This window comes from Tauraco erythrolophus, chromosome 1 (assembly GCF_009769465.1).
Source record: "Tauraco erythrolophus isolate bTauEry1 chromosome 1, bTauEry1.pri, whole genome shotgun sequence".
NCBI lineage: Eukaryota > Metazoa > Chordata > Aves > Musophagiformes > Musophagidae > Tauraco > Tauraco erythrolophus.
This window is the reverse complement of record NC_141465.1, coordinates 108,904,736-109,048,914: the sequence shown is the minus strand read 5'-3', so window position 1 is coordinate 109,048,914 and position 144,179 is coordinate 108,904,736.

Sequence of the window (144,179 nt, the reverse complement as noted above, 5' to 3'; positions counted from 1 at the left end):
TTCTAGGCATCAGGTGAACTCTGGTATCAGAAATTTAGCCAGCTGCAAAGTTTCTGTCCATCCAGATTGAACAGACACCAAACGGTGATTTTGCTGGGCTACACTTTCAGCTAACACACCTAAAATGGCGGTTGGGACTCATCTGCAGTGAGACTCAGGCATTTAAGGAAAATCTGAATTAAGTTATTTAATACTAATTTTAACTGTAGTAAAATTAATAACTGTTCAATGAAATAGCTGAAAGCAAGGCCTTCATTTTTTTTTCTCAAGCCCAGAAAGAATGCCATTACGTTATACTTTTCTTTACGTGCCTCAAAATTTTGAAATTTTCAATTTGCCTCTGTTTTAAGTCAATTTAAAAAGCTATTCAGTATGAATATTATTTTTATGAAGAAATAGTTCTGAAAAGAAGTCAGGTTAAATATTGCTGAACTGACATAGCATGGAAAAAATCACCTGGTGAGAAGGCCAAGTATCCTTATGATGTAACTTTGTCTTATATATCAGGTCATAATTTTGTTTGAGAATATGTTTCTTTCCAGCTATTGGCAGCCTCAGCTTTTTAGCTTTATGAGCCGCAAGTGTGGCTGTTAAGAAGAACATTGACTCAAAGCCATTTTCTTTTTGTTGCTTTCCAGATAGAATAGAGTCACTGCATCTTCCTTTTGTGTAGAGAATCCAGAAAGCTTTCCTATGGGAATTTGCTTCCTTTTCATTTTGGCTTTTTATTTTCTTTCTTTCATATAATATTATTGTTATACAGTGTGCTATAAATGATAAATAAATACAAAACTTTGAACTGATACTGAAATCAAGAGTATTGGACCCTTTCTTACATGAACAAAGCCAATTTTTTCCATATGGTAATGAGAAGTTGGTTTGTAATTTCTGTTTATGTGTTAACATAAATGTCTTATAATGCTAACACCTGCTCCTCATGATTCTAAGAACTTTACCCTATGGAGTCCATTTCAGTCCTGGAAGAGTGTGTAGCCAGGTAGGCTAACTGAAGAGACTGGCCACCCCAAGGCTTGTGGCCTTAAAAGAAGCATAGTGCACCTTTCACTAACCTGGATCCCTCCACAATCTGAGCTCTTTTTTTTTGTCGTTGTTTTGTTTTGCTAGAATTTTTAATTACTACGTCCAGGACAAACTGCTGCCTGGAAATGACATACTTTTTGACTTGGCAGATCACACGCGTTTGTATATTCTCAACTCGACGGTGCTTTTAATTATTGTCTAAGATCTTGATATGTCAAGGGATATTTTTTGGTGCTTGTGGTCTTTTGTATTAATAGTATCATATTTGGTATGGGTAATAGGAAGTGTGTTGTGGCTTCTGGTGTGTATAAGGAGAAGGAATGGAAGTTTCTTACTTAGAACTTGTCATTCTACTGCTGTGGAAAAGTAGACTTGATACCTGTGGGCAGCCCATCTGTTGCTATATTTCTGAACACTTGTGATTTCTATGGAGGTCCAGATAAGATATGTTATTTTTATTTTAAATTATTATACATATTTGCATGTATCATTGAGGTTTTTGTATCTTCAGGAACCCAAGATGGGAATCATGTCCAGTTTATAGACACCTAAGCTTCCGTGTGTCAATAGAAGTTTCCACATTCACACGAGGTGCCTTAAATGCTGATACAGTAAAGAGAGATCAATATAGGTAACAGGGTGGGATTCAGCTGCCTGAATTCAGCCCAACAGTTTTAAAATATTATTCAGATAATCACTGGTAAGTGTCTTTTAAGAGTAACTGGATCACTCTATAAGTTCAATTGATTGCATAAGCTGGAGGAAGATTTCTTTTCCTAAGCATATGAATTTAATGTCATTTTTGGTGGTAGGGGTACATTCCTGGACTTCAGCTGCTGCTCTACATATTTCCTGCAAGTCCTGTGACATAGCTGCTAGCTCTGCATAGATGTTTTGGATTGTCTGTGACACTGGAAATCTCTCTTAAGGCCACTGAGTCCCACCCTAGATCTGGTAAGGGAACATCGAAATGTCGTCTTCAAAATCTGAAACTGATTCCAGCCTTTGTCCTTCATTGTCCTGCTAATCACCTCTCTTAATCCATCTCAGATTTTTGTATCATGCCCAAAGCATATTGGTCCTGCATATATATTTTAAACTTTACTTTATGTCATGCAAATAATCTTATTTTAAGTTCACAATACTACTCAGACAGTTAAATATACTGATAAAGTTTTCAATTAGAAATTTGAATCAGAGATTATATAACTGTATGTTCCTCTTTAAAAAATGCCTTATGAGTGGTATAACATAATTTTTCAAGTATAACTCCGTACTGTATTTCAGTTATTTGTGAAGTGATTCTTAATCGCAGTTTTGGGATCCTTCTGAATTAGTGTAATTGGTGTAAATCTTATTTGCTCTAAGTAAGAGTTTTACCACCAACATAGTTTATCTAATGATGTGGATTATAAATATTGGATATCTTTTCTCTTGACTTCATAACCTCATCTTCTAAGCAACTCTAGCATTATTCTGATGTAGTCGGCAACTGTCCAGTTCTGCAGATGCTATGAACAGGCTTAATTACAAAACCTTACTTTTCTCCTCAGTAAAGAGTATTCTGAATTGCTGGACAAAAAATCAGTTTTAGAAGTCAGTCCAGCTGTAAGCTGGAGAAGTCTCTGGCATTGACTTTTGCTATTTCTGTCTGAAATGAATGCCTTTTACAATAACTAAGTTTTATATCATTTCAGACAGCTACCTCTTTCAAATGCAGCATTTACTACATGATATATAAAAAAGTGTGCAACATTTCATGACAATAAATGAGTGAGAAAGCATTGTAAGGAATAAATAGAAATGCCTTAATTTTAGTTTAACCAGGTATTAAGGTTGCCTTCTGGGCTTCAGAGACTTAGAAAGAATGGTCAGAGTATGTGGGGCCTAGGTTTGTGTTTCTTTATAAAGAAGAGACACCTTTAGATTCAGGTTTTATGTTAACGTTTTGCTGAAGATTTAGTTCAGTACTGATTGACCCATCTCAGATAACACTCAAATACGGTCTCAATGCTCTATCACTCACAGTCCAAGATGCTGTAGGAAGACTCCTGACAGAACAAAGAGGAAGACTGAAGAGACACCACTCTTGTGGCTGTCGCAGGAAATAAAGGTTTATTCACTAGCTGTGGGACTTCACATGCTGTATACCCCTAATGTTCCAACGCTTTCCTGTCCTACTGTGGCGAATCGATCCTGGCTGGCCATGAGGTGCTCACCAAGCCGCTCTATCACTGCCTGTCCATCAACAGGATAGGCGGAGAAAACACAATGAAAACCTTTTAGGTTGAGCTAAGGACAGGAAGATCACTTATCAATTAATGTCATGGGCAAAACAGTCTCAATTTGGCGAAATTAATTTAATTTATCGCCAATTAAACAGAGTAGGATAATGAGAAACAAGAACAAATCTAAAACCACCTTCCCCCCACCCCTCCCTTCTCCCTGGGCTCAGTTTCACTCCCGATTTCTCTGCCTTATCCCCTAGAATGGTGCAGGGGAACAAGAATAGGGGTTGCAGCCAGTTCATTCTTTACCCTTCGTCTCTGCTGCTCCTTCCTCCCCACGCTCTTCCCCTGCTCCAGTGTGGGGTCCCTACCCATGGGATACAGTTCTTCATGACCTTCTCCAGTGTGAGTCCTTCCTGTGGGTTGCAGTTCTGCAGTGTGGGTCCTTTCTACAGAGTGCAGTCTTTCAAGAATGGACTGCTCCAGTGTGGGTCCCCCATGGGGTCACAGGTCCCACCAGAAAAGCTCCTTCAGTATGGGATCCTTTTCACAGGCCACATCTCCTTCCAGGAGCCTGCGCTGGTGTAGGCTTTCCATGGGACGCAGCTTCCTTCAGGACACATCCATCTGCTATGATGTGGGGTTCTCCATGGGCTGCAGGAAGACTGTTGCTCCACTGTGGTCCTCCATGGACTTCAGGGGAACACCCTGCCTCACCATGGTCTTTGTCAAAGGTTACAGGGGAATCTCTGCTCCAGTGCCTGGAGCACCTCCTCCCCCTTCTTCTTCACTGACCTTAGTGTCTGCAGAGTTGTTTCTCTCTCATTTTATCACTCCTTTCTCCCAGCTGCTGCCGTGCAGCATTTTTTTTACCCTTTCTTAAATATCACAGTGGCACTATGAGCATCACTGATTGGCTTGACTTTTGGCAGTGGTGTGTCGATCTTGGAGCTGGCTGGAACTGGCTCTGTCTGATGTGGGAGCAGCTTCTGGTGTCTTCTCATAGAAGCCACCCCTTCAGCCCCCTGTTACCAAAACCTTGCCACGTAAATCCAATACACCTGCTTTGGACATGAATTAGGTTTATAGAATCATAGAATCATAGAATGGTTAGGGTTGGAAGGGACCTCAAAGACTATCTAGTTCCAACTCCCCTGCCATGGGCAGGGACACCCTCCACTATACCAGGTTGCCCAAAGCCTCATCCAACCTGGCCTTGAACACTTCCAGGGATGGAGCATCTACAACTTCTCTGGGCAACCTGTTCCAGTGCCTCACCACCCTCTGAGTGAAAAATTTCTTCCTTATATCTAATCTAAATCTCCCCTCTTTCAGTTTAAAGCTATTGCCCCTTGTCCTGTCACTACATGTCCTTGTATCTGCAAGAACCTGCAGGACCCACAACTTGTTACTGAAATAGGAAGGTTTCTCTTAGTAAATATTTGCAAGAAGAAAGTTTTGTCAGTTACATGTATGACTGCAGCCCTGGAGAATCCTGTGTTTCTGTCATGGATGTGCTATGTTACTGGAAAAGTAATTTTCTGTTGGCCAATAAATGCTCAACAAATGCTGCCCAGTCTGAAATCTTCTGGTTACATTTGTAGAACTGCTAAGGACTCACAGCTGGATGGAAGTCAATGGGAGCCATCCTTTGAAGTGTCACGTATACTCAATACATTCAGAAGACAGATACAATTTCAGTTACCACAAATAACCATGAAAAGTTAGTCAGAAATGTACAGTTTTGTGTTGAATAGCCTGCAATGAATAATGCATGGAAGTGAACACAGAGCAAACAAAACATTAAACAGTTGGTCGTTTTCACATTGGTGGTCTGTGTGTGGAGTGAGTGACAAAGGATTTGGTAGAAAATGAATGGCTACATGATCTAGCAATTGGAAATCGTGTTGTAGCTGAGGTCACCTTCACTGCCACACTGACTGCGGGTTTTATCTCAAAGTGTTGCTCCTGCAACGCGGCAGTTCTGGCTGAGGAAGGTCTGCTGTCCAGATGTCAGCAAACCAGCACTACACCAGCGCCAGGCTTCTCTTGTGTAACCAGTGCAATTTCTGCACAGATGTTTTTCCACAGAAGTTTTTGAAAAGTGTTATTTATTGTATTGTTTGGTGAATATTATATGTTTTATTCCCAGATTTCCTCACACTTTCATTAATTTGATACTTTATTAGTTTTTTCAGTATTAATTATTACAGTCAGGAAAAATTGCCCATGTGACTGTATGAGAAAAAGTTGTGTAGCTAACATTAATACTTCTTTCTGAGTTTGGGGCTCCTCAAGCTAGTTTTTCCTTCTGTCTCTTTTGATCAATGTCAGGTGTTATTCCTCACATAGGTTATTCACCTAGTCCTAACATAGCTAGCCCTGTGTAACAAAAGTGTTGCAGGGAGAGGAGCTTTTTATATTAGCTTAAGTTATTTTATTTTTACAGCTGGGTAGTACTGAAATGACTGCTCTGAAATATAAAGTAAAAAAAATATGATTACTGCAAGTGATTGATGACACAAAATACATAATTAAATTGAATTGACTGGTAAGCTTTGCCTCTTAATTTCATTGTTTCAGAATTGTTCTAATTATCCAAAGAAAAAGCAGTTGAAAATGTACCCAGTAAGAAATAATTATTTAATATTTCCATTTGTTATTTTAGATAAAAATCCACTTTTTCCAATCAGTCCTACTTTAAGAAAAAGAACAAGCTCTGTAAATGTAGAGAAAGTAAGCCAAGCACTTAAATGAAAAGCTCAAAATTGCATGAAAGAATGGGAGAGGTTTCAGTAAAAAGCAGATTATGTCTTTCCCTCGTTATGTGTCTGATTTGCTGCTGATAGATTTTCCTTCCCCCACCTCCCCCCTGCCCCAGAATAGCACAGCACAAATAGCATGTGGCTTGGATAGCAGGTATAGTAGATACACTTTGGACAGATAAATGATAAAACCACATAGCTTGGAATATAGTCTAGCTAGATTTTCCAACTGGAATTATCTTGCAAACCCAGCAAGAGGTGGACTACATGGTTTAGGGTTCTTTTTTCACCACTACTTTTTCCTTTGTTCCTTTTGGTCTTAGAATGAAATAGAATAACATTGAACATTTGTGCTCTTTTCTTTATTGTTGTTTGTTTGTTTGTTTGTTTGTTTCCCTTCTACTCCTTTGTAAGTTTAAAACCTCTTCATTGGAAAAATGATAAAATGGCAAAAAAGAAAAGGAAGAAAGAGAAAATATGTCCATATGTGGGGAGAAACTTCTGAACATTACTAACTCATTTGCATTCAGTGGTGAGAAGAGGAAAAGTCATGTCCAGTCATTAATTTTCTTGCTTTCTGAATACTTTTTGGTAGAGAGACTGAGTAAGAGAATGACTTTGCACAATTTCTCATCATACAAAAAGAGCAAAAATGAGCATTTCTGATCGGTCAAATGGATGAAAGATGGTCTGCGTAATTGTTAGAAAGGGTGGTCTAGATAAAAACTGTCTCAGCGTGTCCCTGGACTGATAATTGTGGAGAATGAAGAAAATGTTATTAAGATTTTGCTATTCTTACGATTTCCTGCTCTTTTCCTTAAATCAGGTGATAGTGGCCTCTGCTGTAATCAAATGAACCTGTTGTTGTAGCTGGAAGGGCAGTTCTTGCGTTCTTAGATTCCCACGCTGTCCTCACTTTCAGAGTATTACATATGCTAATATCTGCTTTAACTAATTCTACACTTTTTTTTTCAAATCCATGCAGATTACCTTATGAATGAAGCATTGTTGTTCATTTTACATTTCCCGTTTTAGAGTAGGATGTTTCAGAGCCCACCATTTGACATATCTCCCAGAGAGATGCGTAGCAGTCAATACTGTCAATAAATTCTCTGCCTCTGATTCACATTCATCTGTGTCTTACATGGTTCCTGCTGAGTCACTGTATGGCTTTCTCACTGACTTTTCATGTTTTAGTGTTTTCACGTTGGAGTGGGAAATTATTTTGGCTGCAGGCCATACTTTTCTGTATTTCTATGTATTACGTATGATGAAGAAACTTGATCTGAAAAATGGGTAAAAACAGCCACAGGGTGGTCAGAAGAGTCTTTTTTGAATGAAGCAAATAATTCATTTAAAAATGAAGGTAAAACTGTAAATTAGTCTTCTTGCCATCGACAAGGCACGTGTTGTTGTAGCAGCTGGAAGAAACTTTGCATGAAGAAATCACTTCTCAACCTAGTAAATTTTGATTCTTCTTTTATTTATTGCTTGTATAAATTAATTGGGTATTCATATTTATCTCCTCTTTATGTTTAGAGGAAAACCCTTAAGAGACAGGCCTTCTCACCTTTGATATAAGTAGTGGGATCATTTCTTTTGATCTGACTTCACATATAGTTGTGGAAAGATGTTTCCACCCTAGGCTGCTATGCTTTTATGAGGGATGTTGAAGCTAAGAAATGATGTGACTTTCTTCCGTGGCCTGCCATTGTTCCTACCTTAGATGTCCATATCAGGATGGGTTCACCCTCTGGGGATTCCTATCTTTCCTCAGTGACTGTTGAGGCCTTGATGTTCAGTTCAGATTTGTAAATTTTTGAGTAGCTGAAAGACAATGAGATAAATATTTGCTCAATAGTATGAAACAATCAGTCTTAAAAGGGTTTAAGTGATTCATCCCATCTTGGAGTGTTCACCAAAGACAGTGCAGATAAACCATGCCATAGAAGTATCTATTTTTTAACCGTAGTGATACTGTTTCTGTATAGAGGTCTAAAGTTAGGTGAGATGGATCCCATGTCTAGCCTGTGTTTCTGATGGCCATATTTGTTACAGTATCAATATTCAATAAGGAAAGCTGGAGTAAGCAGGAGACACCGAAGTCTGTAATGGCTTACATAGGTTTAGAACGTGGCCAAATATTGGTCATTGCAATACTTGCAAAAGTATTGCATAGCTTCTGCAGCTTTCTTCACTTACGTGAATGCAGATGTTTATATTTCTGGCAGATAAGTGTTAACATTTCTGGTAGGATTGTTTTAAGCTCACTTTTTGCCTGCTCTTTGAACAGGAATGAACTTTGGATAGAAAGTCTTAGAAACCTGGAGATGCTTAGTTTCCTGTGTCCTCTGCGTTAGACCGGCTGTGTATGTATAACAGATTTGCATATGTGCAGCTCACACTTCTCTAGGATTTCTGGACACACAGCAGTCAGTAGGTCATTGCTGGGAGCAGTAGGATGGCAGGGTATCGCTGTGCACCACTGAAAGCAAAGACTGAGAAGTAGCCTGAGTATTCACAGTCTGTTTCTCCTTTGAGTCATAGCCCCAGAGGTTCCAACATTAGCTATGTTGCTTTAATCCGGTCTGAGAAACTATGCAGCTGTTTCTCATGACTGATTCCTAGTAATTCTTTTATAGTATTTGATTTTTTGTGCCACGGTGATTCAGTTATGGAAGAAGCTTAGCAATATTCATTGGCACCCTCACCCCTTTTCTGTGTTTACTAGAATGAAGTCATTGACATATGGGAACATTTATACGATTGTGTCAGACAAGCTAGACTGAAAGCAACAGACAGATGTCCAATGAGTTAGATATGCAAATCTTTAATGTAAATGTAATTGCAAATGGTGAAGCAGTTAGATTAATGAACAGATGAAAAAATAACATATTAAAAATGACTGGAATCTGATCTCATTTCTTCCGAGAGGGTTTTTGTGAATCACATCATTATCACAAAAACAGTGTGTTTCTGTTTTAGTATAATTCCTGATAATTAGCACATTCTTTGTTATTATCATGCCATGTGTGAATGTAGTTTTCTGTGCCGAAGTGGAACTTTTAGGCAGGTGCTTTCTGAAAATGTATCATTCACATTCACTTTTATTTGGCTGTAGCATGGGGTAGATCCCAGTAACAGGAGTTTTGATTCATACTCTCAGTAAATTTAAAATATCAACAATTGACCTAAAGCTGTCTGATCAAAGTAACAAAAATAAAATTCTACGTTTCTTTTGTACATACATTTCCATCACTGAGAACTGCATGCAGATACACAAGGCTTGATCTTGAACCACTGAAGACTGTAGAGTTTTGCCACTGTCTGGGGCACAGCTGAGTTGATCAGATTTAATATGAAATGCATTTAATTAAAGCAGAAAAGGGTGATTTCTGTCCAACATACAACCTCGTCTTAACTATTTTTTTAAACTTCTGCAGCCAGTGGAGAGAAGTAGACTGAGGTCATGGTCAGAGGCCCACTTTAAGCTAACATGCCTGTTGGCTGCTGCTGAAGGAGGTGTCTCCTCATGCCCCGTTCTTCCAACTGCTCCTTCTGTGTCTTTTTCATCAGCTGCTGGAATGAGCAGGATCAGGGTCCAGCATACTATCTGTCTCCATGGAGGGATGCAGGAGCCTGTGGGGAATGTGGAAACATCCCTTTTGGTGACAGTTCAGGCTTCTGTTGCATAAAAGTGCTCATTTAACCACAGTTAACAAGGAGTGGAAAGGACTGAACTGCCTGTAGCAGAAGCCCAGACAAATAATTTAATTAGTTACCTCAGGAAATAGAGTTAAGTGAGGTGAATCCTGGTCTTAGTGTTCAAAAGTCAGTCAACAAAAATGAAAGTTTTAAAGTATCTTCATGACAGGCTGTGTGATAGTGCGGTGGGATAAGTCTCTTCTCCATTTCATTCTTTACAACTACTTTATAAAATATGAAATTAAAAAATGAAATACGTTACAGATGAGCATGAACTTGTAAATATTGAAATAATTGCTTGTTTTCGCAGAAGCACAGAATGGCTGATGTTGGAAGGGACCCCTGGAAGTCATCTGATCCAATGCTCTTGCTCAAGCAGGGCCACCTAGAGCAGATTGCTCAGGACTGTGTCCAGTTGGGTGTTGAATATCTCTGTGATATCCTCAGGTGTAGGACTTTGCACTTCACATTGTTGAATAAAAAAAATTATTAAGATTTTTTCAATTATTTAGAAAAAAATTCTTTTAAACTGTTGTAACCCCAGTGATGTTCCTTCCTCAGATGTAGGACTTTCTTTACCCCAACAGTTTTTCTCCTACTACTCTTGTTTAGTTTGTCTGGGTTTTTTTTTGTATAGTTGTCTGGGGAAAAGGCAATATAACATTGAACAAAAGAGTGCAGTTACAGTATTTTGTGGTTTACACTGTTAAGCAGCTAAGCCCCACACAGCTGCTCACTCACTTCCCCACAGTGGGATGGAGAAGAGAACTGGAAAGGTAATAGTGAGAAAACTTGTGGGTTGAGAATAAGACAGTTTAATAGGTAAAGCAAAAGCTGTGCATGCAAAATCAAGCATTCATTGACTACTTCCCATCAGCAGGCAGGTGTTCAGCCATCTCCAGGAAAGCAGGGCTCCATCACATGTAGCAGTTACTTGAGAAGACAAATGCCATCACCCCAAATGTCCTCCCTTTCTCCTTCTTCCCCCACCTTTTATTGCCGAGCACGACACCATATGGTGCGAGATATCCCTTTGGTCAGTTGCGATCAGCTGTCCTGGCTGTGTCCTCTCCCAACTCCTTCTGCACCCGCAGGTTGCTCATTGGCGAGGTAGTGTGAGAAGCAGAAAAGGCCTCGACTCTGTGTAAGCACTGCTTAGCAATAACCAAAACATCTCTGTGTTATCAACACTGTTTTCATCACAAATCCAAAACATAGCCCCATAGTAGCTACTATGAGACTAGTAGCTACATAGACTGAGATGTCAGTCTAAAAATCTGCGTTCAAAATATTGTCTCTAACCATCGTGAGATTGCAGATAAACCACCTTCCATCCCATTGCTCATCAGTCTATTCCGCTTTGAGCCTCAATTCATGAGGAAAGGAGCAGAAAGCAGGATGGCCTAATGAAGATGCCTTCCCTCTCCTTTCACCCTCCTCATGTGAAGACAGCTGAACTTGCTATTTGTCAATTGGTGAAGCTGCAAAACTGCAGTCTCATGATTTAAAGTGTTTTCATCTGCCTTAAATACCGTATTCTCTACTAGGCCAGTTCAGAAGGTAATTTATATTATATACAGGTTTAGCACATTCTTTTTCCCCTCCACTGGAGACAAGGCAGACTTCTGGCCTGAAAGTTTCATGAACAACCTCTTTTTATGATGTCTCCATTCAGGAATCAGAACATTTCAACTCTCATTTAGCTCTTCAGAGTAGGGTTTTTGACTCATAATGCATTTTAGTGTGTCATCTACCATGAGAGGCCCCTCATGTTGCCTGGGACTTCCAATCATGAAGATAACACAAATCATAACAAGCTAGTGAACATCTGCAGGTGATTATGAAAAGACAATATGTAACCGGGTAGTTGTTAAGGGATTTCATTAGCCTATTTTCAGAACAAGCAGAAATGCAGGGTTTGGGAGTGTCCCTGCTCTGTGAAGCTGACTCACATGTGAATACTTTCACTGGCAAAATTTGAGCAGGGTTTATGCCGTAATGGCAGGATGACTTCCAAGCGCTCAGCTTCCAGTCGTGGACAGAATGGAACGATGTGGCTTTTGGATGTGCCACAGAGAAGAAAATATGAGTTTCACATAAATTTAAGGCACATTTCAGCGAGTTTTTTGTCTCCTCTATCCCTATTATATTCTGTGTACTTCTGTTTAAAGTTTTAGCTTTATTGTAAAAGACCTATTTACCTATTTTTTCACATAGCCGTATGCAGTGTGTGCGTTATGGATGGAAAGAGCCTGTATGGCTGTATTGACCCTGTATCACTATGACAGCTATTTCCAGCTCAGTGTACTCTATCTAATTTACACATAATATTCCTTCTGGGTAATTTTTTCCCAGTTTATCTCTTCTGGAAGTTACTATACATAAATTTTGTCAATGGCCAATTTCCCAACAGAAAATGTCCAACCCCAAATTAAGGCAAGCTTCCTGTTATTTCAAATATTCAAGAGCTGTACATTCCCCACAAAGTTTAACCTGAAAAGTGTAGTTTGTAACTTCTTTTATTATACCCGGTTTAGAATTAAGGCAAGAATTCATAGGGAAAGTTCTCAGTTTCTACAAGCATGAAAAATTCCTGAAGGGAGAAGCAGGGTAAAAAGCAGACAAGCAATAAAAGTAAAATAAAAATGCTAAAGATATTTGCAAACCTGACGTCTATCTACAGCTATTGGCTTAGAATTATAGTGAGTGGTGCCAGGGACAAATATAAAACAAGTTCATTGCTCACATATGAATCTTTAAAGGCCATGTGTTAAGTTAATGTGCTGCTGATAACTTATCACATATTCTGTCTAGACATCCAAGCTAATGTGAATGGGAATATTTTAATGTGATTTTTCCCTCTGGGTTTTTTTTTCCCCCACAACAATGCTCTTTTTCTGCTTCTGTGCTGCTAAGAATAATAATGGAAACTTACTGTCACAAAAGACAGACCCACTCCCCCTCCTTACTTTTTCATGATGTACTGTGCAGTATGGAGCTTTGGGTATTGAGATCATGTATTTCAATTTGAAAGCAGTCCTTCCTTCCTTCCTTAGAATATGTGATAGACTGTATGTATTTAGACTGATTCTTGAGAGGCTTAGAATATTTAGGTCTTGTTTTGCATCTTCTATATTCCACCTGGATTATAGATGGGTTACCAGAAAAGAAAGACAATTCTCCTGGTCTTACACTGGTCTATTGGGTTTGTGTGGCAGGGTTTTAGCAGCAGAGGAGGAGCTACAGGGATGGCTCCTGTGAGAAGCTGCTAGCAGCTTCCTTGGCTCCCAGTTGGATCTGCGGCTGTCCAAGGCCAAGCCCATCAGCGACAGCGGTATCACCTCTGTCATAACATATTTAAGAAGGAAAAAAACCCCAAAACTGCTGGGGAACCTGCAGCAGAGAGAGGAAAGGGATGTGAGAGAAAAAACTCTGCAGACACCGAGGTCAGTGGAGATGGAGTAGGAGAACTTGTGCCGGAGCTGAGATTCCCCTGCAGTCCATGATGAGACAGCTGTTGGCCATGGAGATTAACGGTGGAGCAGGTGGCTGCACCCAAAGACGGCCGTGACTCCACGGGAAGCCCACGCTGGAGCAGTCGGTTGGTGAAGGACTGCACCCCGCGGGAGGGACCCATGCTGGAGCAGTTCATTAAGAGCTGCTGACTGTGGGAAGGGCTCACACTGGAGAAGTTCGTGGAGGACTGTTTCCTGTGGGAAGGGACCTCGCACAGGAACAGGGGAAGAGTATGAGACATCTTCCCACTGAGGAGAAATAAGTGGCAGAAACAACATGTGACAAACTGATTCTGCCCACACCACTGAGGGGAAGAGGTAGAGAAATAGTGGCTGAAGTTGAGCCTGAGAAGAAGAGAGGAGTGAAGGGAAAGTGTTTTTAAGATTTAGTTTTATTTCTCATTATCCTGCTCTGATTTGATTAGTAATAAATTATAATGATTTTTTCCCAAGTCAAGTCTGTTTTGTTTCTGACAGTAATTGGTGTGATCCCTCCCTGTCCTTGTCTTGACTCATGAGCCTTTTGTTATATTTTCTCCTCCCCATCTCACTGCGGGGGAGAAGTGAGCGAGTGGCCACGTGGTGCTTAGTTGCCAGCTGCAGCTAAACTACAACAACGGGATTTTATACTGTTGTGAAACTATTCCCTTAGATAAGGTTCCATATGAGGAGGAAGAGTCTTGCATTTATGATGATTTAGTCTCTTTGGCAAGAGATTTTCCTTTAACTTTGTATAAAAGCTCCTTCAAAAGCTCTTCTATTAGTAAGGTTCCCCTGCCAAAAGATTAAAAAGTGGCAAGACTGGGAATTGTCTAAAAACATTATGGAAACCTATCTTAGTTATATAAGTTCTAGCCATCTGACAACCCTTATAACGTCCTTTGTTCTTCAGTAGATTATTATAGAGTGGCTGGCTAAATGCCACTTACATGCTCATGTAATATTTGTTTACATTTTACCCCATAGTCAATTTGGTTCATAGAGTTGATTTCATCTTTTTGTCATTAAAATCAGGATAAATTTTCCTAACAATGAGCAGTGGACAGATATCCATGCTAATCTGTCAGGTCTCTTAGAAGCTTTCAAGACTATTGACAATGAGGTATCTTGTCTGAAGGAGAAGTAATATCCGGGATAGCGTACTAATATAATTCCTTGAGGGATATATCTGCTGAGTAGCTAAAGAGGCCTGCTGCTGCAACATTTGATCTCGCACTTGTGGTGTTATCTTTCTGTTTCAACATTTTCATGCCTGTCAGGGAGCAGTGGTTGTGGGGCTGTTCTGCAAGGGAAAGTGAGCCTGGAGTGAAGGGGAGAGACCTTCAGACAAGAGTCTCATCCCATAGTACCCAAACAAGAGGAGCAGAGCAGGTCTGGGGGGTGAGCAGAGCAGGTCTGGTGGGTAACCAGAGCAGCCAATGGCCCTGATCAATAGACAAGTTTGTGGTGATAGACTTGGTCTGAAGCCAAGCTGGGAAGGCAAGTCTGCAGGTGAGCATAGCGAAAGGCTAGGCACAGGCATCCATCCCTACAATGCAGCTCAGACAAGGACCATGGGCCAGGACTGAGTCCAAAGGCAGCTTCTGAGACAGTGGGAGGCCCCCAGTGAGGCTTCTCCTGGCTCTTTTTCACATAGCTCTTTCCCAGCATCTGGACCCAAGGTTATAGCAGTACTATGCCAGAGCTGATCTTGAGCACCCACGGTCAAAGCTGGAGGAGGGAAGAGGCTGCAAAACCTACTGGTGCACTCAGCAGGTTGAAGCTGAGGAAAAACAAGTCAGAGATGAACAGGAGACCAAGACCACTGAAAGAATCACAGTGACTGTTTCTAGGTGTCTGAAGATATATAGCCTCAGTTGGTCAATTTAGACTGCAGTTTAGAAATAGCCACCATTTCTTCTGTCATGTTAAGGTGGGTCATCCTGTCAACTATAACAGGTGAAGATGAAAGATATGAAATTGCATCTATGCAGAGATAGAAGACTAGAACTCTAAATGCTGAAAAAGATATAACTAGGGGAATTTGATAGCAATCTGTAGACTGACTGTTAAAGAGAAGGTGAATAAAGATTTATTGTTAACAACTTAACAAAGAGGGCAGATTTAGGTTAGATATAAGAAAGAAATTCTTTACATTGAGGGTGGTGAGGTACTGGAACAGGTTGCCCAGAGAAGTTGTGGATGCCCCATCCCTGGAGGTGTTCAAGGCCAGATTGGATGAGGCTTTGGGCAACCTGGTGTAGGGGAGGATTTCCCTGCCCATGGCAGGGGGGTTGGAACTAGATGATCTTTGAGGTCCCTTCCAACCCTAACCATTCTATGATTCTATGATTCTATGAACTTGTCACAAATAATTTCATTAATGTTGTTTGTTTTTTTTTTTAAAAAAGAGATAGCTGATGATGAACTGAAGATAAATAAACAGAAAGAAGTATATTTTACATAACGAATAACTAAATTGTGAAACTTTTGTGGCTGCAGAAGCCTAAGTCAGAAGCAGACAAAAATAGTTCAACTAGTTTGTGGAGGATAAATCCACAGATGACACGTAAACTTCATAAGATAGGTGTGACTTTTGGTTCAGGGAGACCCTAAACCATTGACTGTCAGCAGCTGGAAAGATGCACCAGAGAAAAAAATCTCTGTGCATCAGACATATTTGTTACATAGTGTAATAACCTTAAGGCAGTTGAACGTTAGGTTGGTTAATCATGCCTTCATAAAATTTTGTATTCACTACAATAATGTAACTTAGCTGGGCATGAGACTTTTAGCTCTTCGGGTGTTTGAAATAACGCAGTTTACTACTGCGTGTCTTCTCAGTTATACAGGTGCCAGCATCAAACTTGCGTTTCAGACAAACTCTGGCTTCCTATGGCACTTTTCATCAGCTTCAAGAGCTCATCAAAATACTCAGTGACTTAGGCCGGAGATGTCTAAAAGCTGTCCTAAATCTCTAGGTTGATGATTTTCTTCCCTGCACAATGCAATACTCCTGAAGTTTTCCAGGCAAAGTCTGAGGATTTGGAAAGACGTCATTGAGAAACTAAGAATCATTACCAATCTCAGCATAATTTCTTCTTTCAGACTGGCTTTTTCTGAGATAAGTACATGTCACTATGCATTTTAAAGAATAACCTAATACAATGTGAAAATAAACAACTCCCTCAGAAAACTCAAACATCAAACCAGGTAAAACCTGAACTGCAACAGGACAAAGCTGTCCTGTTTCTGACTCTGCTCTTTCCTGCTCCTGGAGAACTGATGAGAAAAATACACAACAGTGCATAGTCTTATGCTCCCTTTTCTGTCCAAATCAAAGTAGCTCAGTTTGTACTCTAGTAATTACATAGGAGAATAAATATAAAACAGGACAGATGTCACAGTTTCTGCCAAAACAAACCATATTACGCCATGTTCAATCAGTGAAACAGAGTGATTACTTTTTTCCCTTCCTTCCCTTCTAAGCAAGAATAAGCAGAGAGACTTGAAAGTCCACTGTAGACCCAAAATGCAAGTGCAGTGGTTCTTTATGCCATTTAACTTTTATTTATGGTAACTCATGAGCTGTCTTTACATTCTTACAATGTTGTTCATGAGTATATAGCTCAAGATTTTGTATTGCGAAATAAATACAGAACGCATTTTACTCTTCCAATCTTGTTTGTAGAAGGAATGGTCTTAATATTCTCTGGCCATATAGTCAAGTAAAATGACTTGACATGATGTCAAATGACTCTGCTCTGACGATATAAGTATACAGTCAACCGCTGGAACGTGAAAAGAAAAACATCAATTTGCATCGTAACGGATTTCTCTGAGGATACATTTTCCTTAGATTTGACTCCTTCTGGCACTAAACATCTAATGTCTCTTGGAGGGAGAACTGGAGTCTGCTGTCGTGGGTTAGGCTTATCCGGCAACTAAACTCCATGCAGTCATTTTCTCACTCCAGTAAAGTGGAGAGGAGAAAAATGTAATAAAGGGACTGAGAGTCGAGACAAGAACAGAGGGAGCACCCACCAACCATGGTCCCGGGCAAAACAGACTCGGATTTCTTAAAACAAAACAATTTATTAACGGTTACTTAAAAGGACAAAGGGAAACAAAACCGGTTACTTGAGAGGGTAAAAAGAAACAAAGCTAGATCTTAAAACCGACACCTTCCTTCCCCCGCGCCCCCCCCCCCTTTCCTTTTCCTCCCGGCTCTACCTCCTCCTGCCAGCGGCACAGGGGGGCAGGGACAGGGGGACTGCAGGTCAGTTCATCCCATGCTGTTACTGCCGCTTCTCTCTTAAAGGAGGAGGAGTCCTTACACCCTTTTCCCTTGCTCCAGTGGATCCCCTACTCACGAGGAAAAATCCACAAACTTCTCCAGCGTGAGTCCTACCCGCAGGATGCTATCCTTCCCCATCGGATTGCTCCAGTGCGGGCTTTACCACAGTCTCGGATTCTTAGGGAGTTGTAGCCACTCGCTCTGGCGTGGGTCGTCATGCAGACTCCAGATGCCTCTCTACCTTGTCGTGTGTCCCAACACGACCGTCCTCAGGCTCAGGCATCTTCTCTCCACGGGCTGTGAGTGGGTCTCTACTCCACTGAGGCCGTCCTGGTTGCAGGGGGGCCGCCTGCCATCTCGCCACCAGCTGCAGGGGAAACTCAGCTCTGGCACACCTCCTTCCGCTCCATCCTCACTGACCTGGTGTCGATGCAGCTGTTTCTCTCAGGTCTCAGTCCTCTCCGGGTGAACTCAGCCCAGTGGGCAACCTGAGAGCGGGGCGCTCCCCGAGTTCCCCAGCCGGTTCCGCTGCCGCCATCCTCAGTGGGCGGTGCCGGCCTGACGCAGGCAGCTGCCCGGCTGGGAGCCAGGGAGCGGGGGCAGAGCCCTCCTTCCTTCTCTCCTCGCTCCTGGGCAAAAGCACCTTTTCTGGTTCCTTTGTCCCGACTTAAATAGGGCAATTCGTAGAGAGGCTCAACCCCAAGGGGGATGGGAGTCCAATCTAGTGGCCAGAACCACGTCTAACCCGGTTCCAAAACCAGGGAGGTCACAGGGAGCAAAGCCCCTCTCCTGCCACCAGAACCCTCCCCCCCTCCTCCCCATCAAACCATGACATCTGCAGAAGCTCATGAACTAGCCACAGGATTCTTACATTCCTTCTACCCTCATGTCTTCTAGCCATGCTACATGAACTTGAATTAATGAAGACTGGCTAACAGTTGTTTGCACAGTTGTTTGCATTCGTGATAGGAAAAAAATACTCACAAACATTCAGTATACAGTCAATTGTGCGTGCCTGACAAACGTGGACCATGTGATGCTATTTTACAATAACTTTCACAGAGAACAGTCACATTTTTAGAACAGTAAATTGTCAGCTGGAGCTCATTTAACGCCCTGACTCCTACTGTCTTGCAGATAGCTTGCAGTGGACAGAGTTTTTGCTGGAACACTATGGCAGTATCTCTGTACCTTCTCTTCATTGCCATCTCTCAAATGAACTCCTGTGATCCTTACAGTAACTTTTGCCACCTACATTCCTATGACGGAGATCTCACCTCAAAACAGTGAACCAAACTCTAAATTCTTTAAAAGTGCTGGAAACAGATGTGGGTCTATCACAGGTGTAAGATGTCTTTTGTCCCTGTTCAAACTTTCCCCAGCTCTGATGCTGCTGTGTCTGAAACTCATAGTCTCCTAACAGCTGTGTGCCATTGTAGCATCTCTCCCGCTCTTCCTACACTAGAAAGAAGGAATAGGTGTGTGGAGTGGATGAAAAATGTTTACTAACATTGTCTCTAGCTTCAACCTGTGCTCACAACCACGATGTTAGACCCAGTTTGGGGAAGCAAATAAGAACTGATTTCCTATGTGTGACCTGATGTGGGAATGTAAGACGTGGGCATTTACATCACATTTCTTCACCGCTGGATGGGACTAATGAAATAATGTAGATGATTTAGGCCTCTAAATGCTTAGCTATAAATCTGCTGAGGCTGGTGGGCAAATTTTGAATTGGGTTTAATACCAAACATTCTTGCCATGAGGTATTTGGACTTGGATTTAACTTTATGCCTTATATTGATACTTAGATCATATTCCATTGATACTGTTTACTCCTTAGCTTTAATTTTCTCATTTTTAAGCAGTCAATAAAAATTTCAAGGTTGTTTGTCAATGAGAGGTAATTTTGAAACATCGGCTTTACTTGGAGAGTTTACTTCTCAGTATGAATTTCAGGTAGAAAACATTTCTAACATAAAATTGTCAATAATAAGACGAAGCAAACAATATGTATTTTATAAGGTTTTGAACTCCTGTTTTATATTGAAAAAGCTGAGACAGAGTGAATTAAACTTAAAATAAACAGCACCATGCTCTGAATATCTGCAGTGTAACCTCAGGTCAGGATTCAGTCATTTCAAATTTTGTTTAAAAGTTATATATATTTTGCTAAGGCATTACATACTCCCAAGACAGAAATGATCAACAGCAAGGACTGAATTGAAGCCCTCATGCTCTGACAATATGAAAGAAGAAGAGTAGATGCCTGGCTCAAGCAGAAGCAACCTCATATTAAATGTCTGTAACCTCACTGCACACTTTGTGCTAGACTCCACCATGCTCTGATTAGTAACATTTGATTGATCTGATCTGGTACAGGTAACTGAATAGCTAAGACAATTTTTGGTCTCTTTACTTCAGTGGAGTAGCAGAAAGCACCTGGGATTGATTTGTGAATTTAGCCCTATTTGTGCACACAACTCTGAAAAATGATAAGGCTGTCTTGTTGCATATTAGAAGAATAGAATTCGAATTTTACTTGTTATTGATGCTGTGCTTTACACATATGCTTTACACAGTTAAGCTGGGCATTGGTGCTTAGTCATTTTGACTGGAGGTGAGTACACGAGATGCTGGCTGCTTTGCTCTTTGTGTGTGTAGAGCTGGACATAAAGAACTGATGTACCTTAACTTTGCTGGTCTACAGAGCCACTGAGACATCAATAGATATATATAGACTTACTGAATGGAAAAAAAAAGTTTATGTATTACGTGCACATTAGTTATGGTAAAGTATGGGAGAAAAGGTTTACTGTTGAGTTTGAGGTATGTTTGTTGGATGAACCAAGAATAAGCTCTGAAAGTCAACTCAAGCTAGAGGAGATAAACTTTAGATACGCCTTCTGCACTCTGTCCATTTTGCAAACATTTTAGCTAGTCTTAAAAAAAAAAGGTGGCGTTTCACCTTCTTCCATTTATGATATGAGTCTCAGGGACTTAGCTGGGGTTTCTTGTAACATATTAGAGGCCTTAATGTATACTGCCTGGGCTCCAGCTGCCTTTCCTTAGGCGCATGGGTCATCCATACCTTCTTGTCATACCTGCCAGCCCTGTGTCTTCAATACTGCGAATAATTGAAAATGACTCTAGAAACCAGGGTTCAGATAACTGAATCACCTTGGCTTGCCTTTTCCCTGCATCTCATGAATCTGATTTGGTAACCTTGACCTTGACCACATCAGCTCTCCCCGGAGTCCTGGCCTCTCAGTCATGCATCTTCAGCAGCTAGTGGAGGCTGCATGGCACCTGTCCAGGGCAGGCACATGATCTTCATCTGCAAGAAAAACAGGGCATGTGGGAGGATGGAGGGTGTAGGTGGGGGCACACCCACCTGGATGAGAGGCTGGGATATGGACATTCGGGCCTGAGAACTGAGATGTGTACCTGTCTGTGGGGACTGGGTATGGTCTAGACTATGTCTAGACATGATCTAACAAAAAGTACTAGGTTTTTGGCTAGGGGAAGCTTGAAATCTGCCCAGGTGGAGCAGGAGGGATGCTGAATCAATAGCCCTCATCCAGCTGTCTCAGGATAAATTAATAATGGAAAATTCTCAAGTACGGTAGTTTTCACAGCTCTGCTGGTGATCTGGCAGTCTTACCACTGCTGAGGGTAGGTAGATTTGCCTTGGATTTGTGGCCATGAAATGAGCTCTTACTATTCATCATATAAAATATAATTACTGAATTTGGTAAGAAAACTATAGTTTTATAGACATATATACAATATCATATAACATATATACAATTTTATAGAAAAAAATGGTGGTTTATACACCTAGCAGAAAAACATGTTCATGTATGTGTAAGAATATTTCTATTCTCAAACACATTTTTCAAAACAAAAATAAACTATTCCTCCCCGTGCTCCCCCACCCATCAATTCCAGGTTATATTCAAACTTCAGACGATGCCACTCGATTTCTTTATAAACAAAAGTTGTGACTGAAAAAAGAGAAAACTGTCTTTTGTTTCAATTTGGCTTATCACATCAAAGCAAACTGCTACAATAAACCTCATCATTCAAAAATGAGCTGAAGCCTTATGATAGAACAATACACACTTCATACTAGAGAGACTTCAGTTTTCCTTTTGGGTAACTTAAAAAGAATTTGAGCTAAAGGGAAAGACCTGAGGAAGCATTTTAATAATTACTTAATGACTTAACAATAACATTTTATCACTATTTTTCCTTAACTGCCTATGGTCTTATGTTAGGATCTGGCTCCTGTTACATGAGTTATCATGCAAACACACAGGAAAGATAATTGCTGGCACAAAGAGCCTGTGTTTTAATTAAACAATTATCTTTTCTGAATCGGATGCACTTGGCCCAACACCTTGTAGTGGCCTAGCACCGATTTCTAATTGCATCATGCATTCAGGAACAACAAAACCAAATCTTTTTCAGATCCCGGGACTCCTGAAGACAGGAAATCAGGCTCTTCATCCAGTTATGCTGGTATAAATCACAGGGCTGTTGCAGAAAACACTGATGTAACTTTGCTAAGATGTAACTCTTCGTCTGCAAACCAGGGGAAAAGTTCCAGTGTGCCTGGGTTTACTGGGGTACTAGAGAAGATTGTGATGTATGTTCTTAAACTTCAAGAAACCCTAGCTGTTTCATTGCAGTATTGTAAACAACAAAATCTATGGTGACTCTTCAGTAAGCAGCATTGGTAAATAGGTCTGAGTGTGCTGTGGGAATAGTACTTGAAGGTAATTCTGCTGAGAATCTCTCCTCTAAAAGTACATGCCTCTTTAATTAGACATCCAAGCAGAAAATCACTTGTTTGTACTGAGAATTTTAAAGCTCTGTAACAATGATACTTGATGCCTTCAAAGAGGAAGATGTTACCAGGAGAGATTTGATCACCAATGCAAAGTGGGCAATCTGTGACAAAAGATAAAGGAAAGAGGGGAACCTGTTTCAAAACTCCTGTTGCAGATCCTTGGAGGAGTTTTCTATACTCATTACTATCCTCTAATCATATTCTCCCTTAACTGCTCTCCTTCTGATTTGCTGACTCTTGCATTCTTGACCCCTCCGTGATCTAACACAGCTGGAGAAGATCACCTCTCCAGAATGACCTGCCTAGAGCTGTCTTGTGGAAGATGTGCGTTTGAGCCTTTTCTGACTGAAGGAAGTTAATTCATCACAAGTGCTCTTTCTAGTAAGTTACTCCACAGAAGGTAGGAGACGTGACCACCAAGTCCTACCTAGGTTTCTGGTTTTATGAATACAGAAGAGGGGAGCAAGATCTCCCTCCAGAAGTCTTCAGGGATTGTTGCTTCTCTCCGCCAAAGTTCCTGTGTGGGAGCTAATTTTAGGAGGCTTGACTCATTTTCCAGAGGAGACCACTAAACATGAAGTGAACTGAACGTGTAAGATAGGCAATGAAGTTGTGCTTTGTGAATTACACTCAATATTAATAGAGGCATTTAAAAGCAACTGTTTTCAAAAAGGTGTCTTTAATGGGATATATGCAGGCCAGAATAAGTGGCCTTATACACTTCTTTGCTGTTCCACCTGGATTAAAAAACTCCTCATGTTTCAGCTTCATCTATTTCCTTGCACTTGCAATGGTACATTGAACCTGTTCTACAGTCTGATACCTAATAGAGAGGTATCAATTTAAACTAATTACAGACTTATCTATCTTTCCTTCATTTATTCTCTTCTACTTTATTTGGTTATCATTTTACACAGGCTGTTTTCAGATCATTGCAGACTTTGCAAGGCAAGAATTAATTGATAGAAATACCAAAGGAAATATTTCCTTTAATAATTTTTAATCACAAAACCATTTTCTTTGTTGTGGTGTCTAAACTTATTTATTACCATTCTCAGAGAGATCACTTGCTCTGTCACTGCTTCACTTTGACATTTATCAGGGACAAGCCCTCTAGATAATGTCAGACAACCAAGGTGTGTTGTTGTCTTTATCAGTGATTTGTAATTATATTTCAGTTTGTGAAGGAGTTGATAGTGAACCTCTGTCTTTCCAATCTGTTCTGGACTGTTGAATATAATCAAACTGAATATTCAGTTTTCCATTTAAAAAGCACCCTGAACAGTACTCCAGCAGTAGTGTCACAGTTTCACGTGTGTATTTTATCACAGTCAAGGACCCACAGCAGTGTAACGGGTAAGGTGTCATTTGCTTGATCTCTTTGTATTACCACGGCTTTCTGAACCACTCAGTGTTTTGGATTCATGCAGGTTGCACACACATGTAAATGCTGCTGAATTTGAGTTGATTTTGATTTGATCATGGTGAAGCTGGTTTACTTTCTTTTTCTTTTGCCTGCTGTTCTTTGAAGATCCGCTGTATTCCTTCATGCAGAGGGCTGCAGTGTGTGCCAATTGTTTTCCATAGCACGTGAGATGATTTGCTTCCCTAGGAGACAGGCAGTTATCAGAAGTCACACACTGTTTTTATCAGTTTTCATTGCAGCACTCACTTTACATATGCACAGGGAAAATGCAGCTTCTCTCAGGGGAATATTTAATTACACTTTCTCTCCTTCAACAAACCTCTGCCAGTCCTAAGAGGGAATTTTCTCACTGAGACAGATCATGGTGCAAAACCTTGGCCACCTTGTCGAGGCAGTAAGCAGAGAAATTGCAAGCCACCTCAGCTGTCAGCCCTTAATCAGTAGTTGTTTAACCTACACGTTATTTACACACTTGTTTATGAACTGGACCTCAGTTTATCTGGGAAAGCTCTCCTTTGCGCTTCCCAGCAGGGACTGGGGAGCAGCGGATGCTCTGGCAGGGCTGATGCAGGGCGAAGACTCTCTTGCAGGGGGATGGCTTTCTGTGTGCAGGCTTTCAGCAGCAAAATGGGGAAAAATGCTTCTTTTTGCTGCCATTCACAACTACTCAGAGGCTTTGGAAAAGTTGCACATTGAAAGTATTAGAAAATCCAAGCTCTGAGTTGTCAGTTGAGTCTTGGAAGGCAGTGAAATAATTTCTTTCTGGGTTTTTTTGGAGGGAGAGAAGGGCTTTTGGCAGGCTGCTAAATTTTTCTGTGTGAAATCTCACCTGTTATCATAGCATCTAATCCAAGAACCACAGAAAGCAATTGGAAAATGTTACTATGGTTTTGTCAGGCTTCAGACTGGGCCTTTTACCCTGAGCTGGGAGTATCCCAACACAGCATTGGCAATGAGGTTTGGTGCCAGCAGCACATGCAGGAGAGGTTGTGGAGACGAAATCTAACCCCAGGTCTGGGTCCAAAACCTCTGTGCTAAGTAACTTTGAGCAAGGGGTAAAGCAAAGGACCCCCTTCGGAGTAGGGAGAGATAGTAGCACTTCCTGCTCCAAAGAGATGCTCTGAGAATAAACAGATGTGCGGCTGTGAGCGATGTCTATCAGTGAGCAGGGCTGTGAGCATCACTGTTAGCACCCCAGAGGGCTGAGGGACAGAGGGGGAGACTCTGTAACCCCATGGCCATAGGGAGATCGACTATAGCCCGTGAATTAACCCCATGGTGTGCAGACTTCAAAACCAGATTTTTCCCTCTTACATTTTTCCAAAAGCAATTAAGTAAATTCAGGCAATTCTCTAAACAGCTGATATTTCTAATTTCACTAGTTGCTTCTTGCAAAGGTTTAGGCTATAGATAGTGTTGCAAGACAATCTGTAGTACAAAAAATATAATAATCTCTTTGCTTTGTTAATATATAACAATTAATTAAATCTTTTTTTTTTTTTCAAATTCCACTTATTCCTGATCAACACACACTTAAATACACACTTGCCTATATAGTTATTAGGTTTTTTTTGTTTGTTTTGTTTCATTTTCAAATCTTATAATAGTAATGAATGGCATGATCTGGTAATTTCTGCTGTTGATTATGTTCTGAAATTGCTGATGTGAAAATATAGCCTAACAAACCCACCCCAAATACCAAAGTGTTTTACCCAGTATCTTATGCATTTGTTTGCTAAGACTGAATGTGTTTCTTCCCCTTGACTGAATTCCTTTGCAACAGACAAGTCAGCACAAGGTGGTGCTAAACAGCACATCATTAATCTTTTTCCTGTATTCATGAATGGAGTTTTTGAAAAGGCAGTTAAAAAACCTTTTTTGTAACTGACTACTAAAAGACTTTTTTTAATTAATGAATCTATTTATTTTTGTCTGTTATAGCTGGGAGAGTTTCCCCAATAAATCCTTCCCATTATGGCTGACAAAGATGTCTCCTCTGAGAAGTGTGGACGTCTACTCTTTGGATTAATACAATAACTACGTATTAGTCCTTCCTTACAGGAAAGTGTAACTATTATACATTTACTTCTATGTAAGTGGATGCTGGTATTTTTCACCTCTGTTCCACAGCTCTTTGTGAGTTGTTTATAAGAAAATCTGTACAGCATGTGTGCTGTGGGCTTAAATTACAGGGTTGTGTAGTTCCTTTGGACAAATTGCAAAGGAGAGGTTGAAAATGGGAAATGGATGGAGAAGACTAATCATAGACAGTCGGACTTGAATGTCCAATCTGGTTCAGGGCTGGCAGCTCCATGGAGAATGGGTGCTTCTTCACCCAAGAGGTGCTCCTTTCTCCACACTGATGCTCTGCCTGGAGCACAGAGAGACGCAGTGTTTGATGGGCTGCTAGCCTCTTTGCTTCACCTGCCAGCAGAAGTGCTAATTAGATACTTTGTTTTCTTGGCATCAATATGAAAATGCTCCTGGGATGCAAACTGGAAGGGATGGATATCCTCAAAAACATTTTTTTTTTAAGGGAAGGCAAAACCCCTGTGCTTTTGCTAGTAAACACAAAGCAGATCAGCTGGAATCAACTAGACAAAAAACTATACTTGCTGACTCTGTGTCTCTCGAGGAATCTCACCCCACAGACATTTGGCAGCACTTTGACATGGTATCTGCACCTCAGAGACTTTCTTTGGCATCTTCTGCCCTTTAAAAGCATGTTTTATGGATAGAAAAGGTCTCTGGGAAAGCCTAGAACATTATTTCATTTTGCAAAACAATGGAAGGTCAAAACAGGTCCTATTCCTTTTCCATCATGTAAATCCCAGCCTCAGAGAGAGATTCCAAAGGAATTTAGGGGGAGCGGTTAGCCGAGTTATCCGTTCACTCTTGCTATGTGCATGATTTGATGGACCCTTTTGCTTGTCATAGTACTGCTATATAGCACCGCTATATAGCACCAAGTTCAGTGTAGTGTGAAAACTTGTCTTTTGCAGAATGATCCGAGATGTCTGATTATGTGTGTCCTATCATATTGTCTTGACAGTAGGGTAAGACTGAACATGAGGAAGTATTTCTTTATCGAGAGGGTGATCAAACACTGGAATGGAGTTCCTAGAGAGGTGGTCGAAGCCCCAAGCCTGTCAGTGTTTAAGAGGCATTTGGACAATGCCCTTAACAGCATGCTTTTAAAAAACTTCAAAGTTTTAACCACTTTTGGTCAGTCCTGAAGTGCTCAGGCAGTTGGACTAGATGATCGTTGTAGGTCCCTTCCAACTGCGCTATTGCATTCTATTCTATTCTATATAGTGAACAGCCAACTTTCTCTCACAACTCATTTGAGCAGGAGTTGGGCTAATGAGTAAGAGGTGATTAGCCCTATTCTTTTTTATATATATATATATTAGTTAATATATACATCAATGTATACTAATATACTAATCTTGCCAGAACTGCAGGGTTTGAAATCCAGGCTGAGTACTTCTCTGGTTCTTATTAAGCAATTTTCCATCAGTGACACCAGATCTCTGAAACACATTCATGATTGTAGTAACTCATTTTCTGTTGGAATCAAAGTGCAGATCAGGATTTGTTCTTTCTGCACTCCATTGACACTCAATTTCACTAAGAAATATTCGTTTGATTAAGAATTAGTGCTTTATCTATTGACTTTTAAAGAGACTTACTGACGTTGTTGTTGTAAGTTAACACGCTAACTCATGTTTTGAAATTAATTATTCATAGACTTTTTTATCAAGAGAGGAGTGTGGACAACCCATCAGGATCTGAAACATCCAAATTTGTGGTGAAGTTCTTACTTTAGGTGATTGTTGGAACAAAATTTGGCAGATGTGAACAAATTAGGCATGTTTATATAGTGGGAACATTGAATTAGTTTTGGATAAGTAGCTGGACTTCAGAATACAGCTCAACAACTGTATGTCTGGAGTGAACAAGACATTCCTCCTCTGGATAGGTCATCTTACAAGTTTTTTACTGGATAGATGCATCAGCGGTCTGTTCTGCTATGTTTCAAGCATCAAGTGCAGAACAGATCTGGAAGCACAAAGTGGCATTTCCACGGGTGAGCTCTGACACTCTCCAACTGTGTTTTGAGTTTCAGCCAGTACTCTGAACAGCAGCACACACAGCCAGGAGTGGCTTTTTCACTGCCAAAGGAAGTGATTAGAAAATGAAGTGGTTTGTTATGATTTTAAAGTGAAGGCCATGAGTTTATATACCAATAATCTTCCTTTTTCTCCATCCAGTTTTTCGGATGTGGGTTTGTGGATTCTGCAGCTTTGCAAGTCCTGGGCTGGTGAATTTTTTTTTGTCCTCCACCCCTGAGCTCATTTTATCTATTACCCAAATTGCTTTCTTGTTTACACAAGTCTCGGGTAGGCAAGGAGACTTACTTTGAGTGCATCCAGCCCAAAATAATTAACTTACTGTTGACAGTAGGTACATTTATATTCAGGAAGGCAAAAGGGAACATCTGAGAGAGCAGCACAGTTCCTTGGTTAGGGGGCATGTTTCTAGAAGCTTTTTCATAATGCAGTTTTGCAGAGTTACTCGCTTGGCATTGAAAGCAATTAAAAAAAAAGAATAATGCAGAACCTCACAGCATTAACAGCTTTTATAGATAAGGATCCTCCAGCTATCAGGAGAGGCTCAATAGAGGAAAAGAAGGCAGTGAGGTTCAAATCAAAGTATTTGCTGATCTCATTGCTCCTGTCAATACTGTGGCACTGGTACTTGCCTGTGCCAGTGGGAGAGAGAAATTTGTATGGCTGAATACCACAGCAGGGTGGAAAGCTTCAAAAGTGCTTTGTATAGAATGAGAATGAGTTTACTTTGTTCCCTAACCTGAGTCTTCAAAATAACTAGTGAGAGATTTTGCTTGATATTGGAACTATTCTCATTCGTCATAACCCAGTTGTTAGCCTCTTTCTTCTGCTTTTTGTCTCGTAACTATGGGTCTGCATACAAAGGTGTGAGATTTTGGCATTTACATTGCACCGAGTGATTGGAGTGCTGAAAGAAGAGACATTTTCCTCATTTTGTAATAACACTGCCTTCGATGCATGCTATAAATCACTTGGTCATTATGCTCATTTTCCTTTGGCCTTCTGGTGTTGTCCCTCCTGCAGTCTGGAATGCTGCAATGAAGCACGGTTTGTTTCAGGGAAAATCTTGTTGGCATTTGCAGCTTGAGCTCCTCTGGAGGATACGGCCTATACATGTACAGAGAGGCCTAATGCTTCCCTTGCTGGAAAACTCTGTACTCTCTGGAGCTGTAGTAGCTTAAGTTACTCGTGACTGCATCTTTCAGGCTTCCAGTCTCCTATTCCTCTGGGAAATAAAAACTTTGCGTTTTGATGAGTGGTGAGGCACTGGAACAGGTTGCCCAGAGAAGTTGTGGATACCCCATCCCTGGAAGTGTTCAAGGCCAGGTTGGATGAGGCTTTGGGCAACCTGGTGTAGTGGAGGATTCCTCTGCCCATGGCAGGGGGTTGGAACTAGATGATCTTTAAGGTCCCTTCCAACCCTAACCATTCTATGATTCTATGATTCTGTGATTGTTTGCTTAATGAAAGCTTTGTCTTACCTATTGCTTGGTCATTCTGATTTTTTCAAAAAAAGAAAGAGAAAAATATGTATTTTGGAAACCAGAGATCTCAATGACGTAGAAACATTGTTTTCCATTCAACAGCATAGCGTCATGTTGATAAACTAAAAAAAAGAAACTCCCTAAGGTAGTATTGCCCCTCAAGCTTTGATACAGCACAATATGACTAAATATTAAACATAAACCCAGGCGACAATATTTGGTTCAGATCCCAGTTTGAACAGTTTCCACTATTAGAGCTACTAACAGCTGAGACTTGTGTTCAGTCTGGGGTAAAGAGATGGGTCATTTGCATGTAAGCTTAGTTTTCCACAACTGCTAATTTGCAAATGGCTTTGGTTTGGGCCCGTTTCCATAGCATGGATGTGGCTCTTTGCATATGATTATATTTTCTGGAAGACCGCTGCTTTGCAGTGTGCTTTGGTGTCCATCAGATCTTGGGAAGCTCCTCTGAGTGGCTGTGCAGCTCAGTTCTGTCCATGCTGCGCAGAGCTGCAGACGCTGCTCTGCTGAGTGCTTCCCTCCGAGTCCTCAGCAGACAGACAGGCTGAGCTCTAGCAGACTGTGTTCATAACAACTGGAGAGGCTCTGTGTTGCGGACCCCTCACTGGAGTCTCCAGGGTCAGCTGACAGGTCAAGAAACCCTTGGGAACTCAATGTCTTCAGGAGTCACAGGGAATGGTGTGCTGCAGCAATAAGTAGCAGTATGTAACATATGTGCAAGGAGCCTCTGGAAAATGCCTGAGAACACCAGAGGTAATAGCAGGAACTCTTTTATTTATCTGCAAGCTAAGAAGAATTGCTCATTCAGTTCAGTATCTAGTCCTAGGCAGAGCCAGCATCTGAGAGAGATATAGGCAAGGTCAGACAGCTGAGGGCAAAGCCTGGATTTCAAAAGGTTCTTCTTCCTCCTGGCTGTTTCATTAGTCTGTGACATAAGGTAAGAATACTGTATGTCTTTAAAATCTACCTTTTCAAAAGGAGCCTTGAAAGTTCTCATTACCTATATGAATGGTTAATTCTACCTTTATTGCTGACTAATGCCTGAATGCATCTCATAGCAATGACCCACACAGCTTAATGATATGTCATGTAAATGGCACGTACGTAAAATGTATTGCTTTTCAGTTTCACTACTCGTGCCTTTCCTTCTTGTATAAGAGTTCTTTGCACGAGACTTCTTTCAAAACTTACCTCTTAGAAAGAGCCCGTTTTTGCACAAAGGTCCTGGTTATCATCCTACGACCACGCAATTTAGGAGCACCAACATAAGAAATGGCACATGGTGTACAAAAACATACATTGTGAATTTCTGTTACAACTATGGGGAGAGGAAAGAAAATAAAGGGAGTACCAATGGGTTCCTTTAAGTACTGCATAATCTATTGACTTGGGAAGATCTTTGGTTCTGTTTCCATTCTGTTTGCTTTTAAATTTACCTATCTGAATGATTTAGGCTAAGAGAAGTTACTTTTATTTTCAATAGGATGAGAGGAAATGATCTCAAGTTGCACCAGGGGACGTTTGGATTGGATATTAGGAAAAATTTATTCACTGAAAGAGTTGTCAAACACTGGAAGAGGCTGCCCAGGGAAGTGGTTGAGTCACCATACCTGGAGGTATTTAAAAGATATATAGATGTGGCGTTCAGGGACATGGTTTAGTGATGGAGTTGGCAGTACTGGGTTTAACGGTTAGACTCAATCATCTTCAAGGTCTTTTGGAGTGGAAATGATTCTATGATTCTATTATGCTATAATTCAATATAGACAAAGCTGTTACAGGCTTTGAGCCTCTCAGAGTTTTTGAAAATAGTTGGGGAGCAGACGACCCTTTACAGTAACTACTGGGCATTGCTCATGTGCTCAGGTATTCTGTGCTATGCTTCTGTCCTCTTGGGCTCCATATTGTGTGTGTGGGTTAACACAACCAGGAAAACTCAAAAGAACTGTCACAAAAGCACCTGCTCAATTTAACAAGAGGATGGTTTTTCTTTCTCATCAGAGTGGCTTTTCTGTTTTCTCATACAATATATTTCCTTCATTCTTTGAGAAAGATTGCATTCTTCAAATTCCTCAAGAGTCCCTTGAAACCACCCTTCTTCTGTCTGGTAGGAGCCATCTTCACAAGATCTCTCAGTAGTTAGTAAAGTGACTGGTGCACACAGAGGAGCCTACTCAAGTTTCCTGAACTCAACAAAAAGGTTCTTCACTGACCGTAGCAGATTCTGGAAGCACTTTGTATAGACTGACGGGCTTTTCAGAATGGGAAAAAATCCAAGTCTTTTCAAGAGCTTGTTAAAATTTTATATTAAGACTGATTTAATCAGTAGCACAGTGCTATCAGAAAGTGAAAATTTCCCTGAGGTAAGGACACAAAAGGGGTCAAAAATCTAACACAGTAGATTTGAGTATACTGCACAGATACGGTTTCTAGCAAACTAAATGCCATGGAAAATTGTGAAAGGGCCTCTAAAATTTTGTGTGGTATTTTGAATTTGTGTAGTTAATTTATTCTAGAATTACTATTCTTCAGTGAAACTCTTCTGATATAGACCAGCTGGAGACGGGGTCCTCCATATGTTGTTGGGGAAAAGCAAGAATGCATTTGAGGGGATTTGGTGAAAGTTTTCAAGTTATTCTTGTGTGAGTGAATGTCTGTGTCTGAAGAAAGTGAGTGAGCTACTTTCATCCATGGCACATATGCATTTAATGAGTGATGTTCACCATTGCAGAAAAATAACAGAAATTGGGGGAATGGGAGAATATTGTCCCCCAAAGTTCAGCTTACATCTTAACAATGAGCTGTAATATTAGAGCAGCTTTGAGGTGATACACAGTTGCTGTTCCAAGAAATGGAGTGCTGGGAAACAGTTAAGGCCTGCATCTGGCCGGATGGATAGTGTGATATCCCTGAAATGGGGAGTAGAGTGGTGCGGAGGTACCACAGCTTGTCCTTGTTATCAGAAGATAACAGCACAGCTGTTGTCCAGAAAGATGGACTGCAACTGCCTCCTCAACCACAATGGTGGGATCATGCCCTGAAGCTGAACTTTGCTCATTATAATGTCATTATAATATGTATGACTAGAGTCACTCAAGCTCCACCTAAAAGTAGAGAAATAGTATAAAATGGTTAAAGAGAAGGGGGATGTTTGGGGCGAAGACTTCCATCGAAATGTCTGGGATCAGTCGATGGGCTGAACCACTCTTCCCTCCCCCAATTGGGACGCCTATTGGAGGAAAGCTCTGTGTTATGCACATTTACTTACTAACATCTTGCTAGATATTTAGTATTATCACTGATCAGTTCTAATCTATATGGTTCTAAATCAAATCTATTTTTGCAGTCAGGCCCTATCACCGGCTATCTTTGAACCTGTATCCTGTCACGAGCATCAGTATTAAAATTTGTTGTTTTAATATAAGTTTTTGGAAACTTTAATATAAGGGAGGATGACTCATTGTGCTGCCAGCGAGGTCCCTGAATAGGTTAGACAAACACCCTCCAACTTAGTGGGCTGTCCAGGGTGGGCACGCGGGTTGGGAAACTGGTAGACTGGTCGAATTGCTCCTGACTTTTGTTGAACTGACCTCTATTGGTCGGATACTGTGTCATTCCATGACAACCATGTTCAAATCCAAAAACATTGAGAAGGATTTCATAGATTCATAGATTCATAGATTTCTAGGTTGGAAAACACCTTAGAGATCATCGAGTCCAACCGTCCCTAATCCCCATTAAACCATATCCCTAGGTAGATCATTGTGATAGTTTGATGTGGGGGGGGGTGTTCTGGTGGCAGGGGAGGGGATTTGCTCCCTGTGCCACCAGATCTGAGTCCCATCCCCCCCGGGGGAGGTTGAGCCAAGGCGGCGCCTCTGCGAATTGCCCTATTTAAGTTGGGACAAAGGGGCGGGAAGGGGCTTTTTGCTCCGGAGCGAGGAGAGAGCAGGAGGGCGCTGCCCTCGCTCCCGGCTCCCGGCTGAGCGGCCGCTCGGGCCTGGGCCGGCGCCATGTGCTCAAGATGGCGCCGGGGAGCCGCATGGGGGACTCGGTAAGCGCCCCGCTCCCGGGGTGCCCGCCGGGCCGAGCTCCCCCAGAGAGGATTAATATCTAAGAGAAGACAACCACAACGACCGGGTCAGCAAAGATGGAGCAGGAGGAGGTGTGCTGGAGCTGAGGCTTCCCTTGCAAATCGGTGTGAGATGGCAGGCGGCCCCCCTGCAGCCAGGGTGCACTCGGCGGAGCAGCGACCCACTCGTGGCCCGTGGAGAAACCCACGTCGGGAAGGAGATGCCTGAGCCCGGGAGAGGTCGTGGAGCAGGGGATGCGCGACCAGGTACTGTTGATAATGGGGCATGGAATGCACGACGAGGTCGTGGAGGCATCTGGAGACCGTGGGACGACCCCCGCCGACGCGAGTGGCAGCAGCTCCCTAAGAGGCCGAGACTGGTAAAGCCCGAACTGGTGCGATCCATGGGGAGGATTGCAATCCTGCGGGCAGGACTTACTTTGGAAAAGTTTGGGGACCTTTTCTTTGTGAGTAGGGGATCCACCGAAGCAAGGGAAAAATGGTGTAAAGACTCCTCCTCCTTTAAGAAAGGAGCGGCAGTGAACAACATGGATGAACTGACCTGCACTCCCCCATTCCCTGTCTCCTTGCGCCGCTGGGGGGAAGGCAGAGCCAGGAACGAAAGGAAAATAGGGGGTGGGGAGGTGTTGTTTTAAGATCGGGCCTTGTTTTCTCTTTCTCCTCTCAAGTAACCGGTTTCGTTCCCTTGTGTCTCTTGTAACTGTTAATAAATTATTTCGTTTTAAGAAGTAAGCCTGAGTCATGTTTTGCCCGAGACCATGGTTGGTGGGTGCTCCCTTTCGGTTCTTGTCTCGACCCTCAGTCCAAAAAACCACGACAATCATCCACCCTATTCTTAAACACATCCAGGGATGGGGACTCAACCACCTCCCTGGGCAGCCGATTCCAGTGACTGACAACCCTTTCAGAGAAGAAATACTTCTTAACATCCAACCTGAACCTCCCCTGACTAAGCTTATACCCATTTCCTCTTGTTCTATCACCCAACACTAATGTAAAGAGCCCTTCCCCCACCTCCCCATCATCCCTTCTCAAGTATTTGTAGGCTGTAATCAGGTCTCCCCTCAGCCTCCTCTTCTCCAGGCTAAACAGCCCCAACTCCCTCAGCCGCTCCTCATAAGTTTTATTTTCCAGCCCCTTGACCAGTTTAGTCGCCCTTTTTTGGACTCGCTCCAGGAGCTCAATATCTCTCTTAAAGCGAGGGGCCCAAAACTGGACACAATATTCCAGGTGCGGCCTCACCAGTGCCGAGTACAGGGGCAGGATCACTTCCCTATTCCTGCTGGTCACACTATTCTTGATACACGCCAGTATCCCATTGGCCTTTTGGCCACCTGGGCACACTGCTGGCTCATATCAAGGTTCTGTTGAACCTAAAGGTAATCAGCACTTTTTTCTCCTTATAGTTCCTCTGAAGCATTATGAACTGTATTCTTTCTGTACAAGAGCGGTTGCCTGAAGGATATGATTATGCTGGGACACTGTAAAACAAAGGGAAAAAAAAGGCATACCAATACTGTCAAAACTCAGAAGTCTTCTGCAGCAGTTGAACGAGTGTGAAATTAGTTCCCTGAGTTTGAGCTAAAGCCCTGATGGGGTTTACTGCTGACAGGGTTAGAAGGGCAGATTGGAAATATAGTGCATTTCCACCTCTTGCTTCACTAACGGAAACTGTTATGATTTCATATGAAACTATAATGGAAACCATATGATTTCAAATAATTTTAATACTTACATTTTGTCTTTGTAAAGTATACTGTCTATTATTTCTTCTATCAGTATTATACTATATAGGAGTAACAATGTTCCAATACTATGAAAATACAGACAGAACTTTGTGTGGAGTGGACTACTTATTTTCCATCCTCCAACAACCTTCTCTTTGCATGCCTAGGAGTCCTACCTCTGCAATTTTCCTTTAGTGCACTGCAATCTCTTCCAATGAGCATCTATTCCCATCACAATAGCCTCCTGAATTCTTTCCTTTCATGGTTCGATCTTCACTGCTGAATGCCACTACTGCGTCTCAGCTATTCAGTAAGCTACCATACCAGGTGAACAGATGGAGGAGCTGGAAGCAAAGGGATGGTTTTGTGGTATAATCTGTATGTAGGCCTGCCATATGTGTGGACTCAGACAGAGTCAAAGAATATCCTCTCTGTGTGTTACACAAAAAAAACATTTTTCAGTGTGCCATGACAAACTCAAAACTGCAATATAAAAACCTGAGTTGTAAAAATGGCTTGAATGGGTCACAGGAACACAACAGTCAAAGGCATTTTCGTTGTGAAAGCAGGGAAATAAGTAAACATGTCAGAATTTATAGGCAACTGAATTTAGGGTGTGAATGAATGAGTTCCCCAAGAATGTGTTGTGTTTCAATATCAAAAATTTTAAAAGAAACTAAATGGCTTTATTTGTAAGTTCTTGTTTCTTTGTTTATTTAAAATATATAATACTAATACTCTTGGTAGCAGTGCAAGGATTCTTTAAATCATTTAACTCTACAGTGTGAAATGAAATGTGGTTTACAATTTATTCTTCCGTCTGCCTTCTATAGACATCCTTGGCTAAATTCTGTAGAGCTGAAGGTGGTGGATACTGGCATGAGGCCATGGAGCCTTAATTAATATAGCAAAGCGGAAGCTCAAGAATTATAGTAAGTCCTGGAGATCTTGGAGAAAAAGGGAAGTAGTTGAGATAAAAACTGTAATAGCTGCTATAGTAACTTGATAAGCCAAATGTGAAATTAATGTGTGGATTGGGCTAACAGCAGGAAGGGGAGCTATGTGTGTCTGGCCACACACACAATTGTGATTATGCCTGTGTAAATGGAGGTATTTTCAGGAAGAGCTGATGAGTTGAAACTGATTGTTCAAGTCCTCCAGGCACAGCTCGACTGATCAGCCATGGAAATGCCAGGGAAAAAACCTCCCGTATTTTCCCTAGTCTCACATCTTTTTTTGGTAATTCAAAACCAATCGATAATAGGGGGCCCTCATAATTATTGTCTTTCACTGATATTTTCAGAAATGTCCCTTGCTCCTGTTAGACTTTAACTTTTGTCAAAACCATTATCAGCTCTTTTCTCCAACCACAGGAAGGAACAAAGTTCCGCCACCTTTATATCCCCCGGAGTTACTTAGAAACAGTCTGCCTTTGAAAACATCTGGTTGTGTCTTAGCATGCTGTTTATCAAACTTGCATACTAATAGGCAAATACAGAATTATGACTAAGCCAAACCAAAAAAAAAAAAGAGCAAAAGAAGCATGCACGTAGAGGGAAAAAAAGAAACAAGAGAAAAAGTATTTAATTGGAAAATCATCACGTTTCCTTGGAAAGTCATTATGAACAAATAAGTTTATTTTTATACGCATGCCCATATCCTCAACATAGGTTTGAATTAGGGAAAGAAGAGAGGGGGAATGGACAACATAGGGCCTCTTTCACCTCTACTGGTCTGATGACCTCAATTTCAGTGATTCAGTAATTCCTGATCTGTACAGGCAGCAGGTGCAGGCTCTAGGCTTCTCCGGTTTATCAGTTTCCAAGAACTGGCTTTAGCAAACTTTTTTTTAAAGTCCAATGAGCAATGTTGCCAAACTAACCCTGGGATACATTATATCCTAAAGGAAATAATAATTTCAGGTCCCTTGAGGTTTGGTATTCAGTTCTGTCTTATTCTGGATGAACTCTGGTGCAGGCATGTGATAATTTGATGTGTGTGGGGGTGTTCTGGTGGCAGGGGAGGGGATTTGCTCCCTGTGCCACCAGATCCGAGTCCCATCCCCCTCGGGGGGTTGAGCCAAATCGGCGCCTCTGCGAATTGCCCTATTTAAGTTGAGGCAAAAGTGGGGTCTTTTGGCGGTCTTTTGCCCAGGAGCGAGGAGAGAGCAGGAGGGCGCTGCCTTCGCTCCCGGCTCCCGGCCAGGCGGCCGCTCGGGCCCGGGCCGGCGCCATGTGCTCAAGATGGCGCCGGGGGAGCCGCATGGGGGGCTCGGGAAGCGCCTCGCTCCCGGGGTGCCTGCCGGGCCGAGCTCCCCCAGAGAGGATTAAGATCTACCAACCTCATGAAGTTTAACCAGGCCAAGTGCAAGGTCCTACATCTGGGTCATGGCAATCCCAGGCACAAATACAGACTGGGCGGAGAATGGATCGTGAGCAGCCCTGAGGAGAAGGACTTGGGAGTACTGGTGGACGAGAAGCTCAATATGAGCCGGCAATGTGCTCTTGCGGCCCAGAAGGCCAACCGCATCCTGGGCTGCATCAAGAGGAGCGTGGCCAGCAGGTCAAGGGAGGTGATTCTCCCCCTCTACTCTGCCCTCGTGAGACCTCACTTGGAGTATTGCGTCCAGTTCTGGAGTCCCCAACATAAGAAGGACATGGACCAGTTGGAGAGGGTCCAGAGGAGGGCCACGAAGATGATAAGAGGGCTGGAGCACCTTTCCTATGAGGACAGGCTGAAAGAGTTGGGGCTGTTCAGCCTGGAGAAGAGGAGGCTCCGGGGTGACCTTATAGCGGTCTTCCAGTACTTCAAGGGGGCCTACAAGAAAGATGGGGAGAGGCTGTTCAGGAGGGCCAGTTGTGATAGGACAAGGGGTAATGGTTTTAAAATAGAGGGAGGTAGATTCAGGTTGGATATTAGGAAAAAATTTTTTACCATGAGAGTTGTAGAACACTGGAACAGGTTGCCCAGAGAGGTGGTGGATGCTCCATCCCTGGAGACGTTCAAGGCCCGGTTGGATGAGGCCCTGAGCAACCTGATCTAGTTGGAGATATCCCTGTTCCTTGCAGGGGGGTTGGACTAGATGACCTTTGAAGGTCCCTTCCAGCCCTAACGATTCTATGATTCTATGATCTAAGAGAAAACAACCACAACGACCGGGTCAGTCAAGATGGAGCAGGAGGAGGAGTACTGGAGCTGAAGTTTTCCCTTGCAAATCAGTGTGAAGATGGCAGGCAGCCCCCCTGCAGCCAGGGTGTACTCAGCGGAGCAGAGACCCACTCGCGGCCCGTGGAGAAACCCACGTCGGGGAAGAGATGCCTGAGCCCAGGAGAGGTCGTGGAGCAGGGGATGCACGACGAGGTACTGTTAATAATGGGCATGGAAATGCACGACAAGGTCGTGGAGGCATCTGGAATCCGTGGGATGACCTATGCCAACGCAAGTGGCAGCAGCTCCCTAAGAGGCCGAGACTGGTAAAGCCCGAACTGGTGCAATCCATGGGGAAGGATTGCAATCCTGTGGGCAGGACTTACACTGGAAAAGTTTGGGGATTTTTTCCTCGTGAGTAGAGGATCCACTGAATCAAGGGAAAAATGGTGTAAGGACTCCTCCTCCTTTGAGAAAGGAGCGGCAGTAACATCATGGATGAACTGACCTGCACTCCCCCATTCCCTGTCCCCTTGCGCCGCTGGTGGGGGAGGTTGTGCCAGGAACAAAAGGAAAGGGGGTGGGGAGGTTGTTGTGTTTAAGATCTAGCCTTGTTTTCTCTTTCTCCTCTCAAGTAACTGGTTTCCTTCCCTTTGTCTTTTGTTAAGTAACTGTTAATAAATTGTTTTGTTCCAAGAAGAAAGCCTGAGTCATGTTTTGCCCGGGACCATGGTTGGTGGGTGCTCTCTCTCAGTTCTTGTCTTGACCCTCAGTCCAAAAACCACGACAAGGCAGGAGAAAAACAAGGTGTCAGTATTTGGTCCTACACCTATTTAAAGAAGTGATTTCGAAGAGATAAAAATTTATTTTCCTGCTCTCTTGCAGACTAGTAAAAAAACAATCCTCCCGTTGTTGGCTCTGCTTATGGTTATGGACACAGTTACTCATATTACAAATCCTGCGGTAACTGGAAGCGTTCTGCTGTGAACATGGTATAGACTCATAGGTGTTTACATATTTTAGAGCAGTGCAGGAGCTATCCTGCTCCTTGGTTATGACAGCTGGTTCTGACTTTTGCAACATGTTCATTGTTTTCAATGAACAGTACTTTACATTAACTTGGTACATCATGTCTCCAGGTTGCTGAGGACCTGCCAAACAGTGTGAGATACGTACACTGGTCAGACTTTCTATTCTTTTCATCATGAGTGGTCATTTTTCACTAGTTGCTCTCAGCTTTCCTGGAGAGTAGATGAAGGTATAGCTGTAGATGGATTTGGGGCATTTGTGAGACGACTTTACTTCACTTTCAATTGCTGTTTCCTTTTTGCATTGCAGATTTTGTTAAACGATGGCATGCTGAATGAACAGATTATTAAATATTTAGTAGATAAAGGCCTTTCCAGTGTTCTTCTCAGTTTTTTTTTTCTATCAGCTATATTCACATCCATTATGTTAAAGAATATTCCTGCTGTCCATAAAAACATGTCAGACTTGTAATTAAAGTCTGCTCTCAGCATCTTCCTTTCACTGAAATCAAACCTAGAGCTAGATTTGAGTTCTCTCTATCATGCTTCCAGTTAGAGCATAAAGAGCACATATAATTGCTGGAGACTTTAAGCAGAAGCGTATATAGCACAGTTCACACCCACGCTCATTTGTTGGAAGACCTTGCAGCTCTTACTGGGGGAATGTATCCAAGTTTCTTATCAGCGCAAGGAGAGTTGGAGGGAGAACAGGAAGAGAAGCATCTGTTTCTCTCCTACTATAGGATTAGACATGGCTAGAGAACTTGGGAGCTCAGTAGCATTTCCAAATGTTTAATGTCGATGTAATACAGTTAATGGACCATGCATGCCTCACTCTTTAATCTCTGATTTTATAACAATTTTATAATCAGAGAACACTAAGGAGAGGTATTTTAATCTCCAGCAAGTGAGAAAAGTGTGCAGCTTTGTGGCACAGTGGAATCTAGGGCCAGGACATGTTCTGTCTTTTCTCCTTATGTGAGCTTTTAACAGCTTTTGCATTCACATTTACTTTCTTCACCAGCTTTAGTGTCTTGTTAAGTTGTTCCCTTTTCTGTCAGGGACTCAGGAAGAATCACGCTATTCATGTTTCCTTATAAGACTCTCAAGACAATACAAATTTTATTTTAAATCTGAAGTGTGTTCCTCATACATTGCTTCACTAAATTCAAATAGTCTAGAGATGTGTTAATCAGTATTTTTTTTAACGAGAAACAACCTAATATTTCTGTAAAAAATCCTACTGGCTGTCTTGTACAATATACTGGCTTTAATTTACAATCAGCTGAAAAATAGGATATGTTTTTGATGGTAATTTATTAGATGTATTTGCATTTTTGTGTGATGAGAATGTGTATGCTTTTGTTTGCATTTTTTTCACAGACCAATCACATCACTCTCATATCTTACACACCACCTCAAATCCTCAGCTGAGCAACACTGCTTTCAAGAACCATTTCCAATCCACAGAATGTGAGTAACAAGCCCAACATTACTCATTGTGCCTTTATTTCTATAGATTTTCATTTCTGTAAGATGACATGAGGTCAAAGTGGCATGTGTCCTCTCAAAGAAACACAGAGACTTAATCATGCTTTTATATATAGTACTCACTATCTACTTTAGAAGATTTGTCTTATTTTCCAGGGAAGTTTTTTGATACTCAGATACAATCTAAAGAAAAGGTATATCTTAAAAGACATTCTGACTGCGCAAGATCACTGATTTTTTGGATACCTTCTACTACCTTTTCAATTTATTGAACACGGAAACATTTCTTATCAATAAGAATACTAAAAAATTGAATATCCAAACATTTATTGCTTCAGTGAAAAACTGCCTTTTTCTATATTTTTAAACCTTTACACTCTATGCTATGTGACAGGTTTCAAGTATTTGTTTCTTACAGTGATCATGGAAGAATACACACTCTGTGGGTTCTTTTGCTTGGCTGTGATTTCTGGAAGGAATCAGCTTATTTAACTCTTCTTTTAGTGCTTGCTTTTCCTCTTGTCATTAGCTGGAGCTACTGTTGGGAGCTTCTGTATCTTAAAGAGGTGTCAAGCTCTTGCTTAAATATGTTGGCTCCATCCCTAGTATTCCCCTAGACAACAACATAAGCAAAAATTGTATTTAGCAGTTTAGTGATACTATTAGACATTGTATTTATTCTAATTTGCTATTTGCTCCCTTATATAATTCTCGTATTCCTTTAGTGAGGCAAAATGAATACTTTAGGTCTGGAGTATCTTCTGGTTTTGCCCTGCCTTTCTCTGCTCATTTTCCATTTCTTTTGCCTCACTGACTGATGTATGCATGCCCAGGTTAAAACTGTGGTTATATTGGCTGTTCCTTTACAGCTGTAATTTTTCTTTGGCACTAGGAAAGATTTTCCACCCTTTTCTTGTGCTTCTGCTGTCATCTTCTTTGTCTCGTCGTGATGGCACCGGCAAATTCCTGCAAGCAGTGTAATCTGTTGCGATTCTTACTTCTGTTTCTGCAGTGGCTGAGCCACTCCTGGTTTGTACTATTTGCCACAGCATGTAAAACTATTGTTTTTTCTGGACTCTGATTTTGAGCTCTGTATACTGTTCTGTCTCAAGTTTCTTTCCTTTTAGTATGCTGGACTATTTATCATGTACCAAGTAGTTGGGCATAAAACACTTTCCATAAGCATCGGGAAAGATTGGGTGTCTCCCTTAGCTTGGCATCTCTAATTTGCAGCCTAGTTTGCAGGTGGAGTGTTTCCTTTCCCTATTATTCTTTGCATAGCTGGCAAGTGTCCAGACTGGGCAGTGAGACATTTGTGCAGAATTTATTTCTATTGAGAGAATTGATTTTTTTAGCTTTACCTCCAGAGCCATAGGCCATTTCCAAATCCCACAGAGCCTGGCAGAGGCTGGCAACACTCACGTCTGCTTTTGACTGTCTCTGTGACCCCACGACACAGGAACATCCAAGTCCCACACCAATGCAGGTCAGCTGGCTTTAGCAGAAGCCCCTGAGAGGTACAGTTTCCCCAGACATCAGAAAACAAGAGAACACAACTAGTCTCTAGTTGTTGTACTCTTTACAGAGTTCTTCCATTGTCCAATTTAGGCATTTTTGACTGCTTCAGGTATTTGCTTTCAGTGAGGTATGGGAGGTCTTTCTGCAACTGGCTCTGATGAAACTTGACTCTTGCTCCCTCCTGACTTCCCTTTGACTTTTTCAACTATGACGAATGAGTCAGAGTCCACAGGTGGTGATCCAGGCACTTTTCTTGTGTTGCTGCCAGAGAACTTTCTCAAAAGGAGAACCAAATGCACCATCCTTTAGGAGTTTCCATCTTGCTCTCCTTTTCATTCCTTTATTTATGTTCATATGCAACAGCATAAAAGACTGTCATACGTCAGAACTCTCCTGGTTGCTTGCCAGCATTCAGATAATGAATCATGACAAACCATAGAGAAATATGCTTCTTTCTTAGAAAGCTGGAATAAATCGGTCCTGTGTTGTCCATTACATGCCTCTAAGTAGTTCAGGAGATCAGTGCTCTAAAAAATTATATGGCAGATGCACCCAGAAATAGAATTGTGATTGTATTCTGTTGGCTATGAAGTGTGAATAGAAAGTCATCAGAGCTTTTCCTCAGTTGATGGGAATGAACCATCACCAAAAACAGCGAGAAAAAAAGGATAATCCTTCTTTAAGTCATGCATTCACTATCGAAAGGGGAAGGAGGGAGAGACTCTAAAGAAAGCCTTGCAGGTTTTGTAATTATTTTCTGACTCTTCCACTGGAGGCACTTACAAGCTGCTAGGACAGGTGACTATAAAACCAGCAAGGAACTAATGATGCTTAAAAATAAAAAATTACCTTTTTCCCAGGGGGACTTTCTGGTGTTTAGGAGCTCTCTATATAACTCCCAGAAGTGCTTGAAAACATGTCAGAGCCAGTGAAAGTCTAAGAGTTTAGGCTAAAGAACAGATCAAATAGGAGCTTAGCAGTTCATGATTATTTCCTTCTGCACCTGCTACAGCTTCTGGCTTGATGGCGAGGTGAGCAGACAGAGGCAGCCTTCTCTTGAGCTCCCACAACTTAACCCTCTTCAGCTGGTGTGTTTGAGCCCTTAGGCTCCCCTCTCTCCTCTGCATTCGTAGTTGATGTGTTAGTTACATCTGAACTTCAGCACTACTTCTCCTTGCTCCTCCTTCCCATCCCACCCAGTAGGACAAAGGACCAGAGCCAGGAGTATGGCTGAAGTCATGTGAAAGCTTTCTATACGTAGATGAGGAGAAATGGCTTAGGAAAAATTCGTCTTACTTAAGGATTGAAGAGGAAAGATGTTCAAGATGTGGCCATGGCAAAAGTCAAGGCAATCCAAGACAATGTGAATTTGGAGATGGTAAGAAAAGATAGTAGGATATATTCTGCCTAACTTGGGTTACAGTTTTGTGCTTACATTTTAGTGCTAAACAAAGCAATCATCCTAAAATAAGTGCCTACATTGAGTACCTGTTAAAGGAGAGAGGTAGATAATGCTGAAAACCTGCAGAAAGAGATCTCATCCACCTGACACAGGTGCCTAACTTATGTAGACATAATGTCTTCCTGAAAGCTAACAGGGACATCTACCTATCTTTATGTACCCTATAGGTTCTGTAGGCCTTTGCTCTGTTTGTCTCCTACAAGACAGCTGAGCATCAGGTGTCTGCAGTGATACTGATGGGAAGATCATTGCACACTGAGCAGTCAGTGATCCATGTAATAGTGAACCTGCGTATAGGTGCAGATCTGTGCTGTGCTGCACATACAGTGTTGCCTTTAGGCCTGTGCCATGCTGTGCCTCTCCCTTGGTGCTGGACAAACCCAGCCAGGTGATGCTAATGGAGAAGCCTGCAAGGCAGCTCCCACTGGGTACCAGTATGTATTGTCTTTATCTGAAAGCACAGCAAGAAGTTCTGCAGACATCCTCTCTGTTTGGCAGTAGAAATCATGAATACTGTTGTATTCTTGTAAGAATCATAGGATGGTCAGGGTTGGAAGGGACCTCAAAGATCATCTAGTTCCAAACCCCCTGCCATGGGCAGGGAAACCCTCCACTAGGGTAAGAAAACCCTGTAATAGCTTGGATGGCCCAAATGGGGCAAATTCTCCACAGACAGAGTCTGCATGGTGTGCTACATGCAGATTGGAGCCTGTTCAATCCTGCACAACTCAGGGTCCCCAGCATCTAAAGGGACATGAGATTATCTATGCCATCCTCTCTGTCTTTACAGTTAGCTCTAATAAAAAGTATTTTAAATGATGCTTTACAGAGTCTGAGAGCTTTTCTTATCAGGATCGTAGTGGAGCAGCACCTCCTGGTGCAAAATAACGTTGGATTTAGGTGTATTAAATCTTACCCCTTAGGAAGAAAAAAATGACAAAGGCATCTTAAAACAATGGACTGAGTCTGAGGAATAAGGATGAATACAATTCTGCAATAGGCTCCAGGTAGGCCCAGGGGACTTTTCAGGCATGTTCAACTACAGGATCAAGGATAAAATTAAAAAGACTTCCATTTCATAACAGCAAAGTACCTTTTCATTCTCTATTAAAGAAAAGAATAGCACAGAGCATAGTGCAGTAACTTTAAAATAATATTGCTTTGATAATAAGTGGTAGAGGTGGTGTTAACCCTTTGATTCTCACTGCTTTCTGTCACTATAGTAGTTTTACAATGTGCTACATTATTTTTTTTCTTACAGAGAATGAATACTCTGTTCCTAGTCAGGGGTCCAAGGAAACCTGTCCAGGAGACATTTGTTAATGCACCAAGAACACACTGAACTGTTTCAATTTTTTTCCAGATTGACTCTTATTAAATGATAAGCACATTTTCATCTTCCCTTTAATAGCAAACATTTTGTTCTGATTCAGATAGAGCACTACAACACAGAGTCCTGAATGTATTTTCATCAGCACTGTAAAAAATGTTTAATCAATGGACTCACTTTTGTTATAAAGTCCAGACAAGGCGGATCATCTCCTGCTCAGGAAAAAACAGTCTGAGGATTGTTTGCCTGGCTCTTTTCCTCACCTTCTTAGTTGCATGACAACATAGCTTTAAGTCACAGTTTCTTTCCCACTAGCATCCTCCACTCACAAAAGACACTGTGCTGTTAATCCTGACTTCCAGAGAATTTGTGCTTAAATTACAAAATTACCGGGAGGGTTAGGGGAGGAAATTCAGCAGCTTGTTTCCACAGCTGTGATTCAAAACCTCACAGACATGCATAGGGAATGAAGGTGCTGCAGACCAACTCTCTTTTCATACCCCATCTGCTTTCTATCACCTCATTAGTTTTACTGTTTTTACAGTCAGAGATCAGCTGTATTCGTCTCCCATTTGTACTCCCATTGAGAGAAAGACTTGGTGAATTTTCCCAATATTATGAGATTTCATCTTATGTGAGGCAATGAAGTTGTGTAACTCTTTTGAAAGTTTCACTTGGTTTTAGTCTGCTCATTTTACTTCTCCTATTTCCTCTTTGTCAGGCTTATACCTCTGTGGGCAACTTCTGAATATTTTTCTTTATAAATCCTGTCAGATGGAGTTGGCCTTTCTTTCTTTTATTTAAAGTATCAGCAACTGGAATATTGCTGCTCTATAGTGCTGTGCTATGTTATATTTAAACAAACTTGGGAAATGGACCTGAACAAATGTGCTCTTATCTCTGAATAGTACTTAGGAATATGTTTGTTTTAAGCACATGATTAATCCCATTGAACTTGTGCTTATGCATAAGTGCTTTATTAGATAGAGGTCCTTCTAGCAATAGTACAATTCTTTTGATATTAGGGCAAAAGAGTGCTAATGAAAAACTGTGCAGAATTCTTAATCTCTGCTATTCCTTAAAGGATGGGAACAAGTTTCTCATTTTCGGCAAAGTATTTCTGAGGAAATGTTAGGTAAATTATTAGTATTTTTAGAAGCTGGATGTCAGGTTTAAAGTATTGGTGACAAGTGGGAGCGAAACCTTTAATAGTTCTTCCAGATTTGTCATGCTATGAGTAATCTCTGCTTTCACAGAGTAAGAAAGATTTCCTTAGAAATTACACAGTTTCTCAGAGGATGTTTTCCTTTGACCTTTTATAATTAGCACTGTGGAAATTGCATCTTGTGTCTGTTGGCTTGGAAAGTTTTATGACAGAGAACGCTCAGCAGAGGATGTCTGCTTGTTTAGTGTTAATGTGTATAAAACCACAAATAAAGGGACTACATTTGCCTAATGATGAAGTAAAGGCAGCAGTTATGAGAAAACACGTATTAATATTTAGGTATGTCTGTAATAGTAAAATGGAAGGATTTTGTGGTATCTTTTATCTATCTCAAGACACGTGAACCCTCTTTTTCTTACTCCTGCTCCACGTTTTGCCCCATAGCATCTCACAAGATGGCTGGCAATCACAAAGAGGGATTTTTGGGGACGCTGTTTATGCCTTCTTGTTTTCAGGTGTTAAATGAAGAATGCTGGTGATGTCTCAGCATGCTGCGGGAGAGCAGCAGGAGCCTGGAGGTGCATGGGGCAGGGTTATCTTCCTGACTAGCCCCAGCAGATTTTTCAGGGTCAGGTTGTGCAACCACAGGGAGTTGCACAAAAGGTTCACAGCATCAGGGGTCAGCCAGGAAAGACCTGTCAGAGCAGACTACTTTCTGATGCTGGACTCTGTTCCAGGATGAGGAGGGAGGAACAGGTGAGGCACTGTTAGCTGCTGGGTCATCGCAGTGATAAGGCTGCTGGGTGCCAGCATGAAACAACATTCAGAAACACTAATGAGGAACCAGACTTCCAGTTTATGAATCTGAATCACAGCTGCTTGAATAAATAGACCTTTTCTGAATATTTTGAGAAAATATGGAAAACTAGTCATTGTGTTATATAACATGTTACTTATTTTTCACACATAAGTGATTTGTACCACTTTAGAACAAAATATTCTGTAAAACAGTTTTCAATAAGCTGACTATGAAAACATTTCAAATGAATAAGATCTACTAGATTTTTGAGTCAAAAATGTAATAATTTAAAAGGAAAAAAGAGATAGAAACATTAAAATAAAAGGAAAAATTTAAATTTAATTTTTATTCCAAGTATCTTTGTTAAAGTATGTTCCAATTTTCTAGATTCTCATTCCTTATTTTTGAATCCTGAATGTCATACGAAGTTGTCTTGATCATTGGTTTGATCATTTCTTCAGAGAAAAAATTGCATTCCATTCTTCAGCATAGAAGGTGGGTTTTTCTGTTTGGTTTTGTGGGTTTGTTTTTTTCTCTCTATTCTTGTTTTTAGTAATAACACATATTCTTTTAGCCTTACTTGAAACAGATGTTTCAGAAGACACAGGGAACAAGTATCTTGAGGCTTGATATTTTCCTACGAACAAGCCACAAGGAGAATTTCATTGTTGTACTGTCAGTGCCAGAAGAGAAGCAACAGTTTCGTTTTGAGGAAAGGATTTAGCATTGTTTATTAAGGACCAAAAGTGCAAAGTGTTGCTGTGGCTTCAGCACATTTGTTTTGTGGGAAAATGCTTTGAGAAATACTAATTGAAGAGATTTTAATCTCTCCCCCTGGACTGAGGGGAAGTTGACTGAGTTTCTATTGACAGAGATCGCTGTCATATTTTAGAAAATAACAACTAACCAGAACTGGATCCCTGTGCAAGACTTTCACTTCTAGGGTATGAATTGAAAGACAATGGACAGGTTAATCAAAATGAACTGTTGCAATTTTTACTTGTTTTTTAATGCTGCAGATGAGCTGCCTGAAGAAAACAATATTGATCTGTGTAATCTCTAATGGGTTTGGTCTATATGAAATGGAGGAATAAGCAAAGGCAGGTCTGTGAATAAAATGCCTGTTTTCAAAAGAGTTTGGTTTACTAAGGAGCCACTTAGTAGAGTCAGCTACATCAAGATGTCAGGGATTTTCAGTTGAACAAGTGCTGCTATTACTTTATTTGTGCTGCAAATGACATAAATTTGTACCTCTAGCAAGAGGAAAAAGCTTTTGGAAGAAGTGATACCCTTCATGGATAAATAAATTGTCTCTAGAAAGTTATTAGGAGAGATGCTACAAAGAATGGGAAAATGGATGATTCAGCAAGGAAGGCTGCATCCATAGGTTAATATTTTTAGAGAAAAATCAGATTTGTAGTGAAACATTTTACTGAAGTTGGTATGGAAATAATCTATGTGTGGTCCCAAAACTACATGAATATTTTGCTTCAGATTCCTGTGCTGGGCAAGGTGAATTGCTCTGTACCCCTTTGACTACAGATTCAATTCAGTGGCCCACACAAGAGTTCCAGGGTATGAAGGACATCTGGAAGGGACTGGCAGATACAACACATGTCCTTCTGTAGAAGGAGCTGGAAGCCAGTGGCATGTCCTGTGACTTCTCAAGTAGCTTTAAACACCCAGGTGTAGGCAGAGCCCCAGCTGTCCTCTGACCCTCATGGAAGTGGAGATGTCTCACTCACATGCAAACACCCACCCTTTGGTGTTTTAATGCAACCCTGGAAATTGCCAAGAGAGAGTCCTTGCAGGGGCAGGTGAGCTGTTGCAGTGATCAAGTATTGAAGAGCTCAGTTTTGATGCTGGTCAGGCTCAAGGAACAGACTCCAGTAGACGGTTTCTGTAGGATTGCTTTGTGGATAATTTTTCTTAGAGAAGAGCAACAGATTATGTTGTAACCCTAGTTTTGAAACTGTAAACACAGAGGCAGTAAGAAGAATGTATTAGCTAAACCAAATGTCTGAGCATAGCTCTCGTGTGCCAATTTGTTGCTTTTGAAGAACGACTTTGTAGACATAGTACTCCAACACAAATCCGTACAGAGATTTGCTGAGGTTGCATTCATGGAGGAAATAAGAGGATAACCTGATTCCAGTTTCCACCCTTTAAGAATGTGCCCAACTTTTCAGGCTGCAGAGCTGCCTCCTGTAGCAGGCAAGATGATGCCACCAGCCTCCCATGTGTGTGCATCTACATTGTGTGAGTGCTGCAGCCCACCTGCACACGTCAGGTATAACCCACTTGCCCTGTAAGTCAACTGCTGCCAGATGCCCTGGAGACACAGTATGTGCACAGTATGGCCAGGACCCTGACATTCCCCTGCCTGTCTTCCACAAGGATCCCTGGGGAGAGGCTATCTGGAGGCTGGGACTCCCCCAAACCTGCATGAGGAGTAGGCTGTGGGGTGGGTGAATGGTCCTGCCACTGGCACATTGCTCTCTATTATTGCCTGAGGCTTTCTGCACTCCCATCCCATCCTGTGGCCCTTGCCGTCCTCATAAGACTCGAAAATTTTTGGGAAGCAGTAATAGGTGCCTGCCATTGCAAAAGCAACTGATGTGGCCCACAGCTTGATCTCTCAGCAGGCTGAGCTCTGCTTGGTGTGTAATCCAGGGCTGTAACACGTAGGGCTGATTTTGGCAAAGGCCTTTAGAAACAAAAACTGCCTTGATACCATTTCTAAATTTCTTATCCTTAGAAGGAGTATTAAAGGCTGGTGAATACAAGAAAATCACTGAGCGGCCAAAAACACTTTGGAAAGACTTTCAGCGTGCTTCTACAGAGAAAAAATTGTCGATTTGGGAAGTTGGTAGAAACTGCATATTGAACCCTTCATCCTTCACTGTTTTTTGTGGAGATACATTTCTAGCTCTTGTGATATAGCCCAGAAGTCAATCCAATGGTATCTTCTTGCTCTCTTTCTCTTTCCTGCCTATTGTCCTTCTCAGAGGGCTCCTGAGTTCACTTTGGTTCCCACCATCAGAGTTGGTAACTGATAACCAGGAGCACTGGGCTGAGCTCCTGGAGAGACTTTTATGTTGATATCCTGTTGTCCTCAGTTATGAGGAGAACAAATACTTTTGGTAGGTCTTTTTGTTAACTGTCTTCAGAAGTTTCAGTTTGGTAAGAGTATTGTGACCTATTTACACAAGGCAAGGGTTCCGTCAATCAATTATCTTTGATATTTGCATTTGACATATAAAAATAAACATCATTAAGGAAGGCAATTTTATATGACCTTTGTTGATTTGAAATTATTTGGTTGGCAGAAGTTTTCTCATAGAATCATAGAATGGTTAGGGTTGGAAGGGAATTCAAATATCATCTAGTTCCAACTACTGTGCCATGGGCAGGGAAACCCTCCACTACACAAGGTTGCTCAAAGCCTCATCCAACCTGGCCTTGAAGACTTCCAGGAATGGGGCATCTACAACTTCTCTGGGCAACCTGTTCCAGTGCCTCACCACCCTCAGAGGGAAAAACTTCTTCCTTACATCTGTCATGGTTTGATGTGGAGGGGGGGTGGTTCTGGTGGCAGGAGAGGTGTTTTGCTCCCTGCGACCTCCCCAGTTTTGGAACCGGGTTAGGCTTAGTTCTGGCCACCAGATCAGACTGCCGTCCCCCTCGGGATTGAGCCAATAGGGCGCCTCTGCGAATTGCCCTATTTAAGTCAGGACAAGGGAACCGGAAAAGGTGCTTCGCCCAGGATCGAGCAGAGAAGGGAGGAGGGCACTGCCCCCGCTCCCTGGCTCCCGGCCGGGCAGCTGCCTGCGTCGGGCTGGCGCCGCCCACGGAGAATGGCGGCGGCGGAGCCAGCTGGGGAACTCGGGGGCACCCCACTCCCGGGGTGCCCACTGGGCTGAGTTCACCTGGAGAGGACTGAGATCTGAGAGAAACAGCTGCATCGACAGCAGGTCAGTGAGGATGGAGCGGGAGGAGGTGTGCCGGAGCCGAGTTTCCCCTGCGGCTGATGGTGAGATAGCAGGCGGCCCCCTGCAACCAGGACGGCCTCGGTGGAGCAGAGATCCACTCGCAGCCCGTGGGGAGAAGATGCCTGAGCCTGAGGATGGTCATGTTGGGGTGCACGGCAAGGTGGAGAGGCATCTGGAATCTTCGTGACGACCCACGCCAGAGCAAGTGGCTACAGCTCCCTAAGTACCCGAGACTGTGGTAAAGCCCACACCGGAGAAATCTGTGGGGAGGATTGTTTCCAGTGGGCTGGACTCACGCTGGAGAAGTTTGTGGATTTTTCCTCGTGGGTAGGGGATCCATTGGAGCAGGGGAAAAGGGTGTAAGGACTCCTTCTCCTTTAAGAAAGAGGAAGCAGTAACAGCACGGAATGAACTGACCTGCACTCCCCCAGTCCCTGCCCCCTGTGCTGCTGGGGGGAGGAGGTAGAGCCGGGAGGAAAAGGAAAGGGAGGCGGGGGAAGGTGTCGGTTTTAAGATCTGGTTTTGTTTCTTTCTGTCCTCTCAAGTAATCAGTTTTTGTTTCCCTTTTTCCTTCTAAGTAATCATTAATAAACTGTTTTGCTTTGAGAAAAGCTCTGCCTGTTTTGCCCAGGACCATGGTTGGTGGGTGCTCCCTCTGTTCTTGTCTCAACCCTCAGTCCCTTTGTTTTTTTTTTTTTCTCTCCTCTCTACTTTACTGGAGAAGGAGAGACTGTGTGAGTTTTAGTTGCTGGATCAGCCTAAAACCACTACAACATCTAATCTAAATCTCACCTCTTTCAGTTTAAATACATTACCCCTTGTCCTACATGCCCTACATGCACTACATGCCCTTGTAAAAAGTCCCTCTCCAGCTTTCCTGTAGGCCGCCTTTAAGTACTGGAAGGCTGCTGTAAGATCTCCCCGGAGCCTTCTCTTCTCCAGGCTGAACAGCCCCAACTCTCTCAGCCTCTATTCATAGGAGAGGTGCTCCAGCCCTTGGATCATCTTTGTGGCCCTCCTCTGGACTCGTTACAGCAGCTCCATGTCCTTCTTGTGTTGGGGACTCCAGAGCTTAATGCAGTATTCCAGGTGAGATCTCATGAGAGCAGAGTAGAGGGGCAGAATCACTTCCCTCGACCTACTGGCCACGCTTCTTTTGATGCAGCCCAGGATACGGTTGGCTTTCTGGGCTGCCAGCGCGCATTGCTGGCTCATGTTGAGCTTCTCATCCACCAGCACTCCCAAGTTCTTTTCCTCAGGGCTGCTCTCAATCCATTCTCCGCCCAGCCTGTACTTGTTCTTGGCATTGCCCCGACCCACGTGCAGGACCTTGCACTTGGTCTTGTTGAACTTCACGAGGTTCTCACAGGCTCACCTCTCCAGCCTGTCAAGGTCCCTCTGGATGGCATCCCTTTTTCCAGCATGTCCACAACACCACACAACTTGGTGTCATCTGTAAACTTGCTGAGGGTGCACTTGATCCCAGTGTCCATGTCATCAACAAAGATGTTAAATAGTACTGTCCCCAGTACTGACCCCTGAGGAACACCACTTGTCACTGGCCTCCACATGGACATTGAGCCGTTGACCACAACTCTTTGAGTGCGACCATCCAGCCAATTCCTTATCCACCGAGTGGTCCATCCATCAAATCCATGTCTCTTCAGCTTAGAGACAAGGATTTCGTGTGAGACAGTATCAAATGCTTTAGACAAGTCCAGGTAGATGATGTGGCAATATCTCCTGGCAATATTTCTGAGGATGACATGGATTTTTGCTTATTCTAGGTTTTGATCACTCTCTATTGTCAAGTGGCAGTCAGGATAAGTGTGAGACAAACAAGTCATTTATTCCTTTGGGAAGGATCACTATTCCTTTATGGGTTTAGTATTGATCTACTTCCTAATTTCTATATTGTGAAAGTTGTGAGTGGAATGTAAACTCCTTCATTCATATCCCCTGCACCTTCATCAAGAAAGAAAATATGAAAAAATGTAAAAAACCTCTCAAGTGTGTTGCTTAGTGTTGGTTCTTTTTCATGGTTTTGTTCATTCTGTTGGCTTGAACTGTGTTAAATATTTTTTTGTGCCTGCAGGAGTGCCTGGCCATAAATCGTGAGAAAGTATGAGTAGTATCTGTTGGCTCACAGGATACCTCATGAAAGACTGATTCATGGTTTGATATGAAGTAGTTTAGGTCTTTCCTAACAAAGCATAAACTGCCCATTGCTGGAAGAACTAAATTTTTAGAAGACTCTGGATACCTTAGATGTGGCCCTATGCTGTAGCTGTCTAAAGACCAGCATGTAACAAGTGTTAGCATCCTTTAAAATTTTCTTGTCATGATATTGGGATCTTAAAATTTGGGAGGTATAGCATACATAATAAAGTGAATATGAAGTGCTAATTCTTTGTCCTGATGGTGAGATTATTCTTGTTCATGCGGGAATTTTCTTTTCCCACAGATATTAGTTCCTTGTGTTGCTTGAGCTGGGGGAATTGGGCGAGCGTCTTGTCTATGTGGGTGATTTCTCTCTGTCACCCCTGCTGGCTTCTTCCACAGTTTGCATCCCAGATACATCTGTGTCCCTCTCACTGTACTGTGGTGATGCTGACAGCATAGTTTCAGAAATAAAGCACATAGGAGGCCTCTGAAGTGCAGGGTCAAGGAGCTCCCCTATCTGTGTATGTGGCTGGCAAGAGCTGTTGCCCCCTTTGCTGGCAGATAGAATAACACAGAGGTAACTGGACTAGAGCCATGCAAATTGTCACTGCAAGCAAAGATGAAGCCTGAAAGTACAACATAATTTTGTTTTTCAAATATTGTCCAAGGCTCTGATACTTTTGTTGAGCTCTTCACTGGACTAAGAGTGAATACTGTCGGAGAATAAACACAGGACCTCCTTCCCAGTCTGCACGATAGATGCAAGGACTTACCAGAAAGCTTGTACAAAATAATGTGTGTACCATGCTACTGCATGGTACCTTGAAAATGTTTAAACTTCTAACTCACCTTTCTGTTTTTCAGAGGTCTGATCATTGTGTCCCTGTGGCTTCGGGATCCATGTCCATGTCTGGCTTCTGTGCAGCTTGGCTTCTAACCTGAGCCCAGCCCTGCCTCAGCCCTTTCTCTGCTGAGGCTCAACGGCAAACCTGACCCATTAGACATGGTCTGAGCATGCCTAGGTCTGAGCAAGGTGTCATGCTTATGGCATTGCCTGACATGTCTCACACTCTCATGCTTGGCATGGTCATGTCTCACATTAACGTCTCTGTGCTGATCCTAGTGCCTGAGCATTGTCACATCAGAGTCCCACAAAGTGCAGCCTCACCTCGTCTCAATTTCACGGGCTTTAAACCTGTGTTTTCCACGTTCCATAACTGTTCTCAAGCCAGCAGGCTCTGGGCTCTTCCTGGTGAGTAGCAGTAAATAGCAGCGTGTGGGTTTGTGAGTGAGTTGTTCCTCTGCCCCTGGGTGGGAACAGTGCTGCAAAAAAGTTCTAATTCCTTGCTGCAGAAAGGGAATGGGGACTATATAGGGAAGGATGGCAGTATATTGGCCCAAGCACTGAATTAGGTGGGAGGTTTTAACTTTCGGACCCTTTTCTTAGGCTTTTTACACATTGTATCTTACAATAGCTTCATGCAAAATTCATTTTAGAGGGAGGGAGAAAGGGAGTACAGCTCAGGACTCTCTTTTTCCCTCCCTGCCCAGTAAAGTAGAGGACAAAGTCATGCTCCATCTCATGAACAGATATGTTTCCTAATAAGTATCTATTTCTATCATTTTGCAAGGAAGAAAAAGTAAAAGACTTTCCTCTGTAACATTTCCCAGCTCAGCTGTCAGTGTATCTCCAAATGAGATTCAGAAGGACATTGCACATCGGGTTTCTGGAATTGTTTACTCACTTTATACATAAAAATAACCAACTTCTTTGGAAGTGCTGGTGAATGTGAACCTTATGCATAACTAGAGAAAATTGAGTTGCAGACAAATTTAGCTCTTAGCCACTGTGTGGCAGAGGAAATATCCTAAACGCTTGAGCTGGATTGCATTACCGGCTTCTTATGTGAATTAGCTTTCCCTGGGTTCACCAAGAATACTCCACTTGCCAACATTCATCTCTAACAGAGTTCCTCCTGGCAAGATATGAACTCAGTCCTTGTGCTAAAGACATGATTTCGGGTACTCGACACTATGCAGTAGAGGATGGCACAGAGATGCTGAAGCTCACAGTGCTGGAGCTCACTCCCCATCTAGAAGCAGGTCAACTGGGACAGCACAATGTTGCAACTAAGGTGACAAGTGTTAGTGAAAGCCTTCATTAGCTTATGCACAAAACTGTGTCAGTGCTGCTGTACTGCTCTGTCTTCTGGGATGTTATCTCCCTAGTGTTTCATGGACACTTCTACTCTGTCAGTGGTAGTTTCAGCATCACCATGCTCTCTGGTACAATGTGAAAAGGCCTACAGAGGCAAGAGACACTCCAAAGAGAGTACAGACGCCACAGGTCTGCCTAGTGGAGTTACTGGGCAGCAAGAGAACAGAGGTGACTCTCCCCTGCTACCCACCTGGGTAGTACCATCAGCTGATCCATTAAAAGGAAAAGGACGTCTACGTTAAGATGTAACAGCTAACAAATTCTTACAAAAAAACCCACATTCCTACGTTGGGATGTAGTCTCTGGTACAGCAAATGATTTAATTTTGCAGTGTTCCATTTCTCTGTGCCTAACATGCGCAACACTTGGCACTCATTGCTCAGCAACTCCGCATTAGAAAATACCATCCACGGCTATTTCCTCGCTATTCTCCTTGTGTTCTGCCTGCAGACTGCAGCATTAGCATCCAGCAGGCGTTTCTTGATGGCCAGACACAGAGACTCCAAAAATCAATAAATATTTGGGTCAGATTCTGATCTCTGTTCTGCTGATGTGAACTTGGAGTGACTCCCTGGGTCTCAGTGATTGATCCAGAATTGCACTTTCGGTGACAGAAAGCTTCTTGGGCTGGATTTCTTGGCTGAGAGAAATGGGTGTGCCTTCCTTGGACATGAGGAGTTGTGGAGTCTACACTAGACCAAGGGATGGCCATATAAAATTATGACTTTACTGAAACTATACTGTTTTTACAGTAGTGTATCTGAAAAAATGAAGTGATGCATTTGTTTTTATTACTCTTTGCTTTGAAAGTCACAGCTCTGGAGTAGCTCTCCATTGTAGTTACAGCCACTGAGCAGCTTTTAACTCACTTTCTGAAGTGTGGCTGACTGAGTAGCTAAAGAAACATGGAACTCCAGATGGTATGCAAGATCCTCGTGAGAAACCAGGAAAATAACCTCTTCTGATTCTGTACTACTTCAAGTAACGTTGGATATCCCTGGGCTACAGGTATTGTGCTGCTGTCCCAGACTGCAGTGAAAGAGGGTGTGGGATTGTGGTTTTTTTTTTCCCCTGGCAACTTCTGTTCTTACAAACAAGCAGTGGTTTCCCAGTGTACATCATTGCATATCAAGGAAAAAACCTAACATTCTGTACTTTGCATTGCATTGCTGAAGATACTGCTCTTATCTTTACAGCTACAAAAGAGAACGTGCTGTACATGCTTCTCTATCTGTAAGATATGTTGGCCCAATAAAAGCACGCCATGCATTTAGAGGGTTTTTTTCCGACTCTGATTTTAGGCAAGTCAATTACAGCTTGATTTTCAAATAGTAACTTGATGCTGCTTGTGGTTACTAAGATCAATAGGTACAAGTATTTTAGTAATCCCTACTATCCATCAAGTGCTCTCCACAATTTTGATGTGAGAAGAGCTTTCCTGTCTAATGGTGGTCATGAAGGGGTGATTTATTTGCATTGATTAACACCTGCTGCTAAAGGATATGCAACAAAGAAGAACAAATTCTGGGACTAGCAGACTAGTAAAAGTGAAACTCACCCTGAATTATTCTATTTTGGAGATATGTTTCATAACTCCTTTCAAACCATTTATAAATTCTATCTCTGACTTTGTATCAGTAAGTACTTTGCTGTACATTTGAGAAGCAAAGATCAGTAGGAGGAATGGCATCCTCAGTCTGAGTGGATGAAAGATGAAAGTTTATCCTCAAATCATTAGCAATGCAGTCATCAGCCCTTTGAACCATTCATCAATTTATTTTAGACTCCAGCACCACTGCTCCACTGAGGCACACAGAAAGTCTGTGGCAATCCTAGAGCTACTGGCCTTCACTTTGATGATTTACTCTGGTCATATCAGATGTCACCCTGGTTAACTTAATGGAGTTCACTGATATTAAACTCATATGAGATCAAATTGGCTGCAAAAATGGCTTTATTGGGTGATTGATTAGATGACAGGTTGGGCTCAAAGAGTTACAGTAAATGGGGTTACATCAGGCTGGTTGTCAGTCACCAGTGGGGTTCCCTAGGGCTCAACTGTAGGGCCATTGCTCTTTGGCTTTTTGTGAATGATTTGGATGCAGGAAATGAGTGTTAAAAAAGGGAAATAAAGAGAAAATCAAGGAAAGAAAGAAAATTTTGTAATACTTTTGCTATTTGATTGCCGTTTAAGTGAGTATCAACCTGTCAACTTCATGGGGAGATACATGCTAATTGGGTTTTCATCTGCTTTACTGCAGCAGTGACTTCTTCCAGGAGTTTGTGATGTATTTCTTGAAAACCTTTTGTTTTGGAACAAGCATTTTAGGAATCCTCTCAGTTACAAAAAAATCTGATGAAAGAAATTAATTTTGTTTTTTAAATGGTCGGTTCAGCAGCAAAGGGAGGAACAGCTCAATGGAAGGAAAACACTCTTGCTTTTATGAAAAACACGTTTGTTTTTCAGATACAGTACAAACCCATCAATTTGTTTTTAACAGCTGCATGTGAAAGATGCATTTTTGTAACATTTATACAGTGTATTACATTGTTCTCTAGGGCCATAGTCATTATGCCTGGAGTAAATTCACTTATAATTGGCTGCATAAAAAAAACAACAATTGTTTCTCAGCAGTCCAGCAGCACTCTGCTCTGCAACTGCATTCTGCTGAAGTCAGGGGTTCAATTGGCAGGGTTCAGTTGTGGGACTGATATTTCCATCTCATCATCACCACATTAATTTGTTTCACCATGAGTAGCAGTGCATAGAAGCCAAGTTAACTAACGAGAATCAGGGGATTAAAAGGAAAACTGAGGTTAGGAAGGGAGAAATAATTTTAAAATGCATTAGATTGATTAATCCTGGTTCCCTACAACTCAGTCTCAACTGATTATTTAAATAGATCTGAAGGATTTATTAGCCCCTTTTCAAGTTATTCTGGTTTCTGTCCAGCTTTAGTCTGAGAGGACAAAGAGAGCAAATCAACTTCTTTCTTGTCTCAAAGAGACAAGGCAGCATACCAGTAATTTTTCTTCCTTATTTTTCTATGCAAAATACATCCCATATATGTTACATGTTTAATAACTTAATGGGAAACTGTCCGGTCTTCCTTTGGTTTTGGATGCATTTCAATGATCCACGTAAGACCACTGATGACACCTACTTAAAAAACCCAAGGTTTATGTATCCCAAAGAACTCTCAGACCCTTTGCTTCTGTTCAAGGAACATCAGCTATCATGAGAAGATCTGCATTATTCTTATGCCAAGGGTTTTAGCTTAGCAGGCGCAACACAAGAAATGTATTCCCTGTCGTCTCCCATGATGACCTCTTCCTAGAAAGCTGAACCTGCTTAGGCTTTGGACAGAAGATCCTCAAGGGACACACTTCAGACAATGGCATGGCACCTTTCAACTTTTCCAAAAATTAACCTCTTCTTACTACAGGAAGACTGATGCTTTTAGTTTATATGCAAAACACAGGATATAGTTGAGAACAGTAAATCATGGCACCGATCACTATGTGCATTCCTGCTAGGACAGCTGATGTGAGGAGAGGGCCTCAGTTCAAACTCCTGGCTGAAAACTCATGACCTCAGCACGTGTTGTACATATCCAGCACCCTAGACTTTGTCTGAACTCTTTCTGCCCCATCTCCACGTGGGAGCTATGGAGTGCTCCTGCTAGCAGAAAGCACAAGACGCCTGTGGGTGATGGGGCTTGGTGGCTTAAGCATCCCTTGAACCTTGAACTTTGCTATTGCAGGTCCCAGGAGCAGCATGCATTCAAGATCCCATCATGCTGTCCACAGTTAGCTGTACTTTAGTCCAATTTTTATGTAGATTAGTGATCTATTGCCTTGCACAACACAGTTTCTGGTTACTGTAAAGTGCTCATGCTACTTTTCATATCCAGCACTGAAACTGGGTGGAGCTGCGACTGCACTTCAGTCCAGAATGGATGAAGAATCAGGGCAATTGATAGTTTTAATAAAAAAGGAATTTTTTTAGGTTAGTTTGTGACTGAAGCACATTGGCTAATAAATAATATTTAAGAGTGTAAAGCTTGCAAATCATGCTGATACCAAACATATTTTTTTTCATTATATTCAAAAAAATACCATGTTATAAAGATACACATCTGATTTCTTTACTTTTAAAACATTAGCAGGTGCCAATATTTTGCATCATCAGATGCAAATTTATTATTTAAAACTGTGTTTCTGATGAGTGAGAGTAACACAGCAGGTTTTGATGCCTATCTACCAGCTGAGGTATAACAGGGAGGTCCATAGTCAATTGGTATAAGGAAGAAAGTTGGCCAAACAACTGTTGATTGAGGTAAAATATATAATCAAGATGGCAAAAAAAAAGCTTATCATCTTCACTAAAAAAGGCAAGAGATTTATAAACCACGACTCCCAGGTGAAACTTAGTTTCATATGGAAAAATTCACTAGCTCAAGGTGAAGAAAGTCTGCAAGCAGACAGTCCAGTGGGAGTGTGTATCAATGAACAGACATCTGCCATGAATTGTGAGGTGGATGAAAAACCTTTTCATCAATCAAGCTGAGAAGAGGTATCTCAGAGATACATCTAGAGCTTTTTTTTTTTTTTTGTCTTTTTAGAAAAAAAATGCTTTGGAAAAATCTACTTACGAAGCTAGGCCAATCGTGTTACAGAATTGAGAATTCACTGGAAAATCAAATGGAAGCAGTGCCACAGGGTGTTTGCCAAGTGAAGAAACGAAATCGATGAGGAAAGGTCTGACAAGGAGCAGAAGCACTGGAGGAGATCAGAGAGATGTATCTGGAACTGTTGCACAAAGACATCTGACATCTGAGGCTTAAACTGCAGCAAAGTGTGCCAACTGCTGCTGGGTGCTGGGAATGAGATATGAGAAATCTCATGTCTGGCATGCTCTAACACTGCTGGAGATGAGGTTTGCAGATGAACTGTTAGGAGAGGTGACCAGGCTGCTGGAACTGCAGTCATAACAGTTCAATAGCTTGATTCCTTTGCTGGGGTGAATGCAGACATGTGCAAAGCAATAGGATGGGCTGTGGATAAGTGCCTCATTGCTAAGGAAAGGAACATCAGAAAGAGATTAAAAAAGATATGGGAGGAAGTTTGTCTCTGACATCTGCAGTCTCAGTGTACCTTAACCATACTTCTGGAAAGTTAACATAAGAGTTAGTGTCAGTTGGGATCTATGGGACCAGCAAAAAAGAACAAAAGAAATATACGAAGATTGAGTTTTATATCTTAGTAAGGAAGGATGATTTGGTAGTTAGACTCTATAATCTGTGTTTTGGGAGAGCTGAGTTTGATTCTCTGGTCTGGTATAGACTTTCTATGTAAGCTTGGTCAAGACATAGCAGCCACATCACATATGTAGTTCTTTGTCCTGAGTCTGCTGAGGCCCTGTACAGTGAGCCTAAGATTTAATGAGTGTTTGTTGTGCTTCAGTTCATGGTATCTAAAACAGTAGGGGGACTGTGTTGCAGCCCACCAAATTGTATTTTCATAACCTGAAATGGAGACTAAGTATTGAAAGTCCTGGGGAGGAAAGACAAGGAGTGTGTGGGATATGTTTCAGACTGCAAAATCTGGGAAATACTGAAGAACAGGAACAAAATCTGCTGTAATGTTGTCCATATTGCCTTTTGGAAGGGTCCCTAGTGTGAACTATCCCAGAGCCATACTCAGACTTTGCCTGGGAGATAGTTACCTGGAGCATTCCAAGACAGAGCCATGGAGCAAACTGAAAATATGGCAGGGGAGACATCATGGGCCGAGTGGCAGAGCTGGGTCCACAGCCTCTTCTCATTTAGCAATGCAGGAATCTCATTGCCTCCTGCTGCATTCCCCATCTGAGCAGTTTCTAATTCCTGCTGATTTTATGTGGTGCATGCCCAGCAGAGACAGCAAGGCATTGGGATCCACGGTAATGATAGTGGGTTCCCATTTAAATGGTTTTGAAAAACTGCAGCATGAAACATCATAAAAAACAATTAAACTGAAGTAAAATCTGGAGTGAAATAAAAGTTCAGTGCAAAGATGAAATAGGGTAACTAATGGGTGAGATAGGATGTCTCTGAGAAGAACCAGAATGAGGCAGAATTGTTCAAGGCCAGATTGGATGAGGCTTTGAGCAACCTCATCTACTGGAAGATGTCCTTGCCCATGTCCCTGCCCATGGCAGAGGGGTCGGAACTAGATGATCTTTAAGGTCCCTTCCAACCCAAGCCATTCTATGATTCTATGATTCTATGATTCTATGATTCTATGATTCTATGATTCTATGATTCTATGATTCTATGAAATAAAGGATTTTATAAAGACTGCATGGTATTTGGGCTATCTTTACAGATATATCTATTTTAATTGCTTTAGTGCTGACAGGGATGAACAAACAGATTTAGAAATATGTCTGCTACATTTCAATCTAATATCCAAAATTATAACTTGTATTTTCATGATCTGATTGAGAATCTGTAAACTGCCCTGGTGTGGGAAAATGACTGAAATTGGAGGGGAATGGGAGAACATTGTTCCCCAGAATTCAGCTAATATTAGAGCAGCTCTGACATGAAACACAGCTGCTGCTCTCAGGAACAAACAAGGCCTCAATATCCTTGAAATGGGGAGGAGAGTGATACGAAAGTATCATGGCTCATCCCTGTTATCGGGGACAAGAAACAACGAACAAGGCCCACGCAGTACCCTTGAAATGGGGAGTAGAGTGGTACGGAGGTATCACGGCTCATCCCTGTTATCAGGGATGAGAGGCGCCTGGTAAAGATAACCATAAAAATGCCATCGAGGGAAGTGAATCACAACCGCTGCCTCAGCAGTGATGGCGAAATTGTGTCCTTCAGCTACTAAGTCACACCTCCACCCGCCTCCGAGCTGCGACCACCCCTCAAACGAGCAATTTACACCAATCCTAATTCGTGAACACCCCTCACGAGAGAAATTTACACCAATCCTAATAAAAGTTATGTATGACTAGAGTCACTCGAGCTCCACCTAAAAGATATGAAAAAAGTATAAAATAGCGGCAAACAAAGGGGATGTTAGGGAGAAGCCCCCCCATCGGAACGTCTGGGATCAGTCGACGGGCTGAACCTCTCTTCTCCCCCCCATAGGGACGCCTATTGGGTAAGAACTCTGTGTTATGTGCACTTACTTAATTACTTACTAACATCTTGCTAGCTATTTAATATTATCACTGATCAGTAATCGTTTTATATTATCACTGCAGTATTTCAATTAAAGTTGTTTTTGTAGTCAGTCACTATCACCGGCTATCCTCGAACCTGTATTCTGTCACAAATAAAATATATATGCATGTTTCCGGAAACTTTTGAATTATTATAAGGAGCTGGCCCATAGTATTACTAGTGACGATCCCTAATAAGTGGGCGAATCACCCTCCAACTCACTGAGCTGCCAAGAGAGGGCAGGGGGAGTCGGGCCCAAGGGTCTCGCCTAACTTGGGAGCTGGTATACTGGCCAAATTACCTCCTGTTTGTCTATTAGTGACGGATCCCACGATAAGTCAGACGAATCACCCTCCGACCTACTGAGCTGCCAAGAGAGGGCAGGGGGAGTCGGACCCAAGGGTCTCGCCTGACTTGGGAGCTGATAGACTGGTCGTTTTGACCTCAAAACGTGACACCTGGGCTTGATGAAGTGTACTTTCTTTGCATGAAGCTTTTTCAAATTTCAGAAATAGTTTTTCCTTAAATTCCAGAAATCCCAAAACCAGGTTTCCCATTTTCAGAGTCCTCCAGGGACGATTATTGATGTACAGTGATATAACTGGCTGCTCCCTGCTCTGAGACCGCATGTTGCCAGGAGAGAGCAAGCAAGACATACCTGACAAGTCTTGTTGAAATGGGAATGTTTCCATCAGATTGTGATAAACCAGCAAACTCCACTAAAAAATGTTCTCTTGGAAACTTCCCCAGGGGAAACACCCATTACTGACACTACATCAAAAGCATCCAGACCCCACTCAATCATCAGAAGTAAGTTGAATTTGCTGAAGCATAGAAACATGAAGTTGTTAAAAGATATTTATGAGACACAGTCCCTGAAAAATGCTTTGCAAAGTGAAAGCACATGATTGTAAAAGGCTCCAGCTCTCTAAGATGTTTCTCTTTCCCAAAACATGGTGATGGATGCATGTATTCATGTATCCTCTTGTTTACCTAAAGAATATGGCTATTTTTTTTGCTAATTAAATAAGTCAGTTCTTTTGTGGGAACTCATTCATACAGGTTGTGAAGTCAAGATACTACAAGCATTAATAGCAACCAACATTGAGAGCATTTCTTTGTCAAGAGTTATGCTATGCTGACTTTTGGACATTCAACAAGCTAGAGAAATGCTAGTGTTTCCTTTGCAGAAATACTTCCTGCTGCACTCTTGGTGACAGTCACAGCAAAACAATTTATAAAAAAGAGATGACAGTATGTGACAGATAGCAATGAATATAGGTGATATATACATAAGCAAAAGGAAATTCAAGACAGGCACTATCTAAGAAAAGCCAGGTCTAAAAGATGGTTGATGAAATGCATGGCAGGGGGAGATATTATGGTTGACGTAGGTATCTCATATAGATGTTCCTCATTTCCTGCTCCTCACCAGGATGACTTCCCTGTCTTCTGGATTCTTCTTCTGGAGACATGAGCTCCTAATTTTGATCCTCCGGCTTGCGCTTGAGTTAAGTATTTAAAGTCACCTACAGTAGTTAGATAATGCAACTCCACAGCCTCCATCCTGTCTTTACTTCTGAATAATCCAGGGATTGTGAAGAGTTATCACTTGAAAGAAACACTTTAAAGAAGAAGTTAATAAGTCTTCTGCATAAAGACAGAAAAGATTCCTGTAATCATAGCCCATTATCAAATGAGTTCAAAGCTCTCAACATGTATAACAACTACACCATTGCAAAAGCATTGCAAGAACGAAGGGTAAAGAGGAATACTGCAGAATTTTCTAATGATCACGGTCCTTACTAAAAGTGGAAAGGAAAGCTTCAGAAGATTATGCTGAGTCTTGCAAAGCACTGGGGAAAGATATGCTACGAACAGTTAAGGTCATAGTATAATAATCTGAGAACACAACCACTACTGGCAGTTATGCTGTAAGAGGGTGCCAGTACGAGTCCTGATTCCTCTATGATGGATGACTTGGAGCCCTCTCTCAGCCATGAGTCATTGTGCTAGGAACTGTACAAACAGGGCTGACCCAGCATGTGGTGGGTGAGTGGGTCCTGGAGGGCAGGAGGGAGCCGAGCACTCAGTCCTCCACGCGAGCAGGCAGTGCAGGTGGTGCAGAGGAAGGAGGAACCGCCTTATTGCTGCCTGGTATGAGCCCTCGCTGGTATTACTGAAAGATAGCTGTTACCTCAAAGCACTGATAGTGTGTGCCTGGATCTGTTGCTGTGAAATATTGCATTCTTCTTTTCATCGCGCCCTAGTGAACTTTGAGTGCACAATTCAGCTCCTTAAGAATCTTGTTGGCTAAAGTTTGCATAGTCATATTGTTGTGGTTGTTATAATGGAAGAAGTATTCAGCTCCTTAAGAATCTTGTTGGCTAAAGTTTGCATAGTCATATTGTTGTGGTTGTTATAATGGAAGAAGTATTTAATTTCATTCTTCATTTTTCCAGAAGATGACTTGCCTATCAAACAAGACATAACGCAAGGGTTATGGGGGTGCTATAGTATGTATTTTCCATTTTTATGTGTGATACCCTACTTTTTTTGTTCAGAGTGGCCAGAGCTCATTTTCTTTGAAGTTTTAAGAAAAAAAATATTAGCCATAGTTAAATCACTGAATGTGAGGTCATTTGGCTTCATACATGGTATGAAGATCATTGTATATTGTAACTCCCTTACTAGATATTTATTAGTATCTCTTCTTAATGATGTATTATGTAGGAGCTGCATTAGTGTTTCTCCTTAGTACTTAGTGAGCGTCTCTACATTTTCTCTGCTTTTCTTCTTCATCTCGACTCCATCACCAGCATAGTCTCATTCCACTCCTCCATGTTGTCTTGGGGGTTTTCCCTCTTCTTTTTCCATGTCTGTCCTTCCTTCAGCTCCTAACAGAATTTGACCATTATGTCCGTTGCCTCTTTAGCCCATTGCTCACCAGAAAAGCTTCTTAGTGCCAAATCTGATTTCTAATATTGATAGGGGATGCACACACACATGTTCTCTCTGATAGAGGTGCACTCTTCATCTCTGGATGCAGTGGTGGAGGTGGGTTCCCATAGCTAGAGGATAGTGGTGGGACAACCCAGTTTTTCAAATGCTCTTAGGAAATGAAGGCAAATAATCCTGCTAGCTAATATTGATACTAATCCAGAAGAAATGAAATTATATGCTGAAATAAGGTCAAAAGACTTTTACTGATCACTGGCTGTAGCCTGCACCTAGTTACTGCTGCACATGTTTTTGTTTAGCACTAGTATGTCACTGGAAACATGGAGAAATCTACATGCAGAGAAACATGACCTTGCTTTTGAAAGAACTGGTGCACGATTAAATTAAACTCAGAAATTATAACAAAGGTAATAAACCAACCCTTTAAACTGCTCTAACACAGCCTGTGCCTGCCTATGTCTTCTTCTGTATCTTCGCTGCTTCAGCAATTGTCCTATATTGAGAAGTATCATTAGAATTGTTACTAGTCACAAGCAGTTTGGTCTTACTGGAGCAGGAACATCTCGTGAATCATTTTCAGCTTCTTCCTGCCAAATTCTCAGGTGTCCTGATCTGGTGTTCAATGTTTCTTCCTAGCATTTTGTTTTCTGCTGAGGTCCTCAAGTACAAATTTGGATTATTTTAGCTCAAGTAAGTTTTGACTGACCAATGCCAATCCCCCAAAATTCTCAGTGAGTTCTTGTGGTATAGTGATGGAAACCATCTTATTTCTTTGTTGTTAACGTCTGACTTTCTAGTCTTTCTCTTGCAATACCACCTTTTTAAGACATCCTTTATTGTGTGTCCTGTTTCTTGTAGTCAAGCATTTGTGAATTTGTTACAGAGGAATTCACCAAATGGTCTTCTGACAAGAGTTAGCAGTGCTATGTTGATTATTTATAGTTCTCTTACCACACTGCTTGTTCTGAACAAATTTTTCACGATGTGCACAACACCTTCAACCAAACTGGATAGACTAGATGTTTTATGCTGATGCTGCTTTGTGTCTTTTATGCGTATTCTTGTAACTAGCCATTTTTAGTATTGAATGCCCTTCCTCAGTAATCTTGCAGGGACATTTTTGTTGAAAGCCAGGATGATCTACCATCTAAAGAGTCTGTTAATATTCCATATTCACAGGACTGGCTTTTTAGATATAAGCCTGTGAAAAAGTTTTATCCCATATATCCCTTCTCCTTTACTTTTATCCCAAGAAGCTATTAAAAAAAAAAAAAAAAGAGAATAAACTGCCTAGAAATGAAGATCTTTTAAGTTTTTCATCAGTTCCTCAAAGCTTCCCTCTTTTTCCACGCCTTCATTCTCATGGGGTGAATTGTGCTCTCTCTGAGTTCTCTGCCTGCCACTGCTGAGCATGGGTGAAAGATTCGCTTGGATCTGTAGTTTGTCTGTCTGGCTTTCATATAATGTTCTACTTGCCGTTTGAACCCCTTCCAGGCACGTACAGTGTTTCCCTGGGTTTTCAGGGCTGGTGAGGATATCCTTGGAAGTTACATGGGCTCCATAGCAGCCATTTGAAACTCGTGGGGCTTTCTAGCACTCTGTGTCCTGAACATCTGGCACCCCTTAAAATCTTGTTAACAAGCACAACTAGTTTCAAAGCAAAGCTCCCATTAAGACCTGAAACTACATGCAGGAATGATGTAACACAATGTCCTGCTTTTAGCTCATGCTGACTGGAGAGATCACTGTTGTGATCACTGGTTTTGTTGTGGTTCCTCACAGAAAACAAGGAGTGAGATGCACTCAGGGAACCATCAGGATTAATCTTCCTTTGGATTCAAAAGCGCACAGGGTCTGGGGTGTCAGAGCAAACACAGCTCAGCTTGGGGGTGAAACATGAGGTAAACCTACTGGGTCTACTTATCTTCATTTTTGGGTCTCAAAACTCTGGCCATAAAGTCTCAAGATGTGGTCTTCATGTGTGTAGGTTCATGCCAAAGTTGTTTACTGACAGCTCAGTTTGTCACAGTGGTGGAAATAGTAGTCCACGATAAATCCTAAGGGCTGACAGTGAGTTTGAGCTTTGAAACTACCTTCTTATTAGAAACGGGACATATTCAGCAATGACAATCATCTCATCTATCCTAGACAGCCTTCCAGCCCTTCTGAGTGGCCTTGTTTGCTTTCTATGTGCAAGAGAAAGAGATTTTTGGGACACCTAGCTCCCTATCCTTCTTTTTTCTTTCTTCTTTTTACTTAATAATAAAAAAGAGAATAAAATTGCTACAATCCAAGCTGTTGATTTCTGAGAACAAGGAAAACATGAACTTAAAAATGGGATTTCATTTTTGAAAAATTAGATGTGAGGGAAAAGATGATTTTTTGCAAATGTAGGAGTAGTAATGTGAGTTCCATGGTTGAGAGCCAGGAGAAAAACAAAACAAAACAAAAAACTCTAATGTTAAATAGTTCCCACTTCCATAGCAAAGGACTAAAGAGAAGCAGTTGCGAGCAGCAATTCAGCAGCTCATCGAGTCTGGTTTGCATTAGCGAGCACCAGATCACTGAGTCCACCATGTTGTCTTTACATATTGCACAACTCTTTATTTGCTTTATCTGGAGCAAAACATAGTTCTGGGAAAGGGAATCTGACCTCCTTCCATGCCAATGCCCCCAGTTCACCCAGACGTATCTAAAATGATTTTTGATACCATCATATAGGATATATAAAAGAGTGTTGTGTTGCTTAAGAAAAAACTCTCACTGACTTCAGGACTTGACAGTATTTGCTCTGATCTGCCTACCACAGCACTGACCCGAAAGAGGCTTCTCTTGCATATTGATTCTACGTTAGGGAGAGTTTCACTACGGAGCAGTTGTGGACAGGTGGCTTTTGGGCCAGGTTGCCTCTAGCAGATGAGGCAATACTGAATGGCAGATGATTTGAGAAGATCTGTAAGTATGTCCTGAGCCAACACATCTCCCTGGGCAAGCTGCAATCCAGCAACAAGCTCTAGTATGACATTGTCATCTGGACTCTATATTGGTGTTCTTGGTATAGGAGCATTCTTCGTGCTTCTTCCAAGGTTATGTTTTACGTGAGCCAGATCACTTGCAGGAAGGGATGTCCCAAAAATTTGTCAGGTATTTCATAGATTTCATAGATTTCATAGATTTCTAGGTTGGAAAAGACCTTAGAGATCATCGAGTTCCAACCATCCCTAATCCCCATTAAACCATATCCTCAAGTAGATCATCCACCCTATTCTTAAACACATCCAGGGATGGGGACTCAACCACCTCCCTGGGCAGCCTATTCCAGTGACTGACAACCCTTTCAGAGAAGAAATACTTCCTAACATCCAACCTGAATCTCCCCTGACTAAGCTTATATCCATTTCCTCTTGTTCTATCACCCAACACTAATGTAAAGAGCCCTTCCCCCACCTCCCCACCATCTTTTCTCAAGTATTTGTAGGCTGTAATCAGGTCTCCCTGTTTGTAAACAGCAAAAAATGACATAAACTTTTTTTACAATAGCATTTGAAATGTAAGTATTTTTAAAAATGTTGTAAAAAATTTATTGCATCAGATAGAAAGCATAAAGCTGTGCTAAGAAGCCTACCAGAAATATGGAAGACAAATGAATGTTGTCACTCGATCATCTACGTTATGTGTTATGCTTTGCATATGATATATCTGGGAATACATCTGAGGCTCAAATGGCCTCAGTGTAGCAACACTTTTAAGCTCAGAAATCTTCTCACTGACTCTAGATATGCCGAGTCAAGCCATAGCTTTCTACCTTGCCCTGAATTTCATATAGATAAAGGTGTTCACTCACGTCAGATGCTGACAGATCTGCATCAGTTTATATAACATAAGTCATTGTATGAAAATGCTGAACTTCCAAAGGACATGGAAGCAGGAACTGTCTGGTTCTGCAGTTTTGGAATTACTATAATTTTAACTTTTTTTGTTTTTTTAATCAAAGAGAATTACATATGTTCATGTAAGGAAGAAACAAAAATGCAGAAGACTGCATTATTTTTTCCTTATTCTTCTCTGAATTCTTCCTGTGCATATTGTAGATGTACCCTCAGAACACATGAACAATCTGAGTAATTTGATTGCTTCTTGGCACACTATGAGTACCCACCATCTTCATTAATTTTGAAATATGAACAGGAAAATTAAGAACAAGATTGCTCTGAACTCTGAGCCAATGAAATCAAGTTTTTTCATTGTCTCTTTTTCTTCTCCAAGAGAATTTGGCAACTTAGGGATCTGAAATGACAAAGAAAATCAACTGGATTTTGATATGTCAAAACAGTCAATCAGAAGTATATGCAAAAATTTCTTGTGATTCATGGTGACTATTTTTATTATTATGATGATTTAATTGTAACTATTCATAACTATTTTTAAATTCTTTACTATCCCAATCATAAGGATGATATTAGCATCCTTGAGCAAAATAATTATTTGGACCCAAGTCAACAGCCTCCCTCTTTTCACAGTTCCTGCCAGCATGTATAACAAGCGAGTCAGCCCTGAGTTTGGGTGCCTGGTAGCTGACTCTTTCTGTGTTAGAGGTGGTCCAAGGGGACAAGGTGCAATGGTGGAGCAGCCCTATGGAAGCGACACCAGGCCAGAGGCATGGGTCACTCTGAGTACTGCCATTCTCATGTTCATCTGTCATGGAGCAGAGTCACTGGGTTTGGCCACTGACCTTTGCCTCTTCTAAGAAGAAGCTGGTTAGGATGGGGTGCCTGACCATGCCAATGGAAGAAAAATGGCCTCACCAGACCCTCTGTGACTCCTAGGCTTTGTTCCTTGGAATAAAGAAATCATGCTATAAATGTGACTGAGGAGGGCCCTTCTGGTTCAACCTGAGCACTGGAGTCCTGCAGAGGAAGATGGAAAGACCAGAGCAAGATTGCTGCCTGCTCACTTTCGCTTCATGGTGCAGTGAGCCTCCTGACCTACACTGGTGGATTTACATCCCTAATTTGGGGATCTAGCATGGATTTAGCATGTTTAGAGAGGAAACTGGCAGCCCAGTGCAGTACAGACAGAATTGCATTGGAGGACATCAGTGGATAAACCTGCAAGTGACAAGCAGAGGGTGAAGATATACTTTCTGCCCGGAAGAGCACACAATCTATGCACAAGACATGAGAAAACATCGATCTAGGGGAAAGTACTCAGAACTGAGTCAGAGTGAACAGAAGACATGGGAGTTTATGTGGACAGCCCTGCTGCTCCCTCCTTGCTGTGTCCTCTGTGGGTGTGGGTCGCACCCCACCCCAGGGCAGTGCCACCACAGTTGTCGAGTAAAAGACTTGTGCATATTGCAAAGGGGATATTTGTGCATTGCTACTCAAGTGCTGTGCTGATGGAAACCATCTAATATGTTTCCTTTAGTGTTTTACTCACAAACACAGACTGGCAAGAGCCTCCAGTCTTGCAGAGAAGTCTCTGGGATGGAGCAGGGCAGTGCAGATGTTCTGTGTAACTCCTGCCAGGGCAAGGGAGAGCTTGTCAGAAGCATCAAGCTTGAATCTCCTCCTCTCCAGCCCGGGAGGACCTTCTGGCCGTGGGCCCTCCCCAGGCTGCTCCAGGGTAGGGATGGAAGTTGAGAGGTATCTCTCAGAGCACATCCTGCACAGAGCTGCCAGCAGTGGCAGCCTAGGGGAAAATGTCACTCAACATCTTGGAGAACTGCCCTTGACTCACGAAGGAGCTTTTATCTTGGGGGCATAACACCATGAGCTAAGCCTTCTGCGTAAGGACTGCATTGTAGCTGCTGCCAGTGTTCATCTTCCCTCTCTGTCTTTGTAGTGCAGACTTTTAGGGCATTATGAGACAATCTTCAAGGCATGGCTCAGTTCAGCAATTGCCCTAGTTATTTCCCTACTCCTCAGTCCTTTCGTTAGCCTGTCTGCACACTCAGTTTGTACTTCAGAATTCTTCCCCTGACTCTCTCTTCTCCTGCCCTCACTCATGGAAGAAGAAAACGTTTATTCCTTGAATGTAACCAGGGGTTAGGATATTCTCTATCCAGCCAAAGTAAATCCATTCTTTCCCATGTAACCTTTGTTTTCCTGTGCTTCACTGACATATTTTCTCCCGTTCGACTAGATCATGGCAATTTTCTGTAAAAGACAGCAGGCTCCCGCAGAGAAGCAGATGTAGCCACTGGGCACTTTGTAGTCAACAAAGGATGGCATTAAGTAGGGATGTGGTGACCTTGAGGGGATTATAGCTATTTGCACAGCATGGAGCCTAATAAGGCAGGATCTAATAAGTCCTGTCATCCCAAAACTTTTTGTGCTGAGACAGCAACAAAGTCTCTGTCTCTGTGGCATATCTTAGCCACAAACCAGATAATCTGTCTGCTGACACCAGGGAAGTGTTTTCCTTCTTTCTCTCGGAAGCATCTAGGACATTTTTGTGATGTGAGATTGACATCTAGGACATTGTGATACAAGGCTTAAGTTAGACTTTACACTATGTTATTGTAACATGTTAGAGCCATGTTGTTTTCCATATTTCTTTACCAGTTTAGGTGAGAGAAACTTAGTTCATTAGCTTAGCTCTGTGTGTTTCTTCCCACTATCAGTTCTAGGACAAAAAGTTGTAATTCCCATGTCTTTATCTATTTAGCGAAAGGCCTGAATGCAGTAGAGGGCTCTGGGGAGTGATTGTGATCCTACCTCAGAAAGGAAGAGTGCACTTTAGTGAGAAGTAACATCATAATTACTTAGCTCTCAGTCTAGTTTATTTAAGAACACAATAGAGTGTTGATGGACTTTCTATGCTGATTAAATCCCATCATAGATTTCCTGAGGCAATATTAATTGCAGTGAATTACAGAGGTAATTCACACAAGATTTTAAAGTAGTTAATGACATTTCTGTGGAAAAAACAATTAGTCATTCTGTAACGCAATGAAAATTCTAACAGGTCATGTGGAATTCAAATTAATAAATTTTCCTTGGGAGTAAAATAGTAAGATTTACCACCTGTTCCACATTCAGTTAGGCTTTCTCTGTTTGTTTGTGGTCCTCTGGGTCTGTGTACTCTAACCCTCGGTGGATCAGCAGGCTCCTTCCTTTCCTGCTTTCCCTGATGTATTTGCTGGATACGGTTTCTGTATTTCTTACCCTTGTGAGCCCCCTGGGCCAACATTGAAATCTCAGTAGTCCGTCTGCACCTGCTTCTATATGTGGGTTTTCTGGGGATTCAGTGTAACTTTCTAAGGCGTGTGATAAGTTCATATTGTAGACAGGCTTTGCACAAGGCTTAAAAATATCCTAAAATTATTAGAAATACTTTTATCAGAAAATGATTTTCTAATAAAGTAATAAAGACATTCAAACTGAAACACGTAACCTGCTTGCTCCATTCCCTGGGTTCCTCTCTCTTCTGATTTTTTTTTTTCCAGGCAGTCAGAGCAAAGACTCCTCACAAAAGTACAGTTTGCTCCTGAACAAAGGTGACCTCACCTCAGCTTGCCTTTTCTAGCCATGCTAGGTTTCATGGTTACACTGGGTGTCATACAGAAGTCTGTTAAATTTTTCTCCTCCTTTTCCTTATTATGCCTTTTACTATCAAAATTAAGCTTGTTACATGGTGTGGACACTTTCAGTATCTTATATGGTGTCTAGTGCAGATGTGCTATGTACTTCTTTGACCCAATGTCCTGCTTGCTTGCCATTGCAGAGGATTCAAAGGATCTTTCCAGACCTATCATCCTTTATTAACACATTTCTTTTCTGCTGTCTAGGGCAGCTTTCAGTTTATAAAACATGTCAGCAGCCATTTCCAGCACACAAATTGTTGGGTTAAAATAAATGTCATTTTCCTTGGGCAGAGAGCCCCTGAGAAAGACGCAATCTTAAGTCTGGGAGCCTGTGCTGTGCCTGCTCCCTTTCCTAACATCCCATCAGGCTCAGCTCCTGTCTCTCCTAGAGTGCAGAGCTTAGTCCTGTTGCAAAGGGGAATTAATTTCTGATCCTTCTCCCTGGGCATCCAGAAGACCTTTCTGCCCTCAAGCCAAACTAGAGTGCCAGAGTTTCGCATCCCATGAACCTTCTGCTCGTGTGCCAAGGAGACTGAGCTGAGCAGCTGTTTTGCTCTGTGTTACTGCGTCTTGCTTTGCTTTCAGCATTGCTCTCTTCCCCTTCTTCAGCTTGGCTATGGTGCATTATAACACTGTCTGGAAGATTAATTAGGTCTCTGCAGTGCAAGGCTACTAGGCTGCCTTCAAATCTTTTCTGATGGCATGTTGGAGGCCTTACTACATGATAAGACTGATCTAAAATGTCCATAGAACAGAAACTTTGAAGCCCTGTTACTGAAATTATTTGTTAAAATATATCAGCTGAATCATTGCATGTATTTTTTGAGTGAGTCCTGGAAGGTTGCCTGTAGTAATAGTATACCTGTATTGTACATAAAGCATCACATTATTAAAACAAAAAAAACAAGATTAGCATCAGAAGCCTGTGGAGAAACATTGACTTTAATACTTCTTCATATATTCAGAGGATTGATGCATAGTTATTCCTGCTGTCAAAGATTGTATTTGTGCTGAATTTCAACAGAAATTGAAATGACCCTTAATGTCACAGATTGGCTAAAAGGGAGAAGAACCGGATGGATTGGAGAGGACAATGTGTTGTAAAGGACAAAGAATCATTGGACAGAGTGCAATGTCCTGCTGCAGGGTAAGTGAAATCTTGCATGACTTTGTCACATGACAATTCCTGACACAACTTTTATTTTCTGGGTTTTAACAAGACGCTCATTTCAAGGAGTGAAATCTTGGTCCTGCTGCAGTTGAAGACAAAATGCTTGTTTTCTTCTATGGAGATAGTTTTTCCTTTCATGGACTTGCATGGACATTGCAGGTCATGTCCAACTCCTGCTTTTTCAGAAATGAATCTTTGAGTAGTCTTTGTAAATAATTAAGTACTTATCAAATTCACACCCTATTACCTGCAAATCCAGCTGTCACAAGGCATCTGAAAACATAGGAGTCAAAATCATAGAATCACAGAATCATAGAATGGTTAGGTTGGAAGAGACCTCAAAGATCATCTAGTTCCAACCCCCCTGCCATGGGCAGGGAAACCCTCCACTACACCAGGTTGCCCAAAGCCTCATCCAACCTGGCCTTGAACACTTCCAGGGGTGGGGCATCCACAACTTCTCTGGGCAACCTGTTCCAGTGCCTCACCACCCTCACAGTGAAAAATTTCTTCCTTATATCTAATCTAAATCTACTCTCTTTCAGTTTAAAGCCATTACCCCTTGTCCTATCACTACATGCCCTTGTAAAAAGTCCCTCTCTAGCTTTCCTGTAGACCCCCTTTAGGTACTGGAAGGCTGCTATAAAATCACCCCGGAGCCTTCTCTTCTCCAGGCTCAACAGCCCCAACTCTCTTAGCTTGTCTTCATAGATGCTCCAGCCCTTGGATCATCTTCATGGCCCTCCTCTGGACTCATTACAGCAGCTCCATGTCCTTCTTGTGTTGGGGACTCCAGAGCTTAATGCAGTATTCCAGGTGGAATCTCACAAGAGCAGAACAGAGGGGCAGGATCCCCTGCCTCAACCTGCCGGCCGCGCTTCTTTGGATGCAGCCCAGGATATGGTTGGCTTTCTGGGCTGCCAGCGCACATTGCCGGCTCATGTTGAGCTTCTCATCCGTCAACACTCCCAAGTCCTTCTCCTCAGGGCTGTTCTCGATCCATTCTCCACCCAGCCTGTACTTGTGCATGGGATTGCCCCAAACCACGTACAGGACCTTGCACTTGGCCTTGTTGAACTTCATGAGGTTCTCACAGGCCCACCTCTCCAGCTTGTCAAGGTCCCTCTGGATGGTACCCCTTCCCTCCAGCGTGTCCACAACACCACACAACTTGGTGTCATCTGCAAACTTGCTGAGGGTGCACTCGATCCCACTGTCCATGTCTCCAACAAAGATGTTAAATAGCACTGGTCCCAGTACTGACCCCTGAGGAACACCACTCGTCACTGGCCTCCACATGGACATTGAGCCGTTGACCACAACTCTTTGAGTGTGACCATCCAGCCAATTCCTTATCCTCTGAGTGGTCCATCCATCAAAACCATGTCCTTCCAGTTTAGATACAAAGATGTTGTGTGAGACAGTGTCAAAAGCTTTGGACAAGTCCAGGTAGACGATGTCAGTTGCTCTTCTCTTGTCCATCAATGCTGTAACCTCATTATAGAAGGCCATCAAATTAGTCAGGCAGGATTTGCCCTTAGTGACCTTATAAAATCTTGGCATAATTTTTTTTTTGGCATACTTTCCTTTGGTGTATTCCACGTAGAGAACAAACATAGCTTTCCCTCATTACCACAAGCTATTTAAAAGCACCCTCATCTACTGCTTTACGTAGTCCCCTGTGGATAAGCATTTTCTTTTCCTAGCAGTCAGCATAAAATTTACAGAAGTTAATTTGTTTCTTTTCCTCTGGCAATAAACAACCACTTTTTTTTTTTTTTCACTTATTTATGAAACTCCAGTTTGTTTTTGGAAATATTTATGCTACAAGTCATATAGCAATTAGTCATCCCATTCCACAATCTTTTCAGAAGTGTTGTTTGCAGAAAATGAGCAAAGCTCGTCTGGTGAGCCTCCACATAAGGATGCAAGGCACACTGTTGGCCCAGATGAAAAACCTCTCAGATCAAATGGCCTTTTCTCCTGTTTACGCCCTGTCATGAGCTGTGCAGCACCAGCCTTCTCCAAAGGGCTCTTATCTCCGCAGGTAAGTGAGAGAGAAGAGAATACTTGTCAGGTGGCTCAGCTCACAGGTTTTAAAAATGAAATAAACCTTTTTTTCAAGACTGAGGATGCAAAGTGGAAAGAAGGTGAAGAGGGAAAAAACTCATTTGTTTCCAGCACTAGAAAACACAGATTGGTAGTTTCTTAGCTGTATTGTTCAGCCAATTTATTTAGGTACCTTCTCATGTGTAGCACAAAACCATTGGCCAGACATGGCAAGAAATGGACTTCATTAAAAAGAAATAAATAAAACATGAAGTTATTTTGGCTCTGTTATTACACAGGCCAAAATGAAAAATGAGCTAAGATTGTTGAATGGAAACTTTCTGTATGTTTTTGATTACATTGCGTTGACAGCTCTGCAGATTATCCTGCTTCCCATGACAATTTACATTGAATTTGCAGAAAGAATTTATGAGGCACTGTCTCATCTCTAGGCTGGAGGTTTCATACATTTTCATGAGGCATGTTGCATTTTGACAGGAACATTGTCTCTTGGAGAAACTCACTTCCCTTTCTGAACCTAATGCCTCTGATGACAAGCACAGCTCATAGGATTTTTAGATGCAGTTATAAATCAACATTATATTGCTCATTGTTTCACTACAAGGTACAGAGCTGTTAATTTTATTCTCTTTCTTTCACCCACTCTTTTATGTGCTTTTGACTCCTGACACACATTTCTTTATTAGCTGATTCTCCCTATGACTATCTTCCCCCTTATCCATGCTGTTTTTTCCTTGGTTCTCCTCACTTGGCTGTGTTGTGATTCCTTCCTCTACCATGCTGCCCAGAGACTCACATATTTTACTTCTAGGCATTGCTGTTATGCTGGTGGCTTGCTTTCTTTTTCTAAGCTGCAACGCCCAACTAGCACCTCTTTTTTTGGGGGAGGAGGTCACATATTTCCCCACAGAGAGAAATGAAAAAATCACCAAGAAATCATGAGTTTGGAAGTGCTGCCAGAGAGCTTGTTTTCCTTTGTGGAACCGTGTGATGAGGAGATGCAGCATGTTGCTATACAGACCAGGGTAATTTTTTGTGTTTTGTCTTGTTTGTGCAGAGTGGTCTTGGCCTGTGACTGTAGCTCCTTAACTACCACAAGAGATTACTTGTATTGCTATTATGAATGCCAGGTTGATTAGGGTTTTGGTAAAAAGATCTGAGATAGTAACACAGGAAATCAGAGCCAGTCCTAGCTTGCAGGTGACGTGTGAAGTATCGCTCTTGAAACAAATACTTTTGTTTGTATGCTGTCAGTGGAGCAAAGTTGTGATCTTTGAAACTGCCAGAGGCAGGACCTTCTGCACTCGATAGCTATGCTTCCGCTGACACGAGATTTCTCTGGAACCCAACAGCACCTGCTCTCCATTGACTGAAGTATTTAGGCTCATACTTAGGAGACTGCTCTGTCAAGTCCATGCAATTAGACTTGCAAGCCAGGGAGCTAAGTCAGAGAGGTTTGATCTGAGCTGAGGTTTCAAAAGTGTTTCATACTGTGTTGGGTACATGCACACACTCTGAAAGATTCTCCATGTAGTGTACAGGTCCCCAGTTTATAAGCAGCTTCTAAATTCCAGTCCTAAATTCCAGATCTAATCTCTTCTGCTTCAATGTGCCCACTGAATTTGTTTTCCTGCCTGCTAACATATTAATAAATACTGATTAATGTATATTCAGCTTGGACCCTTTGGCTAGCGTTGACTTCTTCCAGATATTAACTTAATTCTAATCATATTCTCCTCCCAACCTCTCTGGACCTCAACTTGGAGTTTCACAGTTGGAACACCTTGTACATTTGTATATGGATAAAACAATACTTACGTACTTTATAGCTAAACCATGAGTTCCAATAACCAAGGTTTTTCTGAAAGCGTGCAATTCAAACAGGGAAATGTCAGCTTGATTTGCATTTTCTATTGAATCAACATAATCCAAGATAAATTAAAATCAATTTAGCAAGATTTTTAATACCTGTGGGACTTAAAATATTTTAACATACTATTTCTGGTTGACTGACTCCTGTCAATGGACATTTCAAGCCTGTTTAGAATTTATAAAACTTGGATGCATCCCAAATAATGCCTAAAATTATATGGCTTAAATCCAGCTGGTTTTATATATAATATAATCGAATAAAAAAGCCTGAAAGCTCAAAGGGTGCTATAAAAGCACAGACTTATTCTTACAAATGTAAAGTTATAGAGATCCAAGCTAGAAGGATATACATAGTTCCTTTAAGGTTTATGCCCAGGGAAGTTACCTGTAAAGTCACCAAAGAAGCCTTAAGGTATCTGGGTTTAATTTGCTGAATGACAAATACTGTTTCTTGTACTTTCGTAGCAGTTTCCTGTAGAAATGACATTGTCTTTGATAGATACACTATTACTGTTAATGGCAGGTTTCACTGGTTTAGGTGATGGGAAGATTCTCCCTCTGCTCTCATTGTTTTCCCTTTGAAACAGCTATTGATACCCCAAGTGAGAAAAAGCAGATCCCTTCTAGTATCTGGCTGTGTCATATACAAACTAGGGGAAGGGAAAGGGAAAGGGAAGGGAAGGGATTACTAGAAAAATATAGATAATAAGATACAGCTGAATTATTTACATGAAATCAGAATTTTAGTTGTATTTACATACATGAGCATGAAAATCTGTGCTGAGTGAGAAATAATTGTTTCACATCTAAGCTTTTCTGAAAACAGAGAGTGAATCTGAGAACTGATATGAAGGTGAAGCTTTTCTTGGAAGAACATCCATTAAAGACATGAGCAAGTTGGGAAGCCCAACTGTGGGAGATTCTCACTGACACAAAAGCCAGACTGATGGGGAGAGCAGCAACCTGACTGACAGAGACCAGAAGGCATCCTATGAAATTTAAAAGTCCAAGGAGACTTTGATCAGTTTGAATCTTTCTGAAACTAATAAATGAACTATGAGAAATCAAGTAGCTGAGGTGACCAGCAGAAGGACCAATGAATTGATTCTACACCATATTTCATCAAAATGGATTATCCAAAGGTTTAGGATGAAATATGGAATCCAAAGAACTGCAGACTTGCGAGAACTTGGGGATCCTGGCATTTGGCTGGCCTCTGTGTCTTCACAGTTTGTGGAAACCTTTATTTCAATACTTTCTAGGGCTTGAGCTGTTTGATTTGTACCAATTTTGTATCAGGGCCCAACCTACTGCAAAAACTTTTGACTGGTTTTTACCACTGAAAGCTGGAAGGAGCAAAGAGTGGAAATGAAAGTACTTCTGGGCAGTGCTTGTGTCTGGGTCCCAGGCAGCAATCCATAAACATTTCTTATATAGATTTCTAGAGCTGGACTATTTGGGCACAGAGCCCTAGACTTTGAACCCTTGAGATCTGTGATGTATGATCATAAAGGAACATTATGATAGGAGAGCACTTAATCCGATTTCACACCTTAGAAGAGGCAAGGAGCTTTGCTGAGGTTAAACTCAGATGTGTCTTATTCTGGGGGGATCTAAATGTATGAAATAGGAGGTGAACCTAATAGGATGAAAACCTAATTAGTCATAAAAGCCCGTAAGGATGAACTGGATGCCAAGGTTTTGGTAATATTTTTCACCCAAAGAGTTGAGAACATATTTGTGGAAATATGATGGAAGAGTGAAGTTTTCCAGTAGAACAAAATAGACAGAATCCGCCCCAGTGAGCAGATTTTCTCGGGAACACAAGGTATTACTCAGGTCCCCAGTGAACAGAAACTTAACATGGAAAGAAATACTCTTGAGATTGTTTACATGGCGCTACAATGTGACAGAAAATTATCCTTTGTCCAAAGTTACCCAAAGAAAAAACATGATGAGAATAGCTAAGAATGTACCATCTGAGATTTACACCAGACTACAGTGCTGGCAAAGACCTTCTAAGTCAGGAACTCCATGCTCCAGTTACTGCAATACTCTACCTCATCACGTAATGCCTTTAATTAAATAATCAAGCTCCAGTGTAAAACCAATGAGCTTTTTTCATAAGGCTACTCAATATGAATGACTGTTTCAAAACCTGCCATGATGAGCAGAAACCTTCTAGTTTGTAAGCTGAATTTATCAATGGCCTTTTCATATCCATTTGTTCCTAGGTCCATACTATCTTCCAGCCTAAATATGTTCCCCCTGCCCCATGATAACCCTCACTGTATAGCTTTATAGATAACTCTTCCTGCCTTTGCTTTTCTTGGCTAAAAGTTCATTTTCTGGTGTAAGGTGGGCTCTCCCCTACCTTGTCAACTCTGTAGCCTTTCTCTTTATGAGTTGTTACTTGAAATTGACTTCTACATGTCTGCAGTGGCTAATAATAATTTATTTTTTTTCTAAAGCCATCCTCTTATCCCATGTATTCTTTTATTTTACCTCATTTCATCCCTTTCTCTTACAATTTATTACCTTTTTCTCTGTTGAGGTGAAGCTTTTTCATTAACAGTCAGAATTATAGTTTACATGGAGATGGTAAACAGGCATCAGGAGGAGTTGCTACAATGAGATGACTGTTGTTTTAGTCAGCTGTAAAAGCACTTTGGAACTGCTTTATGTACCAGCAAGGTATGTGTGTAATGTACTTACAAATGGAGAAGTGTTTGCTGACTTCGTTTCATCAGGGGCTCAACTAAAACGCTTCTATGCAAGTGCACATAGAGTAGGAAAAAAACTAGAGGAGTTAGAAATGTGTGCATACTTGCAGGGCTATGATCTTATTGGCACCACAGAGATGTGGTTGGACGGCTCCTATGACTGGAGTGTCAGAATGAAAGGATACAGGCCCTTAAGGAAGGACAGGCAGGGGAGACGAGGAGAAAGTGTTGCCCTCTATGTCAAAGATGGATGAGGAGCCAACTGAGAGCTTATGGGTCAGGGTTGAAGCGAGGGCAGGGACGGGTGACATTCTAGTGGGGGTCTGCTACAGGCCACCTGACCAGGAAGACCGAGCAGATGAAGCCCTCTATAGACAGATAGGAACAGCCTCACGTTCACGAGCCCTGGTCCTCATAGGAGACTTCAGCCACCCCGATATCTGTTGGAGGGACAACAAAGCAGGCTGCATGCAATCCAGGAGGTTCCTGGAATGACCTGATTATAAATTCCTTTTCCAAGTGAAAGAGGAACCAATGAGGAGAGGAGCTATGCTGGACCTTATTGTCAACAATAAAGAGGAGCTGGTGGGGAATGTGAAGCTTGAGGGCAGCCTTGGCTGCAGTAACCATGAAATGGTGGAGGTCAAGATTTTTAGGGTGGTGAGAAGGATGCACAGCAAGCTCACTACCCTGGCCTTTGGGAGAGCAGACTTTGACCTCTTCAGGGATCTGTTAGGGATAAAGTCCTGGAGGGAAGAGAGACTCAAGAAACCTGGTTAATATTCAAGGATCACCTACTCCAAGATCAGGAGCAGTGCATGCCAACAAAGAGTAAGTTGGGCAGAAATGCGAGGAGGCCTGCCTGGATGAACAAGGAGCTCGTGGACAAACTCAAGCATAAAAAGGAAGCCTACACAGGGTGGAAGCAAGGACAGGTGGTCTGAGAGGAATATAGAGAAATTGTCAGAGCAGGGAGGGATCATCTTAAGAAAGCTAAAGCCTGGGTAGATTTAAATTTGGCCAGGGGCATCAAGGGCAACAAGAAAAACTTCTACAGGTACATCAGTGATAAAAGGAAGACTAGGGTAAATATGGGCCCTCTCTGGAAGAAAAGAGAGACCTAGTTACTCAGGATATAGAGAATGCTGAGATCCTCAATGATATTTGTTACCTCAGTCTTCAGTGGCAATTGCTCCAGTCACATACCTCAAGTCACAGAAGGCAAAGGCAGGGACTGGAAGAATGAAGAACTGCCCACTGTAGGAGAAGATCAGGTTCGAGGTCATCTAAGGAACCTGAAGGTACACAAGTCCATGGGACCTGATGAGGTGCATCTGCGGGTCCTGAAGGAACTGGTGGATGAAGTTGCTAAGCCGCTATCCATCATATTTCAGAAGTCATGGCAGTCCAGTGAAGTTCCCACCAAATGGAAAAAGGGAAACATAACCCCCATTTTTAGAAAGAGAAGAAAGCAAGAACTACAGGCCACTCAGTCTCACCTCGGTGCCTGTCAAGATCATGGAGCAGATCCTCTTGGCAACTCTGCTAAGGCACATGGAAAATAAGGAGGTGATTGGTTGACAGCAAACATGGATTCACTAAGAGCAAATCGTGCCTGAGAAATTTGGTGGCCTTCTATGATGGTGTTCCAGCGGTGGTGGATAAGGGAAAAGCAACTGACATCGTCTCCCTGGACTTGTCCAAAGCTTTTGACACTGGCCCACACAACATCCTTGTCTCTAAATTGGAGAGACATGGATTTGACAGATGAACCACTCAATGGATAAGGAATTGGCTTGGGATGAGCAGAGAATAGATTGAGAGCAGCCCTGAAGAAAAGGACTTGGGAGTTTTGGTTGATGAGAAGCTGAACATGAGCCGGCAATGTGCGCTTGCAGCCCAGAAAGCCAACCGTATCTGGGGCTGCATCCAAAGAATCATGGCCAGCAGGTCGAGGGAGGTGATTCTGCCCCTCTGCTCTCATGAGACCTCACCTGGAGTACTGCGTTCGGCTCTGGAGTCCCCAACACAAGAAGGACATGGAGCTGTTAGAGTGGGTCCAGAGGAGGCCATGAAGATGGTCCGAGGGCTGGAGCACCTCTGCTATGAAGACTGGCTGAGAGAGTTGAGGCTGTTCAGTCTGGAGAAGAGAAGGCTCCGGGGAGATCTTCTAGCAGCCTTCCAGTACTTAAAGGGAGCCTAAAAGAAAGCTGGAGAAGGACTTTTTACAAGCATGTGTGGTGATAGGACAAGCGGTAATGGTTTTAAACTCAAGGAAGTTAGATTTAGATCAGATCAAAGGAAGAAGTTCATCTCTCTGAGGGTGGTGAGGCACTGGAACAGGTTGCCCAGAGAAGTTGTGGATGCCCCATCCCTGGAAGTGTTCAAGGCCAGGTTGGATGAGGCTTTGGGCAACCTGGTGTAGTGGAAGGTGTCTCTGACTGTTGCAGGGGGTTTGGAACTAGATGATCTTTAAGGTCCCTTCCAACTCTAACCATTCTATGATTCTATGATTCTATGATTCTGAAGGCAAGGCTAAAGGACAAAGAAAATGAGAAACGGGAAGCAAACAATAACCACATACGGATGCAGAAACACTGAGATAAGCTTGGTGATGGTATTTGAGACTCTGCATGTCAGGTGAAAGATGTTTGGAGCTGTGAGAAAAAAATCTATTTTTGATCCCTGCTGTGTGGCGGTAAATGTGTCTTTGATTTGTTTTAATTTTATTGCAAATAAATATCTCTGTAACAAAGGCCCTTGACTCAATTTTCTGTTTTCCTAATGAAAAGAACTTGTGAGACCTTGAACCTTGGCTAACCACTTGCAGAGATAACATAATTTTGGCGTGTGTGTAAACAACTTCTAATATTCCCTTTGCCTGCTGCTAGAAAAGGTGATAACTGAGGGGATATGAAAGCAAAATAAAGCTGATAAATGTTGGAAGCTGGATTCGCTTGAGTTCTTTACAGTGTGTCTGCATTACACAGCTCAGGGCTGTGAGGATAGCCATCTCTGAAGGTGGTGGCTCGTGCCATCGTAGCTGGATCAGTAGATCCAGCCGGGACCAGCAGTGCCATTACAAGTCAGACATTGAAGGCAAGCCTTTAGCGCAGTGTGAAATGCAAGAGCAGGTACCTACTTGGACAGTGAGAACTGAGTAAGCTTTCTATCGCCAGAGAGGGGACAGGCAGATTCTATTTATCTGTGCTAACCCCCATGTTGCTTTCCACTGCCAGTATGGCACAACAACTTGGCCCTTGGAAACAGATGACACATTGTTGGATTCTATCTACTCCAAGTTTTTAAGTGTTTTAGTATTACACACGATATAATTACGTCAGCTGCAATTCTTTGTGGATCTCTGTTGCACTGATAGCCCTAAAATTATTTTACCCACTCATTTGAAATCCAGAAAGTGGAATTTAACAGTAAACTGTACTAGCAAATAGAGTGAGATTGAGAGGGAAACAAAGGGAAGTGGATTCTGCTGTCAAACTTATCTTTGTGAATGGGAAAATTATCACAGAATAGTTAACACACAATAAATTAGATTAAATGATATCAAAGGTAACATTTTGGGATTAGAATAGTGTCGTTGTTTTAAGATGAATGCTGGTGCTGCAGTGGTGAAATGCAATTGCTGGGCTTTGGCAGTTTGTGCCTCTGTGTTCAACTTGCCTAAATTTTTTTTCCATGAACTAGTCATTATAGATCCATTGTGGGTATTTATTCTTGTGGAAAAGGTTCTGGATTCAAGTAAAAGATATATGATAACTAATCGTAAGATGTATCACAGCATCATAGTGCTGAGGAGATTTGGAAGAGCATTAAGAAAAGCTGTTAGAGGCAAATTAAATCCTTGCCTCCCTGAGGCTAGTGGGAAAAACCTGTTGACTTCTGTGAGGACAGGATTTGTCTTTAATGATTAAGATATAATTCTCTTCAAATAACCCCCCTCAAAAACTTGTTCTTAAAATATTCCTTGATATGTTCCCCTTCTGTGTATTTGCATATCTTCTGCATATCCCCTACATTCACTCTACAGTAATGGAACGAGATTGAACGGAGGCTTTTGGGAGGCCCAAAAGACAAAAGGGAGTTAGTCAGAAAAGTTTTTTTCACATTGAAAGTGGAGTCAGGAGTCTTTCCTTCAGCAGCTGCCTTCAGTGAGATAAAACTGTGTCCGCATTGTTAGAAAAAGTTCCTTAAACAGCAAGTGTTAATTACATCTGTGATTAATCAATTAATCATCCGCCCTACTTCACCAGGACTTTTACTGAGTTTTGTGAAGTCAGAGTGAAGAAATCTTGTTTCAGTGTTTACTTCAGTGAAGAGGTTCACGTAACTGTATCAAGAAAGCAGTTTTTGGTATTCTGAGTCTATTTCAGCTTCTTAGAAATTATGCAATTCTTGGAAATAATTTATTTTTCTCTTCAGGTATATTTTTAATGAAATTATTATGGAAACTGAAATGAGTTTGAAGTTTTCATCACTTTTACCCAATGAGGCTAAAAGTGTGATGTTTCAAAAGGAGTACAGACAGAATTTGGCTCTGAAACTTAAAATGTAGCTTATTACATTCCACAGGTATTATTTCATCTAGCATTTAGCAGCTAATAAATCTTTTAAACAAAAAAGTTTTTTCTGAAATTACCAAGAGATCTGAAAAAAAGGGCACTTCCAAACACATTGATTCAGCTGCTGGAGAGTCTCTTCATTGGCTCATTTCTGCCAGGAACAAGATGCTTTTGTGTTGACTTGGAGTCATGGAAGGAGAACACAACAAAGATGAAATTTAACTTCTGTGTCACACATGTTGGCTGCAAAAGTTTTAGACATTTAGGAAGGGGATACTTCTCTCTTCTGTTTTTCACATTGCCTCTTGTCCACCTACTTTTCAGTTCATTTGGTGAATAGATTTTAAAATTATTTTGCCTCTTTCTATGAAAGAAGCACAGAGTCCAGAGGAGGGCCACGATGATGATCCGAGGGCTGGAGCCCCTCTGCTATGAAGACAGGCTGAGAGAGTTGGGGCTGTTCAGCCTGGAGAAGAGAAGGCTCCGGGATGATCTTATAGCAGCTTTCCAGTACCTAAAAGGGGCCTACAGGAAAGCTGGAGAGGGACTTTTTACAAGGGCATGTAGTGATAGGACAAGGGGTAATGGCTTTAAACTGAAAGAGGGGAGATTTCGATTAGATATAAGGAAGAAATTTTTTACATTGAGGGTGGTGAGGCACTGGAACAGGTTGCCCAGAGAAATTGTGGATGCCCCATCCCTGGAAGTGTTGAAGGCCAGGTTGGATGAGGCTTTGGGCAACCTGGTATAGTGGAGGATTTCTTTGCCCATGGCAGGGGGTTTGGAACTAGATGATCTCTGAGGTCTCTTCCAACCCTAACCATTCTATGATTCTATGATTCTATGATTCTATGATTCTATGAATATGCAATAGTTTATTTTACTCAAATCAGTCTTATGGTGAATGAGGTCATCATTCTGCTTTGTTTCAGTGGAAAGCTAGCTGAAACTGTAAGTACTTAACCCAAAGCCCAGTGCGCTTGCTCAAAGAGGCAACTGAATGCTGAAATTTGAAAAAATATGATTATTAATTTGTAGGCTTAAAAAGGAAATTTAAAGTAAGTTTTGGAATAGCTGTATAAAGTCTAACTTTTAAATCTGAAAGAAGTATCTGAAAGTACCTGATATTTTCATGGCAGTAGGAGGTGCATGACAGCTATACCTTCGTAAATCAGGCTGCTTTTTTAGTATCTCAGACTGGATGTTTGATTGGATCTCTCAAATTTCCACATAATAATAGATGGAATGAGATGGGTTCTTCCATGTTGTAATTGATAAAAATAATGGAAATACTCTTACTACATAACATCCATGTGGTCTGCTCTTAAAAGTCCCCATGTGTAAGAGTCCCAAATGCTGTGATTGTGTCAAAGGTGCTTTTGTGCTGCAGCTCACCAGAAGAGGACCATGAGGTTTGCGCCTCTGAGCTGGACGTGGATCAGGAGCAGTAAGTCATGCTGCATGGCTTCCATAACTTCAGTGTTGGGCAATTTTGGTGGGGCTTCTTTCAATTCATGGCCATGCTGTGCAATGCTCCTTCAGTTACAGGGCAGTGCAAGAGATCCTGCACTGGAAACCTGTGTACAAGCTCTGCCTGCTTGTCTAGCTGCAGAAACACTGACCTTCTCTCCAGCTGGTGCCTGCAGCAGCTGAGATGTGTTTTAGGGGCTTTGAGAGAAGGTGGCAGAGGGAGTGAGCCTTGCAGAGCCCATGAGGTTTGACACAAGTCTGATAGTATATGGCACCTGCAAATACTCCCATCAAGCCTACCTTTCTGGTCTGCTTTAAAGCAACAGAAACTGTCATCTAACTTCAGTCAAACATGAACATGGAACATTTTTGGCTCAGCTCATCATAGTTAGGGACCGCTTGCAAAAGAAATACTCAGGACCATACTTCAGACTTCTCTGTAAAGCAACACTTGTTCAGTCATTGTTTTGTTTCAAACCCACTTCTACCTCTTCTGAAGAGGGAGAAGGCATAAAAGCAATTTTAATAATGGGACAAAATTTTGAAATAAATATGGTCTTCTGAACATTGAGTTAATGTTAATATTTTTGTTTCTTAAACATAATCATATATATGGAAATATCTTTTCTGTTACTTTCTCAATATTGTTCTTAAATTCCTCTTCGGCAAAAAGAAGCAACAAGAGAATTTTCCTACACTCATTAACTTCTAGGAAATAATTTCTAAGATTTAGCTAAAAAAACCACCTAAAAGATTTTTAAAAATGAAGAGTAATCTTAAATAGAAAAATTGAAACACTTCCTTTTGAAATTGATAAAAAAGATGTACTGAAGAAAAGTTAGTTTATTAAAAGCAAAGCACAAAAAGTTCTCAGGTTGCTGAATATGGATCTTTTTCTGAAAAATGTGTGTTGGAAAAAATTAGCCTTACTTCTGAAACTTCAGCTCATACATTTCTAGAGCAACAATACTGAATTCCCTGACTCTTGCTTTTCGTCTTTTAGGAGAACAATGCACAGCAGCACTTTTAGCCCTCAGTCTTTCACATGGTATCATAAACTGTGAGTTGTAGCCTGTTTCAATTTTTATTAAGTAACATAAAAATCAGTATAACCCGCTGAAGACATTGGGCCTATGTAGAAAAAGTCTCTACTGCCCTGCATTGCTGTTTCTAAATCCTCAATAACTGAATCATCCAGGTTTTTCACAGTCAGGAAACAAATTATTGGGGAAAACACAGGGCACAGGATTGTAAGGGGTCCTTTGTTCACTGGTCCGTCTGCTTGGCTACCACAGGCCACCACATAACTTAAACTGTAAATATATCGAATTGTATCTTTCAATCTGTTGGTTTTGAAAGCACTTGATTTTCTACTATATCAGTTTTAACTCTTCAGTAACAATTGTTTTGATCATTATAGGTGTTATTTAAATAGTGTAAATTCATGTACTAATGCACAAGAATGAAGTCAATTTTCAGCTACCTGCTCACATTAAAAAGCTCAAAACTCTACACAGATGATGGGGTTTTTTAGCTGCTCGAGTAACTTCACAACTTACAGTAAGTGAGGATGAACGCTGTCAATCCATGCAACATTGTTTCTAGCGGCAAAGTGGGTTTAGAGGTCACCGTCATTCCCTGCCCACTCTTATCCCTGTGTCACTGTTTTCCATTCCTTCAGCTGTTCGTGCACTGATGTATCGATACACAGCACAGGCTGGAGCTGAGAACGTGCAAGCTCCAAGTCTGGCAGAAGTGTGCTCTGTGCCTCCCACCCAAGCAGCGAAAGGACCCTGTCTGCTGACAGCAGGGCCCTGAGGATGTGGGGCTGCTCCTCAGTCTCCCTTCCCATGTGTCCTGCTTGTGCCCTGTATGGCTAAAAGCACTATGGTCTCAGTTGTGTCTTCTCCCAGCATCCAACACCAGTATCAGCTGGTATCCCATGCTTGTACATGGACATCGAGGTAATCTGATGCCTTTCCAAATACAATTCCCAAAATCTGTCCATACAGTACATCACATCCCTACCCTCTTTCCTCCTAGAGCTGAAATGTAGCAAAGAATTTTGCCTCTTGTGTCCAAGTCCAGATGATAACTGAATCTGCCCCTGTTCAAAACAGCATCTATGAGGAAACAATTAAAACTATTTGAATAATATCAAGGTTCTGCTGATTAAGAGAACCAGACTTTGAGATCTAATACTCCATTAGGGAAAAAAAAAAAAAACCTGGCAAAAGTTATGCAGGGTGTGGATTGACTGGTTATAAAAAAAGTACTCCCCAAAACTGTTTTGTACCTGTTAAGGCATCCAGATTGAAACTAGAGTTTCTGAAGAAAAATTATATACTCTTCTTATTTCTTAATATTTATGTTCAGGTATCGCTGCAAGTTAGTCAATGTACATGGAAACACTGGAAGAAAACTGTTCTAGACAAGGCTTATATCTTCAGAAACACCCTGTTTTCTTCCTGGGGTTTAATTTTATTATGACACTAGTAAATGAAGTTAAATTATTATGAATTGAAATCTTTCCCAGAATGGATGTTGTAGTTGCTCTGTCTCTGAAGACATTCATACTGGAGTTGTTTCACCTTCAAAGCCTTTTGATCCTTTATGGAGCTTTTTAATCCTTTGCAACACCTCTTATCCTTCAGATGTGGGTGGATAACAGCTCACTTGCCTCAGGAAACAAGTAGAATCTGCTTCAAATCTGTTATGACATGATCAGCTTTGTAAGCCTGCTGCTTTTGGATGAACACTTGAACTTAAATGATGCATTGTGTCAAAAATTTGCGCCTGTACAGAAAAACTTAAAATTCTGACACCACGGCTCAGCTGTGGAAAAAAGCAGCAGCAACTTTGCTCAACATCTGAGACTGAAGAGCTTGTGTTGGTTCTTTATCTCAGATGCAAAGACTCTCAGAATAACGTTCATGAGACCAGATATAGACATCTACAATACAGATGTTTTCAGCTAAGCTGGTTGTATAGTTGTCGTGGTTTAGCCCAGCCAGCAGCTAAGCTACCATACAGTTGCTCACTCACTCCTTCTGGCCAGGGACTTGGAGAGGGGAAAAAATGTAGCAAGAGACCTGAGAGTTGAGATAAGAACAGGGAGGGATCATGCACCAACCACGGCCCCGGGCAAAACAGACTGGGCTTGGGGACAAATCAATTTAATTTTTTACCAGTTGCTTCAGAGAGGGTAATGAGAAACAAAACCAGATCTTAAACACACCTTCCCCCACCCCTCCCTTCTTCCCAGCTCTACCTTCCCCCAACCAGTGGTGCAGGGGGACAGGGAATGGGGGGATAGCGGGTCACTTCGCCACATGCTGTTTCTGCTGCTCCTTCCTCTTCAGGGGGAGGACTCCTTACACTCTTCCTCTGCTCCAATGTGGGGGTCCCTTCCCACAGGAGATAGTCCTCCATGAACTTCTGCAACATGAGTCCTTTCCGCAGGATACAATTTTTACCCATCGGGTCGCTCCAGTGTGGGTTTTTCCCATGGAATCATAGCTTCTTAGGGTGCAGCCTCCCACTCCAGCATGGAGTCCCTTCCCACAGACTGCAGATGCATCTCTGCTCCACTGTCAGTATCCAGCAGTGTGGGGTCCTTTCCCATGAAGACAGTCCTCTACAAACTGCTTCAGGCACAGGCACCTCTGCTCCAGCGTGGGGTCCTCCATGGGCTATAAGTGGGTCTCTGCTCCACTGTTTCTCTCATGGGCTGCAGGGAGGCCACCAGCTGTCTCACCATGGGCTGCAGGGGAATCTCAGGTCCGACACACCTCTTTCTACTCCATCTCCACTGACCTTGGTGACTGCATAGTTGTTTCTCTCAAATCTTAGTCCTCTCTCTGCTGCAGCCACGCGGGGCATGACTGGCCTGATGAACCTTGGCAGTCCCAGCAGGATGAACTCCTCCCAGCAGGCACCCAGGAGCGGGGCACTTCGGGGCCCTTCAAGCCGCTCCACCAGCCAGCCAGCCCATCTTCCCGCTGCTCTTCGCTTTAGCTCCTACATGGTGCAGGTTTCTTTGTTCCCATCTTAAGTATGGCATTCACAGAGGCGCTGATTGGCTCAGCCATGGCTGGAGGTGGGTCTGATCTGGCCAGAGACAGATATGACTGGTTTTGGAGCTGGGGAAACTTCTAACAGCTCCTTACAGGGACGACCCCTGTGGCCTCTCCCCCGCTTCCAAAACCTCACCAATAAACCCAGCACAATAGTCAATGGAGAAAGACAGACCTTTCCTTTATTGTTAATAATTTCATCCAAAAGTGGAAATTTATGTGTGGTCAGACAAGTCACACTCTCAAAGTCCCTGTTTCTCTTTGTTGACTGCAAAGGGAGCTGAGGGGGCTCGGTTACAAATGTTGATGCTACAGCTGTCTAAAGACAGGTCAAACGGAGCACGTGCTTGGTGTGCGCGGTCCCGTATCACTGCAGCTGAAAGTAAGTCACTGATGAACTGAAGAGGCTGAAGAATCATTTTGAACATTCAATTCCTACACCTGGCCATATGTTTTCTCTGAATTAAGTCCTGTTTGAAGTGCAGCTGCTTAATTTTTTTTTTTCCAAAAATCTTGATTTAAAAGTGTCATCAAGAGATATTATAGCTGTTGGCAAAACAATTTAGTGCATCATTTGATCACCCCAAATTAAAACCAGTTTGGTTCATTCTGCCTAGCAGATTGACTTTGTCATATGTCTGTTTGCGAAGTCTTCCATTATCAAGCTTCTGTTCCTTGTGTAAATAATTATGTCCTTTGAACAAGCAGTACCACCATGTGCCTTTGAGTCACCTAGATTGAGGTAATTTATTGTGTCTTCCAGTCTCAGACAAGTTTTTCAACCCTGTAATGGAGTGGTTTCCAAACAATGCTTTGTTGGTCCCACTGGAATTGCAAACTCAGAAGTGGAAGTGGCAGAGGGATGGCAGTTCTGGAAAGAGGGTCACAGGGGAAAAAAGCCCATGACCCACTGTTGTAATCATTTGCAGAGCTCTTCTCTGAACTTCCTTCAGCTGAGTGGCCTTTGGCTTGAACCCAGCACCCAGCAGCACCATGCCAGCTGTGCAGCCCCATACCAGCTGTGCAGCTAAGGACAATTTTTATTTCTCCAGCTATCAGGTCACTCCTGGAACTCAGATTCGTCAGGCTGGTTATCTACCGTGTCTCCCTAGTGTTTCTCAGACTTGTTTCTTCTACAGATAGAGTGTCTTGTCATAGATTTCTGACTTCCAAGTCTGATAATATATGAAAAACATATTCCTCTTTATTTCACTTTGAAGTGGGCAACATAACTTTTGATTATCATGAATTACACCTCTAATATTTGAGCTATTTGCAATCTCTAGCAGTAAGGGCTTATGTTTTTAGTTCATTAGTAGGGAAGTCATATGTCATGGGAAGACTGATCCTTGCAGGAACTCACCTGAACAACGCCTCCATAGTGTGTTTTTTCTGAATACTTGCTGGCAGCTACATTTTGAAACCTGTCACTTAGGTACAGGACCAGTAATATGTCTAGTTGCTTCTCAGCTAGAATTCCTTTTTCTGTATCTTGAAGACTTTAACATTTCCTTACGACACTAAAACCCCTTAAAAATTCCCCATGGTTATTGTCGTAAAAAAGCCCTTTCTATGTAGACTTATACAGAGAAAGGAATACTATCTAGCATGATGTTACTGGACAGTAGCACAAGTGAGCTCTAAAATCAGAACTGCAGTCAGCTAGAACTTGCACGCTTAGAGAATTGTAAGTTATGCATAGTGCTGAATGATGTTATCTACAGTGTCAAATGCTTTTAGATCTGGAAAAAAATAAATGCAAATGTCTTTTTAACATTTTTGCATAAGAAATGCTAACAGGACAGCAGATGAAAATAATTTTGTAATTCTCAGATATTTTAGTAGGCAATTAATTGCCTTTTTCAAGTAATTAATAGTTTTAGTACTGATCCAGTAATACTCGAATTTTTAAATTACTTGGCTGTGCTTTGATAAATTGTTTTTCTTGGGAAAGAAAACACAGCTGAATTGCTGCCATGTGAAAATCACAGAGGAAATATGTGAATTACAATGTTTTACTGAAGGAGTGCTTTAGTCAGTAAGTATTAACATTTAAATTCATATTTACTCCTTGAAAACAGATGTTTAAATGCTTTCATGCCTGACTCAGCCTTTTGACCTTTCACAGCAGACAAAATGTGTATTGTTCTAGGTCTTTTCACTAAAGTCTTCTTAAGTCTAAGTCATCAGTGCCTCTGTGAAAACCAAAGGAGAATGGGTTTGTTATGTATCCTCATTCCAAAGGGCTTTCTTTGTGTGCCCTGGTTATTTGCCTACTTGCTACCTTTGAGAAAAATTCATTTAATGCTGCTTCTTACAGACAGTCTGTGAAGTGCATAACCTGTAGAGCTGTCAATAAACTTTCCTCATTGGAAAGTGAAAATTTTATTAACAAAATATTTTTTGATATTTGCAAAAACCACTCAAAACTTCAAAAATTTGTCTGAGAGAAAAAGTAATATTTTGATCCTCTTGTGGTGTTAATGTGGTGTTTCATCATAATCAGTGCTGTCCTAGGAAACTCTTTGTATTTCCATGCCCAGTACTAGACCTACAAACTTTACTACTAGTCACACACCATTGCCCGTGACTGAATTGAATAACTGTGATAGATTGTGGTGAACGATGGGAGATGTAGTTTAGGAAAGACACCCTGTCTAGACATGAGGGTGGGATTGTGAATTGTCCTATTAAGTACTCCTGTGAGGCATTGTGGCTGCGTTTCAGAAATATTTTGGAACTCGTGCTTCAGTTTTGTAACTTTTCTAAAGTCTGAATATTTTTCCACAAGAAAACCATCTCATTTTGTACTTGGTGTTTAGACAGAATTTGAATACATGAACCTCATCATTGAGTAAAACTCACCATAGACTTGTTGACTTGAATCAAAGTTTTGATGGAATTGGGCCTTGATCTTTACTTGTCAGTGTAATGTTCCAATGATATAAGACAAGAAGACAGCTTACAAACTAATTTCTAAGTTGTGTACATGTATGTAAAGTATCATAATGGCAGAAAAAGAAGGTTCGAAAAGTTGGAATATGCACAATAAATTCAGTGAAGTCTTGGGACCAGTACTGTTAAATACATCAAGAACATAAACAGTGGGATTGAGTAGACTCTCGGTAAATTTGCAGATGACATAGAGCTGAGTAGTGCAGTTCACACGCCTGAGGGACAGGATGCCATTCACAGGGACCTGGACAAGCTTGAGTAGTGGGCCCATGTGAGCCTCATGAAGTTCAACAAGGCCAAGCACAAGGTCCTGGACATGGGTTGAGGCAACCCTTAGTATTAATGCAGGCTGAGTGATGAAGGGATTGAGAGCATCCCTGCCAAGAAGGACTCAGAGATACTGGTGGATGAAAAGCTAGACATGAGCTGACAATGTCTGCTTTCAGCCCAGAAAGCCAACTGTATCCTTGGCTGTATCAAAAGAAGTGTGGCCAGCAGGTCGAGGGAAGTAATTCTGCTCCTCTAGTCTGCTCTGGTGAGAGCCCACCTGAAGTGCTGCATCCAGCTCTGGAGTACTCAGTACAGGAAAGACACGGATCTGTTGAAGCACATCCAGAGGAGGGCCACAAAAATGATCCAAGGGATGGAACACCTCTGCTATGAAGAAAGGCTGAGAGAATTGGGGTTATTCAGCCTGGAGAAGAGAAGGTTCTGGGAAGATCTTATTGCAGCCTTCCAGTACTTAAAGGGGGTTTATAAGAAAGAGGGGGACAGACTTTTTAACAGGACAAGCGATAAAAGAAGGAGTAATGGTTTTAAACTAAAAGTCGATTCAGACTAGACATAAGAAAGAAATCTTTTACGATGAGGGTGGTGAAATGCTCTAAGAGGTTTTCCAGAGAGGTGGTAGATGCCCCATCCCTGGAAACATTCAAGGTCAGGTTGGATGAGGCCCTGAGCAACCTGATCTAGTTGAAGATGGCCCTACTTATTGCAGGGGATTGGACTAGATGACCTTTAAAGGTCCCTTTGAACCCAAACCATTGTATGGTTCTATGATTGGCACCACTGAAATTAGCCAGCATTTTGTTCTTTGTTGTAGTTGGACCAGAATTTAACTCTTCAAATGACTTTGTAGACTTTATAGAGTCAAGCATAACAATTAAGATATGAAGCACCTCATGCTTCATGCAGAGAGGTGATTCTTCCCCTCTACTCTGCCCTCGTGAGACCTCACCTGGAGTACTGCGTCCAGTTCTGGAGCCCCCAACATAAGAAGGACATGGACCAGTTGGAGAGGGTCCAGAGGAGGGCCACGAAGATGATAAGAGGGCTGGAGCACCTTTCCTATGAGGACAGGCTGAAAGAGTTGGGGCTGTTCAGCCTGGAGAAGAGGAGGCTCCGGGGTGACCTTATAGCGGTCTTCCAGTACCTCAAGGGGGCCTACAAGAAAGATGGGGAGAGGCTGTTCAGGAGGGCCAGTTGTGATAGAACAAGGGGTAATGGTTTTAAAATAGAGGGAGGTAGATTCAGATTGGATATTAGGAAAAAATTTTTTACCATGAGAGTTGTAGAACACTGGAACAGGTTGCCCAGAGAGGTGGTGGATGCTCCATCCCTGGAGACGTTCAAGGCCAGGTTGGATGAGGCCCTGAGCAACCTGATCTAGTTGGAGATATCCCTGTTCCTTGCAGGGGGGTTGGACTAGATGACCTTTGAAGGTCCCTTCCAGCCCTAACCATTCTATGATGCTATGATTCTATGATTCTATGCTCAGAAGTTTAATTACCAGAAGACAAGAGTAAATTTTTATTACTTAAAATGAATTACACAGTTAAATTTTACCCTATAGCCCTATTTACAAACTTCAAGCTTCTTGGCATTTTTCGTATTTTTGCCTCTGTTTTTAAAGAGTGTTATCTATCCACTTGCCCCATGTCTTCCACCTCAGTTAAAACCACATTCCGAACAAAATTAATCTGTAATTATAACTTAAGACAATATTCAGCTGGTTGTTTTTTTTTTCACAATAGAAGCTCTTTTTCTCTCGAAACTGGCCAATGAGAGATGGATATTATTAAGGTTCAAAATTTCAGTGAGAGTGGCAGAATATGACTTTTAGAAAATAGCACATTTGTAATAAAATCCTTTTAAAAGGCACATAAATTGAGGTAGTTTGGCATAGGGCTCCTTTGAGACGTATATGCTTATTTTTGTACAGCAACTGGTGATAAATTCTGCTTTGTCGAAGCAAGGATTCTGTGCAGATGGCTGCAGTTGTGTTAAACTCCTTCTGTATTCAGGGACAGATATGAAGAGTTATATGTAGGAATACTTTACCACACTTTAGATATATGATTTAGGTACCTTGACAGTGTAGTTGATCCTAATGGAGATGCTTATTTCCTGCCATTGACAATGAAAAGTGTCTAGAATGACTAGACCAGATAATAAACATTTATACCGTGGTTATATAATATTAGTTGACCTGATTCCTACTCATTCAAAGCCTAATTAATCTTCTCATTTAATATGCAGAGACCATAAAGTATTTAGACTATTATGTAACTTCATTAAGTGCCTAAATTTGCCTACAGCTCCTTTTCTCCAGGAGTTAGCAAGAGGAAATCTTTGTAACTCAGTAGAAGATGGTTATAGAAATAATGTAACATGACGGAGGAAAAAAAGATTATATTTTCTGTTAATACTAAATGGTCCCTGAGAAGCTAAAAAAGGAGGAAGCTAAACCAGAGTGACTCAATTTTGTCACTGGCAAAAGACAGTACATGACAGTATTGAACTTCAGTCTGGTTTATTGAGAAGAAACACAAGGAAAAGAGGGCAGGATACGAAGGATCTCTTATTCACAATCTGAACTTGAACTGATTATTTAAATAAGGAAAGCTAATCAGGCTGCTTTAATTGTGAATCATAACTAGTTCATGTCATATTTCCATTACTATGCTATACTTATATAAATATTCCATATAAAACTGATATGTTAATTAACATATCCTGCAGCTATATGGCTTTGCATTTTATATGAGTGAGTTTTACTGAGTTCTTTTTACCACACAAGCTATTTCCCATAATGTTTTGTAGTTTATATAAATGCTTACTTCAGCAAAGTTTATGAGGAATCAGATTTCACTGTGAACTCCCTCACTCCTAGCGTGCACAGAAAGTTGCTTGAAAATGATTGTTCAGCTCTCAGGACCGTAACTTCCATGGGAAGGTTTGAGTCAGTAATTTTAGCCACATATAAATACAATTTATTTCACACTGATTGTACAGTTGTAGAGATTACAAAAAAAAAAAAAAAAGCAATTACACCTTCAATGTTGCATATATATAAAGGATCAGCTTTATCCCCATTGGCACAGAATTGTGTTTATTCTGAAAGATACTAAGTGATCCTGGTGTCAAGACCATGGTGGTTCTGCCTTGTTAACTGTAGGATATCATTCCCCTCAGCATAACAGGAATTTTAAAGCTCACCAACATCTTTCTTAGGGCTTCTCTGAACCAAAGGCTGCCACTCTAAGGCATTACCCATGAGTGAATCATGCACAGTCTAACTTGAGGTTAACCCTGAAGGTGCTGCAGATTTCTAAAATTTTATGCTTTCAGCCATTCTTGGGCAAATGTTTTCTTTTTTTCTTCCACAAAATACAACAGCAGCCACATCCAGTCAAGTGATCTTGGTCTCTGGAATCACAGCTGGTAATTACACACGCTCTTGTGCTGGGCAAAACAGCTCCAGCATGGTTTCCACATTTCAAAGAGACTGGGAGATGAAGTAATGACAGTTAGGTAAATAATTAGAGATCTGCTAAACTACTTGAAACTGCTGACATTTTAAAAATTGCCTTAGGCAAAGTTTAACTTCAGATGATATAGTGGGAAACACTTTGGAAGCGCTCTAATACTCAGAAAGAAGCGTGCAACATTTTCAGAGAGGAAAAATTCTCAACATTAAATCAGCGGATGCATTCAGTGTCTGATCAAAGTTTCTTAACAGGCTGCTGCTAGACTGAAAATGATTGGAAGTATGTTTGTATTTTTAGTAAAATCTGATGTTATTTTAACCAGAAACGAATTCTTAGTATCTACTGCTTCTAAGCTTGCTATTCTCCATTGATAAACAGCACAGATAATAGAAATACTTGGAGATGATAAAATTCCCTGTACCTTCTGGTAAGTTCTTTCACAAATTCTCTTGAAGTACCTAAGTATTTTAAGTTCACATTACTGGTTAGAGTATGGAACTAAGGAGAGTATTCATAGGAAAGTAATAAAATTAGAATCATAGAATCATAGAATGGTTAGGGTTGGAAGGGACCTTAAAGATCATCTAGTTTCAACCTCCCTGCCATGGGCAGGGAAACCCTCCACTACACCAGGTTGCCCAAAGCCTCATCCAACTTGGCCTTGAACACTTCTGGGGATGGGGCATCCATAACTTCTCTGGGCAACCTGTTCCAGTGCCTCACCACCCTCAGAGGGAAAAATTTCTTCCTTATATCTAATCGAAATCTCCCCTCTTTCAGTTTAAAGCCATTACCCCTTGTCCTATCACTACATGCCCTTGACAAAAGTCCCTCTCCAGCTTTCCTGTAGGCCCCCTTTAAGTACTGGAAAGCTGCTATAAGATCACCCCGGAGCCTTCTCTTCTCCAGGCTGAACAGCCCCAACTCTCTCAGCCTGTCTTCATAGCAGAGGTGCTCCAGCCCTCGGATCATCTTCATGGCCCTCTTCTGGACCCACTCCAACAGCTCCATGTCCTTCTTGTGCTGGGGACTCCAGAGCTGAACACAGTATTCCAGGTGCGGTCTCACGAGAGCAGAGTAGAGGAACAGAATCACCTCCCTCGATCTGCTGGCCATGCTTCTTTTGATACAGCCCAGGATACAGTTGGCTTTCTGGGCTGCTAGCGCACATTGCCGGCTCATGTTGAGCTTCTCATCCACCAGCACTCCCAAGTCCTTTTCCTCAGGGCTGCTCTCCATCCATTTTCCGCCCAGCCTGTACTTGTGCTTGGCATTGCCCTGACCCACATGCAGGACCTTGCACTTGGCCTTGTTGAACTTCATGAGGTTCTCACAGGCCCATCTCTCCAGCCTGTCAAGGTCCCTCTGGATGGCATCCCTTCCCTCCAGCGTGTCCACAACACCACACAACTTGGTGTCATCTGCAAACTTGCTGAGGGTGCACTCAATCCCACTGTCCATGTCTCCAACAAAGATGTTAAATAGCACTGGCCCCACTACTGACCCCTGAGGAACACCACTCGTCACTGGCCTCCACTTGGACAATGAACTATTGACCACAACTCTTTGAGTGAGACCATCCAGCCAATTCCTTATCCCCGAGTGGTCCATTCATGAAAACCACGTCTTTCCAGTTTAGAGATAAGGGTGTCGTGTGACAGTATCAAATGCTTTGGATAAGTCCAGGTAGACGATGTCAGTTGCTCTTGCCCTATCCACCAATGCTGTAACCTCATCATAGAAGGCCACCAAATTAGTCAGGCAGGATTTGCCCTTAGTGAAGCCATGTTGGCTGTCACCAATCAACTCCTTATTTTCTATGTGCCTTAGCATAGTCGCCAGGAGGATCTACTCCATGATCTTGTTGGGCACAGAGGTGAGACTGACTGGCCTGTAGTTCCCTGGGTCTTCTTTTTTTCCCTTTTTAAAGATGGGGGCTATGTTTCCCCTTTTCCAGACAGTAGGAACTTCACCAGACTGCCATGACTTCTGAAATACGATGGATAGCGGCTTAGCAACTTCATCAGCCAGTTTTCTCAGGACCTGCGGATGCACCTCATCTGGTCCCATGGACTTGTCCACCTTCAGGTTCTTTAGATGGTCTCGAACCTGATTTTCTCCTACAGTGGGCGGTTCTTCATTCTCCCAGTCCCTGTCTTTGCCTTCTGTGACTTGGGCTGTGCGGCTGGAGCTCTTGCCAGTGAAGACTGAGGCAAAGAAGTCATTGAGAACCTCAGCCTTCTCTATATCCTGGGTAGCCAGGTCCCCCGTTTCCTTCCGGAGAGGGCCTACATTTTCCCTAGATCTCTTTTTGTCACTGACATATCTATAGAAGCCTTTCTTGTTGCCCTTGATGTCCCTGGCCATATTTAACTCTATTAGGGCTTTAGCTTTCCTAACCTGATCTCTGCTTGCTCAGACAATTGCTCTGTATTTTTCCCAGGCTACCTGTCCTTGCTTCCACACCCTATAGGCTTTCTTTTTGTGTCCGAGTTGGTCCAGGAGCTCCTTGTTCATCCATTCAGGCCTCCTGGTGTTCCTACCTGACTTTCTCTTTGTTGGGATGCAGCACTCCTGAGCTTGGAGGAGGTGATCCTTGAATATTATCCAGCTTTCTTGTGCTCCTCTTCCCTCCAGGGTTTCCTCCCATTGTACTCTACCGAGGAGATCCCTGAAGAGGCTGAAGTCTGCTCTCCTGAAATCCAGGGTAGTGAGCCTGCTGTGCATCCTCCTTGCTTCCCTAAGAATCTTGAATTCCACCATTTCATGACCACTGCAGCCAAGGCTGTCCTTGAACGTCATGTTCCCCACCAGCCCTTCTTCGTTGGTGAGAACAAGGTCCAGCAAAGCACCTCTCCTCGTTTGTTCTTCTACCACTTGAAGAAGGAAGTTATCATCCATGCATTCCAGGAACCTCCTGGATTGCCTATGCCCTGCTGTGTTGTCCCTCTGACAGATATCAGGGTGGTTGAAGTCCCTCATGAGGACCAGGGCTCATGAATGTGAGGCAGCTCCTATCTGTCTGTAGAGGGCCTCATCCACCCTGTCCTCCTGGTCAGATGATCTGTAGCAGACCCCCCGCTACTATGTCCCCTGTCCCTGCTCTCCCTTTAATCCTAATCCATAAGCTTTCAGTTGGAACTTCATCCGTCCCCGGATGCAGATCCATACACTCCAGCTGGTCCTTGACATAGAGGGCAACTCCTCCTCCTCTTCTCCCCTGCCTGTCCTTCCTAAAGAGCCTGTACCCTTCTATTCTGACACTCCAGTCATAGGATTCATTCCACCACATCTCCGTGATGTCAATAAGATCATATTCCAACAGACGCGCACACACTTCTAACTCCTCTTGCTTATTCCCCATGCTGCACGTGTTAGTGTAAAGGCATTTAAGTTGGGCTTCAGATGAATCTGACTTCCTGGCTGGAATTCTCTCCCTATTTATCAATTTTAATAAAGTGTTTATGCTAATAGTCTTTCATAAACAATATTTTTTTCATAACTCCTAACTCAAGTGATGGATCCACTCAGCAAATCACATCACCCTGTGGAAATACTCTTATGGTTCATGGCTGCATTGGGCACATCACTGAAATACCTGGGTGAATAGCACATTTTTGGCAAGATTAGTTGGGCATGATATGGTGTTATGCTACTGTGCTACGTTACTTGTGGTGATCATTCAACCTCAAAAACTTGTCCAACTACAGTGCTGCACTGGAAATAGTTGCTGTAATCAGAAGAATTACATAGGGCTCAGACCTCTCAGAAAAGCAACAGAATTTTGTATTTTTTTCAGTATGGGCTTGTTGCTATTCTCTCCTTTTATCAGTTTTGGCAAGATCTGAATTGGTGCAGTAAACAGGTCATCACAATGCATAAAATAAAAAAATATCACATTGCATTAAAGTCTTACATTGTAATGGGATCTTTCAGAGGATATACAATGTATATTAATATTAAGAAAATAAGAACAAATCAATATCATAACACTATCTATATTTGTTGTCAATAGTAGGCACAAATATTAGCACATCCTTCAAGTTTGCTTCTTGTTGAAAAAGGGAGAGAGAACGGATAGACAACTTCATCCAGTCTTTACTCATGCTTTTAAAACAGTATTGCATGCCTTACCTCTTTACTATTATTTTAGTTAGTTTAATAAAACATTATTAGTTATGATTACATTGTTGTGTTCTTTGCCCTACTAGCTAAGAGATAAAGCGTCAACATGCCATTTACTTGCTTATGTAAAATCAACCAGTAGGCACTGTGCCACCAGTATTGCCCATCTCTTTTCATGATGGTGGGATGATTGTCTGTGAATGTTAATATGAGATTTATAGTTTAAGTGTAGCTCTAGTACTACTGACCTTAAAAGTCTGAACTGAATGCGATGTATGGTGAGGCTCAAAATCAAATAAATGTGAAAAAAGTAACTGTTTTTCATTTCTAATGAGTTTGGATTTCATTTCCTGTACATTTTATAAACCTTTGTAGAGATTGCTGGAAAAGGGAGAACTTAAGAATGTGATATTCAGATGTTTTGATCATCAGCATTTACAGGGGAACTGCAGTTTGCCCTCAGGTTGGGTTTATGTGGTGAATCCCTGTTGAATTGCTTGATTGACAGTCTTGAAAGAAACATCACACCAGTTCACTGGCCTTCTGATGACACATCGGAAGTAGATAAATAAAAAAACAGGATTGGTGGAAGTTATAGAGTAAAGGTCTTTTCTTGTATATCTTACATCTTGTATATCTTACATCTTGTATACCTTATTTTAAATCCCAACCCCTAAAACTAGTCACTTAAGTTTGATACAATTGCTTGTAGAAATGAGACCTTTGTACTCAAGTAGTGGTGATTTTATGTGATACTACAAGTTCCTCACTGAGTACTGCTTTGTAGTTAGGACATACAGACCATAACTTTAAAAAACTCGGAACCATCTGGCTGAGCAAGGAAGTGTCCTCTGGTTTAGGTGGTGCTTCTGGGTGCAGGAAAATAGACAGATTAAAGTCCTGTGTCAAATTAGGTGCTTCAAATATAGCTAATGGGTTCCATTGCAGTTGTAAAGAGTGTTGAGACAGATCAGCCTTGGTACATGTGCTCATTTAAAAATGATAAAGTATTAGAGAGAATCACATCGGCAGGACGATGGTCAAAAAAGAGAGGCTACAAATGGCAAACAGGAAAGTGTGAGCCATTTGAACAAATCTTCTTGTGAGGAATGAGGGCAGCAAGGGTAGACACAGACTGTACAGGAAGTGGTTAGATGGCAGAAATTATTGTCTAAAGCTGCTGTATGCTGCAGCTTAAGGCAGAGCACAAGAACTAGGGTACAACATGTGCCTGGCACCTTCAGCACTTAGCCTATAAGGCAGAGAGGAAGGGTGGACTACATCACTTACATTTTCTTCTTAACAGTCTTGCTACTTGAAATTAATTATCCTGGTATATTTTCTTCTCTTTTAGCTGTCAAACTACTTCAGTTATTTCCTTTCTAAGATGGACAAGCATTAAGGAAAGCCAAATGACACAGCAGTTTCTGACTGCTGGAGGCTAGAATGCAAACAACTTTGCAGACATCCTAATGAGAACAGGAAACTAGGAGTATTTCTTTTTCCTTTACAATTTAAAAGTAACTTACATACAACTTCTTTTGAGGACGAAGTAGCTCGGGGAATTGCTATGGGTATGTGGAACTCTGCTTCATTAGTATTAAACTTGCCATGACCAAAAATGACCAAGTGTTGGACTGGAAATGTATTGGTTTGCTCAGTCCATATTGAAGGATACATATCCTTTTCTTAAGAGCAATTGCTGATTTCCATCTTCTGGCACTCTGAGCAAGGAATAAGTGCTCATACTTCTGAAGGATGAGCTTTATCAGGAAAGAGGGGAATATGAGGAAATTTGCACTTTTTTAATAACAGTTTCATTCAAGGATTATAAATCTGCTGTTTGACTGCTGCTTTGGTCCAAGACTTAAAAACTATCAGAATATTATTTGTCTGGTAACTACAATGAATTTTGTTAGGCTAGTAGAAATATTCCTGTAGTGACTTCTCTGCTGTGAATGGAATTTCCTCAGTGTGGCCAGTGCATGTCACAGCTGAGTCAGGAGTATACAATGTTATTGCCCAAAACTGCCTCAAAAAAACCCAACCAAAAACAACCCAACAAAAACTGGAATGAAAAACAGTCTGGTTATTGCAGAGAGAGCCTGCATGACTTATTTTTTTGGATTGCAGTGCTGGTAGAGGGTCTGAGCTGTGGCAAGTTTCCTTATAGAGGAAAGTACTGAATTGCAGAACAGACCTTGACACTGTGATTGCAGGATCTTAAAGTCCCTAGAACACAGCATGAGAAAAAACAGGTGTGTTACATGAACCATAAGTCCATGACATCAAAAAGTGAGATGGGCTTGTACTTCTTTCTAGAAGAAAGGTTCTCAATGACAGAGCAGTATAACTGCTGATGTATATATATGTGGATATTAATATTTATGTACAAATATATATTTATATGCAACATTGTTTTCGGAATACACAATCACATAAAAATACATTTACTCAATCTTAGAAATGGGAGTCAATACGATCTTGCTGCTAGAGACCTGCTTTTCTGATTGGGAGGCCAAAATATGTCGTACAACCTGTTTGCTAGCATAGAATCTAGCTATTAAGAGCTACAGGCCAGAGGAGTCACATGTCTCTTGCACAGTAATTCAAGCATGCATTTTTCATAGAATCACAGAATCGTAGAATCATTTAGGTTGGAAAGGACCTTGAAGATCATAACCTAATACTACCAAGTCCACCACTAAACCATGTCCCAGGCACCACATTTGTACATCTTTTAAATACCTTCTGCGATGATGACTCCAGCACTTCCCTGGACAGCTTGTTCCAATGACTGACAACCCTTTCGGTGAAGAAATTTTTCCTAATATCCAATCTAACGCTCCCCTGGCACAACTTGAGGTCATTTCCTTTTGTCCTATTGCTTGTTACTTGGGAGAAGAGACCAACGTCCACCTCACTACAACCTCCTTTCAGTTGTAAAGAACGATAAGGTCTCCCCTCAGCCTCCTTATAGAGGAGGCTTGTTATGGTTTGAAGTGGGGGAGGAGGTCCGGGTGGCAGAAGCTGCCCATCAGACCGGACTCCCATCCCCCTCGGGGCTTAAGCCAATCGGCGCCTCTGCAAATTGCCCTATTTACGTCGGACAAAGCAACCGGAAAGGTGTGCCTTTGCCCAGGAGCAAGGAGAAGGGAGGGGGGCACGGCCCCCGCTCCCGGCTCCCGACCGGGCCGGGCCTGTGCCCGCTCCGGGCCGATGCCCGCCCCGTCGAGGATGGCGGCGGCGGAGCCGCTTGGGGAACTCGGGGAGAGCCCCGCTCCCGGGGCGCGCACCGGGCCGAGTTCACCCAGAAAGGACTGAAATCTAAGAGAAACGGCCACACAGATAAGAGGTCAGTGAAGATGGAACGGAACAACGTGTGCCGCGGCTGAGTCCCCCTTTCGAGCGGCCCCTTGTAACTAGTCCTCAGTGGAGCAGGCAGAGACCCACTCGCAGCCCGTGGAGGACCCACGTCGAGAAGAGATGCCAGAGCCTGAGTACGGTACGCATCTGGAGTCCGTGGGATGATGGGGGAGGTGCTTTGTTAAAGGAGATGCCTGAGCCTGAGCCTATTGTGAATCATGGGCACAGGTCGAGGCGCATTTTACGCATTTTATGCATTTACGCATCTAAGTCTGTACGGAGGCGCATTTAAGGTCGATATGCCGACCCACGCTGGAACGCATTTAAAGTCTGTATGATGACCCATGCCAGAGCGAGTGGCTACAGCTCCTTAAAAGTCCAGGACTGGTAAAGCCCGCACTTGGGTCAAATCCGATGGGGTAAGGATTTGCCCCCCAGCGGGTAGGATTCACGGTTTCGCCGTGAGTAGGGGATCCACTGGAGCAAGGGACAATGGTGTAAGGACTCCTTTTCCTTTAAGAGAAGCGGCAGTAACAACTTGGAATGAACTGACCTGCACTCCCCCATTCCCTGCCCCCATGCGCCGCTGGGGGGAGGAGGTAGAGCCGGGAAGAAGAGGCAAAGTGGGGGGAGTGGTGTTGTTTTTAAGATCTGGCCTTGTTTTCCTGTAATCCTCTCAAGTAACCGTTTTTGTTTGCTTTTCTCTTTGTAGATAGCTGTTAATAAATAGTTTTGCTTTAAGAAAACAGCCTCTTTTGCCCGGGACCGTGGTTGGTGGGTGCTCCTCTGTTCCTGTCTCGATCCTCAGCTCTTTTATTACATTTTTCTCCTCTCCATTTTACTGGGGTGGGAGAGCTGCGTGGGGTTTAGTTGCCGGATCGGCCTAACCCACGACAAGGCTAACAACAGGAGTTTGTTTGTTGGCTAAACAACCCAGTTCCTTCAGTCACTCCTTATAACACTTGTGCTCCAGACCTTCACCAGCTTCATTGCCCTTCTTTGTACATGCTCCAGCACCTCAATATCTTTCTTGCAGTGAGAGGCACAAACCTGAACACGGTAATCATGGTACAGCCTCACCAATGCCACGTACAGGGGGACGATCGCTTCCCTAGTCCTGCTGGCCACACTATTTCTGATGCAAGCCAGGATGCTGTTGGCCACCTGGGCACACTGATGGCTTATATTCAGCCTGCTGTTGACCAATACCTCCAGGTCTTTTTCCGCCAGACAGCTTTCCAGCCACTCTTCCCCAAGCCTGTGGTGTTGTATGGGATTGTTGTGACTCAAGTGCAGGACTCAGCATAGCCTTGTTGAACCTCATACAATTGGCCTCAGCCCATCGATCCAGCCTGTCCAGATCCCTCAGTAGAGCCCTCCTACCCTCAAGCAGATCAACACTCCCACCCAACCTGATATCATCTAAGATTAAAAGATAAAAGGTGTTAGAGCATAATTCAGTTGTCTTAGCAATGCCTGGGGACATTTAAGACACAGTAAGGGATTCTGTCTGACCTCCGGCCATCATTCCAGAAGACTGTGGATCTCCTATAGGTCTTTTTTCAGCACCTTGTATAACCGAGCAAGTTTTTACTTGGTAAGACACCTGTGATTAGGTAAGTGAATCACAGTGCTAGTCAAGACAGTCAAATAGAGTCTGGAATAGTTCAGGTGACAAAATGTTGCTGCTCTCCAGACTCCACTGACTGTATTTTCTAGATGCCCCATTTATTTAGTTGTCTAAATACAGATATACGCAATCTGAGTTTGAAACTTGTCTTAAATCTAGCAAAGTTTTAGATTGAGAGAAAAAAACTCTCTCCTCCCTATGCAGTTATTTACATCTTCAGAAGTCTGTGTATTTATAGGAGCTTGTTAAATCTCTTTTGGTATATCTATATCAGTTACCTATATTTTCTACATGTACATATTTCAGTTATCTTCAGATTTTGCTGTATTGTAGATATCACTTTATATCTGCCACTATGGCATCTTATCTAAGAATTTGGTTTAGATTTAGTTCTGAAACCTCAGGTCTTCCCTCACTGCTAGCCTGCTCAAAATGAAAAAGACTCAGAGGATCTGTTCTTGGTTGCTTCTTGATGACTGGCATATGAAATTAAAGTCCTTAAAAGCATTCAGGTCAGAGATTGAGAAGTGAAAGTAATTCATGGGATATATAGTAGATTTCCTTGTTGTATGAGACTTGTGCAGCAGAAAATACTCTTCTGCTTCCTATGGTCCTCTACAAGAAAAGTCTGAAGGCAAAGTTTTGAGTTTCAGCAGGCAGAAGAATATGTGCTGTGTGTGCTCTCTGTGGGTTTGAGGAACAGAGGTGTCCAGAATATCTTTTTCCTCCAAACAGTGGAATGCTTTCTTTTCCTCCTCTTCCTCCCTTCACAGCTCAGAAACCTGTATGAGAGGTCCCCTCTGAAATTGTGAGCTACCAAAGCCACTGTTTTGTCTCTATGCCTCCCTCATGGCTGCATAACTGGAAGAACTCAACAACTTCAGGCTTAAATAGCTAGAGTTTTGACTTGAATAATTTTATATTAGAGAAAGGATGGCCTGCAAAAATGTGAAAATGTATCATTTTAAAAAATTGACAGATAATACCCCTGTACTTCTCACATACCAGAAGTCTTGACATTTTATTCAGTACCACACCCGTTCCTTTTAGTTCTCAAGTAGTCTTCTGAATGACCCTGTGAGCAAACTTGAGTAAACTTACTTTTACTTCAGATCCAGCTGTGAGCTTTTCTCTGCTGATCGCTAGACTGTTCTTTCTCTCCTGACAATTTCTCCCCTTTTCCCACCACAAATTCTTTCCTTTTGAAAAACAGTAGGTCTTGTTTTATTTTAAGGTATGAGGTTTACCTAAAAAGGCAATATGATTTTTAATAAAAACACCTTCCCCTCTGTGTAAAAAGGTCAAAACAAATGTTTCTTTTCCCTGCCTCTACTTCAACCCTGCACCCAGTGAATAATAAAAGCTGTCCAGTTATTTTTAAAACTGTAAATAGTCTATCAGTGAGCAAAAGGTAACATATTACTTTTAAAGCAAGACAGGATGCCTTCAGATGCTACAATAGAAAGCTTTATGTAAAAATTTTAGCAATGACTATTAACCTTTCTGTATTTATATAGCCCCTTTTATCCTAAAGAGCCTGGGTATATATGTCAGCTTGTCTCTAGTTTACCTACCAGGAAGCTGGAATGTAACTGTCATTCTTTGGAAGTAACACTATATTAAGGTTCTTTAAAGAAGGGAAGAAAAATAATATACACAATTGAAATAACAAGATGTGTTTTGAGGTTAGCAAAGTATAACAATCCAAACTGGAATCTATACAAAGTTCTAGGTAGTGCTGTTATGCCCAAAGCAACAGCTTTGCAAATTCACTGCCTCTCCCAGGTTACATAACTAGTAGAAGCACTTCAAATGACTTCTTAAAAGCAAGGAAGGACTTTACAGTTTTGCTAATGTTTTTTCTCCTCAGAGCTCCAGGGGATGTACACAGACATTTTGTTCTTGGTGAAGTGAGACAGGTAAAACAACAAACCTTTCCAGGAGAACACCATTTCTAATCCATTTCTTTTTCCATTTCTTCTTGACAATCTAAATGTAATATCTTATTCTAGTTTCCTGTTAGAAACATAAGAATATCAGAGTCCTCCTAGGTCACTTTCTTGGTGTTTCAGACACCAATTCATAATGTGTCATTCATGTGCTTACCAGGCTGCATTACTTAAAAAACAAAATAATTTATTATTTCTGGTTCTTGTATTCTCTGAAACAACACATTAAAGCCATAAACAGCTTCCTCACTCACTCAGTTTGAATAGATAGAAAATAATGCCACTACCAAATCACCAGGAAAACATTTAGTACAACTTCTTGCAGAAATTGTTCAGATTCATGCACTAGTTAATGTTGCTTTGCTTATGAGATGAGATGCGATGCTTAAGAAATCTGATTTTAAAACTTTAATAGGATCATAGAATCATAGAATCATAGAATGGTTAGGGTTGGAAGGGACCTTAAAGATCATCTAGTTCCAACCCCCCTGCATGGGCAGGGAAACCCTCCACTACACCAGGTAGCCCAAAGCCTCATCCAGCCTGGCCTTGAACACTGCCAGGGATGGGGCATCCATGACTTCTCTGGCCAACCTGTTCCACTGCCTCACCACCCTCAATGAAAAAAATTTCTTTCTTATATCTAATCTAAATCTCCCCTCTTTCAGTTTAAATCCATTGCCCTTTGTCCTATCACTACACGCCCTTGTAAAAAGTCCCTCTCCAGCTTTCCTGTAGGCCCCCTTTAGGTACTGGAAAGCTGCTATAAGATCACCCCGGAGTCTTCTCTTCTCCAGGCTGAACAGCCCCAACTCTCTCAGCCTGTCTTCACAGGGGAGGTGCTCCAGCCCTCGGATCATCTGCACCTACTCTTGCTTAGACCCTTGGGGTTTGTGTGTTCTGGGTCTGCCGACAACCCTGCGGTGATATACAGTGTCCTGTGTCATCTGGAGTCTTCTTTGCCTGCTGCGACACTTGAAAGCTCACTGCATGCAGACAGCAAATTCCTAACTTTGTAAAGACATTTGGGTTTTAAAAAGAAAAATGGGCCATGTCCCTGGCTGATGAGGCTTCACTGTGTGAATCCAATCTTTTTACAAAATATTTTCTTTTAAGCATATCAGATCCAAATGATCGAGATTTCTGAGAAACATATAAACAAACTAGTTCATTTGTTGTTGAGAAATCTCCTTGCTGATTACAATTTAATTAAAAATGTTAACAAATATCTTTTGAGATAGTTTTCTGGTAATAACAAACAGAAATAGTATATGCAGTGTCTTTATTTGTCTGTACAGCAGTCTTTATATCCAGGATGAATTAAAGTAAGATAAATTAAATGGACTCTTGTTACGGGAATAAGAGCCAGAGCTTTAATTTACTCTGCTGAAAGAGATTCATTTTTTAACTTAAGCTTATCATACTATACAACTATCTCATATTTATCACTTGATTAAGCACACCAAGCAAAACCACAAAGGCAACAGGAGCACATCAGTGCTGGGCAGTTAGGAGCCATATGTAGAAACTGAAGTGCTGTGATTTCCTTTGGCTGTGGCTGTCCTTTCCTGTGTCTCTCTTTCCCCCTATAGAAATCAAGAAATCATCAAAGTCTTCATTCTAGTTCCACTGCTGCTGAACCCTGGAATCGGGGGTTTTACCTGGAAGCTTTAAGTTTTTTCTCAGCACTTATTCCAATGACTGGGAGGTGTATGTAAAATCTGCTTTCAAAAGGTTGGACTACATGAGCACTCACTTGACAGTGGAGCAGAGTAGTACATAGACAGGGACTATTTCACTGAAATTTCCACTTACAAGGCCTCACCCTTTGCTTGCACAGCTATGGCTTGCGTGTCAAATCAGAGAGAAATCAAAGCACAGAAATTTCATTAGGGCGTACATACATTAGCAAAAATGCTCACGTGGCTCAATAAACCCAAAGAAGGTAAACTGTTTGGGAGTTTGCATACATTTTAGTTGAGGCTTTCAGTGACCATGTAGGATTTTTTTCTTATAGAACTGTTCAGAATTATACACAACATAATATATATTCACATATATATATATATGTGGAGCATGACTTTGCCATGAATGAGGGATCTGTAACTGTAAAATTTACATTGTCCTTCTGATTCACTTTTGTCAGCTGAGCACCTCTAATTTCCTACTAAATGTGCTTTCAGCTGGCTTCAGCTTTTTGATTTTTGTATATGTTACCTCAGGAATAACTCCAAAAATATTCCTCTAGACATTTCTGATGTACAGTGTGTCTGGATGGACAGATTCAGCTATTTGCCTCTCTGAATCAGACTTTCCTGAATCATTCTTTCCTGCAGAAAAGCCAGAAGAAACTGCAGAATACAATTAAATAACCAAAAATGAGAAATGCAGAGACACTGGATTTCACTTGAGGTATCTCTTGCAGTCCTGTAAGACTGCGTTGCAGCCTCTGGAAAGGGAAAACAAGAATGGGGTGTAACGGATTTGCCATCACAAAAGTCACATGAGCTTTACTGTACCTGCTGCTTTGGGCAACTCTTTATGTTATTAACTAATACTATACACTTCTTTCTAGTAGTTGAGCCCAATAAGGATGTTTAAATTGTCATACTGCTGTATCCACTGAATCAATTGCTACCTTAGTGCACCCTGACTTTCATCTCCGAGTAGGAAAATAATATATAGCTACCAACCCAAATAAAAAAAAAATAACCAACAATGGGAATAGACATGGTTTAATGTGAATTTACTTGGAAAGCAGGAGAAGCAGGAGTATTTTGTTTCTCACCATCCCTGTGAGCTGATGTAGCACAAGAATCTGAATCACATGGTGACAGTTGTGCAATCTGTGTCTCTCCTGCCCTATCTCTGTTCAGCTCAGCATCCCTCTTTGTGTGCATTGTGCCCTGGGCATAGCATTAATTTTTAATGCTGCACTATCTCCTTTCTATGCTGGAGAAAACTAGCCAGGAAAGTATTTCATACTCCAGCGCTAGAGCAGAAGAAGCTATTTTCTGAGAAAATGTTTTTTTTTTTTCTTTTCTTTTTTATTTTTAGTGTTCAAGACTAATTTAGTGACATCTAGCAGAGTGGGAGGGTTAGAATGGGAACCCATGGGAAATGCCAATATTTCAAAATATATGTTTGAATTCTGAGAAAATTCTCAAATAATTTGAATTTGCCTGCAAAATGCAATTGTAATAAACTGCTTCTGGTTATTAAAAAGATTTTGTATGAAATTTGTCTGTTAATTTAACTTTGTTTTAGCATATAAAAACCACAACTATGATGTAAAAATAATTTTTGAATGAAAGTTTCAAGCATTCTCTTACAGCAGTGTTAAAACATTCTGTTGTGTCCTTATTATAACAGGTTTTAATTTTTTAATTGCAGCTGTGTTTGAAACTGAGAGACCAGCAGAGAATTTTGTTTTATATGAAACCAATAAAAATTTTCCAATGAAAGCCCATTCTAGTGAAAATTGTTTCAGAACTAATGACAGCGGTAATACCCATAGGTTTAAACTGTACATGCCCAGCTCTGGGAACAAGATTCATAATGTTGAGTAAGACACCACAATCCCTGCAGCTGAAAATAGCATTAGGCCCACCTTCTTTAAGAAAAAAAAAAAAAAATTAGCAGAGATAAAGTAGCATACCTTCTACGTATACATAGGCTTAGATTACTCTTCTGAGTCTTCCCTGTAGCCAGGCATCTATCTATTCTTTTCCAAGCAGTTTTCCTTTGAGTGCAATACAATCAACCTCATTCCCCAGTGGGGTCTAGTTGCAGTTTGTTGCTGGAATGACGTGACATTCCTGTAAATGTTTGTGTATCATCCAGTTAAACTGACTTTAATTCAGAAATAAAGCTGTATAATTCTGCATGTTTTTACCTTTTTTCCTCTTTTTTTTTTTTTTTTGGCTCACAATACTTTTTCTAATTTGACACAAATAAATGAACAATCGTAGTAAAGCCAAATCTTTATTACTATAGGTGAAGATGTTTGTATGAAATGTGCTGTTTATTCAGAGTGGCTAAAATACGTGCAGTATTCTTACACGTATTTCAAAATTTTTTAAAATTGAAAAAATAGTACAGCAGCTATTTACTCAATCAATTATATGGAAAAGCCAAAGAAATCTACAGCAGTCAGTATAAATTAACAGCAGTACTGGGCTCTGCATCAGCAAAGAGGCCCAGCAACTTGATCTTTACTGTTTCTGAAGGTTTTCAGATTTATTTGAAGCCAAAAATTAAAACTGAACTACAGAAATATAGTTCAGGTTGATAAAATAGAAAGCAAGTGTTCTTTCTAACTTCAGTCAAACTAAATTTCTGAATAGTCTGAAGTACTTTTTAAAAACTGTGTAGCTTTTCAGGACCTTTTCCAGCCTGTCTTCAAGCTGTCTTCACCTGTCACCACCTGACTTAATCTCCAGGTAGTTCAAGGTTCTATTAGTCTAATCTATTTAAATAGTATATTTGTCACAAAATGTCAAAATGCAGTTAGTACCTTTCCTGTCGCCAAACACACCATTGATCACAAATATTGTAATAATATTTAATATCAGTTTTTGTACTGGGGTCTGTTCCAGATAACAGAACACATCTATCAGCCCAGTCATCTGTGCCTCTAATCCATATTCTTTGATGGGAACAAAGAACTAACCCAAATCAGTCTTTACACTCAAATCTACTATGACAGTAAGAGTATTTAACAGCTGTTTGTAAAAACATTTCTGTGTGGGAAAAAGCATAGTAATATTGAGTTTTGTATCAGATCAATTGTTAATTACACATGTCAGTTCTACAACAGCAAGTATTTAAAAGACTAATGATACTGCATCCATGTTTACAAATCTTTTACTGCTTATTTTGGCACAGAAAGGTTTTGAAGTGGTTCTTGTGTATGCAAAGCTATTCATTTACACGCAGTTCTGCTTAGATTCTCCAGTTATAACTCACAGCTAGTATACTGTTTTGGTGGATAAGCATGAAATTATAAACTTTCGTGCTTTGAAATATTTAAAATCTGTGCTCCTTTTGGCTGACCTTGCTTATTTGACATCTACATTGTTAAATAGTCTCCGATTCCACTGCAGGATTGGCCAGTTCATATCACAGATGAGTCTGACTGTTGGGTGCTGTATGGAAAGAAAGCTGCTTTGTTAAAGAAATTGTAAATTGATGTCTGTCTTCACTTGCCATTTTTTTTTCTTTTGTTAAATAATGGTTGCAGCACTGGTGACTGTTTGTCCAGAGGGAGAGTGTGCTGATTAAATCTCTGCGGTTTCTGTTCTCCACACTGCAGTCCCTGCAGCAGCTCTCCTGGCCACCCATGGCAGGAAGAGGAAACTAACTTTCTTATGTACTGGAAAAAAGGGAACTTCTCAGATGTTTACATGTAATAAAACTATATCCTCTGAAAAGACCTCTCCCAAATATTTTGTACTCATATGGTTTGTTGGATATGCTCCCTTTTATATAAATATCAGCTCTAGCAGTCATTTCCTTCACTAATATAGTTTCTTCATTCTACTTCCCATTGATAGCTTTTATTTCCATCTGAAATTGTCATCCTCAAATGGCATCTTGCCATCACTTCAGCACTCTGGCACTCCAGGGCAAGTACCAGAAACATACCTTTGGTAAACGAACAAGCAGCAACATACAGATGACTACCTATTACAGATAATTCACAAGCAAAATCTGAGTTTTGAGAAACTTATGAGGAGCCTTGGAACTAGATCACATGAAGAACTGACAGCCATTCACCTCTGGAAATAATGCTTTCACAACTGATTTATTTGTGGACAAATCTTGAGGGATTTTTGGTAAGACCATTTCAAGCATTTGGAAAATGCTCAAGATCTGATTTCAGAAGCATACACACAGAAACTCTTCTAAAATTCAAAATGCACAGATGGATTCCCACCTACCAAAACCAGCATCAGGCCATAGAGTTTCTGTCTCTTGCTAGCTTGACATTCTGGAACAGTTTAGGTTTGATTTTAAAAGAAAAAGTTTATGTATGTGTGCATGTGTGTGATGTGCACGCATATATAAAAATATAAAAGAAGAAACAAACATGCAGATGTATGCAGATATGCATAAACACACATGCTGCCAGGAAGCAAAATACGGTTCTAATTAAATGGAAACTCTTCCATTTCCTGAAGGCCAGTCTTGGTCCAAATAGCCTGGAACATATAAGCACTGTACTTCCATTTTCTACCTGGGAGACAGACAATGTCCAGCACTGCCAATGTTCTAGCATATTATTTTCTATTAATATATCATCTGGAATGTAGTTGCAATATGGAGTGTATAAAGTGGAGACGGTAAATTAAAGTAAGATTAACCTTATCAAAACAGTGTGCTCTTCAAGACTTGAACAAAAGCCTTGAATGAATAGGTGCTACCTAAAGTGGAACTGCACCTGATACTGCTTTGGAGCTTTACAGTAATCCTTACACAGTAAATGTGTTGCACTAAGTCATGTGTGCCTCTGGTTAGGACTGAACTCAAGGGAGTGCTACCAGATAGCTGGCTTTCTCCAGTTTCTTCTTTATACATGATGGATGACACTATGAGTTTTTAAGTTTTTTGTTTGCTTGTTTGTTTGTTTGTTTTGGTTTGGTTTTGGTATTACATCTGACAGTTCCACTATTTGTATTCCATGGTACCTCTGGCTGGGCTGCTGTGCATTTCTACAGTGTGTAGAACAGGGTATTCCAGCAAGTCTGGGAAGGCTGGCAAGAGCTGTGTTTGTGCACACATAGTGAATCTGACACACTGACAGCATCAGATTCACTGCATATATTTCTAATTGTGTTATTCAGGGTGTACAAAAGACTCCTTGTATTTCATTCCTACACAGAAATAATTGCCCGAAGCAGTGGATGTGAATCTTGGACTCCATCTGTCAAAGCGTTTTTTCATGACTCTTCTTGTGTGTGTCTGCATGTAAGTTTACCTCATCCTGAGTCGGCTGCCACTACTAACATGAGCAGAGTGGATGTGGGCAGATCTGCAAGCACGGTACCTTATGTCTCCACTTTTCTTTGAGGAGAGAATTGCTGAGGACCTGGTCACGTAGTCCATGAGAACATTGATCTGCTTTAGGTCAGACACTCTCTGACAGACCACATCAAGCACTCTGCTGAGAAAAATAGTGGATTTTTTTTCCAGGGTATTGACTGCTCAGAAGGGTACCTGCTGCCAGTGCTGCTGTTCTTCAGAATCATAAATCATATCCATTGACTTTTCATCCTCAATGTGTTTTTTCAGTTTTTGAAGATCAGCTGATCCTGTTTTACTACTCCAATTAAAGTAAACTACTTGGGAAGAGAACTGACAATAGTCTCACGGTAAGTAAGGCAGGTTTTGGAGTGAATTCCCCTTTTTTAAAGAGAGAATATAAGGAGTCCTTACTATTTAAATGGCATCAGTACATACTAAAAACTCGTAGACTCATTTTCATTTATTCCAGACCACAGAAAAATGTTTCTATCTAAAGTAATGTACTCTCTATAGGAAAAATGACTCAAATCTTTACAAATTCTGTGTGGAGTATTTTTAATATGAGGTAATTCAGGATCATATTATGCTTAGGAAAATTCACTGTACTGTTGTCCTGAACTTTCTGCCATGTAAGTGAACAACTAAATTCGGTGGGTCTGTAAATCTTTAAAGAATCCATAGTTTCAAATTAAAAAAAAAACAACAACAAACAACAAAATCCAAACCCTGACAAGAGTGTTTTCTGAATGGAGACATTAAAGCAGTACAACATGAAAAGCTAAGACATGGTTGTTGAGTCATAGTCAATGTCTCAGTGTCCAAGTGGAAACCAGTAATGAGTTCTGTCCCTCCAGGGTCCGTATTGGGACTAAGACGGTTTAATATCTTAATTAATGAAATAGACAGTGGTATTGAGTGCATTCTTAGGAAGTCTGAAGATGAAGCCAAGCTGAGTGGTGCAGTTGATTTGCTAGAGGGCAGGGATTCCATCCGGAGGGACCTTGACAGGCTTGAGGAGTAGGCTCATGTGAATATCATTAAGTTCTACAAGCCAAGTGCAACATTTTGCACCTGGGTCGGGGCAATCTCCAGTATCAACACAGACTGGGGAATGAAAGGATTAAGAGCAGCCCAGTTGAGAAGGACTTGAGGATACTGATTGATGAAAAACAGGAAATGAGCCAGCAATGTGCACTTGCACCCCAGGAAGTCAGTAGTATCCTGGGTTACAACAAAAGAAGCGTGGCCAGCAGGTCGAGGGAGGTGATTCTGCCCCTCTACCCTGCTCTGGTGAGATCTGACCTGGAGTACCGTGTTCAGCTCAGGGATCCACAGTACAGGAAAGGAATGGACCTATGAGAGAGGGTCCAGAGGAGAGCCGTGAAAATGATCTGAGGGATGGAACACCTCTATGATTAAGAAAGGCTGAGAGAATTGGAACTATTCAGCCTGGAGAAGAGAAGGCTCTGGGGAGACTTTATCGCAACCTTTCAATACTTAAAGGAGATTTGTAAGAAAGATGGAGAGAGACTCTTTACCAGGGTCTGTAGTGACAGGACAAGGATCAATTAATTTTAACTGAAAGAGGTCATATTTAGATTGGACATAAGGAAGAAATTTTTTATGATGAGGGTGGTCCGACACTGACACAAATTGCCCAGAGAAGCTGTGGATGCCTCATCCCTGGAAGTTTCTGAATGCAGGTTAGACAGGGCTCTGAGCAATCTGGTCTAGTGAAAGATGTCCCTGCTTAAGGCAGGGAGGTTGGACTAGATGATCTTTGAAGGTCCCTTCCAACCCAAACCATTCTATAATTCTATGAATCTATGACTGTGGAATCAGGGCCTGGTTACAGGCAAGCTAGAGAAGGCAAATATAACCTACACCGGTTAGCAAAAAAACAGAGTTAAAAGGCACTTTGTACAGCTATCTTTAGGCATCCATTTGTGGCACAGTGCAATGCTGGGCAGATGTCTGAGATCAGCGTGGGCTAAAAGAGCCTGAACAAGGTGATCTAACGTTGAAGGTGGCTCTCCTCTGAGCAGGCTCTGGACCCAATGTCCTACTGAGGTCCTTTCCCACCCGAGTTAGTCTATGATTTTGCAAACTTACAAAACTACTCTGTTTGCCCAAAAGTATAAGAAACGAATTTCACGGCTAGTCTGGTATCCCTGTAAGGAGCTAGGTTTTGCTGTCTGAATCTAGTTTGTCTGCAGGTTAGAGGCCAAAATCTGTTCCTGACTTGTGCCCTTTTTTGTATTGCACAGTGAGGAGCCTGGGGTGGTGCTGGGACTGACTGAGGCACTTCCACTGAGTGATTCTGGTTGCAGCTGATCCAGGCCTTGGAGCTATCATGCATAAAGGCACTCTGACTCATATTGAAACAGGTATTAATGATGTTCTGTGTGGCACACCTGCGGCCTTGCAGCATGTTCAGAGCTGGCCACCATTAATACATTTTTTGCGATAGATAATAAATCACTTCTAGATATTAACATTGAAAGATGTGATTAAAGGCTTAGTCCTACCCTTGTGTGTGCCTCAGGATTTACAGTGTAAACCTGACAAATTAATCTCTTATGTTATTCCACTGCCACAGGGAGAGTTACACCTGGGAGAATGTTCAGGTTCACATGGGGACATGATCTGTTTGTTGAGATAGGCAAGATGGGAGTCTGTCCCATTTCCTTCAAAGGGAGAAAAGTATCTTGCCCCAATACCCTACTGAGAAAGATAAAATACGTGCTACTCAAAAAGCACCCCACTGTTGCCTCGGTTCTCCACTGCAACAAGCCGTGAGTGAGCTCAGTGAGCTGTATCTGTCCCTCACTCCTTGTAGAGGCACTATACACTGGTCTTGGCAGAGGAGATTTTGTCTCTGAGCTGCCCCTCATGATACCACCCTGCAGAATCACCTTTGCCTCCTAGCAGAAGGGGAACTCAAAGTCCAGGGATGCCCAAACTCAGCTCAGGTTGCCAGCAACTCAGCTTAAATGTGGAGTCCCAGATTGATTAGCTTTTTTCCCTGCCCTCTAGCTTTGCTTCCACTCTCAACTCAAACTGATTGACCAGGTGAAAGGGTACAAGGTGATTAGAGCAAAGAAAATAGTTAATTTCTTGATTAAAAGAAAACCAACAAATAAACTTGCACGAAGAGAAAAGTGAAACAACACATACCAATTTCAGGAAATACTAAGCTGTTGCTTGAGGCATATCTCAATTGCGAACAGAGGGAAAAGCAGAGATGCTAACACCTCCCTTTCAAGATACTGTTTCAAAGAGTTTAAATCCTCCCTTCTAGAGCTCCCCCAGCAGTGTCCCCTTGCCAGACACTTCTTTTGTTCTAAATCTCTCTTTTTATTTTAAAGTAAAACATTTTAAAAAATGTTAAATAAATTACTCATGCATCCAAGAGCAACAATGCTTCTGATTTTATGCAAAAACTTCTGAAGTAGTATTCACTCTCCTTTGCTCTCTGAAACAGCACGATCCAAGTGCAGCCCTGATGACACTTCTGCCTCCCAGGAGCTTCTCTAAGCTCATGATTCCATATATTCCCTAATAAATGCACTTCTGTGAGCTTCAGTGATCTTTCTATTCATCACAACATTTTCAATACATGCCACAATATTTTATGTATCAAATATTATAAGGAGTCTTTGTTGTGCAACCTTGTCAAACACACAGCTCCCAGTTTGCTTCTGACTCCCCCAGACGACACACTAGCAGTGCAGGTGACTGATTTGGCATTCAGAGTGCTGTCACTAAATAGCTTCTTCTCTACTCGCCCTTTTTTGTGAGTTTTAGGTGCTCCAGTTATTATGGATAAGGAAGAACCGATAAATACTAGAAATGTCTCTTTTCTTAAGTAGAAAGAGAGAGTGGTCAGAAGGGGCAGCAAAGGCAAAACTAATGCCTACATACTCTGCTCAGTCTCATTCCTCTCCAGATTTCTCCTATATAAACCTTGGAGTGTTATCATCAGTTCTCTACTCACCAAATTTTGTGGCAAGAAACAGGCTCTCTCTAGGCAGGAATTTGTCATAAATAGAACATAATTATTTTAACACACCCTTCTCTGCTTCAATATTTAGATTATAATCTTTCTACTGGCCAAATAAAGCGCAAAGTTAATAATACAGGTTTTTATTTAATGATTAATTAGTCATTTAAGAAACTATAATTTTATTAGAGAAGCAGCTAACAGAGAGAAGTCAACAATGTCTTGAAACACAAAAAAGAATGTACTGTCCACCATCTGACTTTGATTAAATTACCCAGAGAATAGTCATATCAAATAAAGCCCTCAACTTCAAAATGTTTGGAATCACTGATGAAATTAACCATCAGATTCTTAAAATAAAAGCTTCTTTCTCTTTGAGAATCCATTAATTTGAGATTCTCTGACAGACAATGAAAAATATAAATAAATAAACCATTTAATAGAATGACACATTTAAAACAAAAAGGAAATGTTAGAACATCTAGTTTCATTTTCTGTGTGAAATAGGACAAACAACTGCACTCATTTCTCTTCTACTGTCCTGACATGTTTGACTAAATCTTGTCTTTCAGAAACACTTCTAATCTTGATTTGAATGCACAAGAGATGGGGAATCTGTCACTTTCTTTGGCAATCTGTTCAGATGATTGGTTGTTGTCTTCACTAAAAATCTGTGTTGAATTTCAAGTTGTCTGGCCTCACTGTCCAGCCATGGGTTATTGCTGTGCCCTTCTTCGCTCTGTAAAAGAAGTCTTCAGCACATTGTCATTCTTCTACTAAATAAAAATAGAAACAAAAAGAAGTCTTTCTTCTTACTGAACTATGAGTAGACAGGTCACCTAACAACTGTCACCTACAGTTTAGTCACCTAGTCTAAACTAGTCTTCAGCCAGCAGCTGGTGACCTGTAATCCATGGGAAGCCAAAGGTAATTCAGCCGCAGGTCTTCTACTTCTTTGTTTTCGATGACCTTTCGAGAGAGTCTAGTTGAGATGCCAGTGCAAACTTTTAGATGGCTAAAGCTAGGTCATATGACCTAGCTTTATTTATTTATACTCTAGCTCTTCTTTATTTATACTTTTCTCCTGTTCCTAGTTCACAAATAGGAATTTACTGGGGAAAGGAAAAACTGGAGATAGGACTAATGTGGCTGTAGTGACCCTCACATCATTGCTTGGTACATAGCATGTTCTGTGTAACATGTGGGAGAAGGTCTGTGCTTCCTTCCACTTCACTCCTGTTCTACCACCATCCCTCATGTTTCCTCTTTTGAAACTTTATGTAAGAACTTTAAAAAATATTTAACCGTAATAAAAGTATAGACCTATTTAATGGGTTTCTCTAAACAGAAAGACATTTTTCTCATTAGATAATGGAGCACTTAGGAGCTTCAGCAATTTGCCTTGAATTACCAGTGTTGATCTCTTTGATACATGAAAATTAATCCTTGAATTTTTGGGAACGTGAAGTGAATTCCTTCTATTTTTTTCAAGCAAATGCAGCACTACTGTATTGTTATGTTTGATTTTTTTTTCTCTACCTCTGATTTGGGAGATCTAGAAAAAAGAAAACGATATTTTCAGAGTATGTTTACTTTCTTAGTGTTTAGAACACTATTTCTCATCACTCCTGAGCCTACAACACTGATTTTTCACATATTTCCGTGGTTAAAATGCATCACTTTATTTTGGAAGCTTTCTTGCTAACTGGGCCATCAACAAATACTGTAACAGCTGAAAGCAGCTTGCAAATTATGCTGTGAATGACACATAGGTAAGTACCTGAAAAGTTTATCGGAACAGACCTGTGTCCTAGTTTTAGCTGGGACAGAGTTAGCTCTTCTTTTTAGCAGCCAGAAGAGCTCCGTGTTTTGGTTTTACTCAGAGGCTCGCTCTGAGAAGAATGCTGATAGCAAGTTGATGTTTGAGACTCCAAGGACTTTTCAGTGTGCCGGAGTGCAGAAACATGGCGGGATAAGGGGGGAGCATAGCTGGGACAAGGGGGACACGATTCCCCTTGTGATTTGTGGTGGAACTTAAGATTGAGGGCCAAACTGGCCAATTAGCATTCCATATCATGCAGCGTCATGCCCAGTATAAAAGTGAGGGTCAGCCGGAAAGAAGGGCTTTTGCGCTTTGGCTCTTTTGCTGCTTTTGCTCTTTTGCGCTTGCTGCGCTTTTGCTCTATTGCCTTTTTCTTCCTCTCTCTCCCAGTACTCCCACTCTCGGAGTACTCTCTCTCTCTCTCTGCCCCTCTCTATTTCGGGGCCTCGTGTTCGTCCGGGATTGCAGCTTCGGGACGAGACGGGCTTCGCATACGAGGGGGTGGTGAGCATCTACCCTGTGTATTAAATCATCTGTATTAAATTGTTCTTATCTCAACCCACGGGTTTCCTGTTTATCCTTTAATTCTCTCCCTCATTCCTGGGGGTGGGGGAGGGTGAGTGACCAGCTGTGTGGGGGGAGTAGGCCTAACCCACGACAACCTGACTGGGACACAGGTAGAGCGGTCATGACAAAACAGGATGAAGTTTCTAACCTGGGCTAACTTGCAATTTTCTGTTTCAAATAATGTTATTTTAAGCAGCAGTTAACATTCGATACCATACATCCCAAACAAGTATTGCCAGACATCCCCCTCTTCCATTGATCTGAATAAAAATATATGCTCCACTGAGGAAATGAGGAATGTGTTGTCTATGATTAACTCATATGCTGCAAAGAACCCACATTGTTTAATTCTCAAGTCTCAAACCCGTTATGTGATAGTTTCTCACATGCTCAGCAAAACAAAGACAACATCTGTCATAGACTCGTAGAATCATAGAATGGTTAGGGTTGGAAGGGACCTCAAAGATCATCTAGTTCCAACTCCCCTGCCATGGGCAGGGAAACCCTCCACTACACCAGGTTGCCCAAAGCCTCATCCAACCTGGACTTGAACACTTCCAGGGATGGGACATCCATAACTTCTCTGGGCAACCTGTTCCACTGCCACACCACCCTCTGAGTGAAAAAATTCTTCCTTATATCTAATCTAAATCTTCCCTCTTTCAGTTTAAAGCCATTACCCCTTGTCCTATCACTACATGTCCTTGTAAAAAGTCCCTCTCCAGCAATCCTGTAGGCCCCCTTTAGGTACTGGAAAGCTGCTATAAAATCACCCGGAGTCTTCTCTTCTCCAGGCTGAACAGCCCCAACTCTCTCAGCCTGTCTTCATAGCAGAGGTGCTCCAGCCCTCGAATCATCTTCGTGGCCCTCCTCTGGACTCGTTCCAGCAGCTCCATGTCCCTGATACGATACTCATGCAAGGTGATTGTTCAGCAATAAGGAAAAATGTGAGCATGGAGAGAATAGAGACACATGTTTGTGACATCAAAGCATACTTCCATGTCCTCTTTTGTTTTTTTTTTTTTCTTTCATTAAAAAACGAAGCAGTAGAACCTGGATATTGAGCTGAGTACTTTTTTCCAGCATGAAATAACTGTTCACAGAGTTTGTACCACACCGATTGCTTCAGATCTGCTCCTGTATCGTTCATGTACCTTGAATCCAGGACAAAGAACTCAGAATATGTGCTGAATTCATTGATATATGCTAAAAATATGTGTTACAGGCCATTTTTATGTGATAAATTCAAATAAGTTCAAAAGTTCACATTGGAAGCCAGGGAGGAGTTCATGTTATTACCACTCTGATTTGAACTTAGAAGATATCTAAATGTTTGATGAAATTGGAGGTTCATATTAAACTAAGCACACGCTTTTGGTTTATTTCATGTTTGCTCTGCATATAGAAATTTATTTCTTTTTCTTCTTTCACATTTAAAATATATTCTCTATGCTTTCTCTATTATTGTTATTATTATTATTGGCTCTCATTGATAAAGGACTTTATTCAATCTGGTTTTTATTTGGCATTTATGTAGATCTCTATATTCCTGCCCACTTGAGCTTTTCATTAGTTCTTTCATGAGTTTGTTTGGTCATGAACTCACAAATCTTCAACTGCTGTCTGAAAAACTGACAGGTCCACAGGCAACACTGAACATCCAGAGCAACTTGCAACTTAATATTTCAGAGCTGCTTCACAGCATATCTTTTTTTCCTCATTTCATTAGGCTACAAATTTTTAATCTATCCAAGAAGAAGGGTGTTATATTATAATCTCGAAGATTAAGATCATATGGTTTAAAAAGAAACTACTGTTTGTCTACCCAGCCAATCTAAAAAGTCAAGGGACTTTGCAGTGATTGTCCATCCATGAAGTCTAAGACTAAGTGTTTCCTGAAGACTTTGACATTACTTTATTTTCTTGGATCAATTATATAAAGATTTTAAGAGAAAGGAATTAAACCAGAACTTACCTGACTATTTCCTTAGGTCTTAAAATTAAACCAGAGATTTTCAATTTTTTTACTGTGTTGAGAGTTAAAGAGCTGAGAAATAGGCTCCTATCCTGTCTCGTCCTGTGCTGTCCTTGCCCTCACTCTTGCCTTCCATTTCTGAGCCATATTAATGGTACATGGTGTGATACAGTATGTGATGTTAGCGAATGTATTATATTTAATTTTCTTTACTAGCTGCGAAGTGCTTGTAGTGTTTCTGGCACATCTAAAAAGCAGGTGCATCAGTGGTATAATTACACTGTACTTGGAAATCATTTTAGGCAAAATGTTTTTAAGTGTAGAGATGAGGGCTTCTGTGTGACTCACATGAACTAGGAGCTAATATCTGTCAAAAATATGAAAGGATTATTTTACTTAAAATTCAAACAACTTCATAAAGATACATAACTTCAATATTCCTCACTTTTTCCATCAATGAGTACTCTGTCTGACTTGAAAAAAAAAAAAAAATTGACAGAAGAACACTGCAAACAAGGAAAAGCTTGCACAGCATGGAAAGGTCAAAAATGCCATTATAAGTGGAAAACCCTGATGCAAATATTTATGCTTATTTCCAGAGACCCATGACTTTAGTCTGTTTCCAACTTCTACATTAAGAGTAAAATGAAATGCATACAATATGCTTTGGGCTATAAGACCTCGGAAAAATGCATACAGTATGCTAAATTGTGCACTCAGTATTCTACAAGACCTGAGAAAAATTACAAAACTTATAGTTTGAATATTTGAACAAACTTACCATATATTAAATGTGATTTTAGGTCAGGTGCTTTCTGCTGCCTTTATCCCTAGCTTGGGCCAGAATCTACAGTTTGTTCTCCTGGAGGTGAGAAACTGAATGTCACCGTCAGTTCAAGCACTAAAGAGAGCAAAATCCAGCTGAGTCTATCTTGATTTTGGGTAGTTGAGTGGGATTGATTCTAGAAATCAGGAGATGTAGGTGTCTCGCATTATCTCTAGTGCGAGCTTTAGATAAAGCTGTTTAATAATTAAATACTTGTTTCTCTTCTTCCACAGTTTATCCTTCTGGACTTTCTTCCTTCTGGACTTATACCAGCAACTTAACCACTGTCTTCCACAACACAGTCAATGCTGCTTATTCTCTCTCCGAGTTTCAGTCCTTAGAATTGCATCACTTTGCAGAAATAAATTTGCATGTGGCTTGGGAATGTGACAAAGATCTCTCACGTATAAGGCAATGGACATAACTGCTAACCTGTGAGTTCAATCTCTTGACAGTTTCTTGCTTTCTTTTTCTGTTTACTTGGCTTTTTTTTTTTTTTCTGCCTGTGAAAAACTTCAAAAACTGTTAAGTTTCCCTGGGAACATTTCTCTAAGCTCATAAAATTTTGTGAGTTGGGAAAACACTTGCCAAGCAAATCCGTTAGTATTTTCTAGCCATTCTGTAGTACAAATGAGAAGCGTATTTCAGCAATAGGTCAATTGCAGGTGTTGCTAACTGTACTTTTTAGCAAGAGACCTAAGCTTTTTGGGTCAGGAAGTACAAGCCATTTCAAAGGACACTGTATGTTGAAATTGGGAAACCTCTCGAGTCCTGGAAGTTTAGCTATATGACTGAATCTCCCACTTACAGAAACTGCAAAGCTCTGTGTGTGTCCGTGCTGACTAACCCTGTGCCTGTCTCCTCACTTAGTGTTGCCAGATGTCCTGACAATGTTGTAAGTGCCAGTTTTAGTTCCCTGTACCATTGGAAATGCTGAGTTTTACTGCCCATGTCCTATCAGCATGACTACAAACTGGCTGCAAATCAGTCTTTACAACTGTTGCCTCACTGGGCAAAGCTAATCACTAGGGAATAAAGGAATTTATTTATTTATAAATATTTTTATAAAAATAAATAGCAAAATTTATTTACCTAAATCTAGGTCTGAATAGTCCACTTGCTCAAGTAATGAAAAGTTAATATCATCCCTGATATTGATATTGTGTTTGACAAAATCTTTAGCTGTGGAGAATTACAAGGGACTGAAGCCAGGATTTAGCTCAGCCTGAAGTAGATACTGATGGCTTGAATCAGTTGACTAAACATCCAATCTCTAAAATCAGATGTGGTCAATGATCATTTTCTTTGGACAGAGCCAACACTGACATGTGATACTAGCACTTTAATTAATATTAACACATGATACTAATGTATAATCTGCGGAAACACAAATCTTTCCTGAATGAATAAACAATTTAAAAGTTCAGCTGGGGAGAAGGTAGGACACAAGTAACCGCAACGGAGATTTGTGGCCATATCCCTTCCTGGGCTGCTGGAGCTGCTGGGATTTGGTCATGAGACAAATATGAGAATCTATAGAAAACAGACTAAATGAAATAAAATGGACATATGACTCAGAAGAGTGGGAGCCACCCAATTCTGCAAGATGACTAGTCAAAAGAATATTGCCATCTAGGACTTCACTGTTCATGGCAGACTCCAGAATAAGATTAGAGTTCATTGAATTTTGTAAAATGAAAGAGTTTTCTTACTGTCTGCTCCTTTCCTCTGACAGGAGTATATTTTTCTGTGAAAAGGAAAAAGTCCTGTATCAGTCTGGCTGTAAAAGGGGAAAAAACTATTTTTGTTCCTTTCAACTCCATTTGGTCTATTGCTATCAAGCTTCATTCCAAACTTCCCTTACCAAAATGTTTCATCTGAATGTGGAGAGGTAGTAAGTAAGTGAGTTAGAAGCCATTTAGAAAAGATGAATTAATACAGAACAAATCAGACTCAAATACATCTTCTTATCTCTTTAGGCTATTTTGAGAATATGTTAATGTCTTTCTGTTTTTGTACCACTTGTGAGGCCTTTATGCTATAACGTCATTTAAAGAACACCATTTAATAAAAATTCCTCTAGTAGCTGTCACTAAGACATTTAAATATTTGATTGCATTTTCACATTAGTAGTTCATTATATGTTACTTGGCATGTAGGATTTTTTTTTATATATATTCACGTCATACAGGCTTCTGAATTAGCACATTTTGACTTTGAAAGCAAAGTTAGTGGCTTTGACCAATGAAATTGTTTTTCAAACCTCGTGTTATGACTTCTCAGATTTCTTTGGCAACATCTGTGCTTGCTAGTAATTAGATTTGCAGCTGTCAAACTGAAGTTCATTGTTGAAAATATTTTCTAAAATCTCAAACTCATTAACGGCTTCATTCGTTTTATTGCTTGCATAACTATTGAAAAACAGAGGACTTAGCTCCCTGTTTCAAAATATGTCCCCTTTCATTTTCAGTAGTCTCTTGGGGTATACAAGAAGCACAAAGCAGTCCAGCCAGGAGCACTCCTCTACACTGAAGGAATCAGTAAGTGTAACATATCTGCAACTGAATGGAGGTATTAGCCTTTGGTTTGAAGATCCTTTTCTTCGCCTTTGAGGCTTGACTGTGTACCAAGGTCCTCATATAACGGTAGGATTCATTCTCTTCTACTTGCTTCATACCTGTCATAAGAATAGAAGGGAACAGAAGATGCAACTACTGACCCATAGTTTCTTCCCTGGACCTTATTCACGAGTTGTGAGTACAGCTCACCAAGTTTGAGGCTCTGGTCATACAGGTAACAAATGCTGATGTAAGGTTTTGCAAGGTCAGGCCCAGCTAAGTCTTTTAATTAAACTCAAACAATCTGCTAGTATACTTTGGGGCATTTTTAGAAGTTATGAGAATGTATTAAATGTATATCTATTTTTAAAATATTTAAACAGGAATGGAAAACACCTTTAGGTCATCTGTCCCTGTCTGCCAAAGGGGAATTGTTCCCTCAAGTATAATTTCTAAGGTTTAAAATAGATTTCCAGTGTTTCCTCCTGGTATCCTCTTTTGAAAGGTAGCCCAGGACTGTAGCCATATATCTCAGATTGTAAACTAGAGCTGGACATTTCCAAGCTATTCAGACTGCTGATCCTTCTGGAAATTTAGTTCTATTCTGGACTATATTTCTGTGGTAGCTGGAAGAGAGACATGTCCATTATTATATTTTGAAAATGATCATGTGTCTTAAATAAAAAATAGAAACCATCTACTTTAGTAGTATTTGTTAATGCTGTGAAATGAATGTTGTCCTACATTCTGTCACCTTTCTGATCTGGGTCGAAAAAGGGGCATTTGAAGTAGAACTGTGGATCAAAGAAGTGTTGGTCTTCAATACAGACCTATTTCATCTGCTCATCTCCTCTCTTTTTATTGAGCCCTAAAAGAACTGAAGGGAAATGTAGTGATCCAAGTAGAAATCTAATTGAAAAAGTGATTTTTTTTCAATTCAATTCTTTTTTTTTTTTTTTCACATAAACCAGAATTAAATGTGCCACTGACTTGTATTGGATTTTTTAAATTAAAAACATCAATGAAATCTCAATTTGATGTAATACAAAATATTTCATGTTGATACGTCCCTTTGACTGTAGTCTTTTTGGTCACTTACAATAACTCAACTAAAGTAAGTGCTAACCCCAGAAGTGTTCACGCCTGAAGGAGTGATGCTGCAGTTACGAAGAGGATGAAATAAATGAATTAAAACACTTTCATAACCTCCAATTGTGGTGTTGTTATACGATTACTTACACAAACTTATTGCTTTGAGAAACGACTGCAGGGAAAACTACACTCTCTTCATGACAAGAGTGATGTGCAATTGTGCAAGGTTCTTAGCTCTGCCCCATCAAACTTTCTGCTGATGTTGATCATGTTGAAATAATTGATAAAATGTGAATAAAAGCTGAAAGAAGGGTCCAGGATGTCAGGATGCAATATGAAAAAGTTGATTTACTTAAGTAAATGGGAACATAGGCTTCTCTACTTGCAAAATGGAAAGCCTATATTTTTCCTGCTCCTCCCGTCTTCTCTTGGGAATGTTTTTCTTTCAAACTCAGCTTCCTTTCTTCTCTGCCTTGAATATTTTTTACATTTGGAAGCTTGGCTGCCTCTACTAATTTATAGAGGATTTATCTAAACATTAAGGAATGCTTAACCTTCTTTGGGAGTATCCATACGTTCTTCTGGAAACAGAGCTTTCTTTGTACTTTCTTTCTTATTATATATTGAATCTTTTTGTTATTTTTGTATTACAAATTTAAAAATAATCTCTTATCTACTAAAGATGAATTTCTAGTTGATTCCATAGCGTGATTAACAGCTATTGTTATTGTCCAGTTATTCAGTCTGTGTCTCATCAATTTCTGTATAAAAATACTATGGATTGCATCAAAGTTCTAAAGTCAAAATATACGACATACACTGCTGTCCCCTTGTCCGTGGATCCAGTCATTGAATTGTAGAAGGCAACTAGGTTGGTCAGACATGATTTACTGCCTGTTGCTTTGTTCTTCATCTCATGTCTGAAAACGTCTTTTGAGGAGGATTTATCCCATAACTGTCCCAGGAGCCTGAGCCTGAGAAGCCTGTGTTTTCCCAGATTCTTCTCTCCTTCTTGAAGACAAGTGTGACATTTTCCTTTTTCCAGTCAGAAGAAGACTCCTCTGGTCACCATGACCTTTCAGAGATGAGAGAGTGAGACCTTATAGTGGCATTAGCCAGCTGCCGCATCATCCTTGAGTGCATCCTGTCTGGTCCCACAGACTTGCACATATTCGAGTGGTCTAAGTATTCCTTAACCACGTCTTCCTCTCCTGTGGGTACTGTTTCACTCTTACAAGACTCTGCTAGCAGGCTTGGGGAACTAGCATGCCAGAGGGCAAGTCTTACCAGTGAAAATGGTAAGCATTTGATGATCCAAAGCATTTGGTACTGTCCCACACCACATCCTTGTCTCTAAAGTGGAAAGACATGTTTTTGATGGATGGATGGATCACTCGGTGGATAAGGAATTGGCTGGATGGTTGCACTCAAAGAGTTGTGGTCAACGGTTCAATGTCCACGTGGAGGCCTGTGACGAGTGGTGTTCCGCAGGGGTCAGTACTGGGACCAGTGCTATTTAACATCTTTGTTGGAGACATGGACAGTGGGATCGAGTGCACCCTCAGCAAGTTTGCAGGTGACACCAAGTTGTGTGGTGTTGTAGACACGCTGGAGGGAAGGGATGCCATCCAGAGGGACCTTGACAGGCTGGAGAGGTGGGCCTGTATGAACCTCATGAACATCAACAAGGCCAAGTGCAAGGTCCTGTACGTGGTTTGGGGCAATCCCATGCACAAGTACAGGGTGGGTGGAGGATGGATAGAGAGCAGTCCTGAGGAAAAGGACTTGGGAGTGCTGGTGGATAGAAGCTCAACATGAGCCGGCAATGTGCGCTGGCAGCCCAGAAAGCAAATCATATACTGGGCTGTATCAAAAGAAGTGTGGCCCAAAGGTCGAGGGAAGTGATTCTGTTCCTCTACTCAGCTCTCGTGAGACCCCACCTGGAATACTGTGTTCAGCTCTGGAGCCCCCAAGATAAGAAGGACATTGAGCTACTGGAATGAGTCCAGAGGAGGGCCACGAAGATGATTCGAGGGCTGGAGCACCTCTGCTATGAAGACAGGCTGAGAGAGTTGGGGCTGTTCAGCCTGGAGAAGAGAAGACTCCGGGGTGATTTTATAGCAGCTTTCCAGTACCTAAAGGGGGTCTACAGGATTGCTGGAGAGGGACTTTTTCCAAGGACATGTAGTGATAGGACAAGAGGTAATGGCTTTAAACTGAAAGAGGGGAGATCTAGATTAGATATAAGGAAGAAATTTTTCACTCAGAGGGTGGTGAGGCAGTGGAACAGGTTGCCCAGAGAAGTTGTGGATGCCCCATCCCTGGAAGTGTTTAAGGCCAGGTTGGATGAGGCTTTGGGCAACCTGGTGTAGTGGAGGATTTCTCTGTCCATGGCAGGGGGGTTGGAACTACATGATCTTTAAGGTCCCTTCTAACCCTAACCATTCTATGATTCTATGATTCTATGATTTAAAACAGACTGTTTCAATGTCATTTGTCACTAGGTCCTGTGTCCCAATGACCAGATTTTCCCTAACTTTCCTTCTACTCCCAGTGTACCTACAGAAGCCCTTTTTTGCCCTTCACATCCCTCTCTAGTTTTAACTCCAGCTGAGTTTTGACTTCCTTAATTCCCTTGTTGCACACTTGGGCAATGCTTCTACATTTCTCCTGGGTATGATGACCTTCTATGGTCCTCTCCTTAGTGTATGACCTCCGTCAGTAGTTCCATTCATAACAACTGGACTGCTGCCACGATTGTTCAAGTTTCTGCACTTTGGAATATGCACTCAGCTGGTAGCTATCCTCCCTTTCTTGCAGGGAGAAAAATACCAACTGATCTGGCCCACCTTTGATTACATTTTTTTTTAGCTTTGTGGGTTATATAAACAGAGATTTGAGAAGAGGAAACTGTTCTTTACATGGCAAAATTATGAAACTTTGGACATGTTTAAGGCACCTAAAGAAAAAAGCAAAATGGACTTCAGATTTCTGGAGTGAAGTAACAATTTAAAAACAATAAAAATTTCCTCCTTTGAGATAGAAGATGCAGAGCAAGCAATACTCTATGACTACTGTATTATCTCTGGTCTAGAAATAAGTCTGAATGACAAAGTTCAGTGTAGTGGAGATTGTGAATCCGGTTTCAGCTATTCTAAAAGTAGAAGTCATTTGTAAATGTTAGACTGGTGTTTTTACTGACTGTATTTGCTGATGTTAAGATGGTTGGCACGGATCAGTGTATTATAATCCGCATTCTGTATGTGATCCCTTATAAGTGCTCAAAATGGAGCCACCATATAAACCATATCTATTTCAGATGGTTCTTCCAATGCAGCAATCCTTGGCTCAGACCTAGAGGTAATAGAAATGAGAGATTCAGAAGATTCAGAAATCAGTCATGTCATATCTATTTCCTTGGCAATACAAGTTTGCCTGCTAGAGTTCTTGCTAATGTCTACTTCAATTCCACATATACAACAAGATAAATATAGAACCAATGCTAAGAAATGAAAAGACTTTTTTCTAAATATTATCTGATGACACTTCATCTGGAACTTTTAAAAACCTACAGTCCTGAAGAGAAAGAAAACGGAACAGAGATAAATGTAACGAAATAAGTATGTACAGAGGGGAAAAAAGAGAAAATAATCCAACCAAACAGCCCTAAGGGTCAAACTCTTTTCCTGAGACACATCTGAAACTCACGATTTGGATGTGTCTGATGTTTCATTATACTCCATAGCAGTTGACGGAGCCAAATGCTCCCTCAAAGAAAGATAACCACAAAATGAATCCTGCCAAGCTGCTGATGTATTAAACATTCGTTCTGTAAGTAGTATTATAAACAGAGAGGCCCTTGCTCTTACCAGTCACAAAATGGATGGTGTTCAAGAGCAAGCTTTGAAAATTTTCGTATTTGTGTTTTTTAAAGTGGCAGCGAGGCCCTAGTTCCACAGACTCTTCCCTTAGCAGCAAAACTGGTTTAAGCTTTTCCTGTCCACCTCCCCTGCCTCCACGCTTATTTCTGTTCCTATGTCATCTCTTCATTTGTGCCGCCAGAGGTGTTTATGGTCTCATGTGGCATACATGATTTGCTAATTGATCACACATATATCAGTCAGCTCATTCTGAGCAAAAATATCTCAAAAAAAAAAGCAGTGCTATTTTTACCCTTAGGTCTTTTTAATCAGTTCTTAGGTTTGGTTCATCTCAGATCCACAGATGGCTGTATGGTACAACTGAAGGGGATGGCACAGGAGCAAGCAGGAATACCTCGGCAAGGGCAGAGAGAACTGTTTACATCAGAATATCTGCCAAGGGAAACATCTACAGAACCACAGTGTAAGCCACATGATTTCCATTAGGGCTGAATCCAGCAGGTTGCCATATACAAAGTAAGAAGCAGTCCTTACAGAGGAAAGATTATAAAGTCAAGACAAAGACTCAAGTGTTGCACTTCACAGATGAGGGCTGAGAGATGAGTCTCAACTGTTGATAGCTACTGTAGCTACCATAGCGCTAAACATCACTGCCCTTTATTTTGCAGCCCTAGTGAGCATAACACAGGTTTCTGGGTTAGATCTACTCTCCTGCAGTATGGGCCTTGCTCAGCACAATGAGAAGAAAAATTCCAATAGCTAAATGAAAAAAAAAGGAATCTCACTCATGATAAGCCTGAAATGAAGAGAACAGGAAATATCCCTACCCATAGAGTGTGGCAGATAGAAATACTCCCTTAACTAAGAGCAAACTCTCTTTGAAAGTGGAAGGATACATATACTGTTTACAGCCATAGGAAAAAAGGCAGAAACTGACCTTTTTTCCCCATATACTTTTCTTATCCTATGGCACCCAGCTGGGAAAAGGTTTACATCCCAGCATTGAATGCTTCTGAAGTATTCTTCTGGGGAGAAGGGAGGAAGAATGAGCAAGGCGTGCTTGCTGAGCTCAAGCTGGAGAGCTGGACTCTGCTTCAGAGAAGTACAGTTTGGGAAACATATATTTCCAATAACTGGTTTGATTGCACTGGTGCAAATGGCCCAGCATCAGTTCTTTGAGTTTTGCAGTGTAAGAGACAAGTGTGGTGAGGTGAGGGTACAAATGATGTTAAACTCACACGTATTCTGTATATGATTGGGCTTTTTCCTGGGAGTCTCCTATGAAATCAGTTGGAAACTCTTGTAGTGGATCTTCAAAAAATATGGATTCCAACTTCAAAAAAGTTCTAAGAAAGCTCTCAGATTAAAGCAAGGGAAGCAGTTTACTGATACCTGTTTCTATTATTTTTATTTATACCTCCAATGATGGTAAGTTACTGCTTATATTTTTCACATTTTATAATGGATGGAGATGAAGTAACATTTTGGCACGAAAAATGCATCTTGACATATTAAAAAGTGTATATTTCTGAAAATATTACTTCTATCTTTTCCTGCATGGTCTCTTTCTGCAGTCAAGTTCAGAGTGTATGGCTAAAGCTATTAACTGATTCACAATTTGTTATTAATGCAACTTTTCTAATTTGTTTCTTAAAATGACAGACTATAAAAATTTGCTTGAGATTTTGCTGAATGTTAAGAGATATTCAACGATATTTATTCATGTTATTGAAAGGATTTAACTATACATTCTTATTCTTGTAATTACTTTATTCAACAAGATATCCAAGAAATTCCAGGAGATATCCTGCTCTTTGTTACTCAAAAACCAGACAGAAATGTTGGAGGAGATAACGCTTCTGATCATAAAACAACCAAATGTGTTAATAATGAATTATAAAGGCAGCTTACATAAATCCTACCCAGCTTTATGCTTTCCTGGTCTTTTCTTTGACAGTATATCTTGGAAACTATGTATAGCACTTGTTACTGAGAGTCCTGCTTTGCAGGAAATATTTCCTAGAAGTATTTGTTACTACAATGCAAAGGTTATTTGCAAAAATTCTAGGCTTTCTTTTCCCCCTAGCAAGCTTTTTTGCCCGACTCTGGACCTTCTTGACAACTGTACTGAATGAGAGCAATTACAGTATGGAGAGAAGGGAGAATGCCTCCATTGTCAAAATGAAAAGTTATTTGTTCAAAATATAAGGGATTATTTCCAGAATCCTGTCTTTGATAGGGAACATCTGTGGCTTGTAGGTATTAATTTTTAGTTTTTTTTAAAAGAAAATTAGCTTTATACAGAATTTAATTTTAGAAGAGATTTTGCAATGGTAAAAGGAGAAAGACTACAATGCGGTTTTGCTTAGCAGCAAAAAGGAATGAAGAACTGTGTCATCAGAACCTTAAGCTATTTTATAAAGTAAATGTTTTTCTTAATTCTTTCATATTATTTTTATTAATAACAAATTTTACCTTCTTTAAAAGCAATCTAAATCATTCCCAGTTCAAGAAAAATACTGGTGGCCAGAAACTTTTTTCTGGGACATCCACATTCCTCCAGGCAAATTTATTTTTCCTCTTAAGGGCGTAAACTTTCATGATTTATCTAGTGATTGAGATAACAAAGCATTAGGTGAATGGCTGGCAATATCACAGTAATTTCCGTGTACAGATGGTACAGTACCAGTGAGATGGTCATGTCGGACAAAGCAAAATCATCTGGCACTTCGACTGTTTTTTTAAATTAAAAAATTCAAATTGTTTATACAATATATATCAATGGTCTATTATTTGTAATATACTATACATCTTGCAGAGCTTGAAAAATGTTCTGATAGAACAAGAAAAGAGATTTCCAAAGTTCAAAGTGATAAAGCCTACTTGAGATACTATTTATTTACATTTTAAATTCTTCGCTTTTAATGATTCTATAGAAGACTATTATACCTACTTTATTTATTCTTTTATAAATATTTCTATAGAAATTGAAGAGTTCTAGAAATCAGTAGCGTAAAACTGAGGAAAATAAAGGATATGCATTTTCTTCAATAATAACCTCTCAGGGTTAAATAAAGATATAAAGTATGCTAAGGAATTAAAAAGGAATATCATAGAATCATCATAGAATCACAGAATGTCATAGTCTGGAAGGGACCTCAGAGATCATCTAATCCAACCTCCCTGTCATGGGCAGGGATGCCTCTCAACTAGACCAGGCTACTCAAGGCTCCGTCCAACCCAGCCTTGAACACCTCCAGGGAGGGGGCATCCACAACCTCTCTGGGCAATGTATTCCAAAGTCTTACCACCCTCGTACTGAAGAATTTCTTCCTAAGATCTAATCTAAATCTGTTCTCCTTCAACTTGAACCCATTTCCCCTTGTCCTATCAGTGGACACTCTTGTAAAAGGTCCCTCCCAAGTCTTCCTGTAGGTTCCCTTCAGGTATTGGAAGGCAGCTATTAGGTCCTCCTGAAGTCTTCTCTTTTCAAGGCTGAACAATCCCAGCTCCCGCAACCTGTCCTTGTAGCAGAGGTGCTCCAGCCCCTGGATCATCTTTGTGGCCCTCCTCTGAACACGCTCCAACAAATCTATGTCTCTCTTATGGTGGGGACACCAGAACTGGACGCAGTATTCGAGGTAGGGTCTCACAAGAGCAGAATAAAGGGGGAGAATCACCTCTCTTGACCTGCTTACTACGCTTCTCTTGATACATCCCAGGATGCGGTTGGCCTTCTGGGCTGCATGAGCGCACTGCCGGCTCATGTTGAGCTTCTCATCTATAAACACCCCTAAATCCTTCTCTTCAGGGCTACTCTCAACCCACTCTGTGCCCAGTTTGTATTTGTGCCTAGGATTGGCCCGACCCAGGTGAAGGATCTTGCATTTTGACTTGTTGAAGCTCATGCAGTTTGCACTGGCCCAATTCTCAAGCCTATCAAGATCCCTCTGGATGGCATCTCTTCCCTCAAGTGCGTCCACGGCACCACACAACTTGGTGTCATTGGCAAACTTACTGAGGGTGCACTCAATGCCGTCATCCATGTCGCTGACAAAGATGTTGAACAGCACTGGACCCAGAACAGACCCCTGAGGGACACTGCTTGACACTGGTCTCCATGTAGACATCGCACCATTGACCACAACTCTTTGAGTGCAACCATCCAGCCAGTTCTTTGTCCACCGAGTGGTCCATCTGCCAAATCCGTGTCTCTCCATTTTAGAGACAAGGATGTCATGTGGGACAGTGTCAAATGCCTTGCACAAGTCCAGGAAAACGACATCCGTTGCTTTACCCACGTCAATCAGCGCTGTAGCTTTGTCGTAGAAGGCCACTAAATTAGTCAGGCACGACTTGCCCCTAGTGAAGCCATGTTGGCTGTCACCAACCACTTGGTTATTTTTTATGTGCCTTAGTACAGCTACCAGGAGAATCTGTTCCATGATTTTACCTGGCACAGAGGTAAGGCTGACTGGTCTGTAGTTTCCTGGGTTGTCCTTGGTGCCTTTTTTAAAGATGGGGGTTATGTTTGCCCTTTTCCAATCTGTAGAAATCTCACCAGACTGCCAGGACTTCTCAAATATGATGGCTAGTGGCCTAGCAACTTCAGCCGCCAGTTCCTTCAGGACCCGTGGATGTATCTCATCAGGTCCCATGGACTTGTGCACCTTCAGGTTCTCTAGGTGTTCCTGGACCTGATCTACTCCTACCCTGGGTGGTTCTTCACTCTCCCAGACCCAGCCAGCATCCTCTGTGATTTGGGTGGTGTGGTTCGAGTGGTTGCCAGTGAAGATTGAGGCAAAAAAGTTGTTGAAAATTTCATCCTTCTCCATGTCCTCAGCAACCAGGTCACCCGTATCTTTCTGGAGGGGCCCCACATTCTCTCTTGTTTTTCTTTCTTCTCTCACATACCTATAAAATCCTTTTCTGTTATTTCTAATATTGCTGGCCAGATTTGACTCTGTCAGGGCCTTAGCTTTTCTAACCTGGTCCCTGAGTACACGAGCAGCTTCCTTGCAATCATCCCAGGTTACCAGTCCCTGCTTCCATGCTTTGTGTAATCCCTTTTTGTATTTGATTTTAGCCAGGAGTTCTTTGTTTATCCATATAGGTCTCCTGGTGTTTTTGCCTGATTTCTTCCTTTTAGGTATGCAATGCCTTTGAACTTGAAGGAGATGATCCTTGAAAGTCAACCAGCAATCTTGGGCTCCGAGTCCTTCCAGGGTTTTATCCCATGGCACACTACCAAGGAGGTTCCTGAAGCGGCGAAAGTCAGCTCTTCTGAAATCGAGGGTTTCAAGCTTGCTGAGCTTCCCCCTCTTAGCTGCCCTTAGGATCTCAAACTCCACCATCTCATGGTCACTGCAGCCAAGGCTACCCATGAGTTCAACATTATCTACCAGCCCTTCCCTATTGACAAAAATGAGGTCTAGCAAGGCACCTCTCCTCGTTGGTTCCTGTGTCACTTGTATAAGGAAGTTATCGTTAATGCATTCCAGGAATCCCCTGGATTGCTTGTTCCCCACCGTGTTGTTTTTCCAACTGATATCAGGGTGGTTAAAATCCCCCATGAGGACCAGGGCTTGTGAACGAGCAGCAACTCCTATCTGCCTATGTAGGGCCTCATCCACTTGGTCCTCCTGATTGGGTGGTCTGTAGCAGACTCCCACTGTAAAGTCTCCTACCCTTCCTATTAAACATTCATTGTGTAGACTATTTATTCCTAGAGAGGAAATATGGATCAAGTATAGATAAACAAAAGGGAAAGATAAGATTTTTAAAGGCTGGATATTTGCTAATTTCTCTGTCTCAAAGCATCTATTTGGATCCAGCTTTTAAAATAACTGACAAAGGTTTTTTTCTTTTCATGGAATTTGGATTTATTCACACTTGCTCATGATTTGAACTCTACTGTATCCCCTATCTTCTGCCCATCTTTAGTGTTTTTTTAGCTAATTAATGATCTGTAATATTACTTCCTACCTCACAATTGTCTTTGTGAGGTCTTTGTATTACTTCCTACCTCACAATTTTTAAGTAATCCATTGCCTAAGACCAAAATTTTGTAACAGACTCCTGAAAGCTTCAGGAAGGCAGTTATATTAAAAACTAGAGTCCTTCAGGCCCCATCAGAAGGACTTTTCTTTCCAGGGGGGTCAGAGGCTTCTCTGAGGTCCCAGAGACTGTGAGATGAACTCCTTTAGGAAGGAAAGACTGTCCTAGTTTTGTCTGAGACAGTTTTTCATTTGAGCTGCTAGAGTAGCACTGAGTTTTGGATTTAGTCTGGGGTTTGTTACGAGAAGAATGTTGATAGTGCATTGATTTTTATAGTTGGTGCTGAGACATCAAGGACCTTTCAGCTTCCCATGTTTTCGCAAGAGTGCAGGAGCACAACAGGCTGGGGAGAAGCATAGCCAGGACAAAGGGTCCACAAATCCTCTTATGATTTGAGCTTAGACTTAGGACTGAGGGCCAAACTGGCCAATGGAATATTCCATATCATACAACATCATGCCTAGTATATAGATGAGCGTTGGCCAGGAAATTTGATATCTCTCTCTCTCTCTCAGACTCTAGGAGTTCTGTCTTTCGTTCTGTTTTTGAGCCTCTCACTCTCCTGGGATTGTGGTTTCAGGACTTAGCTGTTTTGGGATCACTTGCCAGCATGGACATTGGTCACTGAGTGGTGAACAATTACACTGTGCATCACTTGCTTGTATATATTATTATAATTTCATGTATTATCATCTATAACTATCATTATTGCTTTTAATTTTATTTTATTTCAATTATCAAATAGTTCTTATCTCAATCCGTGAGTTTCCTTCTCTTTTCCCCTTTAATTCTCTTCCCCATTACCTGGGGGCAGAGGAGAGTGAGCGGGCGGCTGCGTGATGTTTAGTTGATGGCCGGTTTAAACCACAACAAAGACCATTTGAACATCCACAAGTCCTGCTTGGACTTGAACTTCTCTAACATAAACATATAAAAGTATATGTAGTTTACAGAAGGAACAGAAACAACCCTCAGACCAACTGCAGGAATAAAAAGTAAACCACACAAGCTTCCAACAAACAAACAGCCAAAATGCTGATATCGAACATGCCATGAAAGACGTTTTGGGATTGGGTGCTGGGAGAACATGTGGCCAGCGTGAGTCATGGCATTCACAGCACAAATGACAGGAACTTCAGGGTGATCAGTGTGATGGAAAAGTTCACGAAAACACCATCTCATAACTTCTCTAATTTGACTGTTATCTTCTGCACAGGCAGCGTTAATATCCACATCATGTATTTTTTTACACTTTCTGGAGATGTTTGTTCAGACAAGCATGTGTTGTTGTGACAGATAAGGGTGCCTGGTGTTTCCTCTTCTTTCTCTGCTGTTTGGTAGCTTAAAGGAGCAGATTCTTCAGCTGTCAGTGGGATAGACCCAAACCTGATGAGCTGTGCAAGGGGAATACAGGAGCCGAGAGAGTTTGTTGTGCAGCATTCTCCATGGCTGTTTGCACTGCTGACATCATGGAGTGAAGCTGAACCAGACAGTTCCTCTGCTGTGTTTCATCTGATTTCTTCTTTTTTTTTTCTGTAGTAAGTACTATGAATATGCATGGACCTCTGCCTTCACAGACATTAACAGGATGCTCTTATGAACATCATTAGTATGTTCTGACCAGCCTGTGTCTTGGTTTACTCACCAGATGAGTGCTGGAGATCTCTTAATCAGCTCATATCCATACCAATCCCAACCCAGGACACAGGAAGATCCAGAGTTACTGCATGAAGCAGCACTGACTTGTAGCTGCATTTTTTTGTTTGTTTTTGTTTGATTTTTTTCTTAATGGCTGCATATGGGAGAGTATATGACTTAGTGCTGGCTGATCTCTTAGAGAAACTTCTCCAAGGAAGGCTATGTTTTCTAATGAAAAGATAGAATTTAAGATGTTATGTGAGTCTTTTCCTTATCCAGTTTTCTTGAAAGTGACCTTGCCACTGTAACAAAATATGTAAAATCATGGAACAGAAGAACTATGGGTTTTAGCAACTGCTCTGGAAGAGACATCTTCCTGCTATTACTAGTTATGAGCTGTTTCTTCAAAGGCAAAGTTACACTTCAGCTGCTGAAAGGTTGTCTCCAATATCAGGTTCCTTTGGATGTGCACAATTTGATTTAATCCAAGTTGTTTAGCCTCTTATTAAAGAACTCATGTCCTTTTGACTATAAATATGGTATTTATGCAGATTTGTATAGGAAAAACAAAATGAAACTTAGGCGATATGCATTCGAAATAACAGTATTGAATCTTGGCATTAACAGATGACGCATATTTCACATGAAGTCGCCTGTCAAATTCAGCAAGCTCTCTGCTGCTGTAGAAAACTGATGAAAAAAAAGATACCTTCTTAATTAAGACACAGTTTATGTTTGCCCTCTTTTGTTTCAATAGTAAATATTCATATATACATACACATGTACGCATACACGCACACATATACGTGTATGTACACCTTGAGAAATTAACCCAAAAATTCTCACTCAGAGACTGCAAAATGATTTTCAGATGTAACTTATTAAACTTGCATTCCCTGAAACCCCTTGTAGCCAGAGAGTCCACATTTTTCTTTTCTTCTTTAAGAGTCTATTTGCAGAAGCTTTGCAATGCCAGTGGAGAGCCTACGGTGTGTAAAAATAAATCACTCTCTAGTTTTTTTTACAGAAGACTGAAGACTTGGTGTCTCAGAGGAAGTCAGGAAAATATGGAGGAAACTGTAATGGGGAATAAGTAGCACAGTGACTGTCAGGCATACTTATTTTATTAGGTACAATAAATATTATTATCAACCCTGAGATGGTTGCTGCCAGTTATTCCTTTGGATTGCTACTGTTGGACTAAAACTAACACACACGAATGTATTCTTCTGTTTCCTCAGGGAAGAGAAGTTAACCTCTTTCCTATGGTTGCTTTCTGACCAAAGTCTATCACCAGCTCCTGAGAACTTCCTTGGTGATCTGTATTTTGTGGCGATAGTTTGTCATAGAATCATAGAGTAGTTTGGATTGGAAGGGACATTTAAATGTCATCTTGTCCAACTCCCCCTACAATAATGTCATGGTTTAACCTCAGCCAGCAACTAAGCAACATACAGCCACTTGCTCATTTCTCCTCATGGTGATAGGAGAGAGAATTAGAAGAGTAAAAGTGGGAAAACTCATGGATCATGATAAAGACAGTTTAATAGGTAAAGCAAAAGCCACACATACGAACAAATCAAAACAAGGAAATAATTCACTACTTCCCATCAGCAGGCAGGTGTTCAACCATCGCCAGGAAAGCAGGGCTCCATCACACGTAACAGTTACTTGGGAAGACAAATACCATCATTCCAAACTTCCCCCCCTTACTTATTCTTCCTCCAGCTTTACATACTGAGTATGATGTTATATTGTATGGAATATTCCATTGGTCAGTTTGGGCCAGCTGTCCCGGCTATGCTCCCTCCTATCCTCTTGTGCACCTAATAGAGCACGGGAAGCTGAAAGTCCTTGACTGCTTACCAACAACTAAAAACATCAGTGTAGTATCAGTATTGTTCTCATACTAAATCCAAAAACATAGCACTGTTCTAGCTATTAAGAAGAAAATTATCTATCCCAGCCAAAATCAGGACAAATGAGCAGGAACATCTTCAACTAGATCACATTGCTCAGAGCCCCGTCCAACCTGACCTTGAATGTTTCCAGAGATGGAGCATCTACCACTTCTCTGGGCAACCTGTTCTAGTGTTTTACCACCCTCATCATATGAAAGTTCTTCCTTATGTCTAGTCTGAATCTACCTCTTTTAGTTTAAAACCATTAATCCTTCTCTTATCACTTGTCCTATTAAAAAGTCTGTCCCCCTCTTTCTTGTAAGCCCCTTTAAGTATTGAAAGGTCACAATAAGGTCTCCTCAGAGCCTTTTCTTCTCCAGGGTAAAAAACCCCAACTCTCTCTTCCTTTCTTCATAGGAGAAGTGTTCCATCCCTCTGATCGTTTTTGTGACCCTCTTCTGGACCTGCTCTAACAGGTCCATGTCTTTGCTGTACTGAGGACTCCTAAGCTGGATGCAGCATTCCGGGTGGGGTCTCATCAGAGTGGAGTAGAGAGTTGTTATATGAGTGACTTGCTTGGACCATCCTCTTCAGAAGCACTCTGATCCTCCCTTCCCGCCCCCAACTCTATCAATCCTTCAAAACATGTGTCATGTTGAATCACATTTTTGCAGGTAGTTTTTCCACCCATGTACCACAAAGCTGAGATTAGGTGGAACCATATGAAGCCTGGGCCTGTTCATACGCACAACCAGCAAGAAGCTATTCTTGATCTTAACTCCTGAAAAGCGATATGTTGATGCAGTGTACATTGATGTCTTCCTATAGAAGAATATGAATATCATCATGTCAAGGAATATTTTGTATATCTCAGTTTTTATTTTTTAGTAAATCCAAGGATCTATCTGATCCTTTCATTTGTTGTGTATTTAAATAAGGATCCTCCACTTATCACATCCATAGTTATTATTAGACAAATAATATTGTCTCTGATGCAACAAAAAAGAAATATTACAGAATCACAGAATCATAGAATGGCTGAAATTGGAAGAGGTCTCTGGAGGTCATCTGGTCCAAGCTTCCTGCTCTAGAGGATTTTTTAATATCTCTAAAGAGAGAGACTCCACAACCTCTCTGGGCAATCTGTGCCAGTGCTCACCCTCACAGTAAAAAGTATTTCCTCATGTTCACAGGCACCCTCTTGTGTTTCAGTTTGTGCTCTTTGCCTCATGTCTTGTCACTGGGCACCACCAAATAGAGCCTGGCTCTGTCTTCTTCACACTCTTCGTTCAGGTATTTATATACGTTGATAAGATCCCCTCTCATCCATCTTTAAGAAGCCTGAACAGTCCCAGCTCTTTCAGCCTTTCCTCACTGGACAGATGCTCCAGTCCCTACATCATCTTCATGGCCCTTCATTAGACTCTCTCCAGTATGTTCATATCTCTCTTGTACCAGGGAGCCCACAATTGGACACAGTACTCCAGGTGTAGCCTCACCAGTGCTGAGTAGAGAGGAAGGATCACCTCCCTCGACTTGCTGACAGTACCTTGTCTAATGCAGCTGAGTATAACGACCTTCTTTCCAACAAGATGGCACTGCTGGCTTATGTTCAACTTGGTGTCCGCCAGGACACCCATACCTAATTCTGTCAAGCTGCTTTCCAGCTTGGTGTCCCCCAGCATATATTGGTGCCTGGGGTTGTTCCTCCCCAGGTGTAGG